Here is a 144,179-nt window from a genome sequence, read left to right on the forward strand (position 1 = left end):
GTCATCTAAGGCTTCTACTAATTGATTACCACAAGCTTTATTAATATGAGATCCCCAAAGTGTATGATGGCTGTTAAAATCGCCACAGAAAATAACAGGAGAATTAAATTGCCGAAAGATATTTGACCAATCTGATTTAGAAACATTTAATTTAGGTGGTTTATACACCGATACTAGTATGATATTTAAGGACGGAAATTTAACTGCGCAAAGTTCTAAATCTTTTTTATATGCAAAAGTAATAGGAAAATTTATAAATTTAATGTCTTGGCGAACTGCAATGGCAACACCACCAAAGCCATTTGCACGATCCTGTCGGATAATCTTATACCCTTTTAGTTTAAAAGAATGGTTTGGTTTTTTGAAGGTTTCTGATAAAGCTATAATATCTACAGGATCATTGTGTAAAAAATTTAATAAACTTGGATGGTTTTTAGAGAAAGAACGAATATTCCATTGGATAACTTTAATGTTTTTACTATTGGGTGTACTTATCTTATTAGTGGATTGAATCATCAGAACAAGATTCAATATCGATTTCTGGAATTAGATTTGAAGGACTTAATATAGAGGAGATCATATTTCTAATATTTTCTTCTAAATTGTAATTTGTTTCGGATGAATCTGAATTAACTACGTGTTTAACTACGGTTATTATCTGACTTGTTAGTTTTTCCTTATATTGGATAAAGTCATCTCTGTGAGGATTTGGTATGATGGGATTATGTGAAGATTTGGTTTTTTTTTATTGAAAATGGGAAGAAGTAGGCAGAGACGGAGAAATAGGTGGAGACTCCGGAGCAGATGGCTTACGTTTTTTCACTTGTCTTTTGGGTGAAGTATTTCGAACAATGGGTTTACGTAGCAAAAAGCTAGAATTTGGAGTTTGGGACGTACTGGGGAGTGGCAGAGAGGGAAAATTAGTGGAATTATTAAGAACAGAAAATCTATTATTTGTAGAAATCTTGGCATAAGATGGATTATCATGCAATCTTTCAGCTTCTTTAAATGTAATATTTTCCCTGGCCATGAGTTGTTTGATATTTTTTTGTTTCTTATATACTGGACAATCTCTGGATGTAGAGCAGTGCTCATTATTTTGGCAATAAATGCAGAATTTTTCGCAAGAAGAGTCTGAAGTATGATTTAGGCTAGAACAGTTTCGACAGTGAGTAGATTTGGTTTTACATTGCTTGGCAGAATGCCCATATCGCAGGCAATTAAAACATTGAACAACGGGGAATATATATGGTTCTACAGAGAAATTGCATAAATTAATTGTTATATTTTGAGGAAGTTCATTTCCTACAAATTGAACAATAACCATTTGTCTGTTTACATATGAAATATTCCCGTCTTTATCTGTTACCTTTCGTTTCATGCGTTGAACTTGAACCACCTCTTTATTAGATATTATGGCATTTTTTAAATATTCCTCAGAAAAGTATGTGTCAATATTCCTCAACACACCCTTCTTGTGTGTAAAAAATTTGGGTATATACGCTACTAAGTTATTATTAGACATAATTTTATTGTTAACTAGATAATTAGCTTTTTCATAAGACTTAAAAATAACTTTAACGCGATTAAGACCAATCGATTTGATATCAAGAACATCGGATTTTATATAATTGTCAGTCAACAAAACGTGACCAATCCGGATTGGGAAAATTCTTCCCAAATGCTTATCAGTACTCTCAATATATACAAAATATGGACCTTTATCCTCGGTTCTATATCTATTATTTAAATCTATAAAATTATTTACATACCTATCCTCCTCTGCGTCCTTATTTTCGGGTGGCGAAGTGCCACCCGAGGTCTCATCCATTATATATTTTTTTTAATCACTTACCTAACCTACCTATTATAAACAATAAAGAAAATTAACAAAAGGAACACTAATTAACACAATAACACACAATACACCGAGAACTGCTCGTTTGTATCGTTAAAATCAAACTATTAAACTGCGGAGAATAAAAATTCGTGTCCACACTTTGACAGTTATTTTGACGTTTTGCTTTATATCTGTGTAAATAATAATATGTAATAATACTCAATGCATTCGACAGCGTCTGTTGTTTTTGTTCTACGGCGTATTTGTTCGTTTGGGATTCGGTCTTGTTACTCTTCGCCGATGTTACCGGTTTTTATTGAAGGTATGCGAAGGTAAATAACTAGTTTTATTTTCTAACAAACAAGAAAAATAATAATAGGAAATCAAAAAAATCGGAGAATTCACGAACTATTTATTCTTATTAACCAAAACTAAAAAAAATCATATTAATCTTAATTGAAAATATAAAAAAAACCACAACGAAAAGGTAAAAAGCTCAACTAAAGTTTATATTTGCCTCTAAGAATATTCTTTTCAGCGTACACCCATATTATAATTCTTAAAACTATGTAATATTATATTTAGGTACTATTTACAAGAAAAAAATACAAAACCGAGATATTTGTCAGACTGCTGAAGGGTGTGGTGGCTTAGACAGGCAAAACAACGTTCTTTTAAGAGAAGTATTGGTTTGATCCTACCTTATGTTTTTTCCGTCGATGTGTCGTACTGCATTTATATACTTGGATACTTCACAGATACACAGGTTATATAAATATCGACCCTGGACAAGGGTGTTTCAAAAAAACTCACAACATCAAAATGAATTGGAGAGAAAGAAAAATTGTTGGCCTGAAATGAATAGATACATCAGCATGCAAGCAGAGCAAAAGGTATAAATTAAAATTACTAAAGGTTTCCCTTTGGACAACTAATCAGGTGTTAAAAAAACAAAGCTTACCTTAAAGATAGCGTATGGCCAAAAAGAAAGATCTTGGGGACCTAAATATCCAGATATTTTAAATCCTTGCTGAGCAAGACAATCTTCAACTTCATCAAATTGAATATTTCTTCATTAGTTATCTGGATTACTTCTGATTAAATATCCTCAAGGAGTAACTTGTCCTCATGAAGTGCAAATCAAAAGTGAGCAAGATATGACACTAGACAGGTAAAGACAAAGAGATGACACTTACTAGACAGGTAGCAATGTATACCTAAAGCCTAATTCATGCCTGATTTCTATAATTATTTAGGCCAGTACTTGTGTCAATAAATTAAAATTTATGACAATCTGATTTATAAGAATCGTTTCTAGTTGCTTAGCGACTTTTAACCCGTAACAGTCTCTCAGGGAGACACCCAACATCTGGCGCTCCATAGCCCTTTGATACGCTTGCAAGTAAAATCCTTGTATAGATGATAGCCATTGACACCGCTTACAAGTAAAATCCTTGTATAGATAATACACCATATTTATTAACCCTTAAACGCCCAAGGGTGGGTAAAAAATGTCCACCGAATGCGTATTCCCTTGTAACATATTTATCACGTGTTTAAAAATTTTTCAAAAATTATTTATTGTTAAAAATACTTTATCGAATTTTAATTTGGTTTTACCGATATTTCTGAAAATAAAAGTAATATCTTGAGTTAAATATGGGTGGGCATAAAAAGTACACCCTTGGTAAAACTTGTTACTAAAGGTTTCTCTGTAATTTCTCGTTGGTAGGAACATAATTAATATACAGTGCTAGTCAAAAGTCCGTACCCCCCCTCGTATCTTTTGAACGGTTATACCTATAATAGTGAAATTTGGAGTGAGGAAATAAACGGACGTAAGCTTCTTAACTAGTTATGACAGGTGACGTAATAGTGACAGATGACGTTACAGAGCCACTGTGACCGATAATTTTAAATGGGACCTTATAGCAAGTGATACCTCGTTTGAAAGGTATTTAAAATACCTATTCAGTCATATTAATTTTTTTGGGTTTAAGTTGATTTTGATTTTGGTGAATAAATTAAATAAATATAATATTGTAGTTTCGAATTTAATTAATACAAATTCAAATGTCCGCCTATGGATTTTTTTGTCAAAAAAGTTGACGTTTTTTAATTCTCTAGTAGTTTTTACGTCAACGTCAACCTGTTTGACAAGTAATCATAGGCGGAATTTTGAATTTTTATTAATTAAATGCGAAACTACAATTTTATATTTATTTCATTTATTCATCAAAATTTGCTTAAACCCAAACAAAATTAGTATGACTGAATAGGTATTTTAAATACCTCTCATACGAGGTATCACTTGCCATAAGGTCCCATTTAAAATTATCGGTCACAGTGGCTCTGTAACGTCATCTGTCACTATGACGTTACCTGTCATAACTAGTTAAGAAGCTTACGTCCGTTTATTTTCTCCCTCCAAATTTCACTATTATAGGTATAACCGTTCAAAAGATACGAGGGGGGTACGGACTTTTGACTAGCACTGTAGTTATCGACGTATAATTACATTATCGACATAATTATCCGCCAATGAGGAGGCTGAAAGGAAGAATGCGGAGAAAATCGACAAATCTGAATTAGTGGCTTTTACTGGTATGTTAATTTTGATGTAGATTGTAATTTTGTTGTAAGGTTTGTAAATTGTTTATATTAATATTTAAGAAGATGCTGTGTTTATTAAGCATAAGATTGTTAAGTTTAATCCATTTCCAACAACTCTCAATAAATATATTAGCTATTTTCGAGGTGGACATTTTTTACCCACCCTTGGGCGTACATGGAACCTAAAAAAGGTTGGGCGTTTAAGGGTTAAGTTTCAACTTCATTATCATCATTATCAGCATTTGCTGTCCATTACTAAACATAGGTCTCTCTTAAATAATTCCATTGCATCTGATCCTAAGCCTCTTGACCAGAAGTGCTGGATGCCCATCTTGCAATTATTTTGTCGGACGACGTCCTCGACAAAGAAAAGGAGGCCCACCAAATGCAGCGATTTTGTCGGACGACAAACATCATGCTTAGGTCTCCATTCTAAAATTTTCTTGGTCCATCTTCCATCTCTCAATCAGGAGACATGGCCTTAGTACCATTTCAGCATTGCAATTCTTTTTAACTTCGTTCCTAGCACCAGTTTTTCTCTTAACTATTTGATTTGAAACTCTGTCTCAGATATGTACAGTTCAACATTGACCGCTACAGTGTTCTCTGTGCTACTTGTATTTTATTGATTGCTTTTCTGGTAATGGCCAATGTTCTATTCTTCTGAAGAGATCTGATATTGGTCAGACTAATTCTGCTTGTTCATTGGCGTATTGATACTTCTATGGAAAGCTGTCACTCCATTCTTTGAGCGGTTGTCCAATACTTCTTCAGCCCCTTGATGATTTATCTCTTACCATTTTGACCATACGGGTATCCCCCTTTACGCTTATGTGATTCTTTCATTATTTTTTTCTATTTGGGTATTATTAAGCCATTCCCCCTGCCTGTTTGCTTTGTGTACTTGACCTATCTCTTCTTTGTCAAAATTTACATAGGTTGACACTGTAATTACAAGATACAAATTTTGATTACTTGTTCAATCTATCTACCCATCTAATCAGCCTGTTAGTCTCCATTGTTCTCTATTCTGGGTAAGCTCCATCCAGTCCTTTCCTTCGTTCTCTTAATGTCGTCGGTCCATCTCATCTGTGGTCTTCCTCTTTTTCTTTTCGGTTCCCATGGTCGCCAGTGTAGAATTCGCTTATTCCATCTTCCATTTTTTTGTCGCAGAGTGTGTCCGGCGAACTTCTATTTAAGTTTTGCATCCTGACTTGACACATCATTCATCTTAGTTTGTTCTATGGTCCATGAGTTGCTTTTCCTGTCTTTAAAACCGATACTCAGCATATTATGTCTTTCCATTTTTCTTTGTGTTTTGGATATCCTGTCGATGTTCCCTTTTGTGAAAGTCCATGTTTGTGAGCCGTACATGATAACTGGTAATATGCACGTGTTGAATACTTTATTTCGTATATATTAAGGGTACTTTTTATTTTTTAGGATATATTAGAATTTAGAATATATTATAATAGTTTACCAAATTACGATGCCCATGCTAAGCTAGTTATTCTTTTTATTTCTTCTGTTTGATTGTCCCTGTGCTTGTTCAATACTGATGCCATATACCTAAATAATTTGAAACAACTTTTACCAACAAAACAATTGTTGACCAAACCATATAAAAGAATACTTTTCTGCTTATTTTTTTAGGTTTGGGTGTATTTTTGCACCACTTCTTCAGTCTGTTCAGATTTTGAATGATGAAAAAAACCTTCAATAATCCCGTCGCTGTATGAGAATCTCCATCCAAAATATACTGGTTTAAGATCATTTGCTGTTGATTCATTGGAATTATGGAAAACCTTATTTTAAATAAAGTAATTTATCAATCGAAGTAGCACAGAAAAGGACAATAAATATCGTTCCCATACCACCAGATGGACAACAGGTGGAATACTTTCTTTGGTTACACCTCCTGAGATTTTCAAAATTTATAAATCACACAGAATACTGAGGAAATTAAGATGAGAGAATTTTAAATATTTCACAACTCATCTGCTCAGAGTGGTAAAAGTTCCAACAAGAAAGATTCCTTAATACTACAAAAGAGTAAATGAATTAAAAATGTATAAACATTTTCAATTTCTTTTCAACACGAAAATGCAGCAGCTGCATAATACTCTGGTTAAATCGGAGAGTGCAGGAAGGGTCTATACCGGTTTGGAGGTATTTTCTCCCTCATCAGTAGTTCCATATCCTCTTCTCTCCGATTTGTCCAGGTATTACACTTCGGGTAATATTTATTGTCGTTTTCTGTGCTACTTCGATTGATAACTTACTTTATTTTTCGGTAGATGGCTCTAGTTCATCCGTGACATTTCTTTCTTTGCAATTCGGAAGGGCCCAAAGAGTAATACCTGCACCGAGAGAAAAAAATTCTTGACATAAAGAAACTTTATTAATATTTAAGAAAGATCGACTTGGCATATTGCCTAAGAAATATATCTTTGTATGTAAGATATAATTTTCTAAAATATTTCAAATAAATTCTACTATAGTCAAAGAAATATATCTTAAACATGATTGAACTATCACTTTTTGGCAAACTTCAAACCCATTTATCAGAAAGAGATTACACTTGATGTTAATTAATTTTATTAGTCATAAAAATATATTTTCTACACATTAGAAAACTATTCTTTGTGAGCAATAATATTTCTTAGTAAGGAATATTATTATTTTACGATTAATAATTAATTTATTTAATGTTAAGAAATATGTTTCGCAGAGATAAACGTATATTTAGAGGTAAGTTAATATTTCTTGAAAATAAAGTGATATTACATACGGCGAAATAAATCATTGTGTTAAGGTAAAATCATTATTTATTAATAAAACAAGATATAAAACGTTATTATTACATACAAATATTTTCTCCACTCTTAAACCACTGGCTTCTACACAACAATAAAAGGATGGAGAGGCAAATCCAACTTCGTCAAATTTTCCATCTTTTGTTAATAGCACTTTGTATATCAGCAATTCACTAAAACAAAATCGTTATGAAGAAAGAGTAAACTTACTTTAATAAAAAAATTTTTATAAAGATATAGATATTTTATTTTGACAAATTTAGGAAATACAAAAAAAAACAAATACACTGCCCCACATAAGAACTATTAATACTAATAATAATCAATCAGATTTAGTTCAAACATGGCATTATTTAACTTACACATCTTTGTTTATTTTTTTCTTTTTGTTAAGGAAATAATAATTATTTATCTGTATAATATTAAGTCACACAATAAACTTTGTTTAGCTAAAACAAGAGGGAAAATACAACCAATGTAAAACATTGAAGCAGACATAATAATATGTAATTTTTTTAATTTTTATAATCTAAAAGAGACAGCATACCTAATCATTAAGAAATTTTATTACGTGAAAGTATTATTAGCAGTACCGGTGCTAGGGTAATAGGCGCCCTTCTGTTTCTTTTAAATTAGTATTTTGTATAACACCAGCAGAAAAAAGCTTTTGGCGCCCCCCCCCCCAAACAGGGGCGCCCGCCTGCAGTGCATCCTTTGAAGGCCCGGTATCGCCGGCCCTGATTATTAGTTTACATCTACGTCATTTAATACATATTAACTAATTCACGGTTTTCGGCAATAACATTTCTTAACCATAAACATATATTTCTTTTAGACTAACTGATTTCTTTATCTCAAATAAATTAACAGAAAAAATCCTCAGCGTTGCACCCGCCATGTTTGATATAGCGTTGTATTGTATATTTTTATAGAAGACGATACATTCAAGAAACCTATTATAGTTGATACATAAGTATACACGTTTTTAAAAAGGTACTTATATGTATGAAGTTCTACCATTTCTGGAAGGCCCGCAGTTGGTTAATAACTCCTTTCTTAATATTGTTCTGAAGCTATATATTATATCATTCTGTCCCAGCTTTAAAATGTGGCATATTTCCCAGTTAGAATAATAAGCTCCTTTATTTCAGAGTCGTCCATCATTATACCTAAAAAGCATATAAAGATACTACAATGTTTCTTTTTTAACCATTCGGATACGCAACAATATTATTATTACATCTTAAATTACTCAATTTACTTTTACTTAATACCTATATATGTACGGACCTTCAAAATATCCGTTAATTTTTAAAGTACACCAATAAATCCAACATTCATCTATATGAACATGAACATATCACGCCATCTTGACAAACACTGACGACTAAATCATAAATAGTTAATCTGCGCAATTCTTTTGTGGAAGAAAATCTCTTTGCAAGTAACATTTCGGCATTAATGACAAAGTTTTTATTTTATAACCACAGTTACTACAGAGGGTATTTCTGAAGAATTATTTCTTGTGGTTTAAAATATTTATTTGATTGCAAGAAAATTTCTTGTTCACAAATATAAATATGGATTAACTTAACATTATATTTCTTATACTGCAAAATATTTGTAGTTTTCAATTTAAGAAATAAAAACTTTAGGATAAGAAAATTAAATGTAACCATTAATTAATGCATTTCTTAGAATTGAAGAAATTATCTGTAAGAAATTATTGAGTTGTGTTTAAAAAACTCGTTTCTTTATATGTGAACCGGTATGTTTAAGTTAATAGGATATGTTAACTTTTAAGAAATATTGCTCAAAGAAATCGGTGTTTTAGGAGAAAAGAAATTGTTCTCTCGGTGTGAAGAAATCGGAGAGAAGAGGATATGGGACTACTTATGAGGGGGAAAAGACCTCCTAAACCGGTATAGACTCTTCCTGTACTCTCCGATTTAACCAGAGTACTATGCAGCTGCTGGATTTTCGTCTTGCAAAGAAATTGAAAATGTTTATACATTTTTTTTCCTTATTTTAAAGTTTAAATCTGCAAATATTATCAATATTTTACTTAAGTTTAATTAACAAGTAGTTAGGGCTTGTACTTCGCGTACACTCGCGTACGCTACACCTGGAGTGTGTATTCAACTCCAAAACTAGAACTAATCCATGTTACGATAATACTGAAATTACTTTCCGATTAATTATTACACGACGACACGATGGCTAGGGACTAAGTGCACCAAAGACAAGAACGTTGGAAACTACGAGCAGTTAAAATTTACATACATATATCTCGATTAAAGCGTTGCAATTATCAGAAATGTTCCATATAAATGTCTTTACTTTGATAAGTATATAGTAATTACTTCAGCATCTGGGAATCGTATGTTAAAAATAGTTCCAATACCTATTATTTTATTATAGGATTACTGAATAAAATTAGCAGATTGTGCATTCGTAAAATATAAATACAGAGATTTTTGGGGTGAATACTTCTTATTACTTGACAAAAAGTCAAAAGTCGATGAAACTAAAAAAAAAAAATCACAGCGTTACCTCGAAAAACTTAAAAATATTTTTGAATTTTTTGTTTACCATGAGCTAATGATGAGTTCTGATGTCCACCGCAAAATTTATTATTTGAGATGTCTTCAAAAATTTGCCACCGTTTGCTTATTTTTCAATATTTTTCTTTGAATTTGTTTTGAATAATCTCTGAATTGTACTAAATATGCCTATTTAATTTAAAAATAAAATAATTCTACCATACTTTAAAAAAAATTCTTGAAATATTGATTTCAACCCCTACTAGTCGAGGAAATGAAGCTGGAAAATGGCAAAACCTCGCAATTTTTTTGTCCAGCATCGACTTTTACAAAAATTTGGGATTAGGCTCATTTCACCCTCTAGTTCATTTTCTATATTGAGCCGTTTTACCCTTTTGGTTTTTTAAAGGTGAAAACCACCCCTAGTTTTAAAAAATAATAAAATAACATTTCAAACTTTAATATTGTCAACATTTGCTTCTTATTAGTTACATAATAATTGTTTTGTGCTTTACATATAATATCACAGTATTTCAACCCTTAAAACCACCCTTGTTGGAGCTATATATGAAAAGTTTACTTATCCTAAAAGAATAATTTCGGTTTGCATCAGTTTACATAAAAATTTGGGGTTAGGATCATCTTACCCTCTACTTCATATTCTATATCATGCTCAAGGTCGTTGATTATTTTTAGGGGTGTAAACTACCCTTATTGTCAAAAATTATATAACAACATTGTAAACTTTAATATAGGTAAAATTTGGTTTTGACTGGTTAAATAATGATTGTTTTATGCTTTAGGATATAATATTATATTATAATATTTCAACCCTTAAAAACCACCCTTAATAACATTGCAATTTTTATAAGTAGACAATTTATTAGATCTATACAGAAAAAAAGTAGAATTAAAGAATTACAAAAAAATTTATTTACACAAAAATGCGAATTTATAAATATATAAAAATACGCATACAAATAGTTTTTAGTCATCCAGTATAAGAACCGGCTCTGTGGTATTATATAGGTACATCGAGAATGCTCTACAAGGCATTGAAATTAAATTAAATCTACATTCACATCAAAGAAACATGAAACGTAAATCACGTTTCATGGAAATAAAACACTGCTAAACAAATAGACCTCCGGCCATTTATGAAACTTTTCGAAAATAAAAATGTGTTACGAGCATGAATCACACTCGTTTCATTGGTAGGCGGACTTCAAGATTTGTTTAGCCGTGTTTAATTTTCATGAAACGTGTTTTACGTTTCATGTTTCATGTTTTTCGTTTCATGTTTCGTTGGTGTGCGGCTTGCCTAAGGGGACTATTCGAATTTTTCGAAAAAAAAAATTAGTTTTATAAACATACCTCCTTCATTTTTGGCGATAAAAAGTTTTCTCAGTAACAGTTTTGTAGGATTTTTGAAGAGTAATAAGACTGTGTAAATTAAATTCCGTAAGACCTCTTAATTTTTAATTGAGGTCGGTTTAAAGGGCTCGAATAAGGGGATTTTTGCTCGTAAAGAGATGTTTTAAACAGCTATACCTCGCTAACTGTTCACTGTAATGAAAATCTATGCATAAGAAGATTTTAGCTATTAAAAAGCTACAATTTAGTAGTCTACAATTTTTTTCGAATCTCCAGTATTTTTCGGAGATATTTTGAAGAAAATGATAAAAACTGCAAAATTGCAAAAAATCTATTTTTCTTTAAACTCCAATTTCTCTAAAATTAGGCCTTCTAAATAGGTCAAACTTCTTGGATGTATTGATAATATAAATATAAAAGGAATTACAGAAAGGTGAAGACCAATTTTTAGTTACAAGGTAAGTTGGGGGGTTGTTTTCACTGTTTTTTTCGTAGTGAAAAATAGGTTCCGAATTTTTTTATCATAAATTGCCCAATTTTTAAGTCAGAAACTTTTTATTATTTTTTTTTAAAGATCTTATTGTATGCTTGAAAAAACATCCTGTAAGTTTTCCTAGAAAAATGCAAAGTTTTCCCGTTACTTGTCTTTGATTATTTCAAATTATGCATTAGACGAAAAAAGCCAACCATTAACATGCCGTGTCTCGGTTTATATTGGTCGTAAAAATATTATAGAAAAACAGTTTCGTTTGTGTTACTAAACGATACAATTTTGATGTGTACAGTTTATTTTATTAAATGCATATTTTTCGAGGTATTCTCACAAAACCCTCTAAAAAAGTCGATTTTCCGTCGAAAAACTGTCACTTTCAACCACGAATAACTAAATGATTCCGGACATCCGGAGATCAATAATAAAGTCTAAACGTGTAACAAACAATGTAAAATCTCTTTGATGTGAACATCAAGGAGATGCTTACAATAGGTGTTATATCTATTCTAAATGAATTTTAAAAACTGATAATTATTGTTGGAATGCAATAATATTGTTAGGCAGGTACCTATACATATTTTAAAATAAATAATGCATCTGCTATCCGTCGTATGATATCGATGTTAGTGTCGAGAACTAAGCTCCTAGAATTATATTGAATTACATTGAAAGTAAACAGTGTGAGTAAAATGTCCCAAAAACCATTATCAGCTGCAGAACTGCAAGATATTGCTAATAATATATGGGATTCCGATGATGAAGCATCTCCTGAAGCAAGTGACATTGAAATTGACTCTGAAATTGAAGATAATCTTTCGGAAGCAAGTGAAGAGGATGATTAGCAAGTATTATTGAGTGATGATGAAGAAGAATGTGTAGCTGCAAGTTCCCAGATTTTAGAGCATGTATTTTTTGAAACTAAGGATTGAATTAACTAAAAGAGTCAACCACAACCGACAGGACGTATGCGATCCTGCGACATAATAAAAAGCAATGTGTACAAAGTAAGGTTAGCGCCTGGTCAAAGTGTATATGATCCTGTTGATTCCTTTTGTTTGTTTGTGGACGCAAAAAGTGTGAATGAAATAGTAGAGTGTAAAAATAAAGAAGCCGAAAAAGTTCTGGGGAGAGAGAACTGAAAACATTGCGACTCTACAGAGCTTTATTCTTCTACTACTAACTGCAGGGCACCTGAATGCCAACATCCATAATGTAGATATACTTTGGAGTAAATTTTATGGACCTACTATATTTAAAGCTACCATGCGGTTAAAAAGATACAGAATTTTCTAAGATTTGTTCGATTTGATGATAAGGACACGAGGTCTGAACGGAGAAAGAACGACAAATTAGCAGCAATACGCGATGTGTGGAATCAAGTCAACCAAAACTTTTGGAAGTACTATTTATCAGAAAAAAACATAACCTTCCAAAGGTTTATTACTTGCGAATAAATATTTTTTCTACAAAAGTTTTCTTGCATTTCATTATTTTTTGCAAATCTTTCAGGTAAATCGCACCCTCGAGGTAGACCGCATACTATAGTAGCATACTTAGTCTAGACAATTTAAATTTCACTTTAATAAAAAAATCAAAAAATAAATACTAGAAATATATGGGTAAATATGAATAGTACATTCAACAGTGGTTAGCCCAACGGACCCGAGTTGCCCGGTTACGTAAGTAAAATGTGTTGCCCGGATAAGGGTTAAAGAAATCGTAAAGTGTATCTCTGCAACTACGTAGTAAAATATTAATATTGTTTTTAATGATAAATATTTTGATTTCATGAGCATATTAACTCATTTCATTGGCATTCCTCTGGGATATACTTTTTGTTGCAATTCTTTATGAATTTTGCAACCTATGTAGTTGGTTAGATTCTTTTCCAAACAATTTACGCATTTTGCCTTGTTATCTTTTACGTTATATTTGTTTGTCTCGATTATCCTTTCGGGAAAAAAGTAATCTATATGTTTGATTCCGCTTACAACAATTTTGTTATCATATGATTATTTTTGGTAAGAAAACTACAGTTCGAAACATCTACACTCTACTTTATTAGTACAATATTTATTTTTTAATATATTACGTGGTTGGTCCGATAAGTACTTAGCCTCTGCACCCTAGGGCTACAATATCGCAAGAGAAATATACCATCATAATACATTCTTGTAGACGGCGCCTGTCAAAAATTTCAGCCAAATCGGACTTGTAGTTTTGATTTGACCGCGTGTGGAAGCGGGATCTGCTGATTTTAGAAAAATGAAAAACGAGCAATACCTGTCGGTGACATCCTTGTTTTTCAGAAATCGAACAGTTAAATCAAAGGGCGTTAGTATGATTTGTACTGTCTCTCTTCTTCTTCGATGATGACCGACAAAAATTGATATAACAAGTTTCAACGTAATCTCAGGTCAATTTTTGATAAGTTAAGCCCAACGGCTACTACGGAGGAAAACGTGAAAGAAACTCACGATTTTGTATTGGTAGACCGCCGACTTAAGTTTCACAATATAGCTGAGACAGTAGGCAACTCAAAGTGTCACATAGATCATATCCTGCATGAAATTTTGGGCATGGGAAAGCTATCAGCGCGATGGGTGCCGCGTTTTCTCACTCAGGCAAACAAGCAAACAAGCGCAACCATGAGACCAGTTCAGAGCAGTGTCTGAGGCTGATTAAGCGTAATCCGAAAGAAGTTTTAACGTTTCTTCATGACCGTCAACGAAACTTGGATCAGCCGGTACTCACCAGAGACGAATGAGTAGTCGATGCAGTGAACAACAAGAAGACACGTTATTTAACCCTTGCAGGACCAACCTTTCGTGAGAAACATCGAGGACCAAGGGGGTCAATAAATGTCCACACATAAATTAATAAAAAAACGTGATTTTTTTAAATCAATTTAAAAATAATTCTTTTACAAATAAATATCTTATTCCTAGACATTAATGGAACATTTATTTATTTATTTATTTTATTTATTTATTTATAGTACAATACAATTGACCTGGCCTCTTGTGACTAATCCAGGTGGTTTCCTGATGGGATTACAGTAGTTTATTACAATATTATTATTTTAAGAATTTTTTCTATTTGACTAATTAACAATAGCCCTAATCTACTACTAATTATGAAAACTACAAATTGTAAACAATTCTAATTTTTTTTTATTATTTATTAAATTAACAATGCACCTAATCTTAAGACTAACCAGCATTTTACATTTAACTTAATCTACTACTGTACTGTCCTAGGTATTCCCAACGGTTCACCTTAGAAATTAATAATTATTGTTGCACACATCACTGTTGTGGCTAGGTTCACTGTCCGAATGTAAACTGACACTGACATTTTTATAGATTTATCACTATCACACAAGTTCAAAAGGTTTGGTGCGTTTGAGCCTGCGGACTAGGTTTTGATTATCTAAAAGTTCTAACACTTCCCTGTTTGTATGGTTGTGGAGTCGTTTTTCGTGACCCTTGGCAATCTTCTTTATTTCTTCTTTGATTGTTGCTATACGAAGTTCCCGATGTAGGTCTTTGTTGCGGATATACCATGGAGCGTTGACTATGTTTCTTAGTATTCGGTTTTGGACTCTTTGAAGGCAAGCATAGTTACTCTCACTAGTACAGCCCCATAACTGTAGACCATAGGACCATACTGGTTGGAGCATTTGTTTGTAAACTAATACTTTGTTTTTGATTGTAAGTTGTGAGCTTCTACCTAATAACCAATATAACTTCTTGTACTTCAGTTTTAGTTCTTCGGTTTTCTTTCTGATATGTTCCTGCCACTTTAATTTGCTATCCAAATGTAGCCCTAGATATTCAACTGTTTTCTTGTACGGAACGATTTTATTGTTTATTCTAACTGGGTGACTATTTATTCTTTTGTAGGTGAAATCGATATGGGCAGATTTCCCTTCATTGATTTTTATGCGCCATTTATTATTCCAGGTGTTTATTTTGTTTACTGCATTTTGCAGGTGTCTAGTTGTTTCTTCGAATGTTTCACCGACTGCTAGTATTGCAGTGTCGTCTGCAAATGTTGCCAGTTTAATATTTTCTGTAACAGGTACGTCACAAGTATATAATAAATATAGTATGGGTCCCAGAACACTGCCCTGTGGGATTCCTGCTTTAATTGGCAGTAATTCTGAATATTCGCCTTCCTGTTTAACTCTAAAAGTTCTATCTTCCATATATGATTGTATTAGATGTACAAATTGGATGGGAAGATATCTTTTTAATTTTAGTAACAAGCCTTTGTGCCACACTTTGTCAAATGAAACAATTCTAATAAACAAATAACAGCAACTAAACAAAAACTAATAAACAAAAGATAAATTATTACTTTTTTTTTAACATATAATTTTTATAAAAGTGCTCCCATTTCTCATTCTCAGATGAGAAATGCCAGCACTATTCATCTAAAAATAGTCACGAATAATTTTAAGTGCAGGTCTAATCGACTTTATGATATTCTCAATGGTACTTCGGTGAGCCTCAGACCATTGAGTTTTAAAATTTCAGGTTTTTAGTTTAATTTTTTTTTTTTGTTTGATTAATTTTTTTTTTTTTTGATTTTTGATTTATTTTATTTTATTTTATATTTGATATTAATTTTTAATTATTTATTATATAAATATTTATTTAATTATTCCAATATTTTATTTTATATTTTTATATGTAATTTTAATTTTTTTTTGTATAATTTCTTATTAAAATTCATAGAGGTTGGATATTATTTACTTGATTTCTTCTTCGTCTAATATTATATAATTCTAATTGTTTCTTTGATATTATGTCCGCTAAATTATTTAGTGTATTAAATAATTCTTCATTTTGTATTATATTTACTATATTTATGCCAACAAGGTCTCTTCTCATTCTCTGTAGTTCTTGTGTATTTGTTTGTCTTTCGCAAATAAATACTATGTGTTCTGGTGTGCCTATTTCTCCACATTCACAATATTGATTGTCTTTTAAGTTAAATCTATGTAGGTATGTAGGGTACGGACCGTGCCCTGTAAGAAAATGGATTAATCCTTTTTTTGGGTTAAAATAATTTGGTATATTATTTAAATTTGGAATAAAATTATAGAGACGTCTTGCTTTAGGGGAATTATCACATTCGTTTTGCCATTTTCTATTTAATATTTCTTCTAATTCTCTTTTTGTTCTGATTTCTATTCCCATTAATTGTATTATTTTTTCATAATTTTCTTTTCTTTGCCAATATCTACATGCACGTTTTTGTGTTTCCAAGTGCATGGGCATTACACCAGTCAATACTGTTAAAGCTGATGTTGCCGTAGTACTGAAGGCTCCTGTCATTCTAACAAGGAAACCTCTTTGTGCTTTATTCAGTTTTTCAATATTTGTATTATTTGTTAGTCTGTGTGCCCATACACTTGCACCGTACCCTACAATTGAGGCAAGTATCGTACTCAGGTATACGCGCATATGCTGGAACGGAATTCTATACTTCCTTTGTGCTAGGCTTGCAATGCAATGCATGACTTTCGCTGCCTTCTCACAGACGCTATTTATATGGTTTGTAAAGAGTCTTGGTTCATCGATTATGATACCAAGATATTTAGTTATTTTTGTTCTTTTTATTGCTGTCCCCCTTATTTGTATACTTGGATTTCTTTCAAGTTTTCCCTTTATAAGGCTATATGTTGTTTTTGTTTCTGATATAGTTAGTTTAACTTTTTTTATCCATTCATTTATATTTTCAAGTACTCCATTTTATTTTATTTCTAGTTCTCTTCTTGAATTAGCATCTATGATAAGCAGCAAATCATCCGCATACGCTATGCTCCATAGAACTTCAGGATCCACAGCTAACCGTTCCAGCAGTTCTTCTAACATTATGTCCCAAAAAATAGGCCCACACACTGAACCTTGTGGACAACCTTTAGTTATATGTCTCGTCTTTTTATCCATTGGACAACTTAAGCTGGCATATCGGTCTTGACAATAGTTTCTGAAACTTCCGTACAAGTTTCTGGGGCAATGCATCTGTCGAAGTCTTTCGAATAATGCCGGCCACCATAAATTGTCAAAAGCTCCAGAAACATCTATAAAGATCATCAAAACATACTTCTTTGTGCTCCCCCCAATTATATTAAAAACTTTATCAATAGAATCTTCTGTTGATTTTCCTTCCCTGAAGCCATATTGATTTGGGTGAAGTCCAGTTTCGTGTCTTATTTAATTTAGTCTTTTACAAAGTAATTTTTCATGTAATTTCCCCATTGTGTTTAGTAAGCATATTGGTCTATAAGATTTAGGTAAATTTGGATCTTTATCTTCTCCTTTACTTATAATTATAACTTCAGCTTGTTTAAAGTTGTTGGGAAACTTTTGTTGTCTTAGACATTCATTATATAAAGAAGTGAGTATAGGTATTAAGTACTCTGAAAGTGCCTGAAGAATTTCTACATGAATATTATCTGGCCCAGGAGCCTTTTTTCTTTTCATGTTTTTCATACATTCATATATTTCTTCTTCAGTAAATTCTTCTAACTGTCTTTCTTCTGGTATCTCATACTCTTGTATCATCAGTGTTCTAATATTTTTTTGTTCTATTGTTTCATTTTCTAAGTCGTCAGGAGGTAGTAATACATCTAGTAGTGTATCAGCTGAATCCTCCCAACTTTTTGTATATGAACCATCTGCTTTTTGTAAAGTAGAAAGCATTGTTGGACATTTAAGTTTTTTAGATACAATTTTGTATGGGACACCCCACATATCTAATTCTAAATGTCTTGAAACAAAAGCTTCCCAACTTCTCGCTTTCGTTATATTTATTTCTTCTTTATATTCGTTTTTTAATCTTCTATACTCTCCTAGAAGTATTTGCCTCTCGAGAAAGATACTTCTTCGTTGATATCGCTTTCGCGCATATCTTACTCTGCTTCTCATTCTCGTGAGGTTTTCCTTCCAGGCAAAGTTTTTTAATTTTTTATTATTGGATATTTTTGGAATTGCTGTATCCATTGCTTTTCTAATTGCTTTAGTTAATTCTTTTGTCGCAGTATTTATATTATCCCCTCTTTGTATCAGACGTGGTGCACGGAATTCAGACCTAAGTAGTTCAAAATTCGATTTTCTTATATTGTACCTCAACGAAGACATTTCCGTATTACGTGGCTCTAGGTTACTCAATTTGAACGTTATGAGATTGTGATCACTTGTTGTTGCATGTTCAACTACTTCCCAGTCTAGAACTAGGTTTGCTGCTGCGACATTCGATAGAGTTATATCTATGTTACTAGATGCACCTGCTCTATTCTGGAAAGTTGGTGGATTTCCTGGTTTATTATGAACTATTAGTTGAAGTTCATTTATCATCTCTTCAACTAATGTACCTTTCTGATCTGTTTGATTTGAATTCCATAATACTGATTTAGCATTAGCATCAGCCACAATCACAACTCGTTCGTTTCGGTATGCTATGAATATAGCTCTCATCTGTTCCACGTAATCGTCTATGTCTTCACTGAACTGACAATACAAGTTCGCGATAATTATTTTCCCTGCCTTAGTTAGAAGTTCTAAACACACACAATGTCGATTACTATATTGACTTATTAATATAATTTTCATATCTTTGTTAAAAAATATGGTTACAGCCATAGGATTATCTCCTACGCTCGCACATTGTGAACTTATAGGCATGTGTGGGACTTTATTCAATTTTGTGTATGGTTCCTGAATGCATATAATATCAAGATTTTTTTCTTCTGCTAATTTCGTTATTTCATGTATTACGGTTGCACTACGCATTCCATTTATTTGTCCAATATTTATTTTGAATGAATGATTAGCCATTTATATTTTATTTTATGTCTATTAATTTAATTTTCATTAATCTTATTTTGATTTTTATATATACTTTAGTGATTAAAAGATATTTATATTCCTGACTCCGTACTCCACATCCGATACAATGTATTATATAAAGAGCAGGTAAAGTATGCTTTGCTATCTCTTCGATTTTTTTTTTGACCAATGCATTAGAGAGACTTTTATATATTAGGTTATTTAGATATAAATTATTATATACATATATTTGAATGTCAAAATATATATATGTTACAGTGAAAGCTGAATATTAGTCAAGGTGTACCGTCGCTAGTGATTGTCGACCTTCACTGAAATGACCAGTGAATGTTGATAGTAGAAAATATATATCAGCTTTCACTAGGGAAGGTGAACCTTCACGGAATCAGCCTAGGGAATGTTGAACATCTGGCGGATGTGCACGGCGGGCGAACGACCTTGACCTGTCGTCAATTTAGTTTACATTTTTAATACTTTTATGAAGTTTAACTTGTTTGAACGTATTTAATACCGCATAGTATAATAATTAGTAATTTTACATTTAAGCCTGCAAGTATCTTTTTATTTGCAGATCCCAGTTTAATACTTGTCCAGTAAACATTATAAAAGAAGATGAAATTCCAATGGAAAAGACACTTACTTTACGAACAGTTGCTACTACTCAGTCAACCGGAAGTGGGCAAGGATTTTTTAAGTGCAGTTGTAACAAGAAGTGCCAAACAAAGAAGTGTTACTGCATAAAAAACAATGTTTTATGCAATTCCAAATGCCATAAAGCATTATCATGTTGCAACAAATAATTTTATTATTGTTGACTATAGTATTTTCGTCTCTATTATAGTCTTTAAATTGTAGACTATAGTTTCACGTTTTATTTTGTTCTTATTTGTTCATCTTTCAAATTCTAAATTTACTTTTGTTATAAAAGTATACGTGATTTAAGATTAGTCTTTTATTTCTCTCTAACTTTCCCTAGACTGTTGTAGAGGAGGTTGTCATTCACTATAGGAATTGTCAACCTTCACTAGTGGATGTTGATCTTGTTTGTACGTCTGTGTAACTTTCCCTAGACTGCTGTAGGGGAGGTTGACGTTCACTAAGAATGGTCAACCTTCACTAGTGAAAGTTGATCTTGTTATTTCAGAATTCAACTTTCACTAAGATGCCCAGCGAGAGTCGACCGTGACTAGTAAAGGTTAACCTTCCCTGAAACGTCAACTTTCACTGTAACATATACATTATGATATTTAGATTTTGTATTATTTTAGATTTTGATATAATATTTATTTGATTTTTATATATTTTCATAATTATTGTGTGCCAAAGTCTGTTTTCTGAACTAAACATTCTAGAAGCAATTTATATGTTGGACATTCTTTTTTATCTTTGTTACATAACTTACCTCTATTTTTACAAGGTACGCAAATTTTGGGTTGGTTAGTTTTGTTGCAATTTCAATTTCATGTTCATCACCATTAATGGAACAGATAAAACATAAGAATTTATAATTTACCCGGAGTCTACGGCTTCAGGGGAATTGGCATCATCGTAAGAGAAACATTTGATTACTTGCTGTGCTTACCACATACATGCTTCTGGCGTTTTGAACAAACTATGGTTGTTTTTTCCAACTGATTTTCCCTTCTCTTTTAGATTTTGCTATTAATTTGCAACATGAATGGCATCGTCCCTTTTCGTTCTAGATGATGTGGAAGGTATTCAAGGGGGATTATTCATAGTCCACTATCAAGTTTTTATAAAAGTATAAGAAACATTATAGAAATGCTGATTATGGCATTTAATAGGGCAGCAAGTAGGGATGGCGGTTTTTGACAAAACACCGGTTTTCGGTTATACTGGATTTTTTTGCTAACGGTTTAACCTGGCAGTTATAACCGGCCAAAAAAACCGGTTTTTGGAGAAACCGGTTTTCGCTTTTTTTAATCCAATAGGTTACAAAATTGCATTTACAATACACTTTAGTTTGCGATACTCCATTCGACTCGATATCAATATGATCAAAATTAGTACTATCGAAAGGACATGTATTACTTTTAACACGTTTGTATATTTGTAGAATAGGTACATTTTAACTCATTTAATACTTCCTGTATGAGTGTATCGTTTTGAAAACGTAGCGAAATTCTTGGAGACTGGTATTCGTAATCAGTAATTCGATATTCATAGTCAGAGCATTATTTTGGTAATCAGAAAAAGTCATTCACCCACTTTCAATATCAAGAGTAAAGTGTGAAAAATAGATGATGTTTGCGTCTAATTGAACCAGATCACTTCTTATGTAAATATTATGATTACAAATACCTGTTCAAGGAAATACACATTATAATAAAACTTAATGTTTGTTTCTGGCTGATGTGAGATTGCACTTTCAGTTTGCTTCTGAATTTTATAAAATAAAATAAAATTTTAATTATGGTTCTGTTTGGAATAATTACTTGAGAATAATAATTATGATTGGGATCAAAAATAATACCTAACCTAATCCTAATCACCGTAAAAACCTAATAACCGGTTTTTACTTTAAAAAGAAAAAACCGGTTATAACTGGGACAAAAAAACAACCGGTAAAACCGGTTATTGCGAAGTAAAAAAACCGGTTTTAGGTTTAAACCGGTAGGTTTTTCCCATCCCTAGCAGTAAGTAGTACGCCGACAACTAATAATTATATGAGATTTTAGGAGCAAAGGTATTTAGAAAATCGGGTGTAATGCAATGTTGTGGCTACTTTTTAACCGCCTTGGTCCGTCTAGGTTTAATACGCGTTTAGGCTTTCTCGAATCTTCAACTCTTCACCAGAGCGCCAGTCGCATCAATGCTACCGTCACCAGACGAGCTCTTCTTGGGTTTTCTTTATTTTTTCCCCTAGTGCTGGTACCAAGTCTGCAACGAAGACCCAAGTCCAGGAAACAAACAGTTCTTTTCAGAATTTTGGTTCTGTTTGTTTTTTGCCAATCTCGTGGAGGTTAGCTGTGGCTAGATCCTCTCCTAGGTATAGGTATCATTGTGCAATGAAGGTAGGAAACCACAGAAAACTACTACTTTCTCCCTATCCTGTGTGATTTTTGGCGGCTCGGAGGGAACATACGCCAGCACTCAGTTATCTCTTCAGATTATGTATACGTTTGGTGTTTTAGTCTATATATTTTCTTAGACTGTTAAGTGTAGTGTAGTAGAGTGTTTTATTTTTGTTTTACGTATTAGGTGAGGTGAGTGTGCAGGGTGTGGTGTGAGGTATATGTCTGTATGTGATGTGTGTTACAGCGTATTATATTTTTTGACCGGAAAGGTGATGGCCACAATCTTCTAAAATCAACAAGGTGTGATCTATATTAACTTCCTGGAAGAAGGCAAAATTGCCACAGGTCTTTAATATGCCACATTTTTGGACCGATTCCACACCTAATTTTAGAAAAAACAACCACAATTGGGGAAGAAATTCTCTACCACCATGACAACACACCGGCTCACACCTCCACCGTCGCCATGGCCAAACTTTTCAAATTGGGCTCGGAACTTCTATACTATCCTCCGGATTCTCCAAATTTGACAATTTAAGACATATTTTTAATTCCAAACGTAAGAAAATCACTCGCCGAGTAGAAATTTAAGTCGAATGACGTGTTTATCGCCTCTATGGAAGCCTATTTTGCGGACCTCGAGAAAACATATTTTTCCGATGGGTTAAAGAAGTCGAAACATCGCTGGGTCGAATGTATCTAGCTAAAAGGAGACCGTGTTCAAAAATAAGTCACTTGTTTTCAAAAATATTCGTTTTTCTTTTGGGGGCTAAGTACTTATCGGACCGCCCTAGTACATACTGTAATACTTTGAGTATTACCCACAATATCAAACAAATAGAAAAAATACTCTAATAATTAAAAATCATTTTACAATATATAATAAAATACATAAAATATACAATTTTATAGAGTCCACATGTAGAATTAGGCATGGATATTTTACTAGCACAGGTGCAGTCACGCCGTTAGGAAAAATCTAACATTTTATCCTTTTCCGTGATGACTTGATGAAAAATTGTGCAACATAGCTTTCCACTCGTTAGTGCCTCGACGAAGATTGAAGTAATGCGTAGGTATCTTTTTTTAAATTTTTTTTTGTTATTTTTTATTTTTTTTTGTGTAATTTAGGGTTTTCGTAAAACCAATTAGCTTTAAAATTGTTAGAAATAATATTTTTAAAATATTAAAACTATAAATAAAAATATTATAAAATAAAAATTTAAATTCGTATTTTTAGATTTAATCTAACGCGCGACTGCTTACGTGACAAAAGAGAGCGCGACTGTTGCCGGGTTAAGAATAGTTTTTATATCGTCAAAGCCACCGTCATAGCCATATCCACCGCCTACACCCCATCCGCCGCCTCCGCTATCACTGTACCTGAACCCATTGCATATTCCCACCCTTCGTCTCCGTAATAATCGCCCTTTTGCCATGCTTGCCATGAGTGCATCGCCTATAATTGCCACCTTTTCCATCACTGCCTCCAACGCATGCTACCCACTCGCCGTCTCTACCATCACTGCCTCCAAATCCACCGCCTGCTCCCCATCCACTACCTCCGCCACCTCCGCCGCCTCCATCACGTCCACCACGTCCACCGCCTACTCCCCATCCGCCACCTCCACCGCCTAATCCCCATCCGCCAAACCCGCCGCCCCCGCCGCCTCCACCGCCTACTCCCCATCCGCCATCTCTGCCATCACTGCCACTAAATACATCGCCTACTCCGCCCTTTCCACCACGACCGCCTTGGCCGTCACCGCCGTCTCCGCCATCACCGCCTCGACCATAACCGCCGGATCTTTCGTCACTGCCACCAAATACACCGCCTGCTCCCCATCCACTACCTCCGCCGCCTCCACCACCTACGCCGCCTCCACCACGTCCACCACGTCCACCGCCTACTCCCCATCCGCCACCTCCACCGCCTCCACCGCCTAATCCCCATCCTCCGAACCCGCCGCCCCCGCCGCCTCCACCGCCTACTCCCCATCCGCCATCTCTGCCATCACTGCCACTAAATACATCGCCTACTCCGCCCTTTCCACCACGACCGCCTTGGCCGTCACCGCCGTCTCCGCCATCACCGCCTCGACCATAACCGCCGGATCTTTCGTCACTGCCTCCAAATACACCACCTACTCTGCCATAACCGCCTTTTCCAGCACGACCGCCTCGGCCGTCACCGCCGTCTTCGCCTTCACCACCTCGACCATAACTGCCGCCTCGGCCATAATCACCGTCTCTGCCATCACTGCCACCAAATACACCGCCTACTCCGTTATAACCACCCTCTTCGCCATGACCACCTCGGCCATAACCGCTGCCTCCTCGTTTACGACCTCCATCTCCTCCACCATATCCTATTGGGTTAGAAGGTACTGCGGATATAGTTTTGGATATCAAAAGGACGACACAGATGGATGCCTAGAACAAAAAATTAATGTTCAACACCCACTTTGTAAAGACATTACTAAACAGTGATGAGCGCGCTAATAACCGGCAAAATAACGCAATGGACGAAACTAGTACGAATCTACATTACATTACAGAATTTCCCACTTTTAGACGTCTGTGCCAGGAAATTTTATAAAATTCTCCTGTCATAATGAAAGTTGTCATGCTTCTCCGATATTTCTAAACGTGGAAAAGTGTGTAATGTAACCTAAATTTATAGGTTGCTATCGATAATTTTGGACCTCCACTCTCTACTAGTTTTATCTCTTTTTATATCACTACGTGTTATGTTTTCCATCTTTTGCGTTATTTTTCGGTTATTAGCGGGTTTATCACTGCATTTTATTGTTCTATAGTGATGAGCGCGCTAATAACCGGCAAAATATCGCAAATATCGCAAAAGATGGACAACATATCGCCGGTCCAGGATAAGAATGACGTAACTGGGAAAAGCCAAATTTCTCAGGAGAGCAAAAAAAAACGATTTTTAAAATTTTAAAATAGGGATTAAATGAGGAGTAATCGTGCAAAGCATCGGTATGGCGCTTATTGTTACAATGATGTCTTCTATTTTTATCTCTAATGGTTCGAATTTTAATATCCTAATTTAATCCCCCCATTTCAACACGTTTTACAGTTGCGTCATTCTTCATCGAAATTTTTTTAAATATTAGTGATTAAACAAGGAGTAACCGTCCAGAGCATCGGTATGGCATTTATTCGTACAATGATGGCTTTAGTTTCATCCCCATTGGTTCAAATTTCATTATCTCAATTTAATCCTCCCATTTTCAACCCGATTAACAGTTGCGTCATTATTGATCTGAAATTTTTTCTGTGCAAAAAAACTGTTTTTAAAATTATTTATTACGCCGCTTATTCTCACAGCTATGGCTCTTATTTTCACCTCTATTTGTCCGAATTTCGTTATCTTAATTTAGTCCCCCCGTTTTCAACCCTATTTACAGTTACGTCATTCTTCATCTGAAACAAGGTCTAAAATGGTGCGTATTTCAATAACGACGAAACTAAACTGTGGTGGTTCAGCAAATAGTTTCAGTTCTGTCGCTTTTGTATCATCTGTATATAGTATTTTAGAAGTTAAATACACAATAAACAGGAATTAACAAAATTTGCAGTTACGTTGTTCTTATTCCAGACCGGCGATATTGCCGCGTTGTAAAATAAACAAAAAGTACAAAAAATAAAAATGTTTAAAACATATTTCACAATATTATGTAGTTTTTATATCTATGAAAATGAAGATGGCTTACAAAGATTAATTAAAGAATTCGAAGAAAGGGCGCTAAAATACAACATGGTGATCTCAACAGTGAAAACTAGATCGATAGTGATATCAGAGGAACCGAGACCAAGTAAACTGGTCGTAAATAACAAAATAATAGAATAAGTTATGGAAACGGAACATTTGGGAATAAAACTCACAAGCTACGGAAAAGTGGAAGAAGAAGTACAAAAACAAGTGAACACATGGGCGGATCCAGGGAGGGGTCCATGGGGGTCATGTTCCCCTCCGAGAATTTAAAAAATATATAAATTTAAATATTTGCAATTCAAATGTTTTTAGTTTCCAACAAATATACGTATGTACAAAACAGGGGATAAATAGGTCGTCTGGACTAGAATTTAACAAAAGCAGTAACGGAAGCTTCAAGAATGACATAGGATGTTGTGCAAATCAAAATGTTGATAATTTTACAAAGTGCAAATTGTTGACACGACCTTGGCAGCCATCAAAATCGTATCAATTTCTATATTCTGTACACACAAACAAAAAAAAAAAGAAATGAAGAGTTACTTGGGTCACGAGCACTTAGAAAAAAAGCGTTGGTTGGTACTTTCGCACGTTTAAACATGATTGTTTTGCAAGTGTTGATTTTTTTCTTTCTAATGAAAAATCAAACGATGACAAAGCGTTCTCACGAAACCTTTAACATCTTTCGCCAAACTAATGTGCAAAGATGGAGGCATACAATCCCATGAAAAAAATCATACACCAAGGAGTGCGTTCAAGTTGGGCTAGATTTTCTACAAAGTTATCGCAACCCGCAAAAGTCATTCATTAACCAAATAGACTCTTAAAGGTCCAAACTGATAGAAGAAAATAGAGAAAGACTACGACCAATAGTAGAGTCTATATTGTTCTTAGGTCGACAAAATATTTCTCTAAAGCCTGCGTTTCCTCGAAAGCGACACCGAGAAACTGCGACCGTAACACTGCGATGAATAACGTCAGATTAAAATTCAAGGTTCTTCACTGCGGCAATGAAATGTGTAAACTCAGCAAGCGGTGGTTTCCAGCGCATCCTTTGAAACCAATGCTATTGTTTTGTGTGGTACAGTTTTTTATGACGTCATCCATCGCAGTCGTTACGGTCGCAGTTTGTCGGTGCCGCTTTCGAGGAATCTAAGGCTTAAGAGGCCATCGTAATGATGGCCTTCTGCTTCTGGACGAAGATGCTGGATCTAGCAATGAGAAGAATTATTAAGGTTTAAAATCGCATCAGAAGATAAGACTCTTAAACAACACCGATCCTCAGCATCTTCAACATACATTAGCAGCACCACTTTTCAAGTCAAATAATAACATGTTGTGGGGAAATAATTGAACAAATAATGAATCAGGTTCAAAGTGCAAATTATTACTCTGTCATATCTGACGAAAAGACCGGCGTATCTCACGTGAACAGCTTTCTCTAAATTTGAGATACATACACAATAGCAGCATTCGCGAAGATTTGTCAAGTTCATAGACGCTTATGAGAACATAAAAATAATTAATGAAAATCAAGAAAAGAAAGAGGGAAAGAACAAGGCCTCACCAGAGAAGCATTGGAAAAATAGTATTCAACTTGTTAAAACAACTGCACTTGAATACGAAGAAATGTGTAGGAATCGGTACTGACTTTAATAATACTTTAATATCGATAAGTTTTGAATGACTTTATGTCACTGAAAAGTGTGTGAAAAGTGCCTTAAAATTCACCATTGTAACCCTATTTTTTTTTAATTACCACCAGACCCCAAAGTACCCCTCATCAAAAAAGGTCATGGCCCCTCCCGAAAATCGGTCCTGGGTCCGCCCTTGAGTGAACATGCTGAACAGATAGCAGGATCTGCTGCAGAGACTGCTGGAAACAGCAGAAATGAGAGACTTGCGAAAAATAACAAACCATACTCTAAAAGACAGAGTAGGAAGTGAGGAAGTACGAGCTAGATCTGGTATAGAAGAAATAAACATGTGGACGAAGAGGACGAAAAATATAATGGAATCAACACATAGAAAGAATGACAGAAAATAGAATAGTACGAATAGCAAGAGACAAATCGCCAATTGGAAGAAGATCATTGGGACGACCGAGGGAAAAATGGTCAGAAAACGTCAATTCAGGCTAAAAACCAATTTAAATAGGCATTGAGCCTATTTGTAAAGTAGGAAGAAGAAGAAGAAGAAAATTTTATATTATAGTTATTATACGTGCAGAAGATGGGCCGATTCGGGCCACGATCGGTCGATTAGTTTGTAAACTTAACATCAGTTTATTAAATTTCAGAGAAAAAGCTCGTTTCTAAATAACTGTACAGGTGTTTTTTCAATGTTTAGAAGGGTTCATTCTCTTCGTACGGACTCAAATTTTCATGTTTTTAACAAACACTTTTAATTCAAAATTGCTTATTTATAAATAAAATTCATGCCGAATGAAGTACCATTTTTTTACTTATAAACAATTAAAATATCGGCACCGTTTTAACCTTCACAAAAAAAAACAAAATACACCATGTGAAAGGATATAAAAATACATCTTAAAAAAATAAGTTTGTATCACTTATAGAAACAAAGATATTTGTTCACAGAGCAATTGTTTTGTCAAAAAAGGTAATTTCGTACTCACAAGCTGAAACTTGTTTTAATCGATAGATTGTAGTGCTAATAATATGCAATGTTTAAAATTTTTCCAAAAATTTTCCATGGAAACCTATCCATTTATAACACATTTTTAAACAAATTATAAAAAAATCTGCCCTTTCTGTTCGAAAAAACTATTTTTGATAATTTGGGTTATTTTAAGGCGATTATTTCATTCATAGGAGATTCTGACCAATAGAAAGCTACAGATATCTAAATTAAATTGATAATTTTTGATAATTGCCCGTCGTCAAGTATATTACGTCAGATGCCCTTCGTTGCTATGAAAAAATACATTCAGTGATATTAATGACAATTAATGTTTTAAAAATTATAAAAGTGATGACTTTCAACCGTCAAAAATTTATAAAAACTGTGTATTTAATTGTACTAATTTGTACTTACATAAATAAATTACAATAAAATTTTGGTTTTGAACAGTTTTATGCATGAAATAATCGCAACAAATTGCACTCGATCTCTAAAATTAATGTAGAATTTTAGAGCTCTTGTGCAATTACTAATGAAAGTTAAATCTTGTGGTTTTTCCATAAAATGATTACTTGCAAATAAACAATTAAAAATGCCGAAAAAGCAAATTTTAGCGGCTTCGGGGTCATTTTTTATGGAGAAAAAGTTGAACATCGATTTTAAATAAAAAATATTAGAAAGCTCAAAGTAGTATCAGACTAAACAATTTTTTATTTTATCTTATTAATTAATATTAACGTTAGAATAAATGATTGGTTTCAAATAAAAAATAAATTATTTGTTAATTTTTTTTATAAATAAGCAGATTCCTGTTGTAAACTTTTTACTGTACTGTTGTAGCATCATATCCTTTCGACTAAAACAAGAACCAGCTTATGGGTAAGAAATAATCAATGTTTTTGGGGGGTTCCGACAAATAATCCCCGAACAAATAATCCCGGACAAAAATCCCCACAAATAAGAAAACACACAAAATTCATAGAAATCCTAACGCAACAAGGTATAGACTTTAACACTGTGGCCCTTATTAAAAACCTATATTGGGATCAAATAGCGTCAATCAAAATAGACAATCGCCTGACAGCAGAAATATCAATAAACGACGAGTTCGTCAGTGCTGTGTATTTTCTCCACTTTTATTTAATATATATTCCAAAAAGATCTTTCAAAATGACCTCAAAAATATAGAAGAAGAAATAAAAAAGGATGTGTGTGTACTTGGTACGCACGTAAGAAGTTACACTTCTATTATATGATTCCAATGAAATTAATATATTATGTACTTTAATTAAACAGTTTATTTATATTTTATTTAAAAATTAAACTAATTCTAATACTTACTACTTTCCAAACATTTTTAATAAAAAATTAGATACCAAAAATTAAAAAAATAAATGAATAAAACACACACAAACACATTGAAAAATGCAACAAAGAAATGATTTCTGAACAAACATTGTTGGCAAAAATTTTAACTAAATACGCATTTTCTGAAAAAAATTATATAACAAATATATTCACAATCATAAAATGTATAAGAAAAAATAAAAAAATAAAAACTTGCATTGGGATTCGAACCCGCGTGCTTAGACAGGAAATCCATTTACACACACCCGACACCCGTCTTGACCACTTATACGTACTTGTCATGTGGGAAGATAGGTTAACTGAACGTTTTACTGTTTGACAGTTCTGAATTTAATCAAATTAGTTTGATGTTTGTGTGTATGTTCACAAAGGGCATTAAAATATTAAAATATAACAAAACATATTATAGTAAGAAAACAATAGGTATATTAGATGAAGAGTGGTAGAAATTTTGTTGGTAATCAAATTATGTAAATCGAAGCATTACCTACTATAAATAGATAGGTAAGTACCTACATACATTTTCCAAATAGGTAAGTACCTGCCTACGAATAGAATAGAATAGAAATATGCTTTATTGTCAAGAAAAATTTAACAATTTTATAGACAAAGTTTACAAGAATCATAAATAAAAACAATAACAAATACAATTTACTAAAATTATACAAATCGTCAATATAAATAAAACATAATAAAGTGAAATAAAAATCAGTAACAATCTATTGCAAAATAAAAAAAAATTGCAAATTGCGTAACCTACCTTAAGAAATTTAATAAGTTATATTACTGCATATGACACTCAGATTTAGATTAATATTCTACTTATACATAAGAATACTGTAATTTCTTAGTTATTGGTTAAGAATCTCTGCTACTGAATAATATGGTCTTTCAGATAAATAGGCTTTTGTCATTTTACGGAACTTGGGGAAAGATGTTGCAGATTTAAGTTGTAGAGGGAGATGGTTGTATAGTTTTTTTGTAGAATATAATATAGATTTCTTTAATAACTCCCTGGACGGGATCGGTAAATAAATGTCAAAGGTAGAATTTTTGGTGGAGTAGTCATGTCCAGGTCTTGTACAATCTATGTAATTTTTTATTACAATACTGAAACATGTACAATTAAGTACGTACCTGTTGCTTTTAAAAACTATTTAAAAAGTTACTACAATTATAAACTTGCTTTTGTCTGTGTCCTCATAACCATACAAACTAATATACAGTATTTTTTTATCCATTACCTCCATATTGAACAATTATTGACATGTCATTTGAACACCCAATCAGAGCAAAGGTATAATGCGTCTGCGCCGGGGAACAAGATTTTATATGAATTCGCGCATATTAAATTTCACTCCCATCGCGCCTAAAGAAGTATAACTTCAAAAATCAACGGAGAATACGTAAACAACTTAAGATACGCAGACAACACTGTCATTATTGCGGACAGTTATAAGGGTTTACAACGACTTTGAATGCCATAACCAGAGAGGAAGATAGCTTGAGGCTGAATACAAACACAAATAAAACAAAAGTAATGAAGGATGCTAAAGATCTCTTGAACACTTAAACAGAGCACGTGACCAAGGACGAGGTGCTGAGTAGAATGGGGGGTTAAGATAGAACTCATAAAAATATTGTAAAAAAGAGAAAAACGAGTTACCTAGAACATATTTACAGAGGAGAAAAGTACAACTTTCTACGACTCTGGACTTTCTAGGTCCAGGAAGAAGAAAATGCTCCTGGCTGAGGAATGTAAGAGATTGAATAGACATGGACACACATTCGATACTAAGAACAGCTGAAGATAGAGAGCAATTTGCTGTAGTTATATCCAACCCTTAGTAATGGAGAAGGCACCTTAATAAGAAGAAGAAGGAGTAGAGGTAATGAGCCACAGTCATTTAAAACCTGGTGTTAGAAAAGGCTGCTTAGAATAGGATGGACGCCGAAGAAACCGAACACGGAAGTATTGGGAGAAATAATATACACAATAAAAATAAGAAAGGTACAGTATCTGAGACAAGTAATGAGGGGACGGTGATACGAAATGCTAAAATTAATAATACAGAGAATAATAAGTCAAGGAAGGAGTACGGGAAGAAAGAGGGTGTTAAGCATAAAACATTTAAAAAACTGGTTTAAATACAGTTCAATATAACTCTTCAAAGCGCGGTAGATGGGGTAAAGATATTGTGATGTTATATCCAAACTCCGATTGGGAGACGGCCCTTAACACGTTGCCGGACAGTGCGTCAAATGTATAAGCAAGTGTTGTGACACTATAAGTATGTATTTTACAAAATAGAATAGGGACAAATGTAACGTCTATAGACGTTGTCTCACATTACATCAATCGAAATTAGACGTCTACATATAGACGTTTTGCCCGTCGTCAACGTGTTAAAGAAAAAGACTAAATAGATAAATTTAATAAAAAAAGGGATATTATAGCATGGAATAAATGTTATTATTTTTATAATATCAAAAATTAAATTAACAGACTCACCACTGTTGCAGGCACACCCCACATCTTATAATATTTAAAATAAACAAAATATAAAGCGAATAGGCAAATTGTTCTTTTTATATACAATTTATCTCCATAAAATTTTTATAACGTAGAGTATGTTGATACTTTTATTTTAGTAAACCCCGGATTTTACGCCCCGAAATGACGAAATGATGAATTTTTGTGCTGCATTTTTTTTAGTAATTACACTGATATGATTGTTTACTAACTATTTTATTTGGGAAATAACTCACAATTTAAGTTTAAAATAATATTTGTTTTGACGATTCGGCGTCCTGTTCGGAAAACGTTATCAAAATAAAAAACATTAATAAATTAAGCAACAAGAGATAATTTAAAAATTTTGCTATTAATTTTGTGCTGATCTATCAATACGTTATTAGAAATTTGCTATAAATACTGTATATATGGTAAAAAATGTTTGATGTAATACGTAAATATAGTTTAAATATAGAAAAATATAATTTTTAATTCCTGTAAGGTTGAAGTTTTGCTTCCTCTGCTGATTTTTCTGCTAATTATAGTGTTTTTAAGACAATGGCACCATAATTCGGTATTTTTTTATTGAATTGATTCGTCTCGATTACAATGATCATTGACACAGGTACAATGATACATTATTAAACAATACATCTAATCTAACCAACCCTAAACATTCATCCTTGGACATAGGCCTCCTCTTCATTCTTCCGTATCTCTCTATCTTGGGCAATTTGCCTCCATTTTGACCCAGTGTGCTTCTTCAAGTCATCTGACCATCGCATTTGTGGTCTTCCCTTTTTTCGTTTGTGGTTCCACGGTCTCCAATGTATTACCATCTTAGTCCATCTTTCATCCTTCTGCCGTAGGGTGTGTCCGGCGAACTTCCATTTAAGCTTTTAGGTCTGGATCCCGCGTATGAAAAAAAAGTTGATTAATAGCAAGCTGAAAATTTGTTAATAGTTTAAGGGTGTCTAGTCGGACAAACTTTCATATATGGGAACACTGGAACAGGGGAAGTTTTAATTGTGGAACAGGTTAAAAATTTGGAACGGTCAGACCACGAAAACGGCACATGTATTTTGTCCGACAGAACAGACTTAAACTCTCCGAACAGAGATTAAACTCTCATGCAAAAATCAGACTGCTATTAATCACCAAATGGGCGTTTTAATGAGTGGAACATGTAGAATATGTCAAATGACAGGAATTATGACAGGTAATAAATAGCAGTCTAATTTTTGCATGAGAGTTTAATCTCTGTTCGGAGAGTTTAAGTCTGTTCTGTCGGACAAAATAAATGTGCCGTTTTGGTGGTCTGACCGTTCCAAATTTTTAATCTGTTCCACAACTAAAACTTCCCCTGTTCCAGTGTTCCCATATATCAAAGTTTATCCAACTATACACCCTTAAGCGATTAACAAATTTTCAGCTTGCTATTAATCAACTTTTTTTTCATACGCGGGATCCAGACCTATTTGCTACTTGGGTTGAGACATCCTTCACTTTTGTTTTGTTACGGATCCATTCGTTTCTTTTCCTGTCTGATAGTTTAATGTTCAGCATTTGTCTTTCCATGGATCTTTCTGTCTTTGCTAATTTCCTTATTTTATTTTGTAAACGTCCATGTCTGAGGGCCATATATTAGAACAGGGAGTATACATTGATTGAAGACTCTTGTTTTTAGATATTGCGGGTATTTTCTGTTCTTTAGAATATAAGACAGTTTTTCGAATGATGCCCAGGCCAATTTTATCCTTCTCTTTATTTCTTCGGTCTAATTTTCTTTATTTAATCTAGTGATTTGGCCTAGATAGTATATATACTTGTTACTTGTTCTATTCGTGTTTGTGCCACTGTAATTATTAGTTTTTCTTGTTGATTGGTCCTGGTTTTTGTTTTACTGTAATTCATCTTCAGTCCTCTTTTTGTCGATTCTCTATCTAGTTCTTCCATCATTCTTTGTAGTTCTTCACTTCTTTCTGTTATTAATACAATATCATCAGCATATCGTAAGTGATTCAGATATTGCCCGTTTATGTTTATACCCAAGCCATCCCAGTGTAGTTGCTTGAACACATCTTCTAGAGCTTGGTTGAATAGCTTGGGCGAGATGGTATCTCCTTGTCTTACTCCTCGGTTTATTTTAATAGGCTCCGTTGGTTTAATTAGCTTAATAGTTGTTGTTGTCTTATTATACAGGGTGTCCCGAAAAGATTGGTCATAAATTATACCACAGATTCTGGGGCCAAAAATAGGTTGATTTAACCTCACTTACCTATATACAATATTGCACACAAAAAAAGTTACAGCCCTTTGAAGTTACAAAATGAAAATCGATTTTTTTTCATATATCGAAAACTCTCAAAGATTTTTTATTGAAAATGTACATGTGGCATTTATATGGCAGCAACATCTTAAAAAAAAATTTTGGTAAAATTTGTGAACCCCATAAAATTTTTATGGGGGTTTTGTTCCCTTAAACCCCCCAAACTTTTTTGTACGTTCCAATTAAATTATTATTGTGGCACCATTAGTTAAACACATTATTTTTAAAACTTTTTTGCCTCTTAGTACTTTTTCGATAAGCCAGTGTTTATCGAGATATTTTGAATATTTGTCGAATCCACCACATATTTGTATATGGTTAAGGACGATTATAGAGACCTGTTAATAATCTGAAAATTTATTTATAATTTACATTTTTAGGTATATTTTGAAAAAGAAGCTACATCTCGATAAAAGGTGACTTATGAATAAAAGACTAAGAGGCAAAAGTTTTAAAAATACTGTGTTTAACTAATGGTACCACAATAATACTTTAATTGGAACGTACACAATCATTTGGGGGGTTTAAAGGAACAAACCCCCCATACAATTTTTACGTAAATATATTGAAAAAGAAGCCGCATCTCAATAAAAACTGACTTATCGAAAAAATACTAAGAGGCAAAAAACTTTTAAAAACGTTGTGTTTAACTAATGGTACCACAATAATGAATTAATTGGAACGTACAAAAAAGTTTGGGGGGGTTTAAGGGAACAAAATCCCCCTAAATTTTTTATGAGGTGGACAAATTTCACTAAAATTTTGTTTCAAGATGCTCCTGCAATAAGAGTGATACATGTCCATTTTCAATAAAAAATCTCTAATAGTTTTCGATATATTGAAAAAAATCGATTTTCATTTTGTAACTTCAAAGAGCTATAACTTTTTTTATGAGCACATTTGTACTAAGGTAAGTTAGGTTAAATCGAACTATTTTTGACCCCAGAATGTGTGGTATAATTTATGACCATTCTTTTCGGGACACCCTGTATATATTTGTAAGTAAGTCGGTATATTTGTAGTCTATTCTGCTGTTTTGTTGGGAATTCTTTACTGCCAAGTGTTCCACACTATCAAATGCTTTTTTGAAGTCAATAAATGCCATGTATAGTGGGATATGATATTCGTTAGCTTTTTCGATTAATAACTTCATTGTTAAAAGGTGGTCAATTGTACTGAAGTTTTTTCTAAATCCGGCTTGTTGTCTTGCCTGGTATCTATCTAATTTAGTTGTTAATCTGTTTGTTAATATCTTGGTTAATAGTTTGTACATCACATTTAGTAAAGTTATGGGTCTGTATTTCTTTAGATCCTTTTTATCTCCTTTCTTAAATAGTAACATTGTCACTGCTTCATTTCAAGTGTTGGGTATTTGTTTTGTCATTAAAATTTTAATCATAAATATGTACAAAACGTCTCTAGTTGTTTTTCATCATTTTTTAGCATTTCTACAGTTATCTTGTCTTTTCCTGGCGATTTATTATTCTTCATCTTCTTGAGCGTTCTTTTTATCTCATTAAACAATACATTCATGCAATAAATACATACATTATTAAACAGTAGAATAACAGAATAAAACAGTAGGGGAGGCAAGTATGCTAAATTTGCAGTTACTCGAACGTTATAGGGACCTAATGGGTTGTGAAGATTAGGTCCTAAAACCAAAAAGGTTAAATTATGTTTTCCAGTTAGTGGGAACTTTCCATTCCCTAATTAATTTTTCCACTTCCAACAATCGTTTTTTTCCGATTATAGCGCCATCTATCCAAAATTCTAAAAAATGTCTCGAATAAAAGTTACTTATTTTTATGTAAGGAATTTAAATCTGCTGGCCTATGGTGCCGAAATTTTGACATTGACAGCTACAACTTCTAAAATGCTGCACATAGCTCAGAGGAAACTGGAAAGGTCAATGCTGAGTATATCACTTCGTGACCGAGTTAGAAATGAAGATTTAAGACGAAGAACAGGAGTTACCGATGTAATTCCCCGAATTGCCACACTGAAATGGAACTGGGCCGGACACGTCGCCGAAACAGTGATAAAAGGTGGATGCAGAGATTACTTAAGTGGAGGCCGAGATTAGAAAAAGCAAGAAGAGGAAGACCCCTACTCGTTGGACTGACGATCTCAAGAAAATGTCAAGAAATTGCTCAAATTGCAAAGTGCTCAAGATAGAGTACAACGGACAAAAATGAGGGAGGCCTGTTTCCAGTAGTGGACGCAAAGGGCTGGGTGATGATGATAATAATAACAAACTCCCCTCTATTAAGAGTCAAGTTTCTCCCCATGTGATTTTCTGACGCGGTCGAGTAACTGCAAAAATTCGAGATTGGTCTCCCCTACCATAAGTGATTTACAATACATGAGCATTTACAGTAGGAAAAATGAAAGAATACCCATGAACGAACATATAAAACACGCTGTATTTTCCTGTCACTGTGTCACACAAAAAATTGGCCAGCGCAAGTACATGTAATAATTATTGTTACATGTACGTGCACTGGACAATTTTCTTTGTGACACGGTGACAGGAAAATACAGCGTGTTTTATATGTTCGTTCATGGGTATTCTTTCATTTTTCCGACTGTAGTTATATTTTATTGTACTTAAATGCTTTATATTTCGGAGATAGCTTATGGTTGTGAAGATCATCATTTGTACCGGGTGTCCCAATAAGAATGGCTCTCGGCCATATCTCATTAACCATTTATAGTAGAGCTTTGAAATAAAAAATTTTATAACAAAAGTTGCCTCAGGAAAAGCCTGGAAATTATTTTCATAATTATGGGACCACCGCTAGAGGGCGTAATTGAATATCAAAAATTAAAAAATCTAAATTTTACAAAATTTTCCTAATGAAGGGGCACTGGAAATCCGATCGTCGTATTCTTCATAAAATTCTACGCATATTTGATTTGACAAGTTTAGGTCTACCTTTGGAAATAAGAGGTGGGGGTGAGTGGGAACCTTGTTATGAAAAACTGGCTGTGAGTCCGGTTCTGCTTAATCAAATTTTGCAAACTTAATCTTGTTGAAGACAGATCTTTTTCGTCAATGTAAAAGTTATGATTTCGAACCAACTTACTGAGTAATATGCCATCTAGAAGGCGTTATTTAATTTTTTTCAGAAATCTAGTATTCCTTGGAAAATATTAAACACAAACATGCATTTTTAATACCATATTACAAAATTAGATAAAATTAGCAACAGAATAGCGAAAACCGCATGTTAATACCTTTTTTCTATCTCGAGATATCTTACAAAACGTGTAAATTTAAAAACAACTACTGTTACTGTCACCGGTAGTCGAAATTCATTAAAAGTAGTATGCTATGGAAACAACAAAGAAACATTTTCCAGCTGTCAACGTATATTAGGTCTTTTCAACGCTTCTCATTTGTTTCGAGCCTCGTTCATACCTCGCATATTAATATTATACACGGATTATACGGCATATGACAGAGGCTAGAAACAAATGAGAAGCGTTGAAAAACCCTATTACAAAGAAATAAAAACAACTATTTAGTGATGACATAAACGTTCAAATTTTTGCCCATCATTTTCGTTGCAAACATTTACTCTTTCAAGAGTAGATTGAACAGCAGTCTCAATTTCTGCTCTCGATATGATTTGAGTGGCGTTTAGTATTCTCTGGATAATGTATTCTAGAGTAGTGTATGATGGGCAACAATTTGAATATTTAGGTCGTCACTAAGTAGTTCTTTTTGTTCTGTGTTATATTTAATTTTAATAGTATTGTTTCTCTTTATATTGTTGCTTTAATTAATTATATTTTTATACGTTGACATCTGGAAGATGTTATTTTGTTTTTTTCCACAGCAAACTACTTTTCATTAACTTAGTTTACCGGTGATAGTAACAGTTATGTATAAAATTTACACGTTTCTCGAGATATCTTGAGATAGAAAAAAGGTATCGACATGCGGTTTTCGCTATTCTATTGCTAATTTAATCTAATTTTAAAAAGTATGATTAAAAATGCATACTTGTATTTAATATTTTCCAAAGAAAACTGGATTTCTGAAAAAAATTAAATAACGCCTCCCAGCTGGCTTATTACTTATTAGGATGGTTCAAAATTATCACGCTTACATTGAAGAAAAAGATCTGTCTTCAACAAGACCCAGCTTTCAAACATTGATTTAGCAGAACCGGACTTACAGCCATTTTTTCATAACAAGGTTCCCACTCACCCCCACCTCTTATTTGCAAAGGTATAAAGGTTTGCATAAACTTGTTAAATCAAATATGCGCAAAATTTGATGAAGAATAAAATAATCGGATTTCCAGTGCCCCTTCATTAGGAAAATTTTGTAAAATTTAGATTTTTTTATTTTTGATATTCAATTACGCCCTCTAGCGGTGGACCCACAATTATGAAAATAATTTCCAGGTTTTTCCTGAGGAAACTTTTGTTATAAAATTTTTTATTTCAAAGCTCTACTATAAACGGTTCCTGAGATATGGCCGAGAGCCATTCTTATTGGGACACCCGGTACATCATTTTGGTGAATTTAGTGCTACATTCAGGTTACTCTTGAGTCCATGAAGTCGTCGTTCATGTTGGCATTTTGGATAACCGAAGAGAATATGTTTAACTGACAACTGGCATTTGCAATACTGGCACATAGGAGGGACTTTAGAAGCCATTAAATATCCATGTGTTAGTCTGGTGTGTCCAATTCTTAGCCTTTTAAGTATTACGTTTGATTTTCTGCACATTTTCGGTGGTTTAAATGTACCGTAAACATGGCCTACTTTGCCCAGTGGGTTCAACTTTGCCCACTGTACGGGTTATAATATTTGTAAAAAAAAATACTTGGCAACATAACAAAGTACCACAGACGTTTACTCGCGCACTAAGAAACATGCATAAATCAAGACAGTGTAATCTAACTTGTGTGAGTGAAGTTTAGTGCTTGTAGTAAGGTAAGAAATTTGAACACGTGTTTGTAGTTTTTTTAGGGTAAAAGCTAAGCACTGCTGGGTATACACCAGTAGGAATATTAACTAAATATTTGTTTATACGTCTTATTTAGTATTGTTTTAACTGAATTTGAGATGAAACGTTTATCAGGGATTACATGTTTCTTCTTTATAAAATAAAATCCAAGTGGGCAATGTTGTCCTGTCATTTGTCTTTAATTTTTTATTTTTTATATATAAAATGTTTTAGAGGCATTTAAAAGGAAACGGAAGTGTGCTTTTGAGTTTTACGCCACAAATTATTAATTTTTACGTAAAACAGCATGTCAGTATTTACCTAATTGTTTTTTTTTTCGTTCAAGGACCAATCAAAATGCCAAGATAAAGCAGAAAAAAAGTGGGAGCAAGGCAGTATATAAACTACTCTGAAACCATGCTTGAACGAGCTGTGGAAGCAGTGAGAGGAGCTTTAAGTTCCCGTCAGGCAGAAGAACGTTTTAAGGTGCCACGCCGAACTATTCTGAATAAAATTAAACGAACGCATGTTTCCTCTATTGGCCATCCATGAAGGTTTGTATTTTTGCCACCTAATTCTACAGGGCTACACAACCACTTGATGTTGGATTTTTCCGGCCTTTAAAAAGAGCCTGGAAAAAGATCCTTACTGATTTAAAAACTAGTCAACCTAACTTAAATTCAGTTGAAAAATCCATCTTTCCTCAATTGTTAACAAAACTAATAGACGTGATTGAACCAAATGTTCAAAAAAATCTTCAAAGTTCATTTCGTGCAACTAGAATTTGTCCCTTTGGCCCACATGAAGTACTAAAAAAGATGCCAAATGAGAGATTTGCCAAAAGAGTAAGTTCTGAAATTGATAAATGCATTATTAAATTTTTTTAACAAAAACATAAACAAAAAAGAAAGGGAATACCATTGAAAAACAAAAATAAAAGTTGCTTAATACTGAACCCGGTCAATCAGTTCAATTTGAAGGAATTGGTCAGAATCAGGAGGGAAGTGGGAACGAGGATTTAGAAGAAGAAATAGAGATGGAGACGAGTGATAACGAAAATTTAGCAGAAGAAATGGAGATGACTAACAGTGACGATGATATTGGTGGGAGGCAGATGAATTACATGAAGAAGAGCAGGATGAAATGGTTGAAAATATCGAGTCTGATGAAAATATCGAAGTAGATGGAAATAATCTAAAAATTGGTGCTTTTGTGGTGGTCCAATTTCTTACAAAAAAAAAACCGTTAAACATTTCATCGGAATTATAGTAGTAATAAACGACGACAATACATACTGCACCGTAAAATTTTTAAGAAAAAATATAAATCGTTTTCTTTATCCAAACATATTAGACATATCGGACGTCAATTTTGAAGACATAAAAATATTAAAGGAACCTTCCAAAAGTAGAAGAGGATATTTTTTTTAAAGAAAATTTAAGTTTTTTTCAGTTATAGTTTGTCGAGTTTTTTTTTAAATAAAAGTGTAATATTTTTTCTAATTTTATAATATAAGTGTTATAATTTTTTTTCTAATTTTTTAATAAAAGTTTCTCCGAAATTAAAGATAACTACTGAAAAATAGAGCTTTTTGTTCTAGTTTTTATTAAAAAATAAAATTAAAAACGTATATCGTGGGAATAGTAGACAAATTAAAACGTATGCCATGGACAAAGTAGTCCCATTACGTTTTAATTTGACCCTACAGTGAATTTAAAATAGGTGGGCAATGTTGAACTTTTCCGGGGCAACTTTGACCACCTTGTATTTTTTTTTCTCGACTGTGTTACAGATTTTTATAAGAAATGATAAGAACATTCTCGGTTAATATTTCGAGAGTTCTCAAAATAAGTTTTCTATTTATTTATATGTGCTAAGAAAAGAAATATTTAAATAAAACTGAAATTTGCTGGGCAAAGTAGGCCATGTGTACGGTACCAATATTTGGTTGATTTTCTTTCGATTTCGAAGGCAGCCTATTGCAATAATTTTGCCAGCAGTTGAGTGTTAAACGATAAAAACGACGTTTTAGGTTTATGTCTATTTGAATACTTCATGATCACTGGATGATGATAGTGCTGATCCGGCTGCGTCTTTCGTTGCCCTGAATACTTACATGCGAGGGTATCCAGATGAGCTAGTAAGTTAATTGAGTGATGGATGGATTGAACAATTGGAAGTCTAGTGAAAATATTTTGTATCCAGTTGATAGAAGCAAAGGAGTCAGTGTAAATTGCTGGAGAGGTGCAAGTAAGTCAGAGAGGATTTATAGCGTGAAGTATTTCTACTAATTCAGGAGTATGAATGCTACAAAACGATAAAAGGGACGATGTTTTGATGATGTCAGTTAGCGTTGTCAGTGTATATTATTCGATCATATTGTAATTGACTAACAGTATTTAGGAAAATGTGTTGGAGAGTTAACGGATGTGTTTCATGCTTGGGATATTGACTTAGGGTGGTATCTACTTTAACGACAGTTTTATTCCAAGAAGGAACGGAGGTGATCTTATTGGGGAACGTAACTACCAAGTCTATATTTTGTGAAAGCGGCGAGAGTAGCTGTCGAGTCGTGGGTAGTTTGCCCGAAGTAAGATCAATATTTTCTGGGGGTTAGTTATCAAAGAATATACATACAAAGTTACTGGACTTAATTTGGTCTTAAATTTCTATAAAATAGACTTTTTTAGTGTTATTCCCCAAGCGAAGGTTAGGAATTTTCGTAATCCATTGTATTTTGTATAATAAAAATGTTCATGTGCCATGTGCTTTGCCCCGAATTGTAAACGCTATATAGTAAAAGAGAGGTATGTACATAGATTCTTTGTGTTTGCAAAGGATCTTGTTGAAAAAATATGTGGATTTCATTACTAAGGTAAGAACATATCGTGACGTACGTAAAAGATATAACCTACTTCTGTCCCCGAACATATTTAATCCAGTTATTTCTTTGCCCTAATCTATTTTTGGATATAGGAAAACGGGAGAACTCTACTCCACTATTTCTCCATGTAAGGAAATAATCAAAAACGACAAAAGAATCGTGATTAGGCATTTTTTTTAAAAGAAACCTAATTATAATGTACGAAAAAGCGTCCCTCGTGGCTAACAACATTCGCCATCATGAAAAGCACTGTTGAAATGTTATATTCCTTGTCAACCCTCCCAGCGGATAAACCAAAATTCTAGACTTAAGGTAACTCTACAGAGTGATTGATTAATAGGGTAAAGCTCAATAGCTTCGCTATAGGAATAGATAGCAATAAAACTTACTAACAAAAATTTTAGCCATCTTTGAGCTTCATATTACAAAATTAGTTAGAATGTTACAGGGTGTTCGGTAACACAGTGGCAGACCAAACTTATTTATTTTTAAATGGAACACCCTATATTTTATTCTAAATTCGAAATCCTGTTAGCTTCTTCATCACAAAAATATATAGGTTTGTTAGGTTATACTGGGTATTTACAAAGTTATAACCAATTTTATATGAAAATCGTAACAAGTTCAACTCCCTGTATAAATAAAAATAAGCAAAACAACAATCGTTTATTAATGCCATAATATAAATTTTCAGGAATGGTGGATATTGCTAATTTTCTTTATATCAAATACAGGGTGAGTCAAAACGCAAGTACATTATTTTCTCAGTAATTTTAAATGGAACACCCTGTATTTTATATCAATATGAAAAAGTACCATTACCGTACTTTAATTTTTTGATAACAAACCCTATGTCTACATTTATTAGTTTTCGAGATATTTTCATTTTTCAATGGTCCAGTAGCGTGGCCACCCAAATCACCAGAATTTAATAAACTGGACTGATTTTTTTGCGGGTACGTTAATAATGAAATTTTTAAAATACCTCTAACAACAAGGGATGAGATGAAAAATAGATTACAAAGTGTATTTCGATGTGTTAATTTACAAATGCTCCGTAGAGTAAGTAGCTCATTCAATGATCGTTTTTAGGCGTACACAAATGTGTTAGGAGATAATTTTGAACACCTTATGGAATATTAAAAATATTTTATTAAAAGTAGCTTCTAATTTTTTCAAAAATGTTTTTTTGCAAAATGTATTACTGATAAATTATGTTTTTTTCTTTCTTTGTTACATTGTTACATTTACATAAAAAAGTAGTGTTTAATTGTCTTCACAAAATATTGTATTTTGTGTTTGTGTGTTTTTTTGTAAAATGTATTACTAATTTTCTTTGTTGCATTTACATAAAAAGGTAGTTTTTAATTGTTTCAAAATGTTGCATGTAGTGGTTGTGTTTTTGTTTGTAAAATGTATTACTAATAAATTATTTTTATTTCTTTATTTGCTACAGGGTTACATTGATTACCGGATTGATAATCGGTAATCTTCAATTGTCATGGCTTTCAGTCATAGCTTACTTAAAATTTAGATAAATTTAAACACCTAAAATAATTTGCTCTGAAAAATGAAAATATCTCGAAAACTAATAAATTTGGGCATAGGGAATGTTATATAAAAATTAAAGTACGTTAATGTTACTTTTCAATCATGATATAAAATACAGGTTGTTCCATTTAATAATACGGAGAAAATAATGTACTTACTACAATCATGATATAAAATACAGGTTGTTCCATTTAATAATACGGAGAAAATAATGTACTTGCGTTTTGTGTCACCCTCTATTTGATATAAAGAAAATGAGCAATATCAATAATACTTAAAAATTTTGACAGTAAATAAAAAAATATGGCATTAATTATGCATTGCTGTTGTGCTTATTTTTATTTATACAGGGAGTTGAACTTGTTACGATTTTCATACAAAAATTTTTATAACTTTGTAAATACCCTGTAAAACATTACCAACCTTTATATTTTTCTGATGGAGAAGTTAACAGGATTTCGAATGTAAAATAAAATGTAGGGTGTTCCATTAAAAAAAACATAAGTTAGGTCTGCCACTGTGTTATCGAACAACCTGTAACATTCTAACTAATTTTGTAATGTAAAGCTTAAAGATGGCTAAAATTTTTGTTATTAACTTTTATTGCTATCTATTACTATATCGGAGCTATTGAGCTTTACCCTACTAATCAATCACCCTGTATATTTAACTTTTGGTTTGGAAGAAACATATTCGTTTATTTAATTTAATGAATATGGTCCAACGTAGCTCATTTTTCTATATTTCTGTTGGTATCTTCCTTATCGTTTGACTACTATTCATAAATTTATTTAAAGTAGGTTACTAATGTAATTTTTAGTATAGCTTACGGAAAGCGGAGAGCATTGTCCGAGGTTAAATAAATCACAGAAAAATCAACACACTACAATTAATCCACCATAACATGTTTTCTCAAAAATGGCCTGTCATCATAAAATTTGTTTTGGCCTAAAAATAACAAATTAAATAAAAATCTCGTATATAATTTAGGTAAAATATAGTCACGCATTTTGCGGTTACTTAAAAGAATCGACCTATTTCAAGCTAAAACAATCCTATTAAACATGTTGATGCGTATAAGCAGGAAATTTGGAAAAATATTTTCCTATGAGATCAATGAAGCCGTTATAATAAAAAATAATGTCCTTTTTTTATTAAAAGCATCCACCAATATGGATATTCTCGGATAATATCGAGTTCTTTTAAAAACAAAGTGCTTCTCCGACGAAATAGTGGCTGTGCGAATCGAGTGTATTTAGAAAATTGTGAATAAAATTGAATTTTTAGAGATTGCATACGGATAACCTAAACAATAAACCTGTTCTAGTTGCTCCGCTCGGTTGAAGAGGCAAGTAGAGTGGGGTGCGCGGGGACCATTACGATAAGGATAATTATTAGTGTTTATTTACAAAACAATACAGTGGCGTGTAAGTGAGAGTTTTATACCTTCAAAACACTGCCCGGGAAAAGGTAATAGATTTATTATATTTTATTTATTATTATATTTAACGATATGGCCACGTGTAAAGAACTGACTCAGATGGATGGTGAAGAATCTGATGATAGTAAGAGAAAGAGGGATGGAAAAAAAGACGACCAAGATGAAAACCCTTTCACAAAAAGCAGAAAATTATTTAGGTCTCCAGCTAAGAAAGATTGTGATAATACAGAACTGAAAGAAATGATGATCGCTCTTATGAACGAAGTTAAGGGAATACGAAAAGACCAGCAGAGCTTTCAGGAGGAAATTCGCAATCTAAAAAAAGAAAATTGTGAGTTGAAGGGAAAGGTAAATTTTCTAGAAAGCAGGATAGAAAAGATGGATAAACAATTTCGAAAACAAAACATTGTGATTAAAGGACATGATTACAAAGAAAATGAGGAAATTGAAGATGCCACCAACTTCATAGCAAATCAATTGAATGTGAACGTTAAAATAAAAGATGTGCAGAAAATAAGAACCTCTCAAGGGAAACTGCCAGTGGCGATAGTAAAAATGGATACAATGAAGGATAAAGAACTTATTATGAAGGACAAGAGTAAATTAAGAGGAACGCGGTACTTCATTGAAAGTGATCTAACACAAACCGAAGCCAGACTACAGAAAGAGTTAAGAGATATGGCGAGAGAAGAAAAAGGAAAAGGTAATGAAACGAAAGTCGGCTATCAGAAAATATGTATAAACGATGAATGGTGGAAATGGAACCATAGCACCGAAAAATTAGAGAAAATGGAAAAAAACTAAGTCTAAACAAACACAGTGGACAGATAAATACGGAAACGAATAAGGCACGAAATATAATTATGATAGGACAATGGAATGTTAGAGGGACTTTTGAAGTAGGGGCACTAAAAAATTTATCAGATACATTGGAGAAATATGAGATAGATATTGCAGCTATACAAGAAACTAAGCAAAAAGAAAATTTCTGCATAGATGTGGGAAGCTATGTATTCTTCAACAGTGGAGACAATGAACGTATATTTGGAGTTGGATTCCTTATAAAGAAAAAATTTGCCAGTGTGGTGATAGATTTTGAGGCAGTCACAAGCAGAATATGCAAAATAAGAATGAGGGGAAAATACAGAAAAATATCCCTTATAAATGTACATGCACCAACGGAAAATACAGAAGAAGATGTTAAAGATAGCTTTTATGAACAGTTAGAGCATCTGTTCTACCAAATACCATCATACGACACAAAAATAATTGTAGGAGATTTCAATGCCAAGATTGGTAGAGAGGACGTATACAAACAAATAACAGGGGGGAAAAGTAAACACAGGGAGAGTAACCTGAATGGAAAAAGAGTAATAGAATTTGCTTTCGAACACAATATGCGAATTATGAGCACTTATTTCGACCACAAAGAAATCCATAAAGGTACCTGGGTATCACCAGATGGACAAACAGTAAATCAAATAGATCATTTGCTAATAGAAGCCAAACATGCAAGAGCCATACAAGATAGCCGAAGTTATAGAGGTTGCAGATGCAAATTCTGATCACTTTTTGGTCAGAGTCAAAATGGAGCAAATAATTCCCACAATCCCTAAGACTAGTTGCACAAAAATGAAAAGATATAACGGTGCACTACTTCAGAATGAAGAGGTTAAGAAAAAATTCAAGCAGGAAAATTGAACAGAAAATAGAAAGCCAGACAACAGTAGATGATATAGAAAGCAGATGGGTACAGCTAAGGGGAAACATTCAAGAGGCAGCCGACTTAGTATTACTAAGAAAAAGACAAAATAAACAAACAGACTGGTACGATGAAGATTGTAAGAAAGCAATTAGGGAGCGAAATAAAGCCAGAATAAACAGCATAATGAGAAATAATGAAGAAAGTAAACAAGCCTATGCTGAAAAAAGACGGGAAGCAAATAAGATCTGTAGAAGAAAGAAACGGTTAAATCTAGAGCAGAAATTAGACCGAATTGAAGAAGATTTTTTAAATAAACAAGTCAGGAATTTCTACCAAGAAATAAAACGCGACCGAACCCAGTACAAAACCGCATCAAGATATTATAAAGATGAAGAGGGAAATCTGATAGGTGAAATAGATGAAAAATTAAGAAGATGGGCCAATTATTTCCAGAATATATTATGCACAGACGATCAAGACGAAATAGAGCAAATGCAACTACCACATGAAGAAGAAAGAGACCCAAATGTGAATGAAGAAGTACCTACCAAGGAAGAAATTATAGATATCATAGAAAACTTAAAAAACAACAAAGCACCGGGAGAAAACGGTATCATTGCAGAGTTTTTAAAAGATGGTGGCGAAAGGCTTCAAGAAGAAATCACCGAGTTAATATGCGAAGTGTGGATCAAAGAAAATATACCGAATCAGTGGAAAGGAGCTATCCTATGTCCTGTACATAAAAAAGGAGACGTTACAGATTGTAGAAATTACAGGGGAATAGCTCTACAAGATACAGTATATAAGATTCTGGCCATATTAATTAGAAATAAAATTAAAACCAAAGTGGAAAATTGTCTAGGTGAATATCAAGCGGGTTTTAGAGCACAAAGATCGGTAATAGACCAATTTTTTGCAATGAAACAAATTTTATCTAGCTCATATGAATTCAACCTAGCATTAAATATGTTATTTATTGATTTAAACAGGCATACGATACCATAAAAAGAAGTAAAGTATATGAAACACTAGAATATTTTGAATTTCCACCAAAAATAGTAAGATTGACTAAATGCATACTTAGTGACACTAAAAGTAAAGTTATGATAGAAGGACGGGTTTCGGATAGCTTTATCACCAATAGAGGCCTGCGACAAGGTGACCCGTTATCAACAGATTTCTTCAATTTAATTTTAGAGAAGATTATACGAGAATGCAATATCTATACTAAAGGCACAGTTTATCATCACAGGCATCAATGTGTAGCATACGCAGATGATATTACCTTAATAACAAGGAGACCTGCAGAATTAAGAGAAATCTTCAATAGACTAGAAAGAACAGCCAAGGAATATAGTTTAGAAATAAACGAAGAGAAAACGAAATATATGGTGATGAAGGGAAATGAAAATCATCTGGGACAGTCCTTTAAGATACAAAGCCCAAGTAAAGAATATAACTTCGAAATTGTCGGCCAATTCGATTACTTGGGAGTAACACTAACAAATAGGAACGAAGAGAACCAAGAAATAGCAAAAAGAATGGCGAAAGGTAGTAAGAGTACTGGAAGTCTAAATAAGATACTGAGGTCGAAGATAATATCCAGAAAAGCAAAAAAACGAATATATACAACAGTTATCCGACCTACGGTACTCTATGCTAGCGAGACCTGGACATTAAATAAAGATATGGAAGTAAAATTAGATAGATGGGAACGAAAGATCCTCAGAAGGATATATGGAGGTTTAAAAGAGGGGAATATCTGGCGAAGAAGAACGAATGAAGAAATAATGCAAATATATGGACAACCAAAAATAACAACACTCGCCAAAATTCAAAGATTAAGATGGCTTGGGCATATAGCAAGAATGGAAGAAGGAAGAGTTCCCAATCAACTAATAAACACGGAGGCTGGTACAAAAAGAAAAAGAGGACGCCCCCGAAGAAGATGGTTGGAGTCTGCAAAAGAAGATCTGAAGTCGCTGAGGGTACAAGATTGGAAAAACCTAGCACAAGACAGAAAGAAATGGAAGAAAACAATTGAAGCCTTGGGCCCCTAAGGCCTGTTGAGCTGAACTATATATATCCACCAATATGCGAGCCGTGCGTCTATTTTGGTGACCGTTGGGTAATTGATTAAAAGTCGATTTTAGTGGAAAAGCTTTGTTTGGTTACATAATAGAAGTTATTGTGCTCTAAGTCAGAGATTGGAGTAAGTTTAATGATATGCCCTAAAATATTATGTAAACTGTAATATTATACAGAATGTCGACGGACTAAGATTTTTTCTAATTTTTTAATATTTACAATCTATCATTAACTAAGAACAATATACTTAGATTTATTTGACTGAAAATTGAAAATTTTACCTGTAGAGGGAAATACTTGATCACTATCTCTTCTTCTTCTTCTTAAAGCTCCATCTTCTATCAAAGGTTGGAAATCATCATGTCAATGCGGACCCTGTTGACTGCCGCTCTAAATAGCTCTGCACTACTGCATTCGAACCATTCTCGTAAGTTGTTAGGCCCGGATGTTCTTCGTCTTCCCACATTTCGCTTTCCTCGGATTTTGCCTTGCATAATAAGTTGTTAATAATGAGTATTTTTGCCCTCTCATCACATGCCCCAAGTACTCAAGTTTTCGTCTTTTGATAGTTAGTATTATTTCCGGTTGATTTCCTATCCTTCTAGTTACTTCCACGTTCGACATTCTTTGAGTCCATGATATTCGTAGGATTCTTCTGTAACACCAAAATTCAAAGGCGGCCAACTTATTCAAATAGACTTGTTTCAATGTCCACGCTTCAAACCATAAGAAGAGTAGATAACACGTGACATCGAAGCATCCTTAGGCGTACTTCTAACCTTATATCCCGACAACAAAGAAACTTTTAAGTTTAATGAATGATGCACGTGCTATTTCAATACGTGTCTTAATTTCTTTGGCTTTGTCTACATTTGATGTTATCCATGTTCCTAATTATTTGTAGTTATCCACACTCTCAATTACAGTAGGTATCTTTAACAGTTAATTGGATATTTGCGTGTGCTTTTAGGTGTCCATTTTCTCCTCACTTGAGGAGGCGGAAGCCTTAGTCATTTCGGTGCTTCCTCTGCAGGGTTCGTCGACGACCATCTGATGGTCATCGTCCGGCTGTGCAACCATGGGTGTCTCAGTTTCAGTGACCGTATCCGGCTGCCGAGTATTTAAGGTCCTTGGTTCCGAGGAGGTGCCCTTGATTTTTTGTTTGCTTGCTTTTAGGGTCAACAAGGTGAACACGTAGCTCAGCCTCATTGCTCTTTTCTTAAGGACAGCCATATCCTCGTCTTCGATTCCGAAGACGATCGTCTCCGATTCCGAAGACGAACAGGTGTCCGTTTGATTCGGCTTTGGCCTCATGGTGGAAGGTGCACCATCTTGCAACTGACACGTCTGGATTTTGCGCCGTTAGCCTTCGCAGCACTCTTTCTGTGTCATCGGAAGTGTTAGTGATATCCTCCGAGATCCATAGAGAGGCTTTAGTAAGCTTCGGCAGCTTATCCTGACTGACAACAGCCAGTGATACGTCCTACCATGGTTTGAGGTCATCTTTAGCCTTTTTTAGGTCCACGACTTAAACGTGGGTGCTTTTGCTTGGCTTTAGAAGGTGGACAAGGTTGCTCTGTCCAATTCCTCCATCAGTCTGCGTTTGATAAGGTTTTCCCGGTCGGCAGAAACCTTGCCGCACGGGTTTACCTTATCTATGATAGCTACCTTAAGGTATGTTACGGCGGCTTCCGCGAAGCTTTGGGAAGGGGCAGTGGTGTTTCCACCGCTGCGTACTTTCTTGTGCTTCTGCGGCGTGCTTTCCGTGGAAGTGCTTGGGTAAAGGCGCTTCACACCGGGGGCTGTCAGTTCCTGTCCTCTTTTGGAGGTGAAACTCTTGACAGCTTCCGATGCGGGCACCCTCACCTTTGTTTTTGGAGGGGCTGGAGAGGGATGGGTGGCTCCCGTAGGTGCCTTCCCCGCCACCTCTCTGACCTTCCTCCTTCTTTTTAGCTCGGCGCCACTAAGTTTGTGGAGCTTTTGTCGATTTTACCGAGGTTATCTTTGTCCGGCCTCTGCTTGTGCCGAAGCTTGAAGTGAACATTGCTGTACATCCTCAACCGCGGCCTCTAGCTGAGGTAAAAGTTTTGGTTCAGCCTCGGGCATTGGTCTTGGTTTTTTGTTTGTTATTGTTAGTTTGCTTTTTGAGTCCAAGATTTTCCCACGAGTAGCTAGGGAAACGTTGGTCGTCCTTGGAAGAGCCCCGCATTACCAGAGGAAGGCTCTATGCAATGGGGTTTCGCCTGGTACCCCAAGGGGATCGTTCACGACCACATACACCCTGTGGCCATCCAGCCTTCGGCACGATTACCATCCACCTTAGCTTGGGTGGGTTTGGGATAGGCTGCTTCTTGGTCGCTGAAGCAGTTCGTCAATTTCTGGTGTCTAGACTACCTAGGAGAGATTCCCAGATACCCCAGAGAACCAAGTGGTGACAGGAACTGATCTAGCAAGGTCGATTCACTTTCTTTCATGCTTCCCATTCGTCAGGTCTAGCCTGGTTATAGGGGGTACCTACACTCAGCGGAGAGCTCCTTATTAGGGAGATCCCATTTATTCACACATGTATACTTGTTCCACTTCCTACACCAGACTACAGCCCTATCTAAACCGTCAGCTTAAGCCCCCGAACTCACGTCAAAGTCTTGCAGCCACTATCGGGGTCCACCGTTTGCTTATTTTTCAATATTTTTCTTTGAATTTTTTCTTGAATAATCTATGAATTGTACTAAATATCGATAGCTTTGACAAGATTTTGATAGGCAGCCCATACTAGAAATATTTGTCTATGTATGAAATTGAATAAAAACAATGTTTCATCCAGCAAGCAGATGGGTACAGATCGACATAATTCGGATCTTAGGCTAAAATACTTGGGAACTTTAAAAACGAAACTGGAGACCAAAATAATGAAATAAAAAGACGTATCGAAATTGCCAGGGCCACCTTCATAAAGATGAGAAAATTCTTCTGCAACAGAGATATATGCATCCCTCTACGATTAAGAATGCTAAGAGGCTACGTATTTAACACGCTATTTTACAGTGTAGAGGCCTGGACTCTCAAACAGGACTCAACATAAAAATATTGAAAAATTCGAGATGTAGTGCTACCGTCGAATGCTGAAGATAAGTTGGGTTGAAAGAGTCCCAACCTTTGAAGTAATACGAAGGATAGGAAAAGACCCAGAAATTGTATTAACGATAAAATGAAGAAAACTCGAATATTAAATTTTTGTCAAGTGATGAGAGGACATAAATACGCATTACTTCAAAATATAACGCAAGGAAAAATATAACGAAAACGGAATCCAGACCGTAGATGAATGTTCTGGTTGCGGAATTTGAGAGAGTGGCATGGCTGCACCACTAATGAACCCTTTAGGTCAGCTTTAAACAAGGTAAGAATAGCCTTGATGATTTCCAGTCTCTAATAGTAGTGGCACAAGAAGAAGAAAATATGGCTTTATCATAGTTTCTTTTACTTATCGCAGTTCTGCATTTTTGCCATTTTTTTCTAAGTTAGGGTTAAGGATCCTGTTATGAGACCCGTTCCTAATATGAGACCACTGTCTCTAGAGTCTTTTAAGTGCTACAGCCCGGTGAATGGGGTAAGAACTAAGCTCTGGTAGTGCTTCCAGTAGGCTGTGAATAAATCGAGTGTCTGTGATTTAGTATTACCAGTTAGTGAAATTTTTTAAGCTTTTTGCGAGTCAAAAGTTTTTTAAGCGGTGGTTCTATTCATCTTAAAAATTTTTATTTTTAAGGTGAGAGAAAAAAATCACCTTAGTAATTAGTTGATAGCTACTTAAATTGGTTACAGCAAGACGCAATTATAGTGGCGTAAAAACCAATCCTAAACTCAAAATACGGACTAAAATGTTCACACGTAGTTGCTCCAAATATGAGACCCTCAAGTGTGCATGAGATCTCTCATATTAGGGTACTGTAATGTTTTGAGTGTAGCATCATGTCTTTTTACTGTTTTATTGGGAAATAAGCCACAATTTAAGTTAAAAATGAAATTTATCGAAGTTAGACTTCCAATTTTTATTTTTAACTTAAATTGTGGCTTATTTAAAAAAAAAGAAAATTGCATAATATGCCACAAAGAAACAGCTTCAGAACAATAGAATTATGTCTACAGCATATAATACAGTTTATATCCAAAATAATACGTTAAAATAATTTGTATCACCTTTTTAACCTATATAACGTGGTGTCTCATATTAGGATACCACATGGTCTCATATTAAGACATCTTTTTTAAGTTGGGAATTTTTAGATTTTTAAAAAAATAATTTATTGGAAAAAAAATGTTAGTTTAAAATTAATTTTAAACCTGTTACAATATAATAGCATAATTATCTGACATGTATCTAATTTAAGACTTCATCATCATCATCATCTTGGTGCTACAGCCCTTAGAGGGCCTCGACCTTCTCAAGCTTTCTACGCCATTCTGTTCTGTTCCTTGCTTGCATTTTCCAGTTGCCGACTCCAATCTTCTCGGCATCCTGTGTTACTCCGTCCATCCACCTCAGCTCTGGTCTACCCCGTCTTCTCATTCCCACGGGTTGCGCTGTTAGAATCTTTTTTATCATGTTCGATTCAGGGGCCCGGGCTACATGTCCTGCCCACTGCAGGCGGTTTCGCTTAATTATAGTGATAATATCTTTTCCACCAAACGTATGCTTGTACATATTCTGCAGTTCAAAGTTATATCTACGCCTCCATATTCCGTTCTCACAGACCGCTCCGAATATCTTACGTAGCACCTTTCTTTCAAAAATCGACAGAGCGGATTCATCTATTTTAGTTAGCGTCCATGCCTCTGATCCATATGTGAGAACGGGGACTATCAATGTTCTATACAGCCGTATACGAGTTTTTTGAGACAGACGTTTGTTAGCTAAGTACTTTGATAGACTATGATAACTTAATTTAAGACTTCTTGAATCCATAAACTTCACAATTACAAAGAGTTTTAAAAAAAGGATCACATATTTGGATCCATTACCCTACATTTTTCTGCAATTTTTCTCCAACCAAAATTGGGATTTCACTATTATAATAATATGTATTTTTATTCATAAATGGAGTTGCATAGTCTATAAAAGTATTGGAGAATGATCGGATGAAAGATCAATATCAGTTTCTCTTTTTACCTGACCCTTTTAGAAGTCAATGTTATCTGGAATATTTTTAATATTCTTAGTATCTGAAACCAAGTATATAGGCTCACTTGTTGCTAGCGAGTTTAGACTGTTAGAATCAGTTCTCTGGCTTTTAAGTTTGTCAATCGGGAACATCATAGTGAATGCTTGGCGTTACAGTTGCGACCGCTTATGAATTTTTTTCTGAACGTTCGGATATTATAGCTTTGGAATTATTTTTTTATTTTTAAAGTTTCCTGTACAATAGGTATAATTTGTTTAATTTTTATCACACTTTTTTTCAGGAGTAAAGAGGTACACAAACAATCCTTCCATTCTTGTTTTAATGTTTTTTATTTTAATAAATACAGAAAAACTAGATTAATTACTGTATTTTTTAGATAATAAATACTTTCAGTAAGTCATCGAGATATTTTTTTGCATTAAAATATTTAACAAAAACAAAAATTACCACTAAAATATTAAGCCCGTCTGTCAGGCGGTTAGTTAGTGTTTACGCCATTGATTTAAAATGTTAGTACTTAAGGTTTAAGATTTGTAGTCTGATTTTGTGTTAAAAAACGGCATATTTCTAGACTGCAACCTTGAACGAATAAAGCCATCCCTTGATTCTGGTCCACAAACAGCAGCTGATGCTTCAGTTTCTAACTTAGCAGTTCTTTCCTCGGATTTTGTATGACAAGGCCAGTTTAAGGCCTCTATGTTTTTGTAATTCCCAGAATCAATCATATCCCTTACATTTTCATTGGAAATATGTTTTAGCAAAAGAGAAGCCGTAACTTTGAATCCAGAAACAGAAATTAAGTCATTATAATCTGCAGCACTAAAATTTAATGTTGGTATTTTAAATCTCCGGATCTTTTATTCTTTCTGACTTTCTCTAGTTTTCGACACTCTGCGTAGTCCTAGCTCCCGTATATGTTTTCGTTCATCTTTCATCATACCAAGTGATACATTTTCGGGATGGGCAAAATAAGCATTCCTGTGGATAACGGCACCGACAATTTTTCTTTAGTCAATTGGTCGAAATCGTGAATAATGAATCATTCGCCATAAATATTTTGAACCACCAGAACAGCTAGGATACAGTTTTATATAAAACCAAACTGGTGCATACACTTTTTGGATGAAACTTACTAACATAATTAATTGGGGGCTGGGACATTCAGTTCCAACATACAATCGAAGCAACCGATTATCAACTGTCAGCCACCTTGCGTGTGATATTTTCCCAGGTTTTTTAAGGCCCAAATCATTAGGACATTTTGACGCAGCAACTGCTTGACTGATTTGGTACAAGTAATTCTGATCGGTACTAAGGTCTGTTGTTTTGTAATAAATATTTCTAGCTTGTTTTCTATTGCGACAATATCGACAACAGCCTTCTCTTCGCAGCGTTTCAGAAGTTTCCCTATTGGCCCTGAAAAACCAAGTGGTCCACTGGTGCGTCCATCTAACTGTTTGAATTAAATGACGTAGAGGCAGCTCATTGCAATGAAATAAGCATACTAGCCAGTGAAGTGAATTGCCGCAGTACTTGTGACGCAGATAGTTGGACTCTAACTGTTGACAAAGGAGCAATGAATTTTTCTTCATGATCATCTGCATCAGAAGAATTTGAGTCAGACAAGCTGCTACTTAAGGAGGGATTAGAGGAATCTACGGTAAATCCTTTAAGAACAATTTTATCAGTATTATATTTTTGAGAACTTGCCTTTGTCTTCATGGTTCTTTCCACTTTCTTCCTTATTGCTGCAGATGCTGCAATATCCACTGGTCCAATTGCCATTTTTCGACAGGATAGTTGATCTTAAAAAAAATTCGCTCATTTTGTGGTACCTTCTTGATTTTATCACAAGTACACACACAGTTCCAGTCATGTTGCACTTGCAAGGCGCGATATTCAATAACTTTTTACACTCCTTTCGAAACTTTCAAATCTTTTCTATTTATGAATCAGATACTTGCTGAGTTGTTGTGTACCAATCGCTTAAGATTTTGATACTCTGTATACATATTTTTAATCATATCTTGAACGCACTTATCCGATAATATTGGAATAGATGCTTTTATTCATATAATATGTTCTACTTTCGTTGCAAAGGCATTCAAGACGTCGGCGATAGATAGATCTTTATTATTATTTGTCAACTAAAGTTCATTACGAATAAAGAGAATGCACATTAGAATGTCACACTTAGTTGGTAAAACACGATCATTGAAATTTGATCAGAGCCATATTGATTTTTTCGACAAAAATAGTTTTTTTGTTTTTTCATTTTTCAAATCCAATATGAAACCTCAAGATATTTTTTTATTTCAAAATGCTCTCGCACCAATTGTTTTCATCAACTGACGCAACTTTTAAACGATAGCCACAATAATTTTTCTTCTCTTTTATTTTTTTGACCTTTTTCGTTCCACCCTACTACACACATCAAGGTTTAAATTTAGATATAAGGCCATCTCAGATTTTAACTTCTACAAAAATGGCGGGAATTCAAATTGGCGACTATACATATGTGACTACACGATAACTTTTGAACGAAAAGTCCGATTAAAACCAAATTTGATACATAGGTTCTATTTTTGATGTGAAAGAGCAAGGTCTTGAATCAGAAGGATCGATTTACCAGAAGTTGTGTGTTTTTTTGATTTTTATGTGAAAACATGTTGTTTTTTACCGATTCTTTCACCCTGTATATATTAATTTTTCAAAAAGTTAATACCGGCATTGAAATGAGCGTAAAAATAGGTATTTTTTAGGAAATAATTTGAACTCTATAGTTATGTTAATTATTAATTACCAATTAATAAATGCATAACGTATCTTCACATGTACCTATGAACCGTTGTGCGGCAGATTCGTGCAAATAATATAAGAATTATGGAGCGTTTAATCCTAAAGGCATATAATTTGGACCACACACACTACACATACAAAGATTCAAATTTAGATACGAGGCCATCTCAGATTTTGTCTTTTACAAATATAACGGGCATTCAAAATGAATCTGTCGCACATAGGTACATGTGAAGATACGTTATGCATTTATTAAATGGAATTAACATAACTAAAAAGTTCAAAGTCTTTCCTAAAAAATATTTTTAAACTCTTTTCAACGGCGGTATTAACTATTTGAAAAATTAATATATACAGGGTGAAAGAATTGAAAAAAAAACAACGTATTTTTACATAAAAACTGTAAATACACAACTTCTGGTAAACCGATTCTTCCGGTTCAAGGCCTCGATTTTATTCATCCAAAAAAGAACCTTGATGCCAAATTTGGCTGAAATCGGACTTTTCGCTCAAAAGTTATCGTGCTATTAGTCACATATATATTAGCCAATTTGAATGCTCGCCATTTTTGTAAAAAGCAAAATCTGAGATTGCCTCATATCTAAATTTAAACTTTTGTATGTGTAGTATATGTGGTCCAAATTATATGCTTCTACCATTAAATGCACAATAAATCTAATAATATTTGCAATAAACTGAAACACATAGGTACATATGAAGATACGTTATGCATTTACTAAATGCTAATTAACATAACTAAGAAGTTCAAAATATTTTCTAGAACATATTCTTACGCTCTTTTCGATGGTGGTATTACCATTTTAAAAAATTAATATATACAGGGTGAGAAAATTGAAAATAAATTATTTACATAATATAAAATAGTTTTACAAAAAAAACCAGGAAAAACACAACTTCTCGTAAACCGATTCTTCCAGTTCACGACATCGATCTTGTAAGTCACAAAAAGAACCTATGTACCAAATTTGGTTGAAATCGGACTTTTCATTCAAAAGATATCGTGCTATTAGCCACATATGTATAGTCGCCCATTTTGAATAACCGCCATTTTTGTAAAAGGCAAAATTTGAGATGGCCTCATATCTAAATTTGTACCTTTATATGTGCAGTATATGTGGACCAAAGTATATGCTTGTATCGTTAAATGTGCAATTCTTATAATATTTGCACGAATCTGCCGCAATAAGTTCATTTCATTGGCATTCTTCTGGGATATGCTTTTGTTGCAATTCTTTATGAATTTTGCAACCTATGTAGTTGGTTGGATTCTTTTCCAAACAATTTACGCATTTTTCCATGTTATAGTTTACGTTATGTTTGTTTGTCTCGATTGTCATTTTGGGAAAAAAAATAGTCTATATGTTTGATTCCGCTTGCAAGAATTTTGTTATCATATGATTATGTTTAGTAAGAAAACTACAGTTCGAAACATCCACAGCTCAAAAATCTTTATTAGTACAATATTTATTTTTTAATTTATTACATGGTTGGTCCGATAAATACTTAGCCTCCCCCTAGGGCCCTAGGGCTACAATATCGCAAGAGAAATATACCATCATAATGTATTCTTGTAGACGGCCTACGTCAAAAATTTCAGCCAAATCGGACTTGTAGTTTTGATTTGACCGCGTGTGGAACGGTTGTGTCTGCGGATTTTAGAAAAATGAAAAAAGAGCAATATCTGTCGGTGATTCGATTCTTGTTTTTGGAAGGGAAATCGAACAGTGAAATCAAAGAGCGCTAGACTGCTGTGTACTGTCTCTCTTTTCCTTCGATGACAACCGACACAAATTGGTTTAACAAGTTTCAACGTGATTTCACGTCGGTTTTTGATAAGTCACGCCCAAGTGCTCCTCAAACGGCTACCAAGGGGGAAACGTGAAAGAAATTCACGATTGCGTATTGGTAGACCGCCGACTGTAGATTCACAAAAAGATCAGAGACAGTACTGCCCTGCTTAGGAAGAAAGCCTTAACTCCAATTTACTTGAAACGGAGATATTCAATAAAACGTGAAATATACTTTTTCACAACCTTTTTTCTCTAAAATGTACGTTTAAAGGCCTTAATAATTTAATAAAAATAAATAAAAAACAAGTTTTGTTAAAAAAAATTGTTTTTGGCTTTTTTTGGGCATAAAAATTGCACTTAAGGCCTTGTTACCTCCAAACAGTAGTGCAAACCGTAACATAAAAACCTTAACTCCCATGGTGGCTCATTATGTATTTTACTTTAAAACTAAAAAAACATTTAGGGTTTAAAAAAGGTGTTTTTGCAAAATTTATTCATAGAATGTTACTCAAAATATACTTAGAGACGGACTATTTAAGAAAGAAAACATTTTACTATTATTAATTGAAATCTAAAACTACATTTAATAGTCTTGTTTGAAAATGTTTGTTATAATATAATGCTTTCTTAAAAAGTTAAATAGTGCTTATTTGCTAATTGAAATATACACAAACGTATTTCAACAAAAAAATCATAATATTTAGCTTGAGTTAGAGTGAAACTATTGTAATTAGGCCTATAAAATTCAAGGTATGCTACATTAAAAATACAGGATTATATATTAGAATAAAAAAACTTTAGCAAGGATTTGTGTCAACATTAAAAATGAATAAAATTTTGAGACCTGTATCTATATAATATAACAATGCGTTCATAAAAAAGTTTAAGCCAAAACAAAAAAAAATATGTTTTACAGTTAGGAACACACACACCCTTTTCTCAACTAGGGATGTCGTCTGAAACACACAAGTCTGGAACATCACTTTCAGGCAAGTCCAACCAAAAACGTTTCCTATTTTCAGGCATCAAGGGAAGCAGTTTTGTAATAATATCTTGTTTCTTCGCCAAGCAGATGCCTCGAGGTGCAGTTCGGAAAATAGGGGGCTCTTCGCCTTTTCAGCTCCCTTTTTGGTCATAAAGTCTAGTTCCTGAAGGGGGCAATATTCATCGTAGCAAAATCTGTACAACAATGTATCTTTGCCACGTTCGGCTTTGATGTACACTAAATCATTCAGGTAGGGTCGATTCACAAATTTATTCAGCTTGTAGTTAGAGACACAAGAAGGCCATACTGCAAAATCTTCATGCTGCATTGATTTGACCACTGTTTTCCCAGAACAAGTAGCTCCAACAGCATTCACAAAGTCTGAAAAGTCATATACTTTGCCATGGCGACTGAGAGACAACTCTACTTGATGGTGAAAAGAATCGGCCGACATAAATGTGTGCCCTGGTTCAAAAAAGTACAGTTCAATGGTTTGAGTGACTGACTCCGAAGGGTTAATAATGTGAACAAGGTAGGTCATCAGGCACCAATTCTTGTTTTGTGCGGAGCAGTTGTCAAGCCAGAGTGTTATGAGGGGAACATCTCTGAAATATTTGAAAAATGTATCAAAGGAACTAATTATGTCCTCATTCTTTCGTCCACATATGGCCTCATGACATATTACTGCAATTGGCCTACCATTTTTGCAGTTAGTGCCAAGGGGCACAAAACTTTCATTAAATGCAACTATGCGTTTAGTAAAAACGGTAGTTTTGAAACCTTCCATCCTAGGCAACATAATAACTTTTTGCAAGTCACATGAATAATATATGTGGTCTTTATCTATATTAGTGTTTGCATGTGTTTTGTAGAGGTTTCTTGCATCATTACTTCTAGCAATATGATCAGACCACTCGTTGCAAGTACTACATTCGGAGTTTAAATTTTCTTTGCTGTGGTCAGTGTTATGGTTAATAAAGACTTCACAAGTTTCACATTCTTCGTTTCCCAATTTGGTAAACGATATATTCATTTCTTTTAAAATAGCCCTATACAAATCATAGGAGCATTTCAAGTTCGGATGTCTGGCCACAAAGTTTTGATGCATGTTATTTATGGTGATATCACTAGGGAGGTAGCGCCTCAGTGGAGCGTGTTCTCTGCGGTAGTGTGCAATGGATGGGTTGTATGACTCTATATGTGCTTTTACAACTTCTCGGTCAATTTTTGTTGGCGGAGTACATTTCCCTCGACCATCAGGAGCAATATTTGTTGGATCTTTGTTAACACACAAGACATTGTGAAGAACTGTGTCGTTGTTTTTAGAGTAGCCTAAAGTAGTCAAAAAAAAATGTCTTACACACGTGGACATTTTCTTCATTTTGGTTTGTTAGATAATACTTGAATGAAAACTTTCTTGACGAACTTTCACTGCCTCTTCGCCTCTTAACCCCATGCCTAGTTGTCGAAATCAACATAAAGTTTCTTCTCTCTAGCCAACTTTTTGCGCAATACACAGAAATGATTTGTTTTCTTCTTACTTCTGGAATATTTTCAATGCATTTCAGTCTACAAGCTTGGCAAGGAGGATACAAGTCATGTTTTTTAATATATTTATCTTTTTTCTGTTCATGTTTTTCTTGTTTGCTTAAAACTGACTTTTTTCTAATTCTTGGTGTCCCTTTTTTAGTTACCTCTCGGGTGTCTTTCGGTTGTATATTTTCAGCAGGTTGGTCTTGGCTTTCTGGCAATAAGTTAATAGGCTGAACAATCCCTACGCCTAGGCCATCCTGAACGTCGAGGTCATGAGAACCTGAATTATTGTCGAAATTAGTAAGTTGAACTGGTGAAAGCTGAGTTAAAACAAGACTGTTGTCGTGCTCCTCACTATTATTACAATCAAAGTTAACAACAGGAGTAGTTGTTGAAGTTGACATAATAGCTGCTAGCGGCAACGGATCGTCAGGATCATCTTCGTTTCGATTTTTTACATCCTTCACTAAACTCAAAATATAACTTGATCTTGAACTACACATGTCCAATGTCACGTTGTAAATTAATTTATGTCACAAGTTCACAAGGTCACAAGATCAAGTCACAAGTATGTCACAAAAAAAAAGCGTAAAACTTTCATACAACCCACGACACCATAACAAAACACTCTTCTTGAATAATTGAGGTTAGTAACTAAGTAATCACTGTCAAAATAATATACCTAATAATGGAGGGAAACAGCTGAGCATAAAAGAAACACCTGTTAGTTTTAGTGAAAAACAGCATCAAAAGCCACTTGTAAAGAAACTCATCAGAGAAAAGAAAACCTTAACTCCACTGGCAAGTGGATATAAGGCTTTCTTTTATCTGATGTAAGTTAAGGCGTGGTTCCAATTTCTCTTGCAATAATAGAAATTTGAAGTAAAAAAGCCTTAAGTCAAAAACGACTGTAACTTGAGGCTTTCTTTATTCAAAAGTTGCAGTTGAGGCTTTGTTCACTAGAATGGCAGACAATTTAGGACATAAGGCATATTTCATTAGCGTTTTTCTCATTGAAGAAGTGGAGCTACCGCTTTCTAACCTCAAAAAAAGGTATAAAACCACCTATAAAACCCTAATATGACCTTATCTCAATTTTTTTTTGGACTTAAGGTCTTTTTTCCTAGTAGGGCAGAGTGGGAAACCCAAAATGTCACATAGATCATATCCTGCATGAAATTTTGGGCATGGGAAAGCTATCGGCGCGATGGGCGCCGCGTTTTCTCACTCCGGCAAACAAGCGCAACCATGAGACCAGTTCAGAGCAGTGTCTGAGGCTGATTAAGCGTAATCCGAAAGAAGTTTCTACGTTTCTTCATAACCGTCAACAAAACATGGACCAGCCGGTACTCACCAGAGACTAAGGAGTAGTCAATACAGTGAACAACAAGAAGACACGTTATTTAACCCTTGCAGGACCAACCTTTCGTGAGAAACATCGAGGACCAATAGGGTCAATAAATGTCCACACATAAATTAATAAAAAACGTGCTTTTTTTTAAACCAATTCAAAAATAATACTTTTACAAATAAAAAACTTCCTGGACATTAATGGAACAGTTAAAACATAAGAATTTATAATTTAACCGGAGTCTTCGGCTTCAAGGGAATTGGCATCATCGTAACAGAAACATTTGATTACTTGCTGTGCTTACCACATACATACTTCTGGCGTTTTGAACAAACTATGGTTGTTTTTTCCAACTTATTTTTCCCTGTTCTTTTAGATTTTGCTATTAATTTGCAACATGAATGGCATCGTCCCTTTCCATTCTGGATGGTGTTGAAGGTATTTAAGGGGGATTATTCATAGTCCACCATCAAGTTTTTATAAAAGTATGAGAAAAATGATAGAAATGCTGATTATGGCATTTAATAGGGCAGAAAGTAGTACGCCGACAACTACTAATTATATGAGATATTTAGGAACAAAGGTATTTAGACAATCGGGTGTAATGCAATGTTGTGGATACTTTTTAACCCCCTTGGTCCGTCTAGGGTTAAGACGCGTTTAGGCTTTCCCGCCTCTTCAACTCTTCACGGAAAGGGGACTAGTTTGGATTGGAATGGGGATCGTATGACATTCAACGGAAGAGCGCCAGTCGCATCAATGCTACCGCCACCAGACGAGCTCTTCTTGGGTTTTCTTTCTTTTTTTCCCCTAGTGTTGGTACCAAGTCTGCAACGGAGACCAAAGTCCAGTTGTTTTCAGATTTTGGTTCTGTTTGTTTTTTGACAACCGCGTGGAGGTTAGCTGTGGGTAGGTCCTCTCCTAGGTATAGGTATCATTGTGCAATGAAGGTAGGAAACCACAGAAAACTACCTTCTCCCTATCCTGTGTGATTTTAGGCGGCTCTGAGGGAACATACGCGAGTGCTCAGTTATCTCTTCGGATTATGTATGTGTTTGGTGTTTTAGTGTATATTTTCTTAGACAGTTAAGTGTAGTGTAGTATAGTGTTTTATGTTTGTTTTACGTATTAGGTGAGGTGAGTGTGCAGGGTGTGGTGTAAGGTCTATGTATGTATGTGATGTGTGTGAGAGCGTATTATATTTTTTTTTATTTTTTATGATTTTTTTGTAGTTTTTTTAATTTTGTAAACGTTACAGTGGACGTCACTCCGCAAACGTGCTTAAAGAAAGCGAAAGAAGTCTTTTGACCGGAAAAGTGATGGCCACAATTTTCTGAAATCAACATGGTGTGATCTATATTAACTTCCTGGAAGAAGGCAAAATTGCCACAGGTCTTTACTATGCCACATTATTGGACCGATTTCACACCGAATTTCAGAAAAAAACAACCACAATTGGGAAAGAAATTCTCTTCCACCATGACAACACACCGGCTCACACCTCCACCGTCGCCATAGCCAAACTTGTCAAATTGGGCTCGTAACTTCTATATTATCCTCCGTATTCTCCGCATTTGACAATTTACGACTTTTTTTAATTCCAAACGTAAGAAAATCACTCGCCAGCAGAAATTTAAGTCGAATGACGTGTTTATCGCCTCCATGGAATCCAATTTTGCGGACCTCGAGAAAACGTATTTTTCCGATGGGTTAAAGAAGTCGATACATCGCTGGGTCAAATGTATCCAGCTAAAAGGAGATTGTATTTAAAAATAAATCACCTGTTTTCAAAGATATTCGGTTTCCTTTTAGAGGCTAAGTACTTATCGGACCGCCGTAGTACATACTGTAATACTTTGAGTATTACCCACATTATCAAACAAATGAGGGGTCTAGATGCAAAACCGGACATTTCCATTTTTTGGTTAAAATTGCTTGAATACACCTCTGTAACCTGTGATTAGATATATATATATATATATATATATATATATATATATATATATATATATATATATATATATATATATATATATATTAACAATTTGGTAAAGAGCAAAATTGGACAGTTCCTAGTAGTAATTCAGTGTGAAAGAATTGGTTCAGATGCAAAAGTGGACTATTCCTCCAATTTGTGATAGGGAACAGTAAAGTTGTAAATTGTTTTTTTAAGCTTACTCAGAATGACATAAAGTGGAAATGTCCGGTTTTGAATCTAGACCCCTCAAATAGAAAAAATACTCTAATTAAAAAACATTTTACAATATATAATAAGATACATGAAATATACAATTTTATAGAGTCCACATGTAGATTTAGGGATGGACATTTTATTGACCCAGGAGCCGTCGCGCCGTAAGAAAAATCTAACATTTTATCCTTTTCCGTGATGACTTTCCACTCATTAGTGCCTCGAGGGAAATTGCAGTAATGCGTAGGTATTTTTTTTTAATTTTTTTGTTATTTTTTGTGGAATTTCTGGCTCTGGTGATAACAAATTAGCTTTAAAATTGTTAGAAATAAATACATATTTTTAAAATAATAAATAAAAATATTATTATAAACCAAAAAATTAAATTCGTATTTTTAGATTTATTCTAACGCGCGACTGCTTACGTGACAGAAGAGAGCGCGACTGTTTTCAAGTTAAGAATAGTTTTTATATTTTTCAATGGAAATCACTGGTTTGTTCTTATTTTCCAAGTCCGTAACTCACTCCTACACCGAAACCAAAGCCACCGTCATCGCCATATCCACCGCCTACACCACATCCGATATCAGTGTATACGAATCCATTGCTTATTCCCACCCTTCGCCTCCGCAATAACCTCCCCTTCGCCAGGCTTGCCATGACTGCATCGCCTATAACTGCCGCCTCTTCCATCACTGCCTCCAACGCATACTATCCACTCGCCGTCTCTGCCATCACTGCCTCCAAGTCCACCGTCTACTCCCCATCCGCTGCCTCCGCCACCTCCACCACCTCCGCCGCCTCCACCACGTCCACCACGTCCACCGCCTACTCCCCATCCGCTACCTCCACCCCCTCCACCACCTCCACCGCCTCCACCGCCAAATCCCCATCCGCCGAACCCGCCACCTCCACCTCCTCCACCGCCCTGTCCACCACGACCGCCTCGGCCGTCACCGCCGTTTTCGCCATCACCGCCTCGACCATAACCGCCGTCTCTGCCATCACTGCGACCAAATACACCGCCCACTCCGCCATAACCGCCTTTTCCACCACGACCGCCTCGGCCGTCACTGCCGTCTTCGCCATCACCACCTCGACTATAACCGCCATCTCTGCCATCACTGCCTCTAACTACACCGCCATAACCGCCTTGTCCACCACGACCGCCTTGGCCGTCACCGCCGTCTCCGCCATCACCGCCTCGACCATAACCGCCGACTCTTTCGTCACTCCTTTCAAATACACCACCTACTCCGCCATAACCGCCTTTTCCACCACGACCGCCTCGGCCGTCACCGACGTCTTCTCCATCACCACCTCGGCCATAACCGCTGCCTCCTCCTTTACGACCTCCATCCCCTCCACCATATCCTATTGGGTTAGAAGGTACTGCGGATATAGTTTTGAATATCAAAAGGACGACACAGAGGGATGCCTAGAACAAAAAATAAATGTTCAACTCCCACTTTGTGGAGAAATTACTTTACAGTGATGAGCGCGCTAATAACCGGCAAAATTACGCATAAGATGGAACACATAACACGCTGTGAAATAAAAATGGATGAAACTAGTAGGGGTATAAATTTATCGATAGAAACCTATGAATCTACATTACATTACAGAATTTCCCACTTTTAGACGTCTGTGTCAGGAAATTTTATAAAATTCTCCTGTCATAATGAAAGTTGTCATACTTTTTCGATACGTCTAAACGTGGAAAAGTGTGTAATGTAACGTAAATTTATAGGTTCCTATCGATAATTTTAGACCTCCACTCTCTACTAGTTTTATCTCTTTTTATGTCACTACGTGTTATGTTTTCCACCTTTTGCTTTATTTTCCGGTTATTAGCGGGTTTATCAATGTATTTCATTATTCTATGTAGTGATAAGCGCGCTAATAACCGGCAAAATAACGCAAAAGATGGACAACATATCGCCGGTCCGGGATAAGAATGACGTAACTGCAAAAAGCCAAATTTCTCAGGAAAGCAAAAAACGATTTTTAAATTTTTCAAATAGGGATTAAATGAGGAGTAATCGTCGAAAGCATCGGTATGGCGCTTATTGTTACAACGATGGCTCTTATTTTTATCCCTAATGGTTCAAATTTTAATATCCTAATTTAATCCCCCCATTTCAACACTTTTTACAGTTTCGTCAGTATTCATCTAAATTTTTTTAAATATTTATTAGTGAATAAACAAGGAGTAACCGTCCAGAGCATCGGTATGGCATTTATTCTTACAATGATGGCTTTAGTTTCATCCCCATCGGATCAAATTTCATTATCTCAATTTAATCCTCCCATTTTCAACCCTATTAACAGTTGCGTCATTCTTGATCTGAAAATTTTTCTGTACAAGAAAACTGTTTTTAAATATTTATTATGCCGCTTATTCTTACAGCGATGGCTCTTACTTTCATCTCTATTTGTCCGAATTTCGTTATCTTAATTTAGTCCCCCCGTTTTCAACCGTATTTACAATTGCGTCATTCTTCATCTGAAACAAGGTCTAAAATGGTGCGTATTTCAATAACGACGCAACTAAACTGTTGTGGTTCAGCAAATAGTTTCAGTTCTGTCGCTTTTGTATCATCTGTATATCGTATTTTAGAAGTTAATTACACAATAAACAGGAATTAACAAAATTTGCAGTTACGTCGTTCTTATTCCAGACCAGCGATATTGCTGCGTTGTAAAATAAAAAAAAAGTACAAAAAATTAAAATATTTAAAACATATTTCACAATATTATGTTGTTTTTATATCTATGAAAATGAAGCTGGCCTACAAAGATTAATTAAATAATTAGAAAAAAGGGCGCTCAAATACAACATGGTGATCTCAACACGAAAATTAAATCGATAGTGATATCAGAAGAACCGAGACCAAGTAAATTTGTCGTAAATAACAAAATAATAGAAGTGATCGAAACAGAACATTTGATATTAAAACTCACAAGCTACGGAAAAATGGAAGAAGTACAAAAACAAGTGAACATAGTGAACAGAGTAGCAGGATCTCTCAACATCACAATCTCGATAAATGACGTACACAGCGAAAACAAGAGCACATACGGCGAAAACCCAAAGACTGCTGGAAACAGCAGAAATGAGAGCCTTACGAAAAATAACAAACCATACTCTAAGGCAGGCCGCACATCAAAGAAACATGAAACGTGAAACATTAAACGTGAAACATGAAACAAATAAGTTGTAAAAAATTAACCGTTTCATGTGATAAGCTAATCGATAAAACAAAAATAAAATTTGTATAGTCGGCAATGGATAGTGACGTGGTCGTTGCTGTCGGCGCCGCTCTTTAATTGCTTTTTAATATCAAAGAAACGTGAAACGTGAAACAAATAAATTGTGAAGAACGAAACCGTTTCATGTTATATGTAAAGTGTAGGAAACAACTTCGCAAATCAGTCCGGTTATATTTTTTTTTCAGTATATCAAGGGGTACTTTTAATGAGACTAACTTTTTCTTAACAGGTATCGCCCCGGAACACCCATTTTCATCCCTTTAAAGAGGGTAGTTTGTCGTTTTTGCGAAACGCAGCCTTTCCTGTACGTCATTGCAAAAAATTTCTCAATAGAAATATGAAGAGGTCTATATTTCCTTCAATTTATTCCGCGACTGCATATATCTATCACACACCGTTTAGCGGAGGTGGCGCCCCAAAGTTGACAAGTTTTTAAAAAAGATGTTTAAAAAAAATATTTTTCCCTAATCGTAATGGGAATCAAGAAGGAAACCAGCGGCAATTAATCACAAATAAATGTCTGATTTTTTTGGTATAGGTTTCATTTAAGGGCAATTGTCCATTTTTTAATTACAGGATGTTAAATTTTAAAAAGCCCATTTTTATATATACCGTCTGAACCGCTTATACTAGCGTAAAAAAACTTTCAGCGATTACCCATGTACAAGTATTATTTACAGATTTGTATAATTTACCCCCATATTCTCCCCAAAATTACCAAAAAAAAAAAGAAAATGAATAAAGAAAATATGCAAAAATTGACTCTGAGGCACCACTGTGGCTTTAAGGCGCAAAGAAAGTTAAATATATATAGGTCATAATATGTAGCAGACAATGTGTTCCTTTATTTATCATAAGTATATTATTAATATAATGAATAGGTGACGAAAAAAAAAACAAAAACTGGAGCCCGCCAAAGCATTTCTGAGGTTTGCGGCGCCACTGTGCCGTAAAGGTTACTTATAGAAAAAAAATGCATAGAACCTTATTTGTAGAGCAAATAGTGGTCTTTAATTCTTTATAGGCTTTGTTTCAAAAAGAGAAAATCGTAAAAACATGCTCGCCAAACTTATTTTCAGGGTTAGGGGTAGTTTCCACAGGGATGTTGTAATAACCAAAATATATAAATGTATTTATAATAAACCCTACTGATGGAGTAGGATTTTTCCCTACCCCATTTAAAGGAATGAAAATGGGTGTTGCGGGGCAAATTTTTATAAAAAAGTTAGTCTCATAATAAGCATCCCGTGATATACCAGAAAAAAAATAATACCGGACTTGTGTCGAGCATTCGAAGTTTAATCCCTGTTTCCTACACTAATATACTAATCAAAGAAACAAAAATAAAATTTGTATAGTAAATAATGGAAAGTGATGATGACTAGGTCGTTACTGTTGTGGCAACTCTTTTATTACTGTCCAAAAATAATAACCATAGTACACAATATTTGGTTGCAAACGAATTAAATAATCATCTTGCTAAATTTCATTCATTTTATAGAATGAGTATTCAAACATTTACATTGTTTTATTGTGGGTCCTGGTTTAAAAAAAAAACGATATTTTCTTGTTATTGTCTATTCGAGTACCACTTCAGGTTATAATTATTGTACAACTCTTCGTTCTGTTTCACCACAGAAACCCATACAATATTATGTAAATTCTTGGTGAGCATTCATTTTACGCATCTAATTAATTAGTTAAAACAATGAAACTGATATCGAAATATAGAACACGTCCTATTTCATGAAACAGGTTTCAAGAAGATAAAAATGTTTCATGGTCATGAGTCACACTCGTTTCATAGATATGCGGACGTCTATTTGTTTAGCAGTGTTTTATTTCCATGAAACGTGTTTCACGTTTCATGTTTCTTTGGTGTGCGCCTTCGGAAGATAAAAATGTTTCACACGCATGAATCACACTCGTTTTATTGGTATGCGGACTTCTATTTGTTTAGCATTGTTTTATTTTCATGAAACGTGTTTCACGTTTTATGTTTCATGTTTTACGTTTCATGTTTCTTTGATGTGCGGCCTGCCTAAAAGACAGAGTAAGAAGTGAGGAAATACGAGCGAGATGTGGTATAGAAGAAATAAACATGTGGACCAAGAGGAAGAAAAATATAATGGAATCTACACATAGAAATAATGACAGAAAATAGAATAGTACGAATAGCAAAAGACAAATGGTCAAATGGAAGAAGATCATTGGGACGACCGAGGGAAAAATGGTCAGAAAACATCAATTGAGGCTAAAAACCAAGTAAAATAGGCGTTGAGCCTATTTTGTAAAGTAGGAAGAAGTTTTTATATATTATAGTTATTATACGTGCAGAAGATGGGCCCGATCGGTAGATTAGTTTGTAAACTTAATATCAGTTTATCAAATTTCACAGAAAAAGCTCGTTTTTAGATGGCTGTACAGGTGCTTTTTCAATGTTTAGAAGGGTTTATTCTCTTCGTACGGACTCAATTTTTCATGATTTTAACAAACACTTTTAATTCGTAATTGCTTATTTATAAATAAAATTCATGCCGAATGAAGTAACATTTTTTGACTTATAAAAAATTAAACTATCTGTGCCGTTTTAAACTTCACACAAAAATACACCATGCGAAAGGATATAAAAAATACATCTTAAAAAAATTAGTTTGCACCACTTATAGAACCAAAGATATTTGTTGACAGAACAATTGTTTTGTCAAAAAAGGTAATTTCGTACTCACAAGCTGAAACTTGTTTTAATCGATAGATTGTAGTGCTAATAATATGCTATGTTTAAAAGTTTTCCAAAGTTTTCCATGGAAACCTATCCATTTATAACACATTTTTAAACAAATCATAAAATAATCTGCTCTTTCTGTTCGAAAAAACTATTTTTGATAATTTGGGTTATTTTAAGGCGAAGTTAATATTGCGGTTTTTCCATAAAATGATTACTTGCAAATAAACAATTAAAAATGCCGAAAAAGCATATTTTAGCGTCTTCGGGGTCATTTTTGATGAAGAACAGGTTGAACATCGATTTTAAATAAAAAATATTAGGAAGCTTAAAGTTGTTTCAGAATAAACAATTTTTGATTTTATCTTGTTAATTAATATTAACGTTAGAATAAATTATTGATTTCAAATAAAAAATAAATTATTTGTTATTTTTTTTTATAAATAAGCAGATTCCCGTTGTAAACTTTTTACTGTACTGTTGTAGCATCATATCCTTCCTTTCGACTAAAACAAGAATCAGCTTATTTATGGGTAAGAAATAATCAATGTTTTTGGGGGGTTCCGACAAATAATCCCCGGAAAAATAATCCCGGACAAAAATCCCCACAAATCAGAAAACACACAAAACTCATAGAAACCCTAACGCAACATGGTATAGACCTTAACACTGTGGCCCTTATTAAAAACCTATATTGGGATCAAATAGCGTCAATCAAAATAGGCAATTGCCTGACAGCAGAAATATCAATAAAACGAGGAGTTCGTCAGGGCTGTGTATTTTCTCCACTTTTATTTAAAATATATTCCAAAAAGATCTTTCAAAATGACCTCAAAAATATAGAAGAAGAAATAAAAATCAACGGAGAATGCGTAAACATCTTAAGAACCGCAGACGGCACTGTCATTATTGCGGACAGTTATAAGGGTTTACAACGACTTTGAATGCCATAACCAGAGAGGGAGATAGCTTGGGGCTGAATATAAACATAAATAAAATAAAAGTAATGAAGGATGCTAAAGATCTCTTGAACACTTGAACAGAGCACGTGACTAAGAACGAGGTGCTGAGTAGAATGGGGGGTTGAGATAGAACTTCTAATAATATTGTAAAAAAGAGAAAAACGAGTTACCTAGGACATATTTACAGAGGAGAAAAGTACAACTTTCTACTACTCATAATGGAAGGGAAAGTGGAAGGAAAAAAGTCCAGGAAGAAGAAAATGCTCCTGGCTGAGGAATGTAAGAGACTGAATAGACATGGACACACATTCGATACTAAGAACAGCTGAAGATGGAGAGCAATTTGCTGTAGTTATATCCAACCTTCAGTAATGGATAAGGCACCTTAATAAGAAGAAGGAGTACAGGCAATGAGCTACAGTCATTTAAAACGTGGTGTTAGAGAAGGCTGCTTAGAATAAGATGGACGCAGAAGAAAACGAACACGGAAGTATTGGGAGAAATAATAAACACAATAAAAATAAGAAACGTACAGTATCTGAGACAAGTAATCAGGAGATGGTGATACGAAATGCTAAAATTAATAATACACAGAAAAATAAGTCAAGGAAGGAGTATGAGAAGAAGGAGGGTGTTATGGTTAAAAAATTTAAATAACTGGTTTAAATGCCGTTCAATTGAACTCTTCAAAGCGCGGTAGATGGAGTAAAGATATTGGTGATGATATATCCAACTTCGGATTGGGAGACGGCCCTTAAAGAAGAAGACTAAATAGGTAAATTTAAAAAAAAGCAAGAATCCTATTAAGCAATAATTAGACCTATATTGACATTCACGGCGGAGACAAGACCTAAGACATCTAAAACGAGACGACTACTAGAAACAACAGAGATAAAAATACTCCAAAGTATATCAGGAAAAAGTCTGTTGGATAGGGAGAGAAGCGAAAACATAAGAAGATCATGCAATGTAGAAGACACAAATTGATGGGTTACAAAACGGAAATAGGAGTGGAACTAACACATTAGCAGAATAGAAGAGCACAGGATATACGAATAGCACGAGATCAGTCACCAAATGGACGAAGAAGTATTGGCAGACCAAGAAAAAGATAATGCGATAACTTAAACAATTAGGAGGCTAATATTGAAGAAGAAACAGGCTTTAAAGCCTACATACAAGAAGAAAGAAGAAGAAGAAGAATCTTTATATTTATCAAAAAATTAAATTAATAGACTCACCACTGTTGCAGGCATACCCTTCATCTTATAATCTTCAAAATAAACAAAATATAAAGCAACTAGGCAAGTTATTCTTTTTATATACCATTTATCTCCATGAGATTTTTATAACGTAGAGGATGTTGATACGTTTATTTTAGTAAACCCCGGATTTTACGCCCCGAAATGATGAAATGATGAATTTTTGTGCTGCAATTTTTTTTTCGTAATTATACTGATATGATTGTTTACTAACTATTTTATTTGGGAAATAACTACAATTTAAGTTTAAAATAATATTTGTTTTGACGATTCGGCGTCCTGTTCGGAAAACGTTATCAAAAAAAACATTAATAAATTAAGCAACGAGAGATTATTTAAAATTTTACTATTAATTTTGTGCTGATCTATCAATACGTTATTAGAAATTTTCTATAATTACTGTATATATGGTAGAACATGTCTGATGTAATACATAAATATAGTTTAAATATAGAAAAATATAATTTTTAATTCCTATAAGTTTGAAATTTTGCTTCTGCTGCTGCTTTTTCTGCTAATTATAGTGTTTTTAAGACAATGACACCATAATTCGGTGTTTTTTTTTTTAATTGACGCTCTCGATTACAATGATCATTGACACAGGTACAATTATACATTATTAAACAATTACAATAATACAATTATTATACATACATGCAATAAATACATACATTATTAAACAGTAGAATAACAAAATATAATATTAGGGGATGCAAGTATGCTAAATTTGCAGTTACTCGAGTCTTATGGGGACCTAATGGGTTCTGAAGATTAGGTCCTAAAACCCAAAAGGTTAAATTAAGTTTTCCAATTAGTGGGGACTTTCCATTCCCTAATTTAGTTTTCCATTTCCAACAATCGCTTTTTCCGATTATAGCGCCATCTATCCAAAATTCTAAAAAATGTCTCGAATAAAAGTTACTTATTTTTATGTAAGGAATTTTAATCTGCAATAAAAAATGGTAGCTGCTAAGATTTTAATGTAACCACCCATCCCACCTACGTAGGTGGCCGTGATTTCATTTGATAGATTTTTGAAAAATATTGAACACGTATTTTTCAGTTATTTGATCTGATGTTCATTTCACGAAATATCGCCGAAACACTATTTAAAGTTTTCCTCCACCCTTCTCCGCGGGGATGGGGGCTGTTTTTCGATCTGAAATTAATTTCTTTAAATATTCGCTTTTTTTGTGAAGCTTTGTGACTCACCCATTTCCTTACGCCCCGATCAAATCGACAGATTTTTAAAATATACACTGGTCTGCTGCTGCATGTACTTAACTTACCTTATCTTAATCTGTAGATTTTTCTAGGGATACATGTTGATTGGACCCCACTTACCAAGCTCTTCTTAACCAAGACTTTCACAAATTTCTGTACATAAGCCAACACAAAGTAAATAGCAAACAAGATCAATTATGAAAAATATTAACAAGAAAAAAGGGCATTGTCAACCATGGATCAGAACTACTACTACCAACCCAGTAAATGAACGGAACATTTGACGATACCGTGTAATTTTCAGGGTCAACTCCGAATTGCATTAAAATTTGGATTTAGGTTCTACTTACCCTCCACTTCAAAGATAAAATTGTGCCGTTGGTTGCTTTTACTTGGGGGGTGACACTCACCTCTTTTCGGGGGTGAAAAAACATACGTTCAAGATAAAACTGTAAATGGATAAATTGACTGAATTTAAGCAACTTTTGTTCTATAGAGTTTTTTTTACGTAAGTCAATACTTTTCGAGTTATTTGCCATTGAAAATGTTGATTTTTCGACAAAAAATATTTTATCGAAAAAAATATTCTTAGCAAAAGTCTAGCTTATAAAAAACCCAAAAAAATGGTGTATCAGTAAAGTCCCTCAATCAAATAAAAACAAAATTATAGCTCATGAAAAATACGTCCTTATTCGTCTAATTCCAAATCGAATATTTCAAGGTGAAATCACCGAAAAATTAAGCACTTTTCGGGAAAAACCCATTTAAACTTTTTAAATTGTTTATCAAAAGCTTTGTTTTAATTGTTAACAAAAGTTTTAGGATTAAAAATAAGCGAGTTACGCTCAAAATAAAGTTGGCCCTCTTTTTTTTTGTAAAAAATCATGAAAATCTCACCGTGTTTAGCTCCCCAAATGAAATTATTCGCTACCGCTTTACAAACAATTTATTTACCTATCTATTTTTTATATGATCTGTCAGGCTCACCGGTTGAAAGTGTTTATTTTTGAAAGGGTTATAATTGAGAAAGCTGAATGGGTCACTAATCACGAGTGTATGCAAATTTTGAACAGCGATATCTTAACCAATTTTTGTCTTACGGAAAAACAAAATGAAACTAGCTATTTATAATAGCAAAACCTACATTTTTTACTGTTTAAGATTTTTCTTATCACTAAAACTTCTTAAGTTATTTTGAAAAAATAAAATTTTTCAAAAATTTGTAGAAATTTCTTTTTTAATTTAAAACCAAATGTTTTTAAAAATAAGCACTTCAAACCAATCAAACTTACAGATCATATAAACAATACACACACAGTTAAAATAGATGGTAAATCCAAACGATTAATTTCATTTAGAGGGTGCTAAATAGAGGGAGGTTTTCACGATTTTTTTTACCAAAAAAAAGGTGCCAACTTTTTTTCAGTGTACCTCGTTTGTTCTTGATGCTGTATACTTTTGTAAAAAACGAGTAATAATCTTTTTTTCGATACTTTAAATGTTAATAAAGTTTTCCCGAAAAACGCTCCTTTCTTCGGTGATTTCGCGTTGAATTATTCGATTTGGAATTAGACGAATAAGAACTTATTTTTCATGAGCTACAACTTTGCTTCTACTCAATTTGTAGACGTTACTGGTACACCATTTTTTTTCAGTTTTTTTATAGGCAACACTTTTGCGAAAAATATTTTTTCGATAGAATATTTACTTTTTGAGTTATTTGGGAAAAACCGTCTGAAAACGTAGTTTTTTTGTCGAAAAATCAACATTTTAAATCGCGAACAACGCGAAAAGTATTGACTTGCGTAAAAAACTTTATCGAACAAAAGGTGCTTAAAATAAGTCATTTTATCCATTTCCGGCCTTATTTTAAACACGCGTTTTTCAGCCCCCGAGAAGGGGTAAATGTAACCCCCCAAGTAAAAGCAACCAACGGCACAAATTCAACTTTGAAGTGGAGGGTAAGTAAAACCTAAAGCCAAATTTTCATGCAATTCGGAGTTGCCCCTGGAAATTACACTCCAAAACGGTCATTTATTGGGCTATACCGGAAATCACAATAGACGAAATAAAACTACCAGCCCTAAGAAAAGCTAAGAATAGCAAATCTCCAGGCAGAGGCACTTGCCTACGTATCAAAATAAAAAGCATTTTTGGCTTTTGGACAGTAATATACCCGATAAATGGCACAAGGCTGAGATAATTCTAATGTACAAAAAAGGAGATCCCCATGAATTAGAAAACTACAGACCTATAAGCCTTCTTAGTCACGTATCCAAACTCCGTACAAGAATAGAGAGTCGTCTTGAGAATAAACTGGATTTCTACCAGCCAATTTAGCAAGCGGGATTTCGTTCCGGATTTGGAACAATTAGCCCGACCGCACATCAAAGAAACATGAAACGTAAATTACGTTTCATGGAAATAAACCAGTGCTAAACAAATATACATCCGGCCATTTATGAAACTCTCCTAAAATAAAAATGTGTCATGAGCATGAATCACACTCGTTTCATTGGTAGGCGGACTTTGAGATTTGTTTAGCAGTGTTTTAGTTTCATGAAACAAGTTTTTCGTTTCATGTTTCATGTTTTTCGTTTCATGTTTCTTTGGTGTGCGGCTTGGCTTATTACAGAGCATTAAATCGGTAATATAAAAGACTATCGAATACAATCGACCACTCGTTCTGGCTTTTGTAGATTTCCATAAAACCTTTGAGCTGGTAGAATTTGACAAAATCCTGGTAGCATTACAAGCATGCCACATTGCATACCGATACACAAGAGTAATTTAGGATACGTACCAGAACACAACTATGTTGGTGAAACTACATAAAATTAAGGCTCATATCCCAATCGGCAGAGGAGTTCAACATTCAACAGGGCGATACCTTATCGCCTAACCTGTTTAAAGCAGTACTAGAATATGCTTGTAAAAAACTTAACTGGGAAGAGAGAGGCCTGAACATTGACGGTAGAAGATTAACAAATTTGAAACTCACAGACGACATAAACTTACGTGCATAGAAATCGGCCCACTTAAAAATTTGGATATTTTTAATTATATTTCCTAAACCTGTTGGCCGATTTAAGTGATTCTTGAACATGTTATTGCCTGATTCTTTAACAATACAACTTTAATAATATTGTTGCTAAATGGGTAAATTTTCATTGTATACTGAGTGTACCAATCAAACTGTGTTTTTTCTCAAAGTTCGCATCAACCTGTGGAATATTCTAGCATTTATAAAATACTCAAATTAAAACACAACTATAGCATCATGTTTTCTTAACATTCTGTTTTTTGATTCATTCGTTTATGTTGGATAATAAAAAAGTTAGGTACTTCAACAACTAGACATGTTCTGCATCAATACACGGTGTTTTTAAATAAGTGCGACAAATTTTAAGGGGTAATTCTGCATGAAGAAATAATGACAGTTGGCTTTATAAACGTATGGTCGCAAATTTTCCTTTCCGAGATACGGGATGTTGAATTTTTTCTTACAAAATGACGATTTATTTATTGTTTTAAAACCAGTTGAGATATACAAATGAAATTTGGTAGGTTTTAAGAGACAGTTATTGCGGATTTTTTGACAGAAAATTAAGAATTTTATATTCACCATTAGCGTGCGTACGGGTAATATGATCGGTTATATTACACGTATGCGCGCTAATGGTGAATATTAAATTCTTAATTGTATGTCAAAAAATGTGCAATATACGTCTTAAAGCCCACTAAATCTCATTGGCATGTCTCAACCGGTTTTAAAGCAATAAAATAAATAGTAGTTTGTAAGAAAAAATTCAACATCCCGTATCTCGGCAACGAAACATTTGCGGACATACGTTTATAAAGCCAACTGGTATTATTTTTTCATGCAGAACTACCCCTTAAAGTCTGTCGCACTTATTTAGGAACAAAGTGCATTGATGAAGAGCTTGTCTAATTGTTAAAGTACCTAACTTTTTTATTATCCAACATAAACGAATGAATCAAAAAAACAGAATGTTAAGAAAACAGAGGCTATAGTTTGGTTTTAATTTCAGTATTTTATAAATGCTAGAATATTCCACAGGGTGATGCGAACTTTTAGAAAAAAACACAGTTTGATTGGTACACCTGGTATACAATAAAAACTTACCTGTTTAGCAACGTGTTATTAGAGTGGTATTGTTAAACAATCAGGCTATAACATGCTCAAAAAATCACTTAAATCGGACAACAGGTTTAGGAAATATGGGGCATCAAAAATGACCAAATTTTTAGATGGGCCGATTTCTATGCACGTAAGTTTAGTTTTGTTCTTTGACAACCTTAAGGAAATAAATATGTACAATGCTACATAAACTTTAGTTAGTGTGTGCCAGTGTAGGTCTTAAAATAAACATCTCTAAAACAAAATTCATGAGAAACCTAGTACCTCGCGAAAATATCAATATTGGAGACAACGAAGTAGAGCTAGTGGAAAAATAAATATACCTTGGACACGAAATAAAGATCACAAGAGACAACCAAACATGCGAACTACAAAGAAAAATAAACCTAGCATGGGTAGCTTCTGAAAAACTCACAAATATCTTTAAAAGCGATATACCAATTTCTTTAAAACGTATAACATTTGACCAAATTGTGTTGCCTGTGATGACCTATGGTGCCGAAACTTTGACATTGACAGCTACAACTTCTAAAACGCTGCACATAGCTTAGAGGAAACTTGAAAGGTCAATGCTGAGTATATCACTTCGTGACCGAGTTAGAAATGAAGATTGAAGACGAAGAACAGGAGTTACCGATGTAATTCCCCGAATTCCCACACCGAAATGGAACTGGGCCGGCGACGTCGCCGAATCAGTGATAAAAGATGGATGCAGAGATTACTTAAGTGGAGGCCGAAATTAAAAAAAGGAAATAGAGGAAGACCCCTACTCGTTGGACTGACGATCTCAAGAAAATGTCAAGAAATTGAATGCAAAGTGCTCAAAATAGAGCACAATGGACAAAAATGAGAGAGGCCTATGTCCAGAAGTGGACGTAAAGGGCTGGGTAATGATGATGATAACAACCTTTCGTGTATTAAGAGTCCATATATGATACGGGTACATTTACAGGGTGCATGGTTTCTCCCCTTGTGATTTTCTGATGCGCTCGAGTAACTGCAAAAATTCTAGATTGAGCTCCCCTACTATAAGTGATTTACAATACGTGAGCATTTAGTTATATTTTATATATATAACAGCGCTAACAGGCCTTATAGGCCTACGGCTTCTAAATTCTGGATAATATTTCTCCATTCTTTTCGGTCCTCTGCACTCTTTCTCCAGTCCTTCACCCCGATTTCTTCTAAATCCCTCTCTGCAGCCTCTAACCACCTCTTCCTTGGGCGACCTCGTCTCCTTTTTCCCAATGCTCTGTCATTCAATATTCGTTTGACGTTTCTACTTTCTGGCATTCGAGTAATATGTCCCAGCCATCTAACTCTTTGGGCTCGTATTTTTGTCGTTATTTTTGGTCTCCCATACATCCTCATTACTTCTTCATTTGTTCGTCTCCTCCAGGTTTTCTCCGCTATCTGTATACCTCCAAAAATCTTTCTCAGGACCTTCCTTTCCCATATCTGTATCTTCTTCTCCTCTTGTTGATTCATTACCCACGTTTCGCCCGCATACAACACTGTGGGCCGTATTATCGTTTCGTACATTCTGATTTTCGCGTTTATTGATATATTTTTTGCTTTTAATATCGTGTTTAGGGTACCCACAACTCGACTTCCCTTAAATAATCTTTTATCTATTTCTTTTTCTTCCCTTCCAGTACTGGTTACAGTCACTCCCAGGTATTCGAATTCTAATATTTCCTTAAATTTATATTGATCTCGTTGTCCTTTCATTTTTATATAATTAACCTCTTTGTTTATATCTCTTTTGGTTGATTCTTAATCCATACCTTTTTGCTTCCGCTTCGAACTTTTGGAATATCTTTTGGAGATGTCCCTTTGTTCTTGTTAGGATGACTAGATCATCAGCGTAAGCTATAAACTGCTGTCTGTTGTTAAATATGTGCTTGTACTAATTTTTATCCTTCTTACTATGTGCTCTAGTACCAAGTTAAATAAGTCTGTGGATAGAGGGTCACCCTCTTTCAGTCCTTTATTCGCTGTGAATTGTTTTGAAAAATTTCCTTCCATTGTTATCCTGTTTTTTATATTGTTGAGCGTCATTTTCACTAATTTAACCAACTTTCCTGAAATACCCAAGGATATCATTGCTTCATATAGTATATCTCGGTCTACTGACTCGTAAGCCTGTTTAAAGTCAATGAACAACATGTGTAGTCCCAAATTTTGTTCGTAGCTGTTGTTATGTATTAGTTTTAATAAACATATTTGATCTGTTGTTGATCTTCCTGGTCTAAAACCTCCTTGGTATTCTCCAATGATCTTATTTACCTCCTTTTGCAATCTATTTTGGATGATTTTTGCAAGTATTTTATAGACCACTTCTAATAGCGATATTCCTTCTATAATTTTCGCAACTTGTTTCATCACCTTTTTTGTAGATTGGACAGATGAGTGCATTGTTCCATTGTTGCGACATTTCCTCTTTTTGCCAGACTGTTAATAATAGTCGGAAAATTTTTTCTTGCAGTTTTTCTCCTCCTGTTTTAAAAATCTCTGCCGGAATTCCGCTTCCTCCTGCGCTTTTGTTATTTTTTTGCTTCAATATTGCTTCTTTTACTTCTTGTAGAGTAGGTTCTTCTTCACGTTGTTGTTCTGTATTATCCTGTTGATGTTGTTTTATTTCCTGGCGTTCTGCTTGTTTATTTGCATTTAATAGTTCTTCAAAATACTTCGCCCATCTGTTCAATTTTTCTGTTGTTTCTCCTAAAAGCACACCGTCTTTACTTCTACAATAACTTGTTTTACTCTTTGCAGTTCCTCGGGACTTTTTTATTTCTTGGTAGAAATTTATTATTTCCTTGTTTATGTATGATTCTTGTATTGTTTTCAACTGTTTGTCAAGATGTTCTCTTTTCTTTTTTCTGCAGATTTGTTTTACTCCGCTTCTTGCCATTTTATATTTTTCTGTAGTATTCTGTGTTTTGTTTTTGTCTTTTTCTATTTTTGCTTTATTTCTTCGTATCAATGCTATTTTACAATCCTCGCCAAACAAGTCTCTTTGTTTCTCTGCTTGTACTTTCCCTAGACATAGTTCCGTTGCTTCTGTCATCGCTATCTGTATATTCTTCCATTCTTCATCAATATCTTCTGCGGTGGGGTAACGAAGTCTTTTATTTATCTCTCCCATAAATCTGTTTGCCGTTTTTTCTTCTTTAAGTAATTCTATCTTGTATGTTAATCTTTCTTTTGCTGTTCTTGGGTTTCTTGGCAGCTCTTGTTTAAGTTTGGCTATCGTTAGAATATGATCGCTATTGGTATCTGCGCATCTGTAGCTTCTGGAATCGGTAATTGCTCTGATATGTTTACTTTCTATTAACCCGGCACCTGCCACGTGGGTTGCTACCAGCACCCCATAACACATTTTTATCAAATATTTGGTATTTCAAGTTTGGTAACCGAGCTGTGCGTCATAGTATCTTTCTATAATATTATATAGCATATATGTGTTAGTGTTTGAAGTGGTTATTTAGTGTCATTCTGAACTTATAGCTCTAAAGTTGAATTGGGGTGTCATCATCTGGCACTTTAAGTTTTAATTTTTTTTTGTATTTTTGATAAACAGGTCAAATTTACATTTTTTATTGAAATAACTGATTTAATTAATTATTAATATAAACTCTATACTCACTAAATCTTAATTTTTTTAGATATTTTACTTAACTTCATTTATTATGGCTTGGTACTTGCTAATTTGCTTATAACACCTTTTTCATTTTATTTTTTAAATTTTATAACACATTAGTGGCTAATAAGGTAATAAAACTTGTTTATTTATATTCTTGTGTTACTCAACACATTATTTTGTTTTTTAAACAAGTAGATCACACAAAATTTTTAAGGGGTGCTGTGAGCACCCCACGTGGCAGTTGGCGCCTTGCAAAGCCACGTGGCAGGTGCCGGGTTAATACGTGTTCTATCTAGTTTTTTGTCCTTCCATCTGGAGATATCCAAGTTATCTTATGAATATCCTTATGGTCAAATCTTGTGCTTACAATTTTCATTTTATTTTCTGTTGCAAACTCAATTAATTTTTTCCCATTTTCATTTGATTCCTTATGCACACCTTTTCCACCCGTTATACTTCTGTAAATCTCTTCTCTTCCTATTTTGGCATTCATATCTCCTACGATTATCGTTATGTCATATTTCTGAATTTTATCCATCAAATTACTTAGCTTCTCATAGAACTCTGTCTTGGTTTCTAGATCTTTTTCTTCAGTGGGGGCATGTGCAATGATGCTAATTTTTCTGTACTTTCCTCTTATTCTTAAATAACATATTCTATCTGATATTGCTTGGAAGTTTATAACTAATTTACTTATTTTTTCTGTCACCATAAATCCAACTCCAAAATATCTGTTTGTCCTGCCACTCTTAAAAAAGGTTCTTTTTCCTATTTTGACTATTTCAGTTCCCAACTGTTTTGTTTCTTGTAAGGCCAGGATGTCTACTTTGTAATTCTCCATAATATTATCTAAATTTTTTAAGGCACCCTCTTCGTACGTACTTCGTACATTCCAGATTCCAATTTTTATTATTTCCACAGGTTTTTCCTTATTTGTATCGTTTTTTTCCTCATTTTCCAAAGTCGTTATTCCTTTTTTGCCATGTCAATAAAATATTTCAGCAACTGTTCTTCGTTTATTAGTTTCTTGAATTTTCTATCAGCTGTTCTCTCTCCTCGTCCCATATCCAGATTTTGCCATTCACTATTAATTTCTTGTAGCCAATTTTCGTTTGCTTACCTTTGCTTCTTTCTTCCTTTGCTATTTTAGTTATTTCCTTTTGTATGTCTTTTTCTTTCGATGTCAAATCGTTGTTTATATAGATACGGTCTTTATGCTGCTTTAGTTTACTTTTCTTGTTTAGGATTTCCATTTTATCCGTGAAAGTTTCTGTTTCTATTGCGCATACTGTTTCTCCTATTTTTGTTGCACTTCTTAGTTTTATTTGTGTTTGCAATTCTTGGTTATGAAATTTTCCATTTCTTCTTTTAATTTCTTATCATCATTTGTTTCTACTTTCAACCCAGTTACGATCAAGCTTTTCTTTTTGCTAAATTTCTCCAGTTGCTCCATTCTCTCATGTAGCAATTTTACTTCTTTTTTTAGTTTTTGATTCTCTACTTTTACATCCATTAACTCTTTATTGGTTTGTTTTTGTTCTTTCATTATTTGTTTTATTTCCTGAAACATTTCATCATTTTTATTCATTAGCTCTCTCATCATCGTAATCATAAAATTTTCCATGTCTTCCTTTTTTTAGTTGCCTGCTTTGCTTGGTGACCGTTTTGTAATTTTACTTCTATTAAAACAATCATCCAAATTTTCTCTTTTGCGTTTCGTTTCCTCATCGGTTTCACTTCCTGTACCATTATCCTTTCTTTCCATTTTCTAAGAGTGCCCCGCTAAATGTTACAATTAGAAAAATCTGTATAGAATACAATATAAATATAAGGTAAGTTTAAAAATAAACCTATATTAGACACAATCTATAAATTTAATTTAGAAATTAACTTTAAGCCAGTTCGTAATCACCGTAAAAATTAAAATTATTGATTTTTAATTCTCGCACTATTTTAGATTTATTTTATTAAATCCGACTCTGCACTGCGAAAAGAAATCAAGCCTGTTCGACCCATCAAAACTTGAATTTCTTATTAGTGGTTTTATTTTATTTATATTGTTCGAATAGTTATTGACATCTAAAATACCTGTTTACAGTAAATAATGGAGAGATCTTACTTTTTCAATACTTTGGCCGATTTATTTTCACTCACTAGTGTACTTGTACTTTTATTTACACACTTTGTTAACTTGGCGATTTATCTATTCGTAATTCCAATGAAAATTGGATTATTCACGGAACAGACGTTAATCAACCTCACAATTTGCCTACCAGGACCGGTCTCTAGTTATATTTTATTGTACCTAAATATTTACGAGGTCTGGCTATTAAATAACAAGACTGCTTATGAAAAAAAAATTATTTTAAAAATTATTCTATAATCGAATGCTCTCCTTCAATATATTTCCCTTCCCTCACCACACACCGTTTCATTCGTTTTTTCCATTGGTCAAAGCAATGCTGGAAATCTTCTTTTGTTAGAGCTTTTAGGATATCCGCCGTTTTTCGCTTCACCTCTTCCATCGACTCGAATCGGATTCCTTTTAAGGCAGACTTGATCTTCGGAAACAGGAAAAAGTCACAGGGTGTTACATCAGGTGAGTACGGCGGGTGTTCGAGCACTGGAATGCCTCTAGCGGTTAAATAACGCTTCGCAGACAGCGATCTGTTGACGGACGATCTTTTGGTCAGGGGTCAAATTTTTTGGGACCAACTTCGCACAGACTTTCTTCATGTTCAATTCATGTAAAATTTTTCAGACAGTTTCTTTATCGGCGTTTACAGTCTCAGCAATCATCCGAATGCTCATACGACGATCTCAGCTCAAAATTTCATTAATTTTGGCCACTGTTTGCGGAGTTGAAACAAAGACAGCGTCGACTTGGACGTTGGTCATCTTCGGTGCTCTCTTGGCCTTCAGAAAACCGTTTATACCATTCGAAAACAGGCGAGATAGAGAATTCTCACCATAGGCGTCTTTCAACAAATTATAGCACTCAGTCCGACTTTTTTTAATTTAACGAGAAATTTCAAATTAATCCGTTGCTCATGTTTTTTATCACACATTGTTATCGGCACGAGAAAAAACACGTTCTGTTCTAACCACTACAGAAAAAATACTACTACAGCGACAAAAACGTGTTTTCGTGCTGAAAGAGTAGACACTTCCAGCTATCCTATGCTGCATTCGTTTCCCACTCTTCCCCTCTAGGACACCTTCTGCGCGCGCAGTCTCGTTATTTAATAGTCAGACCTCATATATTCTGGCGATAGCTTATGGTCTGAAGTACATCAATTGGTGAATTTTAGACTAAGAGCTAGAGTCGAAAAATCATCGTCATAAGTAATATGGAGTTTGTCCTGTGAAATGCGTTCATTATAATTATGATCCCTTGCAGGCCGACACCTCAGTGGATACAGGAAGTTGCAATAAGGGGTGAAAGGGGAAAATTATTAGTGAAGTCCCTAAAGATTTTTACCTCCTATTCGTTGAACCTCGATCGATTTGCTTGAAAATTGGTGAGTATTTAAAGGATACCTCAGGAAATAAAAATGATATCGTGCCAACGTGCTATTTTACCCTGGGGGTGGATACTAGCCCTTCCTTTGGGTGCAAATTATTTTATTAAAAATAACCCCGTAAATCGATAGAGATATAAATTTTAAGTAAAACTTGTTATATCAAGTTATCAAAATATATCAATACTTTTTAGTTATTAAAGATCAAAGATTTTTATTTTTCGTGAAAAAAATGCATAGCGTAAAGCGGTTTTTCACAAATATAATTCAAAAACAAGTTTTACCAAAAAGGTTATGATCACCAAAATTAAAGTTAATAAAAAATCAAATAGATTTCTTACTTGAAAAAGCTTTTAGAATGAATTAAAAGTGAGTTATAGGTGAAAGATTAATTTGATGAATATAGTTCAACGTAGATCATTTTTCTATTTTTCTGTTGGTATCTTCCTCATGGTTTGAATGGTTTGACTACTATTCATTAATTTAGTTAAAGTAAGTTACTACTGAAATATTTTTAATATAGCTTACGGAAAGCGGAGAGCATTATCCGAAGTCAAATAAATCACAGAAAAATCAACCCACTACAATTAATCCACCATAAAATATTTTCTCAAAAATGGCCTGTCATCATAAAATTTGTTTTGGCCTAAATAACAAATTAAATAAAAATCTCGTATATAATTTAGGTAAAATATAGTCACGCATTTTGTGGTTACTTAAAAGAATCGACCTATTTCAAGCTAAAACAATCCTATTAAACATGTTGATGCGTATAAGCAGGAAATTTGGAAAAATGTTTTCCTATGAGACCAATGAAGCCGTTATAATAAAAAATAATGTTCTTTTTTTATTAAAAGCATCCACCAATATGCGTGCCGTGCGTCTATTTTGGTGACCGCTGGGTAATGGATTAAAAGTCGATTTTAGTGGAAAAGCTTTGTTTGGCTAAATAATAGAAATTATTATGCTCTAAGTCAGAGATTGCTGTAAGTTTAATAATATGCCCTAAAATATTGTGTAAACTGTAATATTATACAGAATGTAGATGAAATAAGATTTTTTTTAATTTTTTAATATTTACAATTTATCATTAACTAAGAACAATAGACTTTGATATATTTGACTGAAAATTGAAAATTCGACCTGTAGAGGGAAATCATTGATCACTATCTCTTCTTCTTTTTCTTTAAGTTCCATCTTCTATCAAAGGTTGGAAATCATCATGTCAATGCGGACCCTGTTGACTGCCGCTCTAAATAGTTCTGCACTACTGCATTCGAACCATTCCCGTAAGTTCTTAAAGCCAGGATGTTTTTCGTCTTCCCACATTTCGCTTTCCTTGGATTTTGCCTTGCATAATAAGTTGTTAATAATGAGTATTTTTGCCCTCTCATCACATGTCCCAAGTACTCAAGTTTTCGTCTTTTGAAAGTTAGTATTATTTCTGGTTGATTTCCTATCCTTCTAGTTATTTCCACGTTCGACATTCTTTGAATCCATGATATTCGTAGGATTCTTCTGTAACACCAAAATTCAAAGGCGGCCAACTTATTCAAATTGACTTGTTTCAATGTCCACACGTCCAAGCCATAAATAAGAGTAGAGAACACGTAAAAAAGAAACAAAGAAACTTTTTAAGTTTAATAATTTATGCACGTGCTATTTCAATACGTGTCTTAATTTCTTTGGTTTGGTCTACATTTGATGTTATCCATGTCCCTAACTATTTGTAGTTATCCACACTCTCAATTACAGTATCTTCAATAGTTAACAATAGTTAATTGGATATTTGCGTGTGCTGATTTAGCTATGATCATGCATTTAGTTTTCTTTAACCCGCCGTTACACGCGTCTTCTATTGTGACGTGGTTGCACGCGTATGAGCGTCGCCCTCACCTACATAAATTCGACTTATTTCGAGGAAGAATGAATGTCAACATTTATAAATATAAAATTGGTTGTACTCACATATTATAGAAAGTCTCGTAAACCAATTTTTTTTTTAATTTAACAAAACAAAAGTAAAAATAATATACATAGATCAAAAGCAAGTTTTCTTAATTTTCAATTTCAGCAAGCCACTGAAGAAATTAACGTTCTTTACTCGAATTCATTTTACTAAAAATACAAATTAAAATTAAAAACTCTTCTGAAGCTATTTCTTTGTGGCATTTATGTAATTAACTATTAATATTTTGTATTTTGATAACGACGTCCGAGGTGGAATTCGAAACGTCAATAAAATCAATTTTTCAAGTTAAATTGTGGCTAATTTCCCAACTAAAATAGATAAATTTAAAAATGGGTTCTTAACCAGTGGCGCACCTAGAATTTTCCTCTGGGGGGAAGAGGGGGGTTTGCTTAGGCACCGAAAGTTTTTTGTATTATTTGTGAAAGACAAGTTACATTTTTCTACTTTTTTTTTTATATATATTTCTATATGCTCTGGGTGGGATTTTAACCCCCAAACCCCCCGTTCGGTGTGCCACTGTTCCTAACCTAATCCAAACAATAATATTTTAATTAAACCTACCTAAATATTAAATAAAAACCTAAAAGTTTCTTTGAGATAACAGAAACGTGATTTCACCGTGATTGCACGCGCAGTGAGGAATTCCCTCACTTGAAGAGAGATGTCTCTTCTTTCAACTATCACACAGCACACTGACCGCCTGAAATATTCTATAACTTTTTCATACCCTCTCATGAACCATGCTAAAGGCATTCCTGGGTGCTTAAGGTTATCGTATTAGTTTACACAATTTCATTGGTTATAAACAAATATGGTGAGGGATTCCCTCATAGCGCGTGTAATGGCGGGTTAAATTCATCTTCAGTCCATACTCATGACAGCGTTCATTAAGGCGTTGCATTACGTTCTGTAAATCATTGTTGTCACTGAGAGCGCTTCTTGGAATACCGCTTTACTGTTAACATTGAAAAGTAGTGGAGACAGCACGCAACCCTGACTGACTCCTCTTTTTATTTTGATATTTTGGGTGTCCTGGTTATCAACTCTTACCTTGGCAGTTTGATTCCAATATATTTATATTAGATATAATTTTCATATAACGACTGTCAATATTTTTGCTTTTTAATATATCTATAAGCTTTTTATGTTGAACTTTATCAAATGCCTTTTCAAAGTCTACAAAACATAAGTACATATCCTGATTTATGTCCATGCATCTCTTGGACCAGCACATTCAAGCCGAACAAAGCATCTCGTATGCTCATACCATTTCTAAAGCTAAATTGTGTGTCACTGATTTCATATTCGAGAGTTTTAACAATTCTGCTGTGTATTATTTTCAAAAATGTTTTAAGTGTGTGACTCATTCAAGATATTGTTCTGTGATTCGAGCAGGTTGTTGCACTTGGCTTTTTGGAAATTGCTACAAAGGTCGATTGCAGCCATTTTCTGGGGATTGTGGCAGTCTGATATATTAGATTAAAGAGTTCAACCATTACATCAATACCATCTTCATCAATAAGTTTTAATAGTTCGATGGGCACATCATCTTGTCCAGTAGCTTTACCATCTTTCGTGTTTTTAATGGCATATATGACTTCTTCTCTTAATATTGGTGGTCCGGTATCCTGTGTGATTTTTAATGACAGTTCTCCTCTTTCATCATTAAATAGATCACTATCTCTACATAAATTAAATTATAATAAGTTAAATCGCGATTGATTATTACAGGTTATTCTAATCTTCTTGCTAATAAGTCCACTATTTTGAATCCCTTTGAGGTTGCTTGCTAACTGATCTAGATGAGATTCTACACTGTAAGGGTCGATTTATCATACCTGCGTTAATCTATGGTTCAGTTGACCGAGGTTGGCCGGTGAACTTCGGTTTTGTTTGGAATGCATTTCTCATTGTTAGTGCACGTTATACAGCTTTCGAGAAATGCCAATAAATGGCAAATAGATGGTAAAAAAATTTAACCATTTTGTACGACGTTTTTATGCTGTTTTTAAATAAAGTTAAATTTAAGTGGGATGAAGTAGTTTTCAATCCTAATAGCAATATTATTAATATCTAAAAATATTAAAATATGTATTACTAAAAGATTTTTAAATTGAAAACTTATTGGTCCGTTTTCTTGGTAACATCTCCAAGGCTTCTAAAATTTGCAAGCCAGATGGATGCTGAAGCGAAGAAGACAAGAGGGAATTCAAAAACTTACAATTCACGACCCCGTCTGTTCAGCTGGTAAATTCCAACAGAAAATGGACCTAGTTACTCAAAGAAGTAACGATCAATATAAAAATAAAATAAAAATTCCATTTTTATTCAGTTGCAATGCGAAGGCAAAACAATCTTAATTTTCAATTCGAATACGGAGTGCAGTCCAGCCCTCTGAATCGACGATTTTCGACTCTTGTTGAAGTCTCATCTGAGAGAACGTAGGCCTGCTACTCCATACTCCAATTGACCAACACCTGTTGGAATTTACCAGCTGAACAGACGGAGTCGTGAATTGTAAGTTTTTGAATTCCCTCTTGTCTTCTTCGCTTCAGTATCCATTTCGCTTGCAAATTTTAGAAGCCTTGGAGGTGTTACCAAGAAAATGGACCAATAAGTTTTCAATTTAAAAATCTTTTAGTAATATTTTAATATTTTTAAATATTATTAATATAACTATTAGGATTGAAAACTACTTCATCTTTCAATTGTCAGATGACGCTAGTCACCTAGTCCATTCACGTCAGTTGCGGTGTGGGGGATAAACTCTCGGTGTTGGTCAATTGGAGTATGGAGTAGCATGCCTACGTTCTCTCCGATGAGACTTAAACAAGAGTCGAAAATCGTCGATTCAGAGGGCTGGACTGCGCTCCGTATTCGAATTGAAAAATAAGATTGTTTTGCCTTCGCATTGCAACTGAATAGAAATAAATTTTTATTTTATTTTTAAATTTAAGTATTTATAGTCAAATAGTCATTTTAATAATTACACAGGTTTACAAAAAAAAAATAAATTGTGGACTATTTGACGAAACCATATGACAAGGGCGTTTTTGGGGTCGCTGATCACGAATCCGGGGTCCGTTGATCTCTATCACATCAGATTAAGGTTATTTCAAGGTCAAATCAAGATAAATCGACAGTCGCTCTAAAAAAGTATATTAGGGGTTTTTTGGGGTCGCTGATCACGAATTCGCGGTCCGCTGACCTCTCTCACGTCTAGCTCAAGGTCACTTCAAGGTCGAATCAAGATGAATGGACACAACCGCTCTGAAAATGTACATTAGGGTTTTTTTTGGGGTCGCTGATCACAAAACTGATTTGACCTTGAAATGACCTTTACTGACGCGGTAGAGCTCAACGGACCCCAGTTTTGTGATCAGCGACCCCAAAAACCCCCTAATATACTTTTTCAAAGCCATTGTGTCGATTTATCTTGATTTGACCTTAAAATGACCTTGAGCTAGACGTGAGAGAAGGTAGCGGACCCCGGATTCGTGATCAGCGACCCTAAAAACCCCCTAATATACTTTTTCAGAGCGATTATCGATGTATCTTGATTTGACCTTGAAATGACCTTTACCTGATGTGATAGAGATCAGCGGATTCCGGATTCGTGATCAGCGACCCCAAAAACCCCCTTGTCATATGGTTTCGTCAAATAGTCCACAGTTTATTTTTTTTTGTAAACCTGTGTTATAAATAAACGTAATAAAACAAAAATAATGTTATCGTTTATCGTTAGGCTTAATATAATAAAATAGGTTATATTTAATTAGGTTTGTTCTAGCATCAGTCTCAAACGGTTTGAAACCATCAGCGAATAGTGGACCAGCGCGGTAGTGGGGATAACACTGGTGACTGTATTATGCTCTCTCACTGACCAACAGTTTGCTGACGGTTTCTGACTAGTTTGACTGTTTGCTAGATCAAACCTTATAAATATGACAGCGTTTCGTGTTAATACAACGCATGCGTAATCTATGAAATCATCTGAACTGGGTTCTGAAATGTTTGAACGGCCGAATTCCAGCGTTCAAGTTTAATGTAATTTAAACTGCCATCGGTTGAACGTAAGTTAAGAAAAACGATTTTGAGTTTAAACTGACGTTCACTAAAAGTTCAGGTTAAACTGGAGTTGAACTCAATATGAAAAGTTGCCTCCTAGAATATTTTCTGTAATATTCTGTTATTACTGTTTTTATGGATGGTACATTGAGGTCTCCCTCTATCATATAATTTGGTACGTACCAAGGAGGGGCATTCTGCATTGTTCTAAAGATATTGTTCTGGAATATTTGCAGTATTTCTAGGTTTTTTGACTGGCTGTCCCTCACAGTTGGATACCATAAGTTCACACTGGCTTTGATCTGGCTGTATATCAGTAGTGTGTTTTCAAGAGATAGTTGAGATTTATTACAAATGATCCAATAAATTTCTTGGAATTTTATTTCTATTTGTTTTCTTTTTGTGAAAACGTGATTTTGCCAAGTTAATCTCCTAGAAATGTTGATTCCTAGGTACTTAACAGTATCGGTCTTTAGTAGCTGTGTTCCGTTCAGTGGCGTTCAGAGATACAGTTGGACATATTTGATTTTTCAATTTGAAAGTTACTTGGGTGGAGTTACTCTCATTCGCCTTTATCTTCCATTTTTTAAGTCATGGTTGAATATTAAGGTATTTTGGAAGGATTCTGAATGCTGTGATTTAATAATAGTGTTGGGCTAGTACAGCCAGGTCATCAGCAAAAGTTGCAAACGTTGTTCCGTTACTTATCGGTAGTTCAGTAGTATAAAAAAGGAAAACATTGGCCCCAGGCCATTTCCTTGTGGTACTCATTGTAGCAATTGTGTATTCATTATCATGCTTGACTAAGAAATGTAGGTTGGAATACAGGTTTTTAGGATTTGGTAGAAAGGGCACAACAAATTACAGCTCTTACGAAGTTATTCAACAACATATACGACACTGGTTACTTACCAAAAGACTGGCTACTATCAATATTCATTCCACTTCCCAAAAAAGCCAACGCTACAAAATGTGAAGAACATAGATTAATTAGTTTGATGAGCCATGTACTTAAAGTACTCCTTACTATCATTCACTCGCGCATATACACCAAATTAGAAGAACAGCTGAGTGAAGTTCAATTTGGATTCAGATCAGGACTCGGAACGAGGGAAGCACTTTTCAGCTTGCAAGTTCTAATACAGAGAGCCAGGGATGTCAATTGCGATGTGTATGCATGTTTCATAGATTTCGAGAAGGCATTTGATAAAGTCCCACATGGAAAACTAATCGATATCCTAAAAACATCAGGACTCGATGGTAAGGATACAAGACTCGTTTCAAACTTATATCTCCAACAAAAAGCAACAGTTCGATTCGAAAATGAACTGTCCGAAATCTTCACGGTTGAAAAAGGAGTCAGACAGGGTTGCATACTGTCACCAACATTATTTAACATATACTCTGAAAACATCTTTAGAGAGGCCTTGGACGAATCAGAAGATGGTATTGCAGTAAATGGACAACTTATAAATAATATTAGATATGCAGACGATACAGTATTGCTGGCGGATAGTGCGCAGGGGCTCCAAAGGATCATGGATAATGTTGTAGAAGCATGTAACAAATACGGCCTAAAACTAAACTGTAAGAAGACAAAAATAATGATCATTAGTAAAAACACCAACATAAACGCCCAAATTACAGTAAACAATACACCTCTAGAGAGAGTACAGAAAATATGCTACCTGGGCTGCAACATTAAGGATACTTGGGATCATAGCTACGAAATAAAAACTCGTATTGAAAAAGCCAGAAGCTCTTTTAACAGTCTTAAGAAAATTCTCTGCAACTTGTCTTTAAGTATCAATATACGCATAAGAATTCTTAGATGTTACGTCTTTAGTGTCCTCCTATACGGAGTTGAAAGCTGGAGCCTGACAGAAGATGCCATAAAACGGTTAGAGGCGTTTGAAATGTGGTGCTACCGACGTATGTTGAGGGTCTCATATATACACCACACAACTAATATAACTATTCTCCAGAGGCTAGGAAAAGACAAAGAAATAATTAACACCGTAAAGAACAGAAAATTGGCTTACTTCGGCCACATTATGCGTAATGAAAAATACCGACTGCTGCAGTTGATTCTACAAGGCAAGATTGAGGGCAGGAGAGGCCCTGGACGTAGACGTATATCCTGGCTGGCCAATCTTAGGAAGTGGACTGGTCTAACGTCAACTGATCTATTTCGAGCTGCCGTAAATAGAATAAGATGGGTCAATGTGGTCGCCAACATCTCTAGAACATAGGCACTTTTAGAAGAAGAAAGGGTGGGGAAGGTTTTCCTTTAGCTGTTATTATCACCAAAGTTTTTATCAGTAAAATTTGCACACGTTTTTCCGTTACTTATTAGTAGGTCAGCAGTGTAAAGCAAGTACAACATTGGTCCCAGGACACCTCCTTGTGGCACTCTGGCTTTTATTGAACTTTGGCTTGTGTATTCATTATCCTGCATGACTAATAAAATGTCAGTTGGAACATAGCTTTTTAGGATTTGGTAGAATGGATGGGGAAGGTTTCTTCTTTAGCCGAAATAGGAGTCATTTTGCGGTTGCTTAAAAAATCGGCCTATTTACAACTAAAACAATTGTATTAATCATGTTGATGCGTATAAGCAGGACATTTAGAAAAATAATTTTCTATGAAGCCAATGAAGCCGTTATAATGAAAAATAATGTTTCGTTTTTATTAAAAGCATCCACCAAAATGCTATGTTCGTCTATTTTGGTGACTTCTGGGTAATGGATTAAAAGCCGATTTTGGTAGAAAAGCTTTGTTTGGTTACATAAAAGAAATTATTATGCTCTAAGTCAGAGATTACAATGCATTTTATGATAGACCCTAAAATATTAAACTATAATTATAGAGTGTGTCGATGGATTGAGGTTTTTTTAATTTTGTAATATTTACAATCTATCCTTAACTGAGAAAAATAGGCTTAGATTTATTTGATTGAAAATTGAAAATTTGATATTTAGAGGGCGGTCTATTGGTCACTTTCTTTATATAAATTAAATTAAGTTAAAACAAGTTTAATTATTATTACAGGTTATTCTAATCTTCTTGCTGGGTCCACTATTTTAAATCTCTTTAACCCTCGCAGGACCAACCTTTTAGTAGAAATAGCGAGAACCAAGGAGGGTCAATAAATGTCCACACATAAATTATTCAAGAACGTGTTTCTTTATTTAAACTAATTTAAAAATAACACTTTAATATTATTCCTAGACGTTAATGGAACAGTTAAAAGATACGAATTTATAATTTACCCGGTGTCTTCGGCTTCAGTGGAATTGACATCATCGTAGGATACAGAAAGATTTTTGACTTCTTGCTGTGCTTATTGCATACATCCTTACATTTTGAACAAACTATAGTTGTTTTTGTCCACTTATTGGCCTTTTTTCTTTTAGATTTTGTTAATTTGACACAAGAATGATATCGTCCCTTTCCATTTTGGGATGGTGTTGAAGGTATTCAAGGGGATTATTTATAGTCCACTGACAAGTTTTTATAAAAATACGAGGAAATGAATTAAATCATAGAAATGCTAATTATGCTATCTAGTAGGGCAGTAGTACGCCGATAACTACTAATTATTTGAGATTTTTAGGAACAAAGGTATTTAGAAAATCGGATCTTTTGCAATGTTGTGGATAATTTTTAACCCTCCTTGGTCCTTCTAGGGTTAAGCGCCGTACATCATCATTAGTGAGGTTGCTTGCTAACTCGTCTGGGTGAGATTCTAGTCTCTTGGAATATGTTCTGTAATATTCTGTTATTACTGTTTTTATGGATGGTACGTTGAGGTCTTGCTCTATCATATAATTTGGTACATACCAAGGAGGGGCATTCAGCATTTATCTAAAGATTTTGTTCTGGAATATCTGAGTATTTCTAGGTTTTTTGACTGGTTGTCCCTCACAGTTGTAAACTATAAGTTCACACTGACTTTGATATGGATAATAGTAGTTTATTTTTAAGAAATAGTTGAGATTTACGACCAATAATCCAATACATTTCCAATCCAAAGACTTTGTTCTAGAATCTCTGCAGTATTTCTAGGTTTGCTTGACTAGCTGTATCCCAAAGTGAAATTCCATATAGACAAGGCGAAAATGGCGGGTTCATTGGGAAAAATATTCCAGACAATCCAGAATAAGGTTGAAGGGTCTAGGACGTTTCATCGCCGCCGTTTCGATGCCGCCAGTTCGATGCCGATGCCGGCCGATTCATCGCCAGTCAATTAATCGCTATCTGATATATTTCCGAATTTTCGACAGTTACAATTATTAGTTATTTTTAGTATTAATTAGGAATTCTAGGAAATGCGAGATATGACGGCGATGAAATGGACTGGCGATGAACCGGCGGCATCGAAACGACCGGCGATGAACCGGCGGCATCGAAACGTCCCATTCCGAGGTTGAAGAAGCCGCCCACGTGAAAAGTGGGCCAAATATTTTTTAATATTTTTTTTTAATCAAATTGCAAAAATCAATATTTTTGGCCCGGACAATTTTTTTGTAGGTTTTTTGGACCATTCTGGATAAAAAAGGTTTCTTATAATTTTTCTCTCAAGTTGATCGTTTTCGAGTTATAAGCAATTTAAAATTGAAAAAAATGAAAAATGGCGATTTTCAAGGCTTAATAACTCGGTTAAAAGTTATTATTATGAGGGCCGGTTGTTCGAACGCTAATCAACATTGATCACTATCAAATATTTAATTACTGTCACAACTGTCAATATCAACTTTGGTTGGGTTGCTGAAAACATAGTTAATTATAATTATGAGATTAGTTAGTCAATTAACGTAACAATTATTAACGTAATTGATTAACTAATTTCATAATTGTCAACAATAATTATGTTTTCGGCAACTCAACCAAAGTTGACATTGACAGTTGTGACAGTAATTAAGTATTTGATAGTGATCAATGCTGATTAGCGTTCGAACAACCGGCCCTGAAAGTCAGAAAGTGACTAAATCAAAGTTTAATAATTATTGGAGATTTGAGATTTAAAAAGCGCCATGTAAACTTGGGTGTTTTTACCTCACAGTTACCAACTGCGTTCTGATGGCAAACAACTCTATGTTGACTTGGTGCACTGAGCACCTAGCGGCAAACGGGTCATAGGTAACTGTTCTTCTTAACAGAAATAAATCTCTTTGTTTTTATCTATTTTTTTATAGTTAAATGGTTGTTGTTTTTATAAAAATCGTGGTTATTAATACATTGTAATAAACAGTCAACAAATATTTTATACCTTCTCTTAAAAATTGGAGACTTTTCACTTTCTCAGCTATTATATTTTTATTATGTTTCTTAGCGACAAAGGTTTTCTATTTTACGACACATTATTATAGAGCATTAACCTTTTCAGGACCGTGCCGATTTCAGGCGGCTGTGCTCGCTGGACCGTAGCCGACGTGCTTGCGAGTTTATTCGGCTCTGGTCCACAAACGCGGTTTCAGGTGTTATATTTTTTAGTATTATTTCAAGAGCGTAGGCGCAAAATTTCGAAGGCAGTAAGAAAACTAATAAACATTTTTGAAAATTTTAAACGCAGAATGAAAGATTACATTATTACCGAGGGCCTACAGTCCCTTAGAATAACCAAAAAGTGTCTTTTGAATAAGATATTTGAAATTAAAAATCACAATAAATTTTTTCTTCTTTTTCACCCCTGCCACTTATTAAAATAAATATTATAGAAGTTTTCAGCGACTTTTGGCCCTCGGTAATAATGTAATCTTTTATTCTGCGTTTAAATTTTTCAAAAATACTTATTAGTTTTCTCAAACTTCGAAAAAAATAAATGCGTTTAAAAAGCATTGGCGCAAATTTTTGCTCCTATGCTCTTAACTACATTTATGAAAATAAATAATTTTTGAGAAGCGAATCAAAATACATTTTATTAACAAGAAAAAAAATTGCACAAAAAAATTAAAATTTTAGTACCGTATGGTATCGCTCAAAACATCCAATAACACATAGCGCTACGTTACATGGTCCACAATTATAGGCTGTTTCTCTTCTCTTATTCTGCTTTGCACAAACAACACACCGCTTGACAACAGATTTATTATCAGGCTTTTTGGGAAAAATTGAAGGAAAATGTCTTTCAATAAGGCGTAAAGGATTGTGAGAATTTTCTGGTCTGCTGCTTGTACAACTTCTAGGTGTCACCTTTTTGTATTTTTCTATTATAGATTTAACTAAAGTCCTCTGGAAGTCCAATAATGGAATATTATTTCCTGTTTTCATTTTATATATCACATGGGAATTCAACAACGCTAAATCTAGTAGATGAAAAAACACTTTCTTATACCACTTCACTGTTTTTCTCACACTTTCTATGGTACTCAGAAGCATATCCGTTTTGTCCACTCCTCCCATATTTTGATTATATTCAAAAATCGCCTCTGGTTTCTGAATTTCTTCACCTCTTTTATTTGTTGCAGTTTTTATTTTATTACTGTGGATTGCAGATAACATATGGACGTCTCTTTTATCTTTCCACTTCAAAGCCAGTAAAGTTTGGCTTGAAAAATAATCAATCGAACCTTTTTCAATTTTTTCAAACTTCGGCATGAACATTCTATTTGGTCTCACTGTTCCACAGCAATAAACTTTTCTTTCTAAAAGACTCTGATACAGAATGGGACTGGTATACCAATTATCTGTGTATAGATGATGTGCTTTGTCGAAATAAGGCTCCATCAAAGTCATCACTATGTTGCCTGAAGTTCCTAGATTTTCGTCGAACTTCTTCATTTCTGTTGTAGTACCTGTGTATATCAGTAGATCAAGTATATAGCCCGTTTCACAATCCACAATAATAAAAAATTTGATCCCAAATCGATGCCTCTTGGAAGGAATATACTGACGAAACGATATTCTTCCTTTGAAAAGCATAAGGCTTTCGTCAATCACAAGGTTTTGAAAAGGGTACATACATTTTTTAAATACTTGTCTGTAATGGTCGACAACGAACCTCATCTTAAATAGTTTATCTTCTTTGATAACGTTGGAGTTATCTGAAAAATGCAGAAATCGTAAAATTTCTAAAAATCTCGCACGGGACATTATTTGACCAAATGCAGGAGTCTGAATTATGAAATCTTGGGACCAATAATCCTTTACTCTTTGCTTTTTCACTTGAGGCATGAGTAGGCAAAGACCCAAAAACAGGTAGATTTCATCCGTAGTTGGTGATGTATATTTGTGAATTCTTCGTGATGGATCTTCACTCACAATATAATGGTAATACATGCTTGTCTGTACCGCTATTTCTTCGACGAATTCTTTAGTAATAAAATTTTCAAAAACCTCCAAAATCGTTGGAATTTCAGGCAGGTTTTCAAGTTGACACCCAGAATAGTTCGCATCGAAATTCTCTAAAGAAGGTTTGAGGTCAACTTTGCTCCAAATAAACTTGTTTGTCAGATTATCAGTTTTCTTTTTTTTACTGAGTGGTGGATTATCTTCCTGATTAGGTTGAGTATTCTCAGCATCTGAACTATTCTCATCACAGGGTACCTCAGCTTCGGCTAGTACCAAATTATTTTCTGCAATTTCACAATCACTTTCACCATCTTCATTGTCCCAACCGTCAAACTGATCTTCTAGACGCGTAAAATCTTCATCATCGCTTTGATTTAATAAATCATACAGTTCTTGTTCCGTCAAATATTTGCGAGCCATTGTTAATTCAACGATAACCACAGTATACTAAATTCCTGCACAAACAAGTTAAAACTCCTACCTAAAACTGATAACAAAGATCACGTCATAATCGATTCTCAAAATTCAATGAATACTACTCATCCATATTAGATCCGCCTGTTTCACTGTCATGTTCTCTGTGTATCCGCTTGAATCGCGCCAAAACTCGGAATGTAATTCAATGAATAGTACTCATCCCTATTAGAAACGCGTGCTTCACTGTCATATTCTCTGTATCTCCGCTTGAAGCGCGCCAAAACTGGGTAAGTAATTGTCGATTCCATATTTTTTTCATTGGGGCGTGGTTAATATAATCTAACCAATAGAGGAAAGTCAATAAATCCGTTAGATTTCGGTTCCTGCATACGCCTCCATCAATCCGAGTTTGTACGTCTCCGGTCCGACCGGCTCGAAAATTTTTTGCGAGTACGCTCGTCTTTGGTCCTGAAAGGGTTAAGAACTTCCTGTTCGCCGACACCGACCCTAATAAATTATTATGCAGGTTATTTTTAATCTCATTTTAGATAAATACGATAAGTAATAAAATGGTATTGGGCATTTCGCAATATTGGGTATTATCAACAAGTACCCATACAAAAATATTTTGGCCGATATTAACTGGTAAATTTCTATGAAGTGGGTTTTAAAAATAATGAGATTATTTGGCCGCGTCCGTATTATATAAAGTATTATATAAACGGCCGTTAGTACAGGTTGCCGATTTTGACAGGTGGCCGATAACACAGGTTTTACTGTAATAACATTTAACTAAAATAAAAATTTGTTTCATGAGAAGTACCTAGCTAATTTTTTTGGGCTTAAATACCTTTAAATTCAATAAATATTTTATAAGTATAGTTCAAACCTATCAGAGGTAAACTGGACTATGTCACTGTAAATTACCATTAATTACAGTAATTAGGGCAAATTTTAACGTTTTATTTGTTGGATTGTACAAACTAGTTATATGTTATGATTAAAATATGATCACATTGTCTTTCAGACCGAAAGATACCTAATTATGGAATATATAAGATTTTTAAAAGATTCAGAGGTAAACTGCACTATGTCACTGTAAAATACCACTAATTACAGTAATTAGGGCAAATTTTAACGTTTTATTCGGTGTATTGTACAAATTAGTTTTATGTTATTATTAAAATATGATCACATTGTCTTTCATAGCGAAAGATACCTAATTATGTGATATATATATATATATATATATATATATATATATATATATATATATATATATATATATATATATATATATATATATATAGTGGCTAAACACCCCTTTAGGGGTTACGCCGCTTACGCTCTCTAGATCTATGTTTTGAGGTAGATCAGTCCTCATGTTCGTTATTTAATTTTCTCTGTTATTTTTCTCCACTCTTTCCTGTCTCTGGTTTTCCCTTTCCAATGTCGTATGCCCGCATTGTTGAGATCACTTACTACTTCTTGTAACCATGTAGATCTTGGTCTTCCACGTCTTCTTTTGCCAGCTGGTGTCCATTCCAATATTGAGTATATCGTCGTAGTTGATCCGGATCTCCATATGTGTCCTAGCCATTTTGCTCTTTGCTGTTTTATTTTACATACTATATCCTCCTCAATTTCTTCCAGTAACTCAAGGTTCGTTCTTTGTCTAAATTCATTGTCATTTATTTTTATTGGTCCTAATATTGCTCTTAGTATTTTTCTTTCTTGTATTCTAAGGTTTTCCTCTTGTTTTTTTGTCATGCTAAGAGTTTCGGCTGCATACATCATCGTCGGTCGAATTATTGTTTTGTATACTTTCATTTTTGATTTCTTACTCAATAACTTATTTTTAAGTAATTTTTTATTTGCATGGAAGCTCTTATTTGCTGTAATAATCCTTTCTTTGATTTCGGTTTCTCTTTCTCCATTGTTTGTTATTAATATTCCTAAATATTTAAATTTTTCGACTTCTTCAAAAGTGTATTCTCCTACTCTAACCTTTCTGTTTTCAAAGTTTTTGTCAAATCTCATTATTTTGGTTTTCTCTTGGTTTATTTTTAATCCCATTACTTTTCCTTCTGTTACCATTTCGTTTAACATTCGTTCCATTGTTTTTCTATTTTTTGTTATTAGCACAATATCATCAGCGTATGCTATTATTTGTCCTTCTCTCGTTCGGAGGGTGCCTTTGTTGATCTTCCTGACGACGTATTCTAGGGCAAGATTAAACAGAGTTGCTGATAATGAATCTCCTTGTCTCACCCCTTTATTGATGACAAATTCTTCTGTGTCGCCTACTTGAGTTTTTATACTAACTACAGTTCTACTCATTGTCATTTGTATTAATCTTCTTAATTTATGTTGTATTCCCATTTCTTTCAGAGCTACCATTAGTTTTGATCTATTTATTGTATCAAATGCTTGTCGAAAATCTATAAAAAGCAGTTCAATTTCTATTTTATATCCATGAGCTTTTTCCATAATTTGTTTAACTGTATGTATGGCATCTGTTGTAGACTTTCCCTTAACAAATCCGCATTGATAGTGTCCTATGATATTCGTGGTAGCTTCGGTCAGTCTTCGTTTTATTAAGGCGGACATGATTTTATATGCTGTGTTTAATAGCGTCAGTCCTCTGTAGTTTTTACACATCTGTTGATCTCCTTTTTTATGAATCGTGATAATTTGTCCTTTGTACCATTCTTCCGGCATTTTTTCTTCGTCCCATATGTCTTTTATTAAATTGTATAATCTATCTTTTAATTCTTCACCACCATATTTTATAAGCTCCATATTGATACAGTCCGATCCTGAGGCTTTACCATTACGGCTGCTATTAATAATTTCCTCAACTTCCTCTTTTGTTGGTATTTGTAGCTGGTTTCCTAACATCATTGTCTCTTCTCCTCTGTTTTCATTTAGGTCTTGATCTTGTTGTTCTGTTAATAATTCTTTAAAATAGTTAGTCCAAATTTCTTTATACTCTTCATCGTTTTCTGATACTTTTCCATTTTTATCTTTTATGCTTTTTATCTTTCCTTTAAACGTTTTGTTCTGCTCACTAATTTTCTTATAGAATTCTTTTGTGTTTCTGTTCTTACTCTCTTTTTCTATTTCTTTTATCTTATCATCCAACCACTCACGTCTAATTTTCCTTATTTTTTTCTTACATGCATGCCTTATTATATTGTATTCTTCCCTATAATCCTGTCTATTTGTTCTTATCCACATTTGTCTCATTTCTACCTTCTTTTTTAACATTTTATGGCATTCTTCATTATACCATTCTTGTCTTTTTTTGTTTCTTTTTATCCCTACGTGTACTTCCGCTGTTTCATTTATACATTTTTTTATATTTCTCCATTCTGTTTCTATATCCTTTGTAGGTTTAGATTGTTCCTTCAGTTTTTTGTTCATGTCATCAGCATATTTAATCCTTATGTCTGGAGTATTCAGTTTTTCTACGTGCCATTTATTTTTTGTTGTCGTGTTTTTTAGTGTTCTTTTGACTTTTTGTCTTACTTTTGCAGTCACCATAAAATGGTCTGTGTCTGCATGTGCACCTCTGTAGGACCTCACGTCTGTTACCGATGTTTGCTTCCTTCTTGTAATCAGAATATGGTCTATTTGTGACCATGTTTTTTGGTCTGGGGAAATCCACGTCACTTTATGGTATTTGGGATGTTCGAAATTTGTACTAACGATAATCATATTGGTACTAGATGCTAGATTACATAATCGTTGGCCATTGTCGTTAGTTTTTTCGTGTATTGTGTGCTTACCTGCTACTTGGTTAATGTAGTCTTCCTTACCTATTTGGGCATTAAAATCTCCCATTACCAGTATTGTGTCTTCTCTAGGTAACTTCTCCATTTCTCGTTCGAGTTCCTCATACAATTTGTCTTTTTCCTCCGCAGTAGCACTTTCAGTTGGGGCATATACGTTTATGATTGATATATTAAATGGTTTGGCGTTAATTCTCAGGTAAGCCATACGTTCATTTATTGGTTTAAATTGCATAATGTTATTTTTTATTTTTCCCATAATTATGAAAGCAACTCCATATTGACCTTGTTTTTCATGTCCCGAGTACTGTAGTGTGTAGTTTTTTCTATTTATTTCTCCTTGACCTGCCCATCTGATTTCTTGAATCACTGCAATATCAATTTGGTATCTTTCTAGTTCTGAGACGATATCCTGCATTTTTCCTGGTTCAAGCATTGTTCTGATGTTCCACGTACTTATTTTTAGTTGATCACATTTTTTCGGTTTTTTATTATATTTTTTTGTGTTCGTATGTTTTATTTTATCTAATCTGTTCAGGTCCTTTTCCTTTGCCATTTTCGTGTCCGTTTTTTGTGTTGTATCCAATATTTGGTTTTTTATCAGTTTTTTGGCGTGTCCTGCTTTGCCCTTTCCAGTTCATTCTTCTCTTTGTTCCATTTCCATTCAGTCCCGTCAATAATTAATTTTTGATAACCTACTCTAGTGTTCTTACCGTTTTCTTTTTGAAATTTTGCAATTCTCCGTATTTCTTGTTGTATTTTCATCTCTTCTTGCGTTAGATCGTTATTGATATATATTTCCGGCTTTGAATTCCTTAGTTTGTTTTTGTTCTTCATAATTTTTATTTTTTCATTTTTGTTTTTTAGTTTTACAAGACATGTTTTGTCCCCTATTTTATAAGCTTCTTCTATTTCTACTTTAATACCTAATTCTCTTTCCACGAAATCTGCCATAACCTCATTGACTACATTTGGGTTATTTGTATCCATCGGTAGACCCTGGACAATAACATTGTTAGCTTTTCTCTCTTTCTCGAACTTTTCTACCTTCATTTTCACTATCTTTAGTTCCTGTTTCATTTCATCATTTTCTTTTTGTAGTTGTTGGTTACTTTGTTTGAATTCATTTATTTCTTTTCTTAATTCTCGGAGGTCATTTCTATATTCTCGTTGTTCTTCTTTTATTCCTTTTACCTCCGATGTTAAACTTTGTGTTTGATCTGTTAAATTTTGCATCATTTTTAAAAGCTGATCAATTTTGTTTTCATCTTTCTGTTGTTTGGTTGGTGTTCTGGATAGTTTCTTGCTCTTGTTAAAAATATTGTCTGCATCTATCTCTAGACTTCTCTTTTTACTGTCTTCTGAGGTGTAATCATTATCACTATCCACCATTTTTTATGTATTTGTACTCTATATTAAAGCAAGCGATAAGCTCTAGTTCCCCAGTCGACCCGGCGAAGGCTCTAGAACTTCTCAAGCAATAATTGAGTATGACTTTAAATATATTAAAATTCTTTTTACTTCGAAATCTTGTTTACTTAGTTTATTATTAATTGATTGATTTCCTTTCTTGGATTTTTAAAACTTTTTGGAAAACCGGCAACGTCGCTTTTAATTTGATCAAGACTTGTTCTCTTATCTGTTGTCAAAAGAACTGGAATTTATAAAATGTCGTTTGTTTTGATTAACATAAAATTTTCTATAAGTTACTTATAGGCCGATTTTTGCCACTATTTTTTGCACTTTAGATAGTTTATGACCTTATACAAATGTTCGCATATAGTTAATATTTTATTTCGCACTATTACCTCAAAAATCGGAATAAACTCTGGTGAAAATGTTTAACACTTTTATTTCGCACAATGCGTTGTTGCCACTCATGTGATATATAGGGTTTTAAAATATTCAAACTGCTCTACTGAAAAGTTGCTTAAAATGACTTAGTGTAGTTTACCTCCGAGGTTCAGAGTTGGACATGTTTGTTTTTTCGTGGTGAAAGTTACTTGGGTGGATTTACCCTCATCCGACTTTATCTTTCATTTTTCGCCATAGTTCTGTTTTGTTGAAGTCTTTTGAAGGATTCTGGATGCTGTGATTGGATCATAGTGTTATGCTAGTACAGCCAGGTCATCAACAAAAGTTGCACACGTTGTTTCTTTACTTATAGGTAGGTCAGCACTGCAGAACAAGTATAATATTGGCCCCAGGCCACCTCGTTGTGGTACTCCAGTTTTTAATTGTCATATTCTTGTGTATTCATTATAATGCTTGACTAAGAACTGTCGGATAGAATACAGTTTTTTAGAATTAGATAGAAAGGGCGGGGAAGGTTTTTCTTTAGCTAAAACACATAGGAGACCTTTTGCGGTTACTTAAAAAATCGGCGTATTTCAAGCTAAGGCAATCCTATCAAACAATCCTATTAAACATGTGTATGCGTTAATTACGCGTTATTATTCAAAGGAAACTTGGAAAAAGTTTTTCCTCTGGGAACGATGAAGCTGTTATAATTAAAAATAATGTTTCTTTTTTATTAAAAGCATCTATATACCAATATGCGTGCCTCTATGCGTCTATTTTGGTGACCTCTGGGTAATGGATGAAAAGTCGATTTTAGTGGAAGGGCTTTGTTTGGTTACATAATAAAAATTATTATTCTATAAATTAAAGATTAAATAAGTTTTATGATCGACCTTAAAATATTAAACTGAAATATTGTACAGCATGTCGCCGGACTATAATTGTTTTCATTTTTGTAATATTTACAATACAGCACCTCTGCTCAAACAGTGTCGTAAGTCAAAATAGCAAAATATCAAGAAAACAACGTTTAATATATCTGCTAAACTTTTCCGGCTTTAATCCAAAAACTACTAAAATTTGTATAATAACTATGTTAGTCAGTTACAAAGGTTTTTGAAGCTTTACAAAATAGTGTAGTTACCTATTAAATCTGCTAAAAATATTTAAAAAAAAATATTATTTTTTGTGTTGTGACACTATCTATACAGATAAAATAACGAAAAATTTACGAAATATTATTTATCAGAAGTGGCTATTGCAGTACCTACAGGATATAATATCATTATTAATATCTGGTTAACAGACTCGCTCGAAACACACACTTTAGAGTTTTGAACGTGCGGTCGTTGAAATGTACATACTGGTTCGAACAATCATATATGAAATCTTTCTTCCTTCACAGAAAGTTTCAGGCGGTTAGGAGAGACATATTCCATATGATTGCTTGAGCCACTATGTATATTTCAGCCATCGCACTTTCAAAATACTTAGTGTGTGAAACAAGCGTATACTTTAAATACTAGTATCAAGATTAAACAAAAAATACTGCAAAACGAAAGCTAAATAAGTGATAAATGTGTCACTTTTCTTGAGCACATAAGCAGATTGTTTTGAATAAAGTAATCATGTATAAAAAAAGGTAAAAGGTAAAGGTATAATCATGTATACTGTCTTAATTCGACAAACGACGCTTTATAAACATCTTAGATGGACAAATGCCTTGCACAAGTCGATATGTGACGGTGTTTTGTTTGGTGCACCGTTGATTTTGGTTAACCCTCATAAAGCGGTGCTTAGATTGTTACGTAAACAACGGTGCCGGATGCAATTGCACCCTATCCGTATATCCATTTTTTATATGTGAACGTTGGGGAAATTAATTTTTCCATTGATCCATTCAATTGATCTCCAGGTGGAACATCATAAACGCCCAATTCAAGATATGAAATTTTCACCATTTACACCCTACACTCATTTTTCAAAAAAAAAACGTAAACGCAGATTTTTAAAAGCTGTAATGGGTGGAATGTGTTTAGAATTGAATTTAATGCGAATAAAAAAATTGACAAAAATCGAAAAAATTTATTAAAAAGGTAGGTGAGAAAAACGAGGTCTGAGGTGCAACTGCACCCCGCACCGCCTTACGAGGATTAATCATATAATGACTCTAGTGTGACCACACCACAATCAACCCGCTAACACCGACAAGAAGGGTCTCAAATATGATAACAACAATATGTGAAAGGCTGATCAGAAAAATTAAAAAAGATAGATAACAAGTACAACATCCCAATTAGTCCAGAGCGCCGCTGCGCATCCGCTGGGAAAAATATTCCGATTCGGATTTTTTGCACAATCTTACTCAAAAAGGACCCCGTTTAACAAATCTGCATGTTGCCAGGACCAAAAGTGGGTCAACAATTTTTTAAAAGTTTTTTTTGTTTTTTTTTCTTAAAATTATTTTTTTTGCATGGAACAAAGTTTTTTTAGGTTTTCTGGATCATTCCAAACAGAAAAGGTCTTTAGTGACATTTCTCTAAAGTTTATAGTTTTTGACATATTGTAAGCGATTAAAAATTGAAAAATTGCGAAATCGGCCATTTTAAAAAACTGAAAATTTGAATGTTGCCAAGGTAGAAAATATTCTTTAAACATCGATTAATGAAATCCCGAAGAGATTTTTGCAATTCAATATTCAAAACACCTTTGTTTTTTAATTGCTAATCAAGTGTACGCGACACTATTTTATACCGACTCGTTATTTCGTAAACCGGCGATTTTAAGAAAAAAACCCGAAACAGGTCGATTTTTATTTTTAAGTTATGATATTGTGGCATATAATATGGTGTACTAGTTCCGTCATCCATTTGGGCGTGATGACGTAATCGATGATTTTTTTAAAAGAGAATAGGGGTCGTGTGCTAGCTCATTTGAAAGGTTCTTCAACTCTCTATTCAGTAATATAAAAATTTACATAATAATTTATACAGGGTGTCCTTCTACTTCTTTTATTTTCAAATAATTTAATTCAATAAAAATTATTTGGACACCCTGTATAAATAATTATGTAAATGTAAATGTATACATATTATGTATACACATGCAACGGTGGAAAATAGTGTCGCGCACGCTTGAATAGCAATTAAAAAACGAAGGAATTTTGAATATTGTATTGCAAAAAGCTCTTCGGGATTTCATCATGCGATGTTCAAAGAATATCTTCCTACCTTGGCAACATTCAAATTTTCAGCTTTTCACATAGTTTTTGAAGGTTAAAAATGGCCGATTTCGCAATTTTTCAATTTTTAATCGCTTATGTGTCAAAAATTATCAACTTTAAACAAAAAACAGATACTACATCAAGTAATGATTTTGAATGAGTTTTAAACATATGTTATACAGAATGTTCTATTTGAAAATACATGCCCGTTGTTTTTTTAAAGAAAATCCTAAGAAGAGAAGAAGAATATCTGATGATATATTCCTCTTTCCCTTTTACAAAATATTTATGATTACCTAATACTAACTATATACCTTTTTACCGTTTACTAACTATAGACCGTTTTTTTCTAACTATAGACCTAACTATGTATATGAAACCTAGATAAAGGATTCTGTAAGCTAACTGTATAATATACAAAATATAATCGCAAAATATTTATATTTTTCCCTATTTAAATAAACTGTCTTTTCTAAAACTATCACTAATTAACGTACTTCCACGTCGTGTCTTTTCGTCTTTTTTTCGTTCACTAATTCACTTCATCAAAGCAGTGTCCTCAGTGAATAAAATTGATTTTAACTTTTACATAGTCTTTAAGTGCATATAAGCTGCAAACACTCTAATTGTACTAATATTAAAATCTCGAATCTAATACTTCCTAAGCTAAGCTAAATATTACATAAACCTCTATTAAGTGATATATATAAAAGAATTAACGTTACTTTACTAGTTCATCTTATTATTTCAGTCTTATTTTGATTTATTTATATTCGCCTTACTAACTTTAAAATAATGTACCTATAATAAATATTAATCCTATAATAATTCCTAGTCTGCAGGATTCGCCATGTCATAAATATGTGTGATGTTAATGCCTTCTGCTCCCAATTAATTAAAACTCAGTTTATTCGATAACATTATATTTAAATCGAACTCTCGGTGATGCAACCATAAGTTATTTACAATAAAGACGCGACCTATCATAACCGTGAATACTTGCTAAATACAGCAATAATCATAATCTCTTTCTAGCCCGAGTAAATGTTTATATACACCTTTAAATAATAACAAACATGACAATCCAATGTTACTTGAGGTTATTGAATCCAAGAACAGATACTACATCGAGAAATGTCTTTGAATGAGTTTTAAACATATGTTATACAGAATGTCATATTTTATAATACAAGACTACGAAAACGTTAGACGTATTTTGTTGGACAGAACTTCCAATTCATTTGTTGTCCCTTCATTAAACTCTCGCGCAAAAATGAGACTTGTGTTTATAACCAACTGCGAATTTTAATGAGTGGAACACGAAGAACATGTCAATGTGTGGAAGAAGAACATGTGGAATCATGTTGGTTAGTAATAGCAGTCTGATTTTTGCATGAGAGTTTAATGAAAGGGTAACAAATCAATTGGAAGTTCTGTCCGACAAAATACGATTTACGTTTTCGTAGTCTGACGTTCCAAATTTTTAACCTCTTCCACCATTAATACTTCCCCTATGCCAGTGTTCCCATATATTAAAGTTTGTCGGACAAGACACCGTTAAGCTATTAAAAATTTTCAGCTTGCCATTAATCAATTTTTTTTTCTTATGCGGGATCCAGACCTATTCGCTTAGAGCAGTAAGCGCTATAAAATTAAGCGGCAGTAAGCGCTGTAAAAAGCATGGCCAGATGGGGATGTAAATTACGCCGTGTCGCGAGATAAAAATACAGGTTTTTGGTCGTTGTTGTGGCTAGATAAGCTACAAATTTCGTTCAATACACTGCATACTAGGTATCTTGGTGTTTATTTTTTGTTTCGTGTATTACGCGACGGCTAATGAAATAAATTCGCCCCTTCGTTTGAGACACGATGCCAAATATGGGCCCGTTCGATTTTGCTGTGCGATATATTACAGCTCAGACTGGCCATCTACTATTCTCACCGTGGGTCCCATTTTCGCGCCTATTTTTACGGCTCTTACCTATTTACGTTATATTTATTCGCCAATATTTGACTACATCAAGAGAGGTTGCGGGTGCTAATAGCTTATTACTCAAGCAGCGTGGCTTAAGTTTAACACATTCCCTGCAAGCCATATTTCCTATACGAGCCTCTTCGGTCCAATTACCAGAGAACGGCAGTTCTCGCCAGTGGCGCACACCTACACCCCCTACACGCGACACTATATATACACGAAATTTTCGATTTTCTAAATATGACTGAATTGAAAATTGTGCCAATTCCCATCTTAAAGTTCAGGAAAAGACTCACCAATTCATATGTCAACCATTTATTTTGGTCCAAGGGTGTGGATTTTACGGCCCTTCCTATTTAGGGTCTGTTTTTCGTTCTCGTCCCCAAAACTCCCAAAAACTTCAAAAATTTAACTTCGACCTTTGCGGCTTCTAGTGAAAGCGATCATTACCTTTCCAACGCATGTCAAATTTTAAAAATGGGTTATACCGTTTAAAAGTTACCGAGCTCAGAAATATGAATCAATTTTTATTTAAAAAAGGGAAAATTACATATGTATGTATGTATGTATATGTGTGGAAAAGTTAAACCGATCTGAATATTTTTTTCTGTGTTTAATGAGGGGTAAGGGCTAATTCAGAACCGGTGTAGTTTGTGAGTTTTGACTACCCATAAGCCAGCTATGGGACTTGGTATGTACAAAAGGCATATTTTTGGCGGTATATATCTTCGGTTCAAGAAGAGACAGGAGAACAGTGAATACACTAAATCAATAGAGTTGAGTTAAGCTTTCAAATGGTGTTCAAGCTGTCAGGATCAGACATAAACACGGCTCAGTAAAGCCGAAAAACTAAAAAACGAAACTTTGAAAGTTTTGGTTTTTCGACAATTACTCAAAATTTTAACCTACGAATTACGCCAATAACTGAACGTTTGTAGAAGGATTCTAGACGAATCTAACGGTGTATACCTTATATCTAGGAAAATTCGAATTTTGAAGTTATAGGCTTCATAAATATGATCAAATCTATTTCTTATGGGAAAAACGGTTTTTCAAGCTCAATAATTCCTGTATTAGCTTCCGTTATTATACTTGACCTTAGATGCATAAGATATTACTTGTCAATACGTTTTAAACCCATGTTTAGTGAACAAAATCGGTTAAGCCGTTTCGAAGTTATTAAGCTACAAAAGTATAATCCAATTAACGATTATTCCTTAAATGGTTTATGTAGTTGTAGTCGTTACGACACTAATTTGATCTGGCAACGGGCAATCCGAGTTCATTTACCGGTCATCCCAATATTTTTTTCAATCTATTTCGAATAAAAAAAAATCTAGTGTACATTCGATGGACACTAGATCATTTGGGAGATAATGCCAGAAAGGCGACCTTTTATAAAGCTTAACGTGTAATCGAGAAACATTGCATTCAACTTTATACATTCAATTTATAAATAACTTTGGAAAACCCCTGATACAAGAATAAAAAACCGCTAAACGCCGTAAAAATGAGTGGCGCATACAATTTTCCAGCTATAAAATATCTGATATGAATATTACTTGGCGCGAAAATGTATTTTCATTTTGATGCAAAACAAAATTCTAGTTTTATTTTAAAAGATTTTTTCATAATATTTGCTTTTGAAGTAAACGCGCCACAAAAGAGTTTCAAAATTCAAACTGTATCAAAGTTACTCTTTTGTGGCGCGTTTTATTTCAAATTGGCAAATATTATGAAAAAATATATTAAAATTAAACTAGAATTTTTTTTGCATCAAAATGAAAGTACATTTTTGCGCGTATATACGTAATATTCATATCAGATCTTTTGTAGCTGGAATATTGTATGCGCCACTCTATACTGTAGTTTTTTGTATATAAAGCCTTGCCGTGTGTTTATTCCGTCAAAATTAATGTTTATTTACGAAAAAAAATTTAAAAACCGCGTTGTTCCAATCAGACCATCGCGGCCCATTAAAGCACTTCGATGCCTCTATGCGCCGTTGGTCCGAGGAAACTCTGGACTATGCCACTTAGACCTCAGCTCGTGAAGAAAACCATGTTATTAAAGTAAAATAAGAGAGAAATAAACATTCTTTATAAATAAACTATTTAAATAAACGTTTGCGGCGTTTCTGAATAACTCGATCGATGTTAGTCCAAACGATTGACGTAAGTTTTGAAGCCATGAGTGTCTTCTTTTTCAGGGTCCGCGTTTGCTTTCTATTTTACCATGTATTATCAGTTGGATTATATGATATTTATCATGTCTCATAATATTACCGAGGTATTCAAGTTTCCGTTTCTTAATTGTGAAAGAGATTTCTTTTTGTTTTCCCGTTCGATGCATTACCAAATTGTTGGTGTGAGTCGTCCAGGATATTTTGAGGATACGTCAGTACACCTACATTTCGAATGCCTCCAGTCTCTTCATTAATGTTTCTGTTAGTGTCCATGCCTCTGCGCCATACAGCAAGAATGGAAATATATAGCATTTTAGCAGCCGTATTTTCAGTGGGAGAGATAACATGTCGCAATGGGTGAATATATTTCTCATATTGTTAAATGTTGCTCTAGCCTTGTCGCTATTGCTCTGGCTCTAAAATAAACATATCAGAAGAAAATTGTGCAAGAACTGTTACAAAGAAAAATTCTGAAACACAGGCGACAATACCTATGCCATGAACCAAACCAAAAAAGTCGACATATATTTGAAAATTGTAAAAATTAGTCACAATATTGTATATATTGTTTCAGTAAGGTTCACTCATATTCTTTTATGTACGTATGTACGAGTTTATGTAAGAGTTTCTAAATACAATTTACTAAAAATTAATTTTTTTATTTTTATCATTTCCTATCAAATAACTGGGACCACAAGGTAATATTTTCAAATAATTTAATGGGCCATTCTTAAAGTATACCTTCTAGGACACGTGGATCTTTTAATCTGAGAGATTATTATGAACCAGCAGCCCAACAAGTATTAAAAAAGCTGTTTGTCCCATGGGACCAACGTGGCGCGTTAAGGCAATACTAGTGTTGGTAGCATGGGACCAACGTGGCAGGGAACGTGTTAACAATCTTTATTTTTTTATTATAATTATATTAAATACATTAGGGTACAATTTATTACATTCCTCGAAATAGACCTTGCCTGACTGTTCTAAATTTAAAATAAATTTCAATCGAAAATTATCCTACTCCAAATAAATTTTACGATATATTTTCAGTATATACCCTTCCAATATAAGTACACTCCAATTTTCTTAGTGCCTGATTTCGTAAAAGCTGAACAATCTCCATAAAATTCCTTTCCTTTACGAACAGCATCTGAATATCATAAAAGTTTATAGACAACTACACTGGCAAGTGAGTATACACAACAGCTGGTCCTCCATCTTGGAAATTACTCTTTTTCAACAGTTGTTCCTTCAACAACGAATGCAGTTTAATGATTGTGTGTTGTGAAATTTATAGCATTGCCTACTATAAAATTTTATATTGGGTTGAATGAAATAAGGGAGGCAACGTAGAGACGCAGCTCATGATGAAAAGCTGTTTTCAAATACGCACCAAAACATGTTCGTTTAGAGCTAAGATAAACAAATAAAAGTTTTATTTTTGCAGATATCTTATTTATGTAAACTAAAGACCCTAAACCTGTAACGGTGTACTAAATAAATCGATTTAGAGTACTTTATACTTTATAAAGTCAATCGATACTTGATAAAATACTATTATAATAAATAAAATTTTTAACAAATTTAGAAAGTTTTCTTGTCAAAATGTCTCCTTGAATTTTAAAACAGTAAAAGAACTGTATATTATGTTTTTTAATTTAACTTACTCTTATTTCTTATTAGTCTTTTCTTTGGTGTGTATTTCCGAGCACAGATATCATGTACTGTGATTTTTCCTGGTTTATTTCTAGATCAAAATATTTTGCCTCTTTTTTAATCTTTTCAAAACGTTTTTTAATTCTTTTCTTTTTTTCGCTAGAACAGTAATAGGCTATTGATAATGTTCAAAATAAGAGAGCTAAAAGGAACTACAACGTTAACGGAATTTTATTGTCTCATATTGTCAATAGATCTCTAAATTTGAAAGAACCGCTGAGTGCTACCATTTAAATGGGTGCGTTTTTGAGAAAGGGGTGAATTAATCCCTAGGCACAGGGTACATTAGGGTAAGTTCTATGCACTTTTGGTACAAATATGTCTACAGAAAAGTTGTTCCAGATTAAATTTACTATCTAAACAACACCTTTTAAAGTCAAAAATATTTTTTTTTACAAAAATATATTCAAAAGAAAAGCAAGGAAAAAATACGAAAGACAGCAATTTTGTTTTTTGCCCCATAACTTTTTTCCACAGGGATACAGGTATAGGCATTGCTTTAGTGAAAAATAACTCCTATCCTTCCTCTTTAAAATAATGTTTGGTAAAAGTCTCTAGGATTTACAGTTTCTGAGATAGGATTTTTCAAAGTTCGCCGCTCACATCATTTTTGGGACATTTTCTCCATTATTTCGGAAACATTGTTCTGTAACTTTTTTCTACGCATTTCTAGGTATATGCAATGGTGCATTTAGTAGAAAGAGAAGTCAATTACCTTTAAAATGGTCTATTGTATAAGGTTACACGACTCTTTCTAAGCAAGTTATGCTTTTTCAAGCTTTTATACTTTTATAATTTTTGATATTTTTTATGATTATTTTTAAATTTATCATTGTGAATTTTTTCCTTGTAAATTTAGGTATGTACATTGTAAAATAAAAAAAAGCTTGTTTTCTTTACTTTAAAATGGTGTATTGCAAAAAATTCTAGGGCTATTTTTAAACCAGATCTTTGTAGGATATCCAAGAGTATCCGTAATTTAAGAAAAATTTTAATTTTTTTTTATTTTTTTTCAATTAGAAGAATATAATTGCATATTATAACATAATTTTTAATTCCAAATAACTTTTCTTAATAACACTTTTCGATATTGTGAAATCTAAAGGTACTTTACTCTTGAGCGAAATTCATATTTTTTAATATACTTCGTACAATATTGATACAATTTTATATCTGATGATTGCATCTTATGTTTTAGACTATGCAGAGCATTTTATAAACAATATTTTTTTCATAAAGTTATTAATAAAAAAGTTTTCCATATGGTTTCAACTTAGTAGGGCCTATTGCATGTGTATATGTCACATTTTGAAAAAGCATATCTTGTTTAAAAATAGCCCTATAATTTTTTACGGTACACCATTTTAAAGTAAAGAAAATATTCTTTCTTTTTTATTGTACAATGTATATACCGAAATATGCCATAAAAAACGTTATAATAAGAAATTTAAAAATAATCGTAAAATATATCAAAAATCATTAAAAGTATAAAATTTTGAACAACCATACCTTGCTTAAAAATAGCCATACAGCCTTCTATAGGAGACCATTTTAAGGGGAATTAACTTTCCTTCCTATTAAATGCAACAATGCACATACCTAAAGCTACGTAGAAAAAAGTTACAGAACGATGTTTGAGAAGTAACAAGCAAAATGGGCCAAAATCGCTGTGAGTGGCGAATTTTGAAAAATCATATTTTGGAAAAGTTAAATCATAGAGACTTCTACCAAACGCCATTTTAAATAAAAAGGATTGAAGATTTTTTCCTGTGAAGCAATACCTATACCCACATCCCCGTGGAAAAAAGTTATGGGGCAAAAAACAAAATTGCTATCATTTGTATTTTTTTCTTGATTTTCTTTTGAATATATTTTTGCAAAAAAAAATATTTTCGACTTTAAAAGGTGATGTCTCGATAGCAAATTTAACCTGGAACAATTTTCCTGTAGACATGTTTGTACCAAAAGTGTATAGAACTCACCCTAATTCGCCCTGTGCCTAGGGACTAATTGACCCCTTTCTCAAAAACGCACCCCTTTAAGTGGTAGCACTCCGCGGGTTTTTATCATTTAGAGGTCCATTGACCATGTGAAACAATAAAACCCAGTTAACGTTGTAGTTCCTTTCTAAAATACATAATTAATAGCCTATAAGGTCATCAGCGAAGGCCAGATATTGATCCTCATTATTGACGAAAGATCCTTTTGTTTTAACTCGGCTATTTCTTACTATTATTTCCAGCAATAAATTAAAAAGCGCCGTGGATAATGGATCTAGGAACCAACCACGCATGAAGGGATACTTTATGTTTATAGCAGGTAGTCTGGATTTCTTTAAGTGTAAAAGTTTGATCTGTCACTGATCTATTAACTCTAAAACCGGCCTAATATTCACTTAGTTTATCTTCAGCAAATCTATTGAGTCTATCTATTAGCACCCTGGCTAACATCTTGTAACAAGTATCTGACAGAGCAACACTTCTATAATTTTCACATGCCAATCTAATTCACTTTTTGTAAGCGTATAATACTTATACACTGTTGTAAGCTATAATAGCGTTTTGGTCAAATCTTTGGACATATTTTCATCTTCCCGTATCCTCTTGATTAGGTTCATCTTTGGTAGTTCCTCTTCTCCACTCCACTCTTCTCCTCCACTACTTATTATTTCTGTAGCTATTTCGTTTTATCCTGGTCTTTTGTTACTTTTTCGCCCATTGATTATACCTTTAATCTCTCCTTCACTAGGCACTTCTATTATTATGCCATCATCCTCTATAAGGAACTTTTCAGTCTCACATGTATTTTATCCATTCAGTAGTTCACCAAAATGTCTCTCTCATATACCCATCACTGATTCCTTTTCATTAGTAAGTGTTCCATCTTCTTTTTCATGTACGAATTGTAATTCTGGTATCCCCTTTCAGTTTTTTTACTTGTTGATTTTACCCTGCTGTCCCGTTCGAGTCAACTACACAAATGTACTGTTCGGGTGAATATGACCCGACTATGGTATACGCTCCTTAATCGAAATAAAATAAGCTAATAGTGACAAATAAAACTTTATTAACAAGAAATTATGGTTAGTTAAACAAAAATTATGTTGTTAATGTAAATTAAACCTCATTAACAAAAATAAAAGGTAGTATTTTCTTTCAAAAAAATCTAGTAACAAATATCTACAAAAATTTAATTCAGTTTGGGACAGTAATAAAAATAATGGATTTTACAAATATGTTTATGATATATACAACATAATAATTAGTCTTGTTATTGTTTTTAGGTCAAGTTTACCGCGTGCTCGTTTAGCAGGCGGAGTTAGATTGCCATAGACGGTTCACTAGCATTTCCATCTTGTCTACTTGTTCCTGCTCGTGTCCTTTTTACCAGTTCGTGAGAGCCTTAAGTTATTGGTATATTTTTTCTGGAAATGATAACTGGTTTCATTAGTTTTTTCCCAATTCCTCAAGAAAAATACGCCGTTTTGCCAGTTTATTGGTATTCCATTGGATATTTATTGATGTCCATAACTTGAATGCGTTGTAGGCAGAAAGGTCCAGCAAATTATAAAAAACAATCATTGCCAGCGATTTATCTCTTCTCACAAGTATACGTGCCAACAAGCTAATCTAGAGTGTCCACTGCTCCCTTATTGGAATTGTAATCTAAAATAATTTGGGGCTTTTTCATTTGATGAAAGTGATGCATGATGCATCGAAAGTACTCATAAGAACAACATTTTTATTATTTTTAGGAATATTGTCAACAACAGTGGTATCTTGCGTGAAGCAAAAAAGACGAGCTATGAACTTTTTATTCGCGATTTTTGCTGAAAGCTCCGGTTTATTTTACTTATAGTCCCGGCATCTAATTTGTTTTAGAAAAAATTGTCCTAAATTTTACGATGTAAAAAATTTATTACTAAAGACTGGATTATATGCAAAATGCATATGCATATATATGCTGCATATTTCTCATGTTTTTCATAAATGCATATGCCTTGCATATTTGGAGATTTAAGAGCATATAAATGCATATTTTGATGGGAATTTACTCTACCCCATTTAAAAATAAGGTATATATTAGTAACATCAACATCCATTAAAATAAAATGTGAAAGTAAATATTTTGCTGTTAAGCTCCTTTGTTGTTGTACCCATAAACATAATGGGCGTTATTTATAGCTGCAGGTATCATTATCCGGATATTTAAGATTTATAGACTTCTCAGAATTTACAAATTACCTAAGTAAATACCGATTATATTTTGAATAACATTACAAATATTACCTGTACTTTCTGCTGGTGTCGGCCAACTATGAATTATTCTGGGAAAACCAACCAAAACGAAATTTTAAGGCAGCGTTGCCAATTTAGCTTATTTTATGCTAGATTTGGCATATTTTTGTGTTGTTTAGCTTATTTATTTCTTGTTTAGCATATAGCATATTTTCTAGCATATTAAATAATATAAAAATTATTTAGTAAAAATCGAAAATCTTCTAATTCAGAACAAATTTTTATGTTGGCCTTACAATTACTAAAACAACTTAGGAACTCTCTCACAGGAACTTGAAACTGATATCAGTGAGTCAAATCTGATTCCTAACAAAAAATGTTTAACCATTCACACATACACACCTACATCAGCAAATCCCTTCGCCTTCAATAATGTTTATATTAGTACTTATGTCTGTGGACCATGAGATTACTATTAACTACAGGATCATGTTTCAGCATTTTTTAAAACAAATAATTTATCTGTACTGGGTTATGCTTGCTATAGGGATTTTTTATTAGTTGATAATGGAATACCTACTGTTGAACTGATCATTCCATCATTCTTGTGAGGTTTGGCAAATACTATATTGGTCGAGTTGGCAACACTGTTTTAAGGGTAGGATAGATTATTTTATTTTATGAATGGTTAGTCTTAAATCAATCGCCGATTATTGAACTTTTGTGATTGCAAGTTATTGACTATACTGTGTAAAAAAATCATTTTATTATTATTGTGAAAATGCCTAAAGTAGCAAGGGAAAAATTTCCCAATGTAAACACCTTAATAAATAATGTAAAAAAAGTATTTCTGAAAGCACCACTACGTGTACAGGTATATAGGGAGATGCTTCCCGATATTCCTTTACCACCAGAACCAGTATTAACCAGATGGGGAACTTGGCTTAAAAGTGCTATATTTTTATCTGAACACTACGACGACATCAAAAGCGTTATTTCAAGTTTTGATCCGACTTGTACCGCTATTGATAACTGTCAAAATATTTTTAAAGAAAAGTCTATTAAAAATCAATTGTTGTATATAAAATCGAATTTCGATATCATTGAAAGTTCAATTACAAAATTAGAGGCTCAAAATTTATGTCTTCACAATAGTATGTCTATTGTTGATTCGGTTAAACAGAAAATAACAAATCTGAATGGGGAAATTGGAGTAAAAATTAAAGATAAACTTGATGACGTTTTAAACAAAAATGAGGGTTTCACTTTATTGCGTTCAATAAATAATATAATCAATTTTGGAAACTTCGATGAAAATATTAATATGGATCCGTCTCTAATAGCAAAGTTTAAATATGCCCCAATTACATCTTGTGACGTTGAGAGATCTTTTTCTGCCTATAAACAAATATTAACAGATAGAAGACATAATATTAGTTTAGAAAATATGAATCAATATATGATTATTTATTGTAACAATAAAAATATGTAAATTTGTTTTATTGTACTCTTTTTATAATATTAGTTTAGAAAATATGAATCAATATTGTAACAATAAAAATATGTACATTTATTTTATTGTACTCTTATTTATCTTGTGGTCAAAATAAAATATTTTGCCGTTTTATTTGTCACAAAACCTGAAGTTAAAAAAATATATTAAGAAATAATAATACAATTTGGTTTAAATTCAAACCTATTTATTTATTTTTATTATTTTTTATTTATTTATGTATTTAACGTAAACCATAAAATTATTCATATAAAAATAAGTGCATATATAAATGCATATTTGCATGTTAATTGTGCATATTCAGCTTGTTTTAAAATGCATATTGCATGCATATTTTAGACATTTTTTAGTGCATATTTTCCAGTCTCTATTTATTACACGTAATATTGTGGCCTTCCAAATCACTACTCAAGTCATATATCACGCGCATTTCTGTATAGAGTTTTATATAAGTATAAGTTTTACTGTTCATAATTACATAAAACTCAAACTTTTGTGACATATGTCGCTGGCTTACTTGGAATGTACCATTTGAAGGGAGAGCGGCATCTAAAGGCTACTAGTTGCTTATCGACGGTAACATTTTCATCAGGGTTAAAACATTTTGGTACATTTTCTACCTATGTTTCCTAAATTTCACTTTTTGCAGCAAGTTTATCAAAACATCTCCTATCCTGTCTAGTAGTTTTGGTATCAAAACGTATTACTTGCAAACTTTTTCTAAATATGTCAAGCGACATTGTTGATTGAAATATACTACGACCCGTTTCTTCATTCGACAAACTTTTAGTTGATTCATCGTGGGACTTATAAACTCGAGCTAAAAATAAAAGACTAATGTATGCTTGGAAACCAACTTTATTCATATCTTTCCATTTGGTTCCAAAGACATGCATGTCTAAGTCTATGTCTATGTCTATGTCTATGTCTATGTCTATGTCTACAGTTGAGTCCGCGAGTCTTTACCCGTGCGTCATCATTTAAAGCATACGAAATAAGACGGAAATTTACTAAACGCAACGGCAAGTGGATATTATTTCGATCACGGGTTATAGTATAAAATTTGACGTTATCAAATAAATAGAATGTCAAATTTAAGTTTTGCTTTAAAATTTTGGTGCATAATTACAGCTACATTTGAAGTAGCTTAATAAAATATTGTATTATCATTGATTAATAAATAAATAAACAATTTATAAAAGAATTCAATAACATATTTTCTTTTTGTTATTTTATTCACTTTGGCGGAACCTTAAACACAAGCATTCAACTGTGTCAACAATGAGGTTAGCTTTGTACGTTGTCAAAATTTATCGTAAAATAACATAAACTTATTACAAAATTTCTAACTCCAATATAAAATTAGTTGTGAAAACAACTGTTTGTATACTATAAAAGACTTCAAAATGCAAAAATTCAACAAAATAACAGCAAAAAATTTAACAAACTGACAGCCACAAAAGTAAACAAACCAAAACGTCAGAAATTGTACTTAAAATATGTGAAGACATCCCCAATCGTCTTTCTTTGTACCTATCTCTTTTCAATGCACTGAGTCTAAATCGTTCATAAAAATAACATGCGGCAAATTCATTGCCGCAAAAAGAAGAATGTATGTAATATATTTAAGTCAAAATACATTTTACTGCTGTCAGAAAAAAGAAAGAATGTTTATTTCACAAATAAACATTGCTTTTTGCTTAAATTAAATGTTCAAGCTGCCAAGAGGCAGGTGGTTCGCTGACTCCCCTGCCCTACTACATCTCAGTATCACAACCATTTTCCTTATGGAGTTCCGCTTGAAAAAATCCAATGACAAGCCAGTCCAGGATCATTTCCTATGTGCCTTATCTTGGTAGTCCCGGTTGCTCCTGCTCTCCGTTAGGAATATTTAGCGATCTTTAGGTAAGGGAAGGATATAATGAGGATTAGATGAAGAAGTACTGAATTGGAACCTAGGAGGGGTGCTTAGGAGATTAATAGGAGCTAGCTTAAGGGCAAGCTCTAGAGTAGTCTGTTCCTCACTGGGAAGTGTAAAAGGGTACTACCCGCTACTCTATAGTTTTTTCATACATAAATCATATTAAAAAAATCAGATTGGTTTATTATTTGTTTTATTTTTACTTCCTTGTCCTTTGCAATATGGAAAAGTGATAAATGTACTTTGTAATAAAGAGCAAAAGTTAAGATAAGAAATATCCCTCATTCCCAGAATGATTTTTTTACGTTTTATACATATGACTAACAGATAAGACTCGACGCAATTTTAACTCTCTATCCACTTTCACCTTCCCGACCTTCAAAAATGAGATTTCTTCGTTTTTATATTTTTAGTAGGGATACAATCAATCTAAAACTTTTAAAAAATTCACACGCACAATGTAGTTTAGGCTTTTACAGAACACGTTTATCAGTTTTATTTTGTTTATCTTATCAAAGCCTATATTTTACTTTTCTGTTTCTAAACTTTATAATATAGGTATAATTTGAAATAACAGATTTCTGTGGGAGAATCAAAAATGGAAAAAGCACGTTCAAAATCCCCAAAGAGACTTCCAATTAAACCATATTTTTATGAATGGTTTTAACGCGTTTCACAAAGGACTGGGACTTCAAATTATATAAAATATAACCCATAAAAAAATCGAACTGACCTACTATGCTCTATCAAAAACCCATAAAACTTTTCGTATTTTTAAATGTACGAGCCTCAACTATACGTGTGAGTTTTTGGAAATTTTTAAATTGATTCCATCCTAATAAAAAAAGAAAATAAAAACGAAAACATGACGTTTTTGGTGGTGGGTAGAAGGAAAGGAGGTGCAGGTTTAAAATTGAGCTGAATCTTATTTTTTAATCACGGAGAATATAAAAACTTAAAAAACACCTTTCCGGTGAAGGAATTTTGTCTATCTTAAAGGTTGGTACCCTTTAATACTATAATATAGTATATGCTCCGCTGGATAAGGTAGGGATATAGAAAATTATGCTTATTGTCATATTTGATTTTTTCGTTTTCGTGAAGAGATTTAGTTTCAGGTGAAATACATGTAAAAGAGTAAAATCACCTATTTCTTCTGATTCTAAAGATGTCAGGGAGATTCAAAAAACAAAATGTTTGCAAAATTTAAGACTACCATACGATTCCAACATATACTCACATTTGCACATTTGCACCTCGTCCTCCCTACAGGGTATTTCAAACTTAACATAAAAAAACATTTCTTTTCCTCTATCTGGAGTAAGTACAAAAAAGGAGTTTGAGTAAACATTTGCACAACTTTGTAAATAATAAAGAAAAATCTAAAATCTAACAATAAAACACTGAAAACGTTTGTTTTCTATACTTCCACAAAATTTATTACAACTATGTGACTACTGCTGTTTCGGCAGAGTGCCTTTCTCAAGTGATTTAGTTTACTATGTGTTTGCTTTTTAAAGTCTTTAACTGAAGGGGTTGAGGAGTGGGGAGCTGTTTGTCTCGAGATGGTCATTCAGAATTATATCTTTATTTTTCAATATATTAATTTCCATATATTCTAACAAAGAAAGCTTAAGGTCTTTATTTTGAATATGCAGAATTTGAAACTGTTCACTAAAAGAATGGTTATGATCTAGAACAGTGGTGGGCAAACTTTTTTAATGGGGGGCCACAAAATTTAAGAAATTCTAGAGGAGTGCCAGAATTATAGAAAAAATGCATTTTGTGTTAAAGCGGGCTATATACTATCCATGTTGATAGACCCTCGGTGGGCCGGATTAAATACTTTCGCGGGCCGGAGTTGGCCCGCGGGCCATACTTTGTCCATCACTGATCTAGAAGGTGAAGTGAGTATGTAGAAGTGTCTGTTTTTCTATTGTTGAAAGCCCTTTTGTGTTCTGCTATCCGTTTGTCAAAGGTTCTGCCAGTTTGACCGATTTAAGTTTTCGGACAGTCGCCACAAGTTAGTTTGTACACACCACTCTGTAGCGGTTTTCTCTTTCGGGTCTTATTGTTCTTTATATATTTGCTTAAGTTGTTGTTAGTTCTGAAAGCTGGTGTTATTCCTTTCTTTTTTATGTACCTGGCTATTTTTGTTGTTATCTTGCCAGTATATGTGATAGAGCAGAATGTACTGGGTTCTTTCTGTGGTGGTAGATAAACTGATTTCAGAGCTTTCTTATGGAGTTTTTGGTTTAAAATTTTGTTATTTGTTTGTTCGTTATAGCCATTGTTTAGTGCTATTTGTTTAATGATGTTCAGTTCTACCTCGAAGTTGTTTTTTTACATGGGAATTTCTGTCAGCCTATCTATCATGTTATGGTAGGCTGCTAATTTGTGTTCTGTAGGATGGGATGATGAATTGTGTATAGTTGTATCAGTATGGGTAGGTTTATGATATACGCAGAACTCATGTTTGTTGTGCAGTCTGGTAATTGTTACATCTAGAAAGTCTATGGACTTATTCTGTTCTGTTTCTATTGTAAACTCAATGTTACTATGAAGTTAATTAATGTATGATAGAAATTGGTCAAGTTGCCTGTTAGTTCCTGTAAAGCATACCAGTATATCATCCACGTATCTCCACCAATATACGAACTGTTTAAATACGGGATGTTTAGAAATTGTTGATTCAAGCTGATTTATGAATATATCTCATATCAATGGCCTTAGAGGATTACACATAATAAGTCCTGCACTGTTGTTGGTGTATATTTGACTATTGAATTCAAAATAGTCTTGATTTATGCAAATTTCAAGAAGGTGTAAAATTTCAGATGCAATGATCGGATTTGTACTATTATGATCTAAAAGATTTTTAACTAAAACAAAAGTTTCTGTTGGAGGAACACTAGGAAAAAGATTTTTTACGTCAAATGAAATTAATCTGTAGTTGTTGGGGCAATTGAAATGTTGTATTTTATCAACAAGTTCTAGTGATTTTTTATGTAAATTTAGGTGAAAATTTAGTGTATTCTTTAATAATATCTGACAGTATTTTTGAAAGTCTATATGACGGAGCTCTATAAAAAGGAACTACAGGCCTTATTGGGTGGTCAGATTTATGTAGTTTAATAAAAGACTCTAATTTAGGAGGTTGTGGGTTCATAATATTAAGGTATTTCTGTTCTGTTGGGTTTAATATTGATTTTGAATTTTCAATGGCTAGTTTGGTTTTCGGTATTTTTCTGTGGGGTCTTTGTTTAGTGTTGTACTGTTTTGGTGATTAAAAAATGCTATTGATTTATTATTATAGTCTGTTTTATCTATAGCAATAGTAGTTACCTTTGTCTGCTTTTGTAAATATTATGTCATGTTAAGACCAATAGTGTAAGACCAATAATGACATATGCATCAGAAACAAGACCCGATAGTCACAGCACAACGACTGCTAAAAACGGTAGAAATAAGAGTACCTACTGAGAAGAATTGCAGAAAATACGCTGAGATGAAAAGGGGAGTAAAGACATTAGAAGAAAATTTAACGTACTCTCTATAAACGAGTGGACACTGAGAAGAAAACAAAAATGAAATAATCACATAATCTGAATGGGGGAGACACGTGTGGTCACAATAGTAAGAGATAAATCACCAATCGGTAGAAGAAATATCGACCGACCGAGCAAAATATGTAGTGACAACCTTTTACAGAGGTATCAATCTGCCAATGAGAAACCAGTATTGCTTATAAAGTGAAAGAACAAGAAGAAACACAAGATGATGTTATAGTATTTTTACTACAAAAACGTTATTACGTAGGTCAAAATTTTTGACGTAAGAGAACTGTCAAAACATTAGAATGTGACTTTTCATTATTGCTATGTTTATTATAAACACGGCAATAATGAAAAGTCACATTCTAATGTTTTGACAGTTCTCTTACGTCAAAAATTTTGACCTACGTAATAACGTTTTTGTAGTAAAAATACTATATATTTTATATTATTGTGTCTAGCGAAAGGGATGAAGTAGGTATTTACCTCTAAATATGTACTTATATTCTCTGTATTAGTATTACTGTAAAACCCATTTTTCGACAGTTAAATTCTTACACATTAACACTTTTTATAATTAGTTTCCTCTAGATTCGCAGTTTTAATTAAACTCAACCCCTTCGAAATAATTTGACGCGGAAACTTGGACAAACACAAACATGCGGCTCGAAACTCAGGATATGGCTAATGCTTTAAACATACAAAACTATCAAGGTGTGGTCGAAGGGATTCCAGAAGGACGAAAACTCTAATGTAATATTAGGACTGAATTGATAAAATTAAGGTAAGTTAAAAATTCTTGGAATATCCTTCCTCTAAAAGTATTAAGATATTTTTTATACACGATGTTTCAACATAAGGTAATATCGTCTCTAAGATAGGTGAAAAACTGAAAAATAATAATTATTTTTGGAATTATTGGAGTTTTGCCTAGTAAAAAATTTTTGTACAATTTTACAGTTACAGGGCGTTGATTAAAAACATACAAATTCTTACGAGTTTACCGAAACTACTGACAACATTGTGATGAAATTTTGTGGGTTGTAAGAGGATGTTATTATTCATTTTTTGACGTACAACTAATAATTTTCTATTCATCATTGGCGCCCAAAAGAAATTAGTACGCCACTGAGATATTTCAAATTAGATGGTATTTTTGCATTTCTTGTCCAATTTGTGACAAAAAAATGTATTCCTCCCTTTTTTGATACGACGCGCCGTTTTCATTCAAAAAATAAAGTATCTTAACGTTTGCAGAGTATTCCAATTAAGTTCCTTCATGAATGTATCGATCTAAAATATTCCTGAATACGTAAAAAATGTATAAATTTGTTTTTCTTTAACCCCTTTGTATTTTGAAAACAGTTGGCATAACATAAATTTTTTACTAAGCAAAGCCCAATATTATTTTTCAATTATTACCTAACCTAGAGATGGTGTTAACTTTTTATGAAACACCCCGTAAAACTTAAATTTTATTTTTTTGCAAAATGCATTTTGCATTTTTATGTTTGAAATTTCCATAAAAATCAGATATTTAATAAAATTCAAGGTCGTTGGGGGGGGGGGGGGGCAGAAAATTCGCTTAGAAAAAAAATTAAAAGTACTAATATGCTGAAAAATAACACTAGCAACTTTTTCACGCTATTCAATATAAGATTTCCAACTTTTATTTTTTCGATGCACCCTACTGTCCACAATACGTCTGCAACGAACTCTGTAATTCTTTGCTCACGTGGTTCGCAGAGGTGACGACAGTTTGGAGAGATTAATTGTTTCTGGAAACGTTCCGGGGAGAAGATCAAGAGGACGATCACCAACTAGATGGTCTGACCAAATAAAGCATTCAGCTGGAAACTCATTCTGCGAAGCTTTTAGCTTCGCAGACCAATAGAAAATAGAGACCAATAGTCTGAAATATAAAAGACCAATGGAGCAACATTGTTAGGAATATTGGAAGAAATCACGTTCCTCAGTAATGGGGAAACGACAGGAGAGAGAGAGAGAGAAAGTATGAGAAGTATACCCGCAATTACCTACAACACCTGTATGTCCAGGGCACAGTAGTCACTTTTCTATAGAAGGTGCTCCTGTTGAGTTCTATTAATAATGTATGTATAGAGCTATTTTCAGTGCATCAATTCATACAGACCTCCATAAAGAATACTTAAACGTACCACATGTACTTGTATAAGTACACACTTCTATCATAATAATTGTTGGATCACTTACATAATTTGGCATAATATTCATGATGGCTGCATTATATAATTATGCCTGAACTGTCACTATATTTATTAAATGTTTCGGATATCGTAAACTTGAATCAATATATAGGGTGAGGCAGATAAATGGCCTATTAGAAATATCTCGAGAACTAAAGGGAACATAATCATGAAAGTTGGAATGAAGAAGTTTTTGAGGAGTGATATATTTAATGTACTTCCAGTTATACGGGAAGTTGTTTATAACTTCTTTTTTTTTAATGGGACATCCTATATATTTTTACATTTTCGGATGGTGCTGGATGTCTTCTTTCTTAAAATATGAGGTATTGTAATGTTATATATGATATTTTAAAAGATAATTAGGTTTTTTTATTCATTTCTTAGCAATTTTCACACCCTGGAGAAATGTAGTAGTTTGACATCAAAAACTCTATGTTCAAATAATTTTTAATATAGTCTACTATTGTTAAAAATTATTGGTATAGCTAAATGTTGATTTTGGTATACAGGGTTGGTCGAAACTCGAAATGAGTATTTTCGGAGTTTTCTTGAATGGAACTCCCTGTATTTTAGTATTATAATGAAATGATATTTTATGGTACTTTTTTATTTTTTAAGCATTCCATATACCTAACTGCTTTAATTTGTCCTTAATTGTTAATCGCACCAACAATCTTAACTACGTAAGTATGTTGACAACTCAACCATTATTGGTAATTTTAAGGATCAGTCTAGATTAATATGTATTTATTTCCAAAAAATTATTTGTGACTGAGTATTTTCACGGCAAACCTAATAAAATTTAACGTATTTTTTTAAAATTGATGTTTGGTTTGAATCACCAATAACGCCCAAATTAAAGCAGTTAGGCATAGGGAATGCTTAAGAATTCAAAAATTACCATAAAATATCATTTCATTACAATACTAAAATACAGGGTGTTCCATTTAAGAAAACTCAGAAAATACTTATTCCGAGTTTCGACCAACCCTTTATACTAAAATTAAAAAATTAGCTATACTAACCATTCTTAACAATAGTAGACTATAGTAAAGATCATTTGAACATAAATAGAGCTGTTGATGTACTACTACAATTCTACAGGTTGTGAATATTACTACGAAATTAAGAAGAAAAACGTAATTATCTTTTAATCTACCCCGTATAACATAATAAAACCTCATATTTTAAGAAACAAGACATCGAGGAGAATCCGAAAATCTAAAAATATATAGGGTATCCCATTTTGACAATACGAAGTTATATGCAACTTCCGGTATAACCGGAACTAGCCAATACATAAAAATATTTTCATTAAATAGATCACTCTTTAAAACCCCTTCATTACAATTTTCATGATTCTGTTGCCTCTAGTTCTGGAGATATTTCTAATAGGCCGTTTATCTGCCTCACCCTGTATAATAAGGGGCAAAATTATGGAATAAATCATAACGCCAGATTAGGGTACAATATGATAATTTATTTAAGTTTTTGTTCTTGTTATCAAATTAACTTATGGAATGTGTAATTCTGATTACTTAATAAATGTTAATAAACGATTATATTAAAAAAATTATGATTTTCTGTGATATACTAGTGACGTCATCCATCTGGTCGCGATGACGTAATCGATATTTTTTTAAATGAGAATAGGGGTCGTGTTATAGTTCATTTGAAAGTTATTCAATTCTCTGTTCAGTAATATAAACATTATCATAATTATTTATACTGGGTGGCCAAAAAAATATGTTTTAATTGAGTTAACTCACAAAAGAGAAAAATATGTGTAATCTATCTAATTCAAAATACATTTTACTACTGTCAGAAAACCGAAAAAGAATATTTATATGACAAATAAACATTGCTTTTCATCGCTTAAATTAGATGTTCAAACTACCAAGAGGCAGCTGGGTGGCAAGCATTAACATTGAATTTAAGCCAAAAGCAATGTTTATTTGTGAAATAATAGTGTTTTATGAAACAGTCCGTGAAGTATGCTTTTTGTGAACGCACGCGATGTTTAGAGCGCAAGCGACAAAGGAGCGAGTGCTATACATCGCGTAAGTTCGCAAAACGTATTTCACGTACAGTTTCATACAATATTTTATCTATGATGAACAAATAAAAAACTGTAACTCTTCATCACTGGAATTTATTTCTATTCTACAATTTTTAGAACTTTGACATGTAAAAATTCTAACTTCTTTCAAGCCACAAAACTGTCAATTTTTTGTCGTAATTTATTGCTCATTATGTCATCACTATGACAAAGCGAAAGTTAAGGATATTGGATTATATATGAAAGTGTGTCAAAAACAGTGCGAAAAAGTAAGTCCCATTTAAAATACATTGTTACTTCACGCACACTTTAAACACTTCACGCACTGCTATCTATAATGACAGTTTTCACAAACTAAAAATTTATACATAATAATATGGCATAGAATGTCAATGACAAACATTTTTTTCTATTCTCTGACAGTGGTAAAATGTATTTTGAATTATATGAATTACATACATTCTTCTTTTTGTGTGAATTAATTTAATTCTGAAATTATTTTTTTTGGTCAACTTGTATAAATAGTTATGGTATTATTTATATTTCTAAAAAGAGAATTGAATAACCTTTCAAGTGAACTCTTACACGATCCCTATTCTCGTTTAAAAAATGATCGATTACGTCATCACGCTCAGATGGATGACGTCACTAGTATAACAAATATTCAAAAAAATGATTTAAAAATAAAAATCGACCTGTTTCGGGATTTCTCTCCAAAATCTCCCATTCTCGAAAAAATTAATTTTATTCCGTAATTTTGCCCTTCTCTGTATAAGTAGGTAGGTACTTAAATATTTTGCACAGAAGTTTGACTGTAGTGTAGTACTACCTACTACTTTGAAAAAGTCATGTTGCTTCTTTTTATTGGACCTCTTAATATGAAAACCTTTATTAGTCGAGGAAATGAAGCTGAAAAAATGGCAAAACTCGCAATTTTTTCGTCCAGCATCTATTTGTACAAAAATTTGGGATTCGGCTCATTACACCCTCTAGTTCATTTTCTATATTGAGCCGTTATACGCTTTTGGTTTTTTAAGGGTGAAAACTACCCCTAATTATAAAAAATTATAAAATATTATTTTAAACTTTAATATTGTCAACATTTGGTACTTATTAGTTAAATAATGATTGTTTCATGCTTTAAGATATACTATCATACTATTTCAACCCTTAAAACCAACCTTGTTGGAGCTATATATAAAAAATTTACTTATCCTAAAAGAATAATTTCGGCTTGCATCGATTTACATAAAAATTTGTTATTAGGATTATCTCACCCTGTACTTCATATTCAATATCATGCTTAAGGGCGTTGATTATTTTTAGGGGTGTAAACTACCCCTTATTGTCAAAAATTATATAAAAACATTTTAAACTATATTATGGGTAAAATTTGGTTTTTATTGGTTAAATAATTATTGTTTTATACTTTAGGATATAATATCATAATATTTCAACCCTAAATCCACCCTTAATAACATTACAGTTTTTATAAGTAGATATTTTAATAGATCTATACAGAAAAAAAAAGTAGAATTAAAGAATTACAAAAACATTTATTTACACAAAAATACGAATTTACAAATATTATGTACAAATACAAATACAAATAGATTTTTAGTCATCTTGCAGTATACGAACCGGTTCTGTGGTATTATACATACATTGAAAATTATCCATAAGCGGACTATCCGAATTTTTTGAAAAAAAAAAAATTTTTATAAACATAGCTCCTTCATTTTTGGCGATAATTTTTTTTTTAAATGACTTTGCAAGATTTTTGAAAACTTATAAGACTGTGTAAACTAGATTCCGAATGATCCCTTAGTTTTTAATTAGGGGGGCTTAAATGGCTCGAATAAGGGGGTGTTTGCTAGTAAATAGAGGTTTTAAACAGCTATACCTCGCTAACTTTGCACTGTAATGAGAATCTATGCACAAGGGAATTTTAGCTATTAAAAAAGCTACAATTTAGTAGTTCATTATTTTTTTCGTATCTCCAGTATTTTCGGAGATATTTTCAAGTAATTGGTAAAAAATGGGAAATTCCAAAATATTAATTTTTATTTGAACTCTGATTTTCCTAAAATTAGGCCTTTTAAACAGGTCATACTTCTTGGGTGTATTGATAATACAAATATAAAAGCAATTACAGAAAGGTGAAAACCAATTTTTAATTAGGAGGGTAGTTAGGGGGTTGTTTTCACTGATTTTTTCATAGAGAAAAGCAGGTACCGACCTTTTTTTGATCATAAGTTGCTTAATTTTTAGGCTAGAAACTTTTTATTATTATTTTTTGAAAGGTCCAACTGTATACATACTTGAAAAAAGATTTTTTAAGTTTTCCCCGAAAAATGTAAATATTTTCCATTATTTTACTTTGAATATTTCAAATTATGCATTTGACGAAAAAAGCTAACTTTAACATGCCGTATCTCGGTTTGTATTGGTCTTAAATATATTACAGAAAAACAATTTGGTTTGTGTTACCAAAAGATACAATTTTGATATTTACAGTTTTTTTGATTAAATGCATATTTTTCGAGGTATTCTCAAAAAACCTTCTAAAAAAGTCGATTTTTCATCGAAAAACTGTTACTTTCAAGCGCGAATAACTCGAAAAATATTAGTTTTACGAAGAAGACGTAAAAAACGTTTTTTTCTTAGAATTACTATTTACATCGATTTGCATGATTAAAATGTAATAAAAAATTCCCGCCCCCCGAGTTGGGGTGGCAACCACCCCCAAGGTTTTAGCGTACAGCGGCATGATATAGAAAATGATCCTTGGACTACTCCCTACCTTCTGTGAAAATTTCAAGTAAATCCATGCTGGACGAAAAAAATTGCGAGCCAAAATGCTTCATTTCCTCGACTATATTATTTGTCAACTTTAGTTTATTTACATCGATCCATTTATTTAGGTTTTGACGTTTCTGTAACATTATTTTAGCTTATATTTGATCTTCTCATTTATGTCATTTCCTAATATATAATAGGTTTATTCTAGCATCAGTTTTAAACGGTTCTCGGTAATCAGTTTGAAACCATCAGTGAATAGTGGAACAGCGCGAGTAGAAGGGATGGCACTGGTGACTGTATTATGTTCTCTCACTGACCAACTGTTTGCTGACGGTTTCTGACTAATTTGACTGTTTGCTAGAACAAACCTAATATTTGTTATCACAGTATCTGTTGTGGTTCTACTTCTGCTTAAACAGTGAGGACGTTCGAGTTGGAATAAATTCATTTTCTCGAGAATGGGGACTCTGGAGATAAATCCCGAAAGAGGTCGATTTTTATTGTTAAATTATAATGCTTTGGCATATAAATCATACTAGTGATGCCATCTATCTATATGGGTATGATGACGTAATCGACGATTTTATTAAATGAGAATCGGGGCCGTGTGATAGCTCATTCGAAAGGTTATTCAATGTTCTATTCACTAATATAAACATTAACATAATTATTCATACAGGGTGCCCAAAAAATTATTTTTAATTAAGTTAATTGAGACAAAAAGAAGAATGTATATAATTTATTTAATTCTTATTCTTCTTCGTTTACCTCTTAGAGATCATTCGTTCTGTTTAATTCTGAAGCTGCCTCTGGTTAATTTCCTGGGAGGTAGATTGCCAACTATCCCTCCATATTTTAGGTGGTCTTCAGGGGGGTCTTCAACTGGGCGGGTTGTTTTCTAGGGCAATTTTTGGGAGTATATTCTCATCCATTCGTCTTATATGGTTGTACCACATCTTCTTGCGCTGCCTTCCCCATCTTACAATATCTTGAATTTTGCATTGCTCTCTATTGTCTGTATTTGTTACTCTGTATCTTCTTGTTTTTCTCACTATTGTTCTTAGTGTTTTCATTTCGTTAACTCTTAGCATCTGTTTCGTTTTGTTGGTTATTTAATTCGAAATACATTTTACTGTTGTCTGACAACAAGACAAAATGTTTATTTGATAAATAAATGTTATTTTTCGCTTGAATTCAATATTAAAGCTGCCACCCACCTGCCTCTTAGAAGCTTAATTTAAGCGAAAAAAATGTTTATTTTACAAATTAACATTTTTTCTGCTTTCTGATAGCAGTAAAATGTATTTTGCATTAAATAAATTACGCACATATTTCTTTACGCCTCCATTAATTTAATTAAAAAAATTTTTGGGCACACTGTATAAATAAATATGTTTATGTTTATTGTTTATACCAGTGAATGGAAAATTGAACAATTTTTGAATTAGCTATCATACGACCCCTATTCTGATTTAAAAAATCATCGATTACTTCATCACGCCCAGGTGGATGACGTCACTAGTATGATATACAGGGTGTCCCAGACTAATTTATCCAGGCTATATCTCCTAAACGAATAGAGATTTTCGAATGGGACAAAAACTGATCTATTCTATTTGAAATACATTTTAACCCATTTAGCGCCAACGGTGCGAAAACGCACCATTTTTGTGTAGATTTTTTTTGACAATTTGTTAATTTTTTTTAAATCTTTGTATTTTTTAAGCAACCAGAAGATATAAATGTAACTAAATTTAATTTTGTTTAATTTCCAAACTCATGTTGTCGTCACAAAAATATTTTCTGATTGTCCGACATTTTCAATCCTTCGACATAACTTTATTTTTCTTGAACCTAAGGCCAAAAAAAAGGAAAAAAAACTATTTTTACTGTGGTAATTTTATTGGCATAACACTTTTGTAGTAAAATAAATTAAAACATTATTTTTTAACCTGTTTTTACATCAATTGTTATAAAAATAAAAAAAATTCTGTCATCAAATCTTCTGTTTGAAAATAATGGTTCGATAACGAACCATTGGCGGAAGTCGACTTATAATGCTGTCTGATCAGGAATTTCAAGGTGACGCACAGGCAGTAATTTGTTGGGATATTTTTATGTGTAAAATGTGTAAAAGCACGTATCCACTATGCTTGCGCTCCGAGCTCCTGCAAGTGCTCCACATAGTGGATACGTTTGCCGCTCCCGGACTGTGCAATTGTGCGCACTCTGCCTCGGCGCTCCAATATGTGGCGGTTTATATGTAAGGGGGCGCATCCCCTATCGATCGGAGCAGTTGCAGGGAGCGCGTAGCGCAAGAGGTTCGTGAACATAGTGGATGGTTGGCGCTCTCGTGCCGTGCAACAGTGTGCGCTCCGCCTCAACGCTCCAATAGGTGGCGGTTTATATGTAGAGGAGCGAATGTCGTCTCGATGGGAGCAGTTGCAGGGAGCGCTGAGCGCAAGAAGTTTGTAAACATAGTTTTTGGTTGGCGCTCCCGGAACGTGAAACAGTGAGCGCTCTGCCTCGGCGTTCCAATTGGTGTTGGTTTATATGTAGGGGAGGCCCTACCGTATCGATTGGAGCAGTTGCAGGGAGCGCGAAGCGCAAGAGATTCGTGAACATAGTGGCGCTCCCGGATCGTGAAACAGTGCGCGCTCCGCCTCGCTGGTCCAATATTACGAACATAGTGGTTACGTACCTTTAGAAAGACGGGTATTCTGGTATATAATCTAGGGCTGAAGGGGGGGCTACGTAAGGCAGGTTGTGTAGTGTTGTAGACAATATGTCGATTTGTCGAATTTATGCAACTGGCATAGTGAGAGATACAGGATTGAAAAGTGTAAACTGGAAACATCTAAAATAATTTCTAAAAAAGATAAAGGGCCGTTCGACTTCGTTTTTGACAAAGAAACTGAAGAAGGTGTAGGCAATGTTCTAACCATACTATTTTTGTTTATCAAAAATGCCAGGTCCATTTACACTGTAAATGTTTTGAGACTTTTCACAAAAAATAAAATTGTGCATTTCAATTTATATAGCTCAGTCCCGCCAAAGGTTCGAAATCGAACCATTTTGCTGCTGTGACACCTGCCATTATCAAATTGTAAAACATTTTTTTTACTATTTAATTGTTTAAGGCTATGGGTACATAATTCGCAAATATTTTACGGTTATCCCTACCTTTTCTGTCTTTACATGGCAAATTACGTGTAGTAAAATTCACACTGGTATGGATATGTACATATTACTAGAATGTCATTCTACTTGAAAATGTCATAACTAGCTTAAAAAGATGGCTTTTGAATGTTCTTGGTTAACTGTTAATTTTTGTATAATTGCAAATTATTAATTCAGTTAATAAATGTGATTATTTCATTCATAGGAGATTCTGACCAATAGAAAGCTACAGAAATCTGAATTAAATCGATAATTTTTGATAATCTCCCGTCGTTAAGTATATTACGTCAGATGCCCTTCGTTGCTACGAAAAAATACATTCAGTGACATTAATGACAATTAATGTTTTAAAATTATAAAAGTGATGACTTTCAATCGTCAAATATTTATAGAAACTGTGTGTTTAATGGTACTTACATAAATTAATTACAATAAAATTTTGGTTTTGAACAGTTTTATTCATGAAATAATCGCAAAAAATTGCACTCGACCTCTGAAATTAATATAGAATTTCAGAGCTCTTGTACAATTACTACTGATAATTTTTCACTAGCTATGTATTCAGTGATTTTAATAATTTATATGTACCTACAACAAAAACTAATACTCAATCGAGAAAAGAGGAAAAGTGTTAAAGTGATTTTTTAAAAATATATTGTTACTATGGAACGTTACAATTTTGAACAGTTTCAACAAAAAATACTTGGATCACAGAATATATCTTGATGTATTCTCTGCTTCTATCTTCCATAAATAATACACAATAAATAACTTTTTATAAAGTTCACCTCTTAAATCAATTATTTATCAAATACACTATATATCAATATTATTTGATCAACAACTAAAAATATACCCGATTCATGTCAAATAATTATTTAAAATTGTCACTGACTGTCAGTGTCTGACTGACAATATTCTATTCCACTAAGGTCCGGTTTCACCAACAACGAATAAATCAATGAATTCGTCGAATAAAATTTATTAGACGTTTAAGTTTATAATTTGTTTCAATCTAATTTTGATAATTTAAAGTTAAACTCGCGAATTTACTTTCTTCTAAATATTTACAGCCAGATTAACTTGCCAATTTACTTGAAGAGTAAGTATTTTTTTGATAAATAAATAAAATAAGTCTTATTTGACGTTAGTAAAATGGAGAAATGTCAGTTTAATGGTCGAATAACTTTAATCATAGAATAAACTACTATTTGTCATTGGTGAAACCGGCCCTAAGTGCGTTGAATGACAAAGATAGATTTGGATAATATTGCCACGGACATTGTGTTCATTTTTTTCGAATCCTGAAAAATCCAATAAATATTTTTGAAAAATCTAAACGCAGAATGAAAGACTAAATTATTACCGAGGGCCGAAAGTCCCTTAGAATAAATAAAAAGTTTATTTTAAATGAGATAGATATTTCAAATTAAAAATTACACTAAATTTTTTTCACCCCTATAACTTAGTAAAATAAGCGTTATAGAAGTTCTCAGGGACTTTCGGCCCTCGCTAATAACGTAATCCTTCATTCTGCGTTTAAATTTTTTAATAATACTTATTAATTTTCTCAGGATTCGAAAAAAATGAATCCCCATTTGAATAGCATTGCAGCCGAAAAAACGTACCGATCCTCTTAAATTTATTTTACTCTAGTTAATCAAATATATTATTTATTATTGCAGTATTTCCTTGCTTGGCGGTTAATGGGTTAAAATGAAGTAGAAAAAAATCCTTCCCCTAAATAGTCATCCCTTAGTTACAACCCCTAACTTTAATTTTTTTAATAGCACCCTCTTACTAAGGGATGAATATTTAGGGGATGAATTTTTTCTGCGCCATATTAAAGTCTATTACAAAAATTGAATACATAAGTTTTTGTCCCATTCGAAAATCTTTATTCGTTTAAGACAGATAGCCTGAATAAGTTAGTCTGGGACACATAATTAACCTTCCGTGGCTAACATTGGGTCTGTGAGACGGACCACTTAGAATTTTTACGATTATATCCAAATTGTTCGTTATGTATCTTCGCCGCCATCAGTAGCTGCCTGACTCAGTAGGTGCCTGTTTTTAGTGTTAAAGTTTGATTCTTTAGTGTCAAGTGATTATGCAATTATCGGCAAAATATAAAAATATTTTTTTTTCGATGAACAAAATATTTATATTAACGAAACAACATGCGAACAAGTGTTTATAATTTAGTAACCGAATTGCCAAAAGTAAAAGGTGAAGCTAGGTACAAAAAAACGGCCGTGGAAAAATTGAGCTTGTTTTTCACAAATGGGATATTGTATAATTGTTTTTATTTTCTTTGGTATTTTGCTAATGTTTAAGAGACTTAATAAATTAATAATAGGTATCAGTCTTGTTTAATTTTACTCCTTCAAGGAGTAAACACAACCCTGCACTTGTTTGTGTGTCAATGGAAACATTTTTTTTATGTCGGTCTCTGAGACGAATGTTAGCTTTAATGTTTAGGAAACCTATGTTAGTTGCGGAAGGTTAACAAAAATAAACTAATATTTTCTTGATTACTTACGAACCGATTTTAATTTTTAAAAAAATCTGTTAAATAGACGATAGAAGACCACATCCAAAACAAAAAAAATGTACAGGGTGCTATTAAAAAATTAAAGTTAGGGGTCACTATCTCTATCTCTATTCGTTTAAGAGATAAAACCTGGAAAAATTAGTCTGGCACAACCTGTATATGCCAAAAAACTATAATTTAAGAATAAAAATGGACCGGTTTCTGGATTGATCTCCAGAATCGCCAGAATCGAGAAAATGAATTTATTCCAACTCAAATGTCCTCAATGTATACTAATCAAGCAGTCCGGTACTCTAGCTTTCACCAGATTTGTGATGTGGTGTCACCAGTGGGCAGTAAAATTTTGTTCACGTTAAATATCACAAAGTTTGTCCATCCTTTTCTAGCCTCTAACACTGTCAGTTATTAAATTTATCGCACATATTCGCGGTCTTCCTTTTCTGAATCCAAATCGCTGAAACGGGATCAAATTTAATGTTTATAACTTTTTTTCAAATCGATGTTTTATAATTTTTTCATAGAGTTCTTATTCCAAACCGAAGTTGGGTCTTCGCCATTCATATAGCCTTAATGTTGTATAGAGCCTACGTGCAATACAATATTGAATACGGATGTTGTTTACACGCATTTTCAAATAATATAGTGAAGTCACTGAAGATGGATATGAGCTATTACCTCCGATTTCGTTGAACATCCATCGATTTGCATGAAAATTGGTGACTGGTTAGAAGATATCTCAAGGAACAAAGGTGACATGGTGCCAACTTGCGCTTTTACCCTGGGGGTGGATGCCACCCTTTCTCGCGGGTGAAAATTATTTTGTTGAAAATAACTCCATAATTCGATAGAGGGACAAATTCTAAGCAAAATTTGTTATATAAAGTTATTAAAATAAATCAAAACTTTTTTAGATATTAAAGATCAACTATTTAAATTTTTTTGAATAAATGCATGTTTTTAACTTAGTTTTCATCAATAACTTAAAAACTGTAAGTTTTTACAAAAAAAATCTTATTAACAAAATTTAAGCTAATAAAAAGTGAAATAAACTCCTTACTACAAAAACCTTTTAATGTTAACTAAAAGCGAGTTATAGGTAATTGAATATATATTTTTTTCGGCGAGTAAAAAGTATTTAAACTGAAATAACGGGAAAATGATGCATTTGATAACATAAACTTATTAGATGTTTGTCAAATTACTTAAAAATATCTATCAAATGAGCTCCCGAGCATGTTGATAGCATTAAAATTTATGCTCCAATTTTTTTTTAATTTATCTTTCAAAAATTTTTTAAAAAAATGTTTTTTTAACTCCGTTCGTATTTACGATATCAGGTTCATCTAAAAACCGTTTGAAAGGTAATTCCAAGAGCTATTGAAACACGTCAAATCTAATCTTTTATACCCCTTACTTTTTTAAAAATAAAAGGTTAAATGGCCCCGGTTGCATGGTTCTCACAGCAAAATTTAAGATTTAAACGCTTCTATATTGGTTATTTTTTACCCTATAAAAATAGTAAAACAGGTAAAATATTTGATAGAGAATAAACTAAAATTTGGTTGTATATGGTTTTTTACGTATATTGAGAATTTTTGGAGTTATTGTCAAAAGAATATGAAAATTACAATAATTTTAAAAATTATGAATTTTTTTAAATTATATCTTTTTTTTTCAGAAATATGCGTTCTAAACCGGTCAAAATTATTGAAATCATTACTTATGCTAATATAAAAAAGTTCTTGTGAGGATTACTATAGGTCCTAATTTTTGTGGAAATGGCGTATGTATTTTTCACTTTTTCCTTAAAAATTCGAAAGGGTTCTTTTATTTCCATCATAACTTACTTAAGAGGATCGGTACGTATTTTCGGCTGCAATGCTCTTCAAATGGGGATTCATTTTTTTCGAATCCTGAGAAAACGAATAAGTATTTTTGAAAAATTTAAACGCTGAATGAAAGATCACGTTATTAGCGAGGGCCGAAAGTCCCTGAGAACTTCTATAATGTTTATTTTAATAAGCTACAGGGGTGAAAAACTAAGAGAAAATTTAGTGTGATTTTTAATTTCAAATATATCATTCAAAATAAACTATTCATTTATTCTAAGGTACTTTCGGCCCTCGGTAATAATTTAGTCTTTCATTCTGCGTTTAAATTTTTCAAAAATATTTATTGGTTTTTTCAGGATTCGAAAAAAATAAACACAATGCCGTGGTAATATTTTCCAAATTTATCTTTGTCTTACAACGCACTCAGCCGAATATAATATTGTCAGCATATATTGTCAGTCAGACACTGACAATCAGTGACAATTTTAAATATTTGACATTGCATCGGGAATATGTTGAGTTATTGATTAAATATTATTGAAATATAATGTATTTGATAAATAATTGATTTAAGACGTGAACTTAATAAAAAGTTATTTATTGTGTATTAATAAATTGTGGAAGATCCAAGCAGAGAATACATCAGTATAATATATTCTGTGATCCAAGTATTTTGTTGTTAAAGATGTTCAAAATTGTAAGCGTTCCATAACAATATATTATTAAAAAATCACTTTAACACTTTTCCCATTTTCTCGATTGAGTATTAGTCTTTGTTGTACAAATAAATTATTACAATCACTGAATACATAGTTAGTGAAAAAAATTATCACATTCATTAACTGAATTAATAATTTCCAATTATAAAAAGTAACAGTTATCCAAGAACATTCAAAACCCATCTCTTTAAATTAGTGATGACATTTTCAAGTAGAATGACATTCTAGTAATGTTTACATATCCATACCAGTGTGAATTTTACTACACGTAATTTGTCGTGTAAAGACAGAAAAAGTAGGGATACACGTAAAATATTTGCGAATTATGTACCCATAGTCTTAATTTTGACGCTATTACCTTGTTCTGAAGCTCATTTGATAGGTATTCCGAAGTACTTTGACAAATGCTTAGCAGTTATATTTTATACATTGCATCATTTTTCCGTTATTTAAACTTCCGATGACAAACCTTTTTTTGTTACACGGATGACCAAAGGGGAGGGGGGGAATGACCCAGGTCAAAAATGTCAAAAATGACAATTAACAAAAAAATGATTTTTTTTTAATTTTTATGGCATGGACTTTATGGCATTCAGCCAGTCACAACATGAGTATTAATGTCGTGTGTAGTGTGTATGTTGAGTAAGTGTCTTGTTACTTTGCAAAGTCGACGTCATTAGCGTAAAACTAGTTTGAATTACACATAATAGACGGTATTTTACTAAACATCAACTTCAGAATATATTTTTTATTCGTAAAATATAGGGAATTTTTTTTATTTCAAAATATGAGTATATCGAGAATGATATATTAAAGTCAAATAAAAAAATAATGAGTTAAAAATTGAAAAATTGTAACTGACAAATTTGCACAAAGCAAAGAGAGAAGAATAAACCTGCTCTATAAATAATAAAATATGTAAACTATTTGTATGTACCTAGGTATATTTTAGTTCATAATTTGATTTAGTTTTAAAAATATAATTAAATGTAAATCTGTTACAGTTATCTTTTAAGTATTTTTATACATAAAAATAAATTTATATTTGCGTATTATGTATTTACATACATAGCTATATGTGTCAATTTGAAAAGTTGCCACCCCCTATAGTTTGGTCCCAATAGAAAATCTAAAAATATGCAAAAGCACGTCAAATTTATTTGTGAGGGGGACATTTTGTAAACCAGTTTTCAACTAAATTAAATCAACCCTATAGCGGGGGCGAACACAACCCCCAAAATCTTTAATAGAAAGGGAGGTTGAGTGATACTTCATTTTAAAAATCGTTCGATTACCTTTTCAAAAATACCACATACATTATATTTCTTTTCAATCATTTTGGAAAAATCAAGTGAAACCGTACAGATATTAAATATCGAGTTCAGAACTCCAAAAATTTCTTTGGAGTATTGAACTCCAGATTGAATTGTTTTTGGGGTGTTGAAGTATTTAGAGTATTCTTTGAAGTATTTTTCGAAAAATCAAGTAATACCGTAAAGATATTAAGTATCGAGTTCAGAACTCCAACATTTTTTAGAGAATTGAGTCCAAGATTTTTCCAAAAGCACTGAAAATAAATATCAGGCATATGGTATTTTTGAAAAGGTAATTTAATGACCTTTAAAATGAGGTATCACTCAACTCCCCTTTTAAAAATTTTGGGGGTTGTGTCCGCCCCCGCTATAGGGTTGATGTAATTTAGTTGAAAACTGGTCTACAACATGTCCCTCTCACAAATAGATTTGACGTGTTTTTGCATATTTTTAGATTTTATATAGGGACCAAATTATAGGGGGTGGCAACTTTTCAAATTGACACACTGTAGGTAATTTGCTGGTTTGGCCTACCCAAAATTTTACCCCACCAGCCGCCACTGACTCAGCAGCAAAATTAACGCACCACCTTAAAAATGAGACATTTTTGATGCCTTGAATTTCCTAAACCTCTTGTCCGCTTTGAGTGATTTTTTTAATATGTTATAGTCTTGTTCTTTAACAATATCCCTGTAATAATATTGTTGGTAGACAGGTAAGCTGTCATTATATACCGGGTGTACCAATCATACTGTGCTTTTTTTTCTAAAAGTTCGGAACACCCTGTGGAATATTCTAGCAATTATAAATTGTGGAAATTAAAACTAAATTGTAGCTTTAGGCTTTCTTAACATTTTTCTTTGATTTATTCGCTTATATACATTCGATAATAAAAGAGATATGTAGGTATGTACTTTTGTATTACAAATGAGGTTTGCTATTTGGTTTTGAAGAATATTATTACACATCTCGAGAGCTACTGTTTCTACCTCTTGTAAGGTTCTAGAAGGTGACAAACGAACGAAACGTCAATACAAATTTCATTTTTAACTTGAATTGTGGCTTATTTACAAATAAAATAGTACATTTCTTTATACCTACTATATTTATAAGTAAAATAAGAATGAATAATTACAATAATTTGTAAAATTCACATTAGAGTTTTCAAAAAGCGTATACAGGGTGAAATTTTTTCTAAGACCCAAACGAACTAATTTTTTAAAGCCGGACCGGATTTTTTTCTAGTCTGAATAAATCAGTTGATTAGGTGGTAATATAGTCCAAGCTGTGGGTGAAAAATAGGTCGATTTCAGGATATAATTCAGGAATTTTTTAAACCTATCAGGTGTTGTAAAGGACGATGCAAGGAATAACTTATACTAAAATGC

General features: G+C 33.4%; 1 protein-coding gene across 1 annotated transcript; it reads right to left on the reverse strand.

Annotated features, from left to right (window-relative positions):
* Window positions 1-23,434: 23,434 nt before the first annotated feature.
* On the reverse strand, window positions 23,435-74,018 carry LOC126888491 (uncharacterized). Its single transcript, XM_050656827.1, has 3 exons — window positions 73,862-74,018; window positions 66,756-67,098; window positions 23,435-24,366 (listed from the first exon to the last, which is right to left on the reverse strand). Exons 1-3 carry the CDS (start codon window positions 73,883-73,885, stop codon window positions 23,954-23,956), a joined length of 780 nt encoding a protein of 259 aa, XP_050512784.1. The 5' UTR covers window positions 73,886-74,018; the 3' UTR covers window positions 23,435-23,953.
* Window positions 74,019-144,179: the final 70,161 nt, after the last annotated feature.

Source organism: Diabrotica virgifera, chromosome 7, assembly GCF_917563875.1.
Source record: "Diabrotica virgifera virgifera chromosome 7, PGI_DIABVI_V3a".
Lineage (NCBI taxonomy): Eukaryota > Metazoa > Arthropoda > Insecta > Coleoptera > Chrysomelidae > Diabrotica > Diabrotica virgifera.

Coding starts and splice junctions, on each gene's coding strand:
- LOC126888491 (XM_050656827.1), bottom strand. CDS start 73,885: ATGAAGGGTATGCCTGCAACAGTG. Junction 67,099..73,861: donor AGGGTATGCCTGCAACAGTG/GTGAGTCTATTA, acceptor TTTTTGTTCTAG/GCATCCCTCTGTGTCGTCCT. Junction 24,367..66,755: donor AGATGGCGGTTATAGTCGAG/GTGGTGATGGCG, acceptor GTTATGGTCGAG/GCGGTGATGGCGGAGACGGC.